The sequence below is a fragment of the Falco rusticolus genome, chromosome 1 (assembly GCF_015220075.1).
Source record: "Falco rusticolus isolate bFalRus1 chromosome 1, bFalRus1.pri, whole genome shotgun sequence".
NCBI classification, from domain to species: domain Eukaryota; kingdom Metazoa; phylum Chordata; class Aves; order Falconiformes; family Falconidae; genus Falco; species Falco rusticolus.
In genome coordinates, this window is record NC_051187.1 from 59,656,745 (window position 1) to 59,800,923 (window position 144,179).

Sequence of the window (144,179 nt, forward strand, 5' to 3'; positions counted from 1 at the left end):
GGCAGTACAGACAACAAAATGGATGTTACAGATTAATAAAACACAGAGACAGATTTTATTTTGAACCAAAAGTTAAAATTTTATTTGGAATATCAATATACCCCAAAAAAATAAAAATAAAAACTTCCTTTTATGTAGTGAAATAGCCATTTGAAAATGGTAAAATAAAGATATTTATCATACTATTCTCTCCTAGTTATTGTACACATATTTAACGTTGGTTTTTTTTCTGAATATAAATCTAGCTTGAGCTTTAAGGCTCCAAAAAGCCTAAAGCATGTAGTGGCTCTTTTGAGAAAGCAGATAAGTCAATCAGAGCTGCGGTTTTTCAGCAGACAGGCCTGTTTGAAGCTGTCCAGGACTGGACAGAAGTGAGACTTCTCAGGAAAGTCACTGTTTCAGGGGAGTATTATTTTACACCCACTGGGAAATACACTTTAACCCCACTTCATGCAGCATTGTACTGAGCTTTATGATGTACTGGGGAGGGCCCTGGTTCCCCTTAGCTGTCGAGTTCTTGCGCAGATCTGACCTTATTTGTGTTGGTACATTGGTTAAATTTAAGAAAACAAATCCTACCCTGTGGTGTTTGCTCTGCTGGAAATTAAGTCTATAGCAAGGCACAGATCCTGCCTTTACCCCCATAAGCAAATGGTCTCTGTGCCCATGTGTAGCTGCTCTGACTGCAACAGGGCATTTACAACAGCAGGATCAGGGACTTGCCCTTTAGCTCGCTTTTAATAAAATAAATGGAATGGAAAATGTATTGAAATAAAACAGTAGAAACCCACAACCAATTCTGAGCTGCAAGTCTTCCCTTTTAGAGGGCTCACTGACACTGGGCTGGAAAACATGACTGACAACCCATGCCAGGGCCTGAGTGATGCCCCGAGTAGTTCATGTCACCACTAAATAAACAAGCAGGGGATTTAGGTCTTGCGCTGCCTTCTGCAACTGGGCTGCAGCGGGCTGAAGCAAAACTTGCTGAAGTCACTGGACATCTCACCAACAATCTCACTTTCAGTAGGCATTGGACTAAGTCCTGAACTGTTGTATGGTCTGCAATTTGCTTTGATTTCTTCTGTGATCAAAGCCACTTCTGTTACTGTATGTCTATATTTATGATTTGTATATAAACATGTTACATTTCTGTTACTGGTTCTTAAGTACAGGATAGACTACAACTACTACAGAGATTACCGCGCTGGTATGTTATATCTGGCACTGCTTACAAAGGCTGCTGTTTCACAGTAACAATAATTGGTATCTTACAGTCTTTGTTGCCTGAAACTCACCTGAATATTGATCCCTGAGGTACCATTGCTCTCAACTAAAACATTGTCCCAGGTTTTTGCTTTCAGGAATGAAAAATGAAATACATCTAGGTCTTGAAGTTCACAAGTTGTTAAGACCACGGATGGTCCTCCAAACAAACCCACAAGACCCATGCTTGCACTCAGGGAGCCACTGCATAATTAAATTCTGCAGGAGTGACCCCTTCACACAAGCCTCATTTCACCAGCCACCCTATCCTGTGTGCCTGGCACTATGCAACCCACCCTCCTCCAGCTTTGCCTTTCAAATCTTGGGAAGGAGTGAGCATCCAGCCTGGAAATACTTTCTCCTGGGATATGGAATAGGCCTTCTCCCCTCTCGTCTCTCCTGCAACTTGTGCTCACAACTTTATTCCAGCTACCCAGCTTGGCTCTTTAGTGATGCCTTTTGCATGCTTTGGCTCTTATCTTCTAAGTAAAAAATGGTATTTGTTTACTGTGAGATTCTGGTGAGAGGTCTCTTTTGGTGTTATCAGTGAGTGCAGACATAAATCATTTGTGACTGAGTTACAGAAGGTCTGTAAGCATCAGGGGTTTTCTTCTCATCACAGGCACAATTTAAAGAGTCTGCAGAATTACCCACGTTTTTTGTTTTTCCACTAACTAGTCAAAAATATTTTCTTCAAAGTGTTCACTCAGGAAGAGCCAAATTACGCTCACAACTGCCTAAGCTCAAATCCGTACCAACCCTTCTGGTTTTATTTCAGTACATTGGATTCATGTGTCAAAACATAAAACACAGACTTCTACTTCTACCCTGGCAGCCTGACCTTATCACCAGTGTAACTTCCCTGACTTTAATAATGAATCCTGTAACAGCATCTCCAGCATCTGTGATGGTTGTCACAGGTCCCATAACGCTTGGTAATTTCAATAAAATTTGAGTTCCCCACGGTGTGTGTGAATGCAACAGAATTACAGCTTTATTTAAAACAGGAAAAAAGGGTTCTGGTAGTGGACAGAAAATACTGAAGTGTCACCCCAAGGCTCAAACCAAGGGAAATAAATAGGACCCAATTAGCTGTGTTTCTATGTTGTGGCTTGTATGTTTGAACAGCTGGAGTACTGTTGAGGTATCATTGTATTGGGGTTGACTGGCTCAGTGTTTAAGTACATGTCAGTGGGTTAAATGTGATGTCTAAATAGCACGTGTGCATGTTTTAGGAAGAAACAGAAGTAAGAAATACAGTGCAAGTTGTTTTCATCTTATCCCCAATTTCTCTAATGCCAGTTACCACATTTGACTCCAGTGGAAAACCTTAGAGGAAAAGCCCAATGGTATAGTAGGGCCATAGAACCTGTGTAAATGCATGTGTGACATCATCTCCTGAAGCACGCACATGGCAGTGCAACAGCCAATTTCCAGTGTGATGGTAAATGTACCCCAATTTACACTGTCTCTTATGTGCCTGATCTTGCTGCCTCTTCCCTATGTATATGCTTGCCTGCAGCCTAGTCACCTGCCAGGACCCTCACTGAATTCAGCGCCGAGTTGCCCCTGCATGTCCGAGGTACGCCTGCACTGCGTTCTGAGGAGGAGCTTGCTTGGGCTGGTTTCTGCACTGGAGCCACTTCCCAGGCAGTAAGAAAGGTGGCCCTCGCTCGCCCAGCCCCAGCTGGTGGGGCAGTGGGCACATCAGGGAGCAGGCACTGGGAACGGTGCAGAGGTACCCACGAGGGCTTTGAGAGGATGGGGGTAAGAGCAGGTGAAATTCTTGCTCTGCTGAAGTCAGTGTCGGCACTGCCAGCATTGGCATCCAGCATGCACAAGTGTAGGGGTTTTTCTTCCGTCTTACGCAATTAAGGAAAAACAATGTACGAAACGTGGTAGGTTGGTTGCAACCCATCCTGTTTTCTGCCTCTGTTTAACTTGGGCTGTGAGTCCTTGCCTTGCAGTGGTGTCACTTCTTATTGATAAAGTTTATCAATATCATTTATAAATTACTTAAAAGCCACTGGCCATAAGCCTCAAATGAACAGGAGGTGTGCGCGGCTCCTTTCCCTCTGCTCGGATCAAAGGCAGCCGGACACACTGGCTCTGTCCAAAGCAGAGCAAAGCCTCCACTAACTTCACAGGGCCCAAAATTTCTGCTCCAGCTTCAGCTCTGGACACTGGACTCCTGCTTTATTTGAGAGACCTAAGACACACAGGACTGAGGGTCTAAATGGCACAGTGGTGGGCTTCTACCAATGCTTCTCATCGACTTTAATTTTGCCTTTTTTGCTCTTAACCAGTTGTCTTAACCTGCTTCTTAGCCAGGGCAAAATTAAGCATGAGGAAGAAGGCTTATTCAGCATTATAATTATCTACTCCCAAGCTGTATAACAAAATGGTTTACACATTTAATTGGTTTTGTCTAATATTTCCACGTATACAGTAGTCCTATTAATGAGTATCATAGCTTCATTACTGCATATCACATTTTGCTATTTGTTGTGTACCATAAAATAACGTCAGCACATCAATAACTTAAATAACACAAATGTAAACTCATTTTCTGCTTGTTGTAATCATGATTTCAGCCTGCAAAGGCTTTTTGACTTGTAAGACCATTCACGTAACATGGAATGTAACTTTATTTGTTCTTCTTTTGTATATAATGAGACACCGAAAGCCCTTGTCATCTTTTAACAGGATACTAAAGCAGCTCTGTTTCATGAATGACAGCACAATTAAAGCTAAAAATCGTAATTAAAAAAAAATACCCTTTGTACTGTACAATCTCAAATTAAAGCAAGAAAGATAATGACAATCTTTTGCATTAGCCAGGAAACGTGATTCTCTGCCACTGGGCTTCTTTTTTTTCTTGTTGACAATTCACAGAATGTGTATATGGGTGTAGTTATAGGTGTGTGTATATCCTATGCAGAACAGCAGTCCCTATCTTGTTGATCTAGTTCTTCTAATTGTTTAGTTAAACTACCTAACTGATACAATTTAGAATACTACATTAACACATTTAACATCAAGTTTACATACTTGCGTCTTTGAAATACTAGGAACTTTTACACATTTTTATTTGGCTTTGTAAGGACTGGAGTATCACAGATAATGCAATGTACTTGTCTTTGAAAGAATATGGCTGTTCTCAACTAACTCTCTAAGGTTCAGAGTGAAATACGTTTCTCCTTATATCTGTAGCTGACTTCAGAGAAGGAAGTGTCTCCTGAAGTGGTCAGTCTGATGTTACAGTACAGATTCTGCAGAGAGAGAGATACATATTTAATGAAGGATAATTCTCTCTGGACTTTAGAGTTAAGCTGCTGCAGCAAAGTTACTCCGTTTAGACTCGTTTTTTTCTATACAAACCGAGAAAAACCTATTCCAAGTATGTTTTGTAGTAGTAGCTCCACATAACCAGAGGAGGGCACTTTGAACATCTCTGCACTGCCCAGGAGGCAGATGCAGAAGCACAGTGTTACCTAATGTCGTGCAGTCCTGCCATCTCTTCCCGCCAGGCAGGTAGCCTTGCATCCACAAAAATATAGAATCCGTATTGTACCACAGGGCTCTGTTCTGAAAACAGTGGGCAGATGTATCACTCTCTTCTTGCTAACTAGGATTTCTTCCGATTTCCCCTGTTTAATTCGGTGTTGCTGTGGGTTAAATTGAGATTAACAGATAATTCCTAAAAATCACGAGGGCAGTTGTCTCCCTCTCCTTCCTGAACATCATTCTGCTATTAGCCCCTGGTAATTTAGCAAATATTGATTGATTTAACCCTCTATGACTTATCCTGCTGCAGAAATTCCTTGCCTTTAACTGAAAAATGCACTTGGAAAATGCACTCTGAGATATGTATTGCAACAGTACATCTTTTCACATTAAACTCTTGTAAAAGTACTGCTCCTTTCCGCCTTCTGAGGGAGCTGACTTTGCATCCCAGATCTGTTTCCCTGGCAGAGTACATAGCGGAGAAATCAATCTCTTCTCTTTTCCATTCATGACCACAGTGTGGAGTTCAGCCACTTCCCATGCAGGAAACATCCTTCTGGGTTTCATTTTGGCTAAAGGTATCAACATTCTATGGAAAAGATTTTAATTTTGCAATCTTACTGTTATCATAGACAGATTTTTTTTGTCACCTCTCTACTTTGTTTTGTTCAAGTTTAATGCTGAAAAATTATTAGAAAGGATTTAGAAACTTTATTTTTTTTAAAGTCTCTCTTCCACCCTGGGGAAACACACTGCTTATTTATTGTACTCTTCCCCCCTCTTCTCTTCTTTTTTCTTCTCTTCTTTATTCTTCTCTTCTCTTTTTTCTTTTTTTTTTTTTCTTTTCTTTTTTTCTCTTCTTTCTTTTCTCCTTTCTTTTCTAGAGCAGACAGGTACAAGAAGGAAGTTCTCTTTCATCAGCAGTCCTTTGAGATAGAGTAGAATTCAGTGAGTCCTCACCATGATAGGATCATAAACTTACTGGGTTAAACCAACCTAACTTTCCCTAAGCTGCCAAGTTTTAGCTGCACCATACATGAATGTGTTTCCTTGTGCCATTTTCTTTTCTTATACTTTTGTTTTTCTTGATGACCCTGAGCTATGGCTTCTTGTTCCTACCACTAGTCAACCTTCCTTTCTTTTCTGGTTTTGCCGATATAGGCCTCAAAGAAAAAATGGCAGAAGAGCACAAAGTAGCTGAGGTACATGAGAGAGGACCAGATGATGTTCTGCACGTGGGAATGGCACTGGCCCTGCTGCATCCAGGAGAAGACCAGGTAATTGATCACGCAACCGATCAACATCTGAGTGATCTGCGACAAGGTGATGAACATGGCAAACTTGCGTGAGACTCTGAAGCCAGCGGCCCTCAAGGCATAGTAAGAGTACATAACGGCGTGTACTCCATAGTTCATGGTCATGAACCAGCCACCGCCAGCCACCATGTCCTTGTAGGAATACCAAGAATAAAGTAACACAGTAATGTGATGGTACCAGTGTAAGAAGATGAGCTTCTGTTTCCTAAGAATAATGAATATTGTATCACCTGTAACATAAAAAACAAACAAAACAAAAACAAAAAAAAAAAAAGAAAAAAAAAAAAGGAGGGGAGGAAATGAGAAACATATTGAACAATTCCATAATTACCTCAGTGCTCTCTTCCCTTTGCTGTTGCAGGAATATATACTATTTTAGAGCATGTAAAAAAACACCTCAGCTCTAAATACAAGAGCCTGTCTGATCCGAGAGCCAGCCTGGCTCCTGATCTCTATGCGATCTCTGGAAACCCAGTGTGTCCACATTTTCCTGTGTGGATAACCCATTTGAAAACTCCATAGGTTTACCTGGTAGCCATTTGCTGCAAACATAATCCGTGACCGTTTGGTGAGATAGGTGGATGTACGTGCATCATCTCTGACTGCGACACTGTCCATTATAAACTGTGACTAGAAGAGAAGTGCAGCTCGGCAGAGCAGAAAATCTGAAGAGGAAGCAGCACAGCGTCCTCTGATTCAAATGCCTACCTGCAAACTGAACCTAGTTAAACTCAGTAGAGCCTTCTGAGCTACTACGCAAAAAGCTACTGTATGTGCAACCTACAATACCGAAACGTATGTAACTGCCAGGAAAAAAGAATTCCAGAAAGAAATTTGGTTTACGTTGAAGTGCACATCTGTTTCTGCAAATTCACGTTGCTATTGTAGAAAAGTAAATTTTGTTTCTCTTTCCTCCTTTTTTCTTCTTTCTGCTTCTCATGATTGCACCAAGCACCTCAAGCAGACACATGCATATACGTATGCTACTTGTTTTCTATTGTTATAGACACAGTGTTTCCAAAAAGTTCCCTGAGATTTGAATCTGGGGGCTTAATTCTACCTATATATATACACCAAGAAATCCAAATCATTAATATTAATGATGGGTGGAACCAAAACTGCACTGTCTGCAGAAGGTTAGTAATAAGCCATAATGCTACTGTTTACTTCATCAGATGCAAGATGTTAACTCACATTTTTATAAGTAATCATATGTTCAATTTATTGTTGCTGTGCAGTTCTAGCTGATGTCTTCCAGTTTTAACAGCTACATTTCTGCGGTTCTGCAATCATTTAAGCAGCAAGAAGCCAAGGGATTCTGACCCAGCAAGGCAACTGGTGTCTGTCTCTTTCCAGTTTTTATGCTGATGAATTGCTGTCCTATAATTTGCTGCATCAAATTCTCTGTTGAAAGGTAAAGACTTATTTTTGCTTTACACCTGATCACAGGGAGTGCTGCAGCCCTTTGAGATTTAGTAAGGACATCCTCCAAAACGAAAACTGGAGGGCTGCTAAATCACTGCCTCCTCCTTTCCATTAAAACAATCCTTTCTCACACTAATATGTCACGGGATGAGGACACATGGCTATTAAGTTGGCTTTGGCATGTATCTCCTAAGTATCCCTACCAAAAAAATTGCTGGAGACACAGGACTGTATAAGAATCAGGACTGGAAAATCTAGGGATATTATGGGAAATTGGTTTCTATTTGGAGGAAGCAGACAGCCACAGCTTTCAATGTTTAGGGAGGAAGCACATTACTGTTCATAATTGTACGCCTACACATGTATTTAAGGACAAATGCTGCAGAATAGAGGCAGAACCTGACTCAAAGCCTCTTGCTGACACAGCTGCTGTAGCACACCCTTCACTTCTGTACCCGTGGAGTGAGTGACTGCCAATTACACTACTCGTATTTGCCTACAAGTAGCAAAGGAAGAGGTATGGACCAGATTGCTCTTATCTCTTGACTGCCCTGCTGTGTACAATCACTGCAGTTTATTCCTGGGCTGGGAATGGTCTTATTCAACTGCATGTTGCTCTAACTTCAGCCAAGCTGGACTTAACCTCTAGAGACTAACACATGCAGAGTTTGAGGTTGCTTTTGTTTACTCAGTTTTTCTAAAACTAAACCAAGATTTCGACAGCACTGAGACCCTTCTTGTGCTTCCTGCACAGACATTTCTACTGAAAATACTCACAGTGAAGGAAAGAGAGAGAGGGTACTCACCTAGTTCAGGTGCTTTGCTTAGCACAAATGCATATGCCCAGAATTTGCTCACAGGTCCAATGTAAAAACTCTGGTCACACACTGACTGCTTCAGGCCTTTGGTCATCAAAATGTACAGCATGTAAGCACCAGTTCGGACAGCACCAAATATACTTCAGAATAAAAAGAGAAAATGAAGAAAGTTGAGTGGACACTTGAAAACTACATGCCATTGCTTCCAATCATTATGAGAAAAAGGCCATAAATTTGCTGAAATAATAAGTTTGAGACATCCTCAAAGCTGGAGCAACTCTGCTGGCTTCTAGGAAGTTATTCTGAACTCAGATTTGTAAACTGTACTACAGCTGCAGTCCCTGGTTAGTCTGGAATGGTAACATCAACGTTTTTTATTTCATTATTACAGGAATAACCCTTAAGTTTTCAGAGGCACCAGGAGACATCTGCTTCAGCTGAAAACAACATGCAGAGTTTTGATTGCTGATGGCTGGGAAACTACAAGAAATGAGCTGATAAAGAGCTGTCATCAACATAATCAGGACCAGTTCCTCCTCCTGATTTCCTCAGTTTTCTCTCCTCTCTCCCTGCGTTTGTTACACCTACAGGAGCTCCGAGCATACTCAAACCCAGGTAGGGCACACAGATTTTGACGGGGGCTTTCAGTCAGGGCTGGTGTTTTGGTGCACATGCTGACTTCATCTCTTAACAGGTCACTGCTAACAGAGGAATCTTGTTCACTCAAGTCATGAACAGCAGATTTACCCTCAACCTCAAGAGAGATACAAGGTAACAGTGTTCCATAAATGAGAAACATCAAGAGATTTGCAATGGTATTAATTTGTGCAATTACAGAGGGGATAGGTTCAGATAACAAAAGACATGCAGCTGATGTAAGGAACAAAGACTTCTGCCTCAGCAGCGAGGAGCTCTGCAGAAGGAATTGCCTCACTTTTATGGCAAGAAGGTATTTGCCCGTTGTCTACCATTGTAGCTTGTTGGCCTCTCAAAAGCTGTGACAAATACTGGGTGAAACAAGCAGCATCCAGAAAAACAGAGCAAAGGAAGCCTCAATCTCCTCTGGGATTGAGTGTATCTCACTTTATGCCTACATCATATGTCCCTGCATCTCTACCAAGCTCCATCCTATCTCCCCTCCAACTTTTTTGTGACCTTGTCCTACTCATGAATCCTCTGGTTCCTGCTCTGCCTTGGTGCATTTCGTGACCATCACATGACAGCAAGCAAACCAAGCCACCTAAAATCAATGTGCAGACACATGTGGGCAATGCAAGCTGCCATTTATGCAGTGTGTGTGAAATAAGGAACAGTTCATCTGAAGTTATAGATTCTCTGTTACCTGTCCTTGTCTTGTGAAGTCAGTATTCTTTAAAAAATGTGCTTTAAAATCATCAAGGCAGCCTCAAATGTTGAGGTCTATGGCAGTTTTTATGGTGCTCGGTCAGAATAGAGGGTTCAAGTAAAGCTTGCAGAGGATAAAAATTATTGACTTAAGTTTTTATAGATTTTGCACAAAGTATTTAGATTTTTAAAATCTGCAGCATTGATATACCCAGTCAAACCTGTCTGCTGCTAAGGAGCAACGTACTTTGCTCTCCCCTGTCCACTTCATGCACTCTGCAACCAAAAGGAGCACCATGCTGCCTGGTGCTCTACAGGCTCTATCAGTGGCATCACAGATGGAGCTCTACAGCCAGGTCATGCCCCGGGAGAAGTGTTACATCCTAGCTCCCACACCATTACTATCTGCTATTTATATGGTGGTATTTGTTCATGGGCTCTACTTCCATGTGAGTTCTCTTGTGCTACATGCAAATAAACAACCATCCTGCTGTGGTACAGGTGTTCTGAAGGAGTTTGGCTGAGTCTGTTTTCTTGTTAGCACTGCACAAAGCAATGTGCATATTCCCAGGCTTATGCAAGACAGCCATTGCAGTCTTTCATGTCCATCCACCCCTGCATGCAGAAGAGACAGTGCAGTATCCTTAGCATCTATGCAGCCTGCAGTGCATCTTCTCCATGTAGGGCTGTTCTCTCCCAGAAATGCTCCCTCAGCATGCTTTTCTCACGTCATTCAGGGATCCTTTTAACTCGGCAGAGAGTGCCAAAGCCTGCAGAAGTTTTGAAATGAGATGCAACTCGTTCTGTGCCTTTTCTCTGGCATTTAACACATGCCCTTTTTTTTCTCAGCAGTTGCATTGCTCATTCCCAAGAAGACAGGAGATCCTGACAGAGATGTGATCTGATCACTTCCCGAGGCAGTGAACTCCTCAAGCTAGTCAGGGCAGGCTGCTGCTTGCTCCTGTGTTTTAGGTGGTGGCAAAACTGGGTGGAGGAAGATCACACAGAACATCTAATGATACGCCGGTTCTCCCATTAGCAAGTAACTCAGTACTGACATTAAAATGGGGGGCAAAAAAGGAAATTTAAAATTATGAAAACAAACAGCTGCGAGCCATATGCCTTTCCTTGTACAGAAGCTGTATTGCTTTTCTAAAATGTCATTTATTATTCAAGTTTTAAAACGGAAGAAAATTCTGTGCCATGAACACGAACTCAGATGAGAAGAGTGCTTGTTCAAGCAACAGGCAAACATTGACTTAACTGTAAGTGATTGAGTAGGGACACCCAGGGATTTAATCTGGACTGATAACAGAGCCAAAGAGTATTTGCCCTGTGGGGATTACAGAGTTTCACTTTGCTCTGTGTGTGTGCGCACACACACACTTTTCTATAATCTCACAGGATATTGGTTTCCTCTGGTTCCATGGCCCTAGAAGCGACTCCAGCTACTGCTCTTTATGGTGTGAGTCAGACTAATCTGGATTTTCGATCCGTAAAAAATCAAGTTACATATTTGCATAATTCACAGGGGAAGGCTTTATAAATAAGGAGGATGGCAAACTGGAAGTAACTGATTCTAATTACCTAAATAGACGCAATGAGCATGTACCTGTTTATGAGATGTGCTGCATGCCAAAACACTACCTTGCCAACAAGCACACACCACTGGAGACAGAAAAAGATCTAACATGCATCTGCAAATGTGCCTTGGACCCAGAGAGCCAGGACTGCTTTTTGTGCCTATGACACTTAATCTTGTTTATTCTGCAAGGTAAAATCAACCAACAAATTTCTATCTTGCAAAGACATGATGTGCAGCAGAGTTATGACATTGCTTGCTCAGTAAATCACTTCTGCTTCATTTTGTCCTCGCCCTGCTCTCTGCTTTAGCTTTTGTGAGGTATTGAAATGAACTGCTTACCAAAGCAGTCTGTCTGGTGGGAATCATCTGTACGGATTTCAGAAACAAGGTACCAGTGAATTACTGTACAATTACAGCCTTTTGCAACCAGAGAGACTGATCAGAAACAAACTGCACTGGCTAATGCAGCTTTCTCATCTATTCAGACTCAAAATGTCCTACATTCTCTTCCCCTCAGGCAGTGACTTCTCTGGTAGATTAACAAATGCCCAACTGATATTTTACTGTCCATAATACCATCAAAACATAACTACGAGTAAAATAAAAACATACTTTTTCTTCATAAACTTGTTTTCAAACAAGGCTGTGGTGGGTTGACCCTGGCTGGACACCAGGTGCCCACCAAAGCTGCTCTGTCACTCCCCTCCTCAGCTGGGCAGGGGAGAGAAAAATACATCGAAAGGCTCGTGGGTTGACCTAAGGACAGGGAGACATCAGTCACCAATTACTGTCATCAGCAAACCAGACTCAACCTCAGGAAATCAGGTTATTACCAATCAAATGAGTGTAGCATAATGAGAAGTAAAAGCTAAATCTTAAAACACCTTTCCCCACCCCTCCCTTCTTCCTGAGCTTAACTTCACTCCTGATTTTCTCTGTCCTCCCCACCAGCGGCATGGGGAATGGGGGCTGCAGCCAGTCCATCCATGCTGTCTCTGCCAATCCTTCTGCCTCAGCGGCAGGACTCCTCACACTCTTCCCCTGCTCCACTGTGGGTTCTCTCCCCCAGAGACAGCCCTCCACGAACTGCTCCAACGTGAGTCCTTCCCGTGGGCTGCAGTTCTTCACCAACTGCTCCAGCATGTCTCCCTTCCACGGGGTGCAGCCCTGCAGCAGCAGACTGCTCCAGCCTGGGTCCCCCATGGGGTCACAGGCCCGGCCAGCAAACCTGCTCCAGCCTGGGCTCCTCTCTCCACGGGGCCACGGGTCCTGCCAGGAGCCAGCTCCAGTGCGGGCTTCCCATGGGGTCACAGCCTCCTTCAGGCATCCACCTGCTCTGGTGTGGGGTCCTCCGTGGGCTGCAGGTGGGTGTCTGCTCCACCGTTAACCTCCATGGGCTGCAGGGGACAGCCTGCCTCACCATGGTCTTCACCAGGGGCTGCAGGGGAATCTGCTCTGGTGCCTGGAGCATCTCCTGCTCCCCTCCTTCCTCACTGACCAGGGTGTCTGCATGGTTGCTGCTCTCACATATTCTCACTCCTCTCTTCAGCTGCAATTGCACAGGGCTTTTTTCCCCCTCTTCTTAAATACGCTGTCCCAGAGGCACTACCACTGCTGTGACGGGCTTGGCCTTGGCCAGTGGTGGGTCCGTCTTGGAGCCGGCTGGCATTGGCTCTGTCAGACACAGGGGAAACTTCTAGCAGCTTCTCACACAAGCCACTCATGTAGCCCCCCGCTACCAAAACCTTGCCATGCAAACCCAATTCAGAGGGCTGCAAACACATCCCACGCATGGGTGAGGCACAGCATGAAGAAGGGGTGAAATGAGAGCTGGGGAGCTACCTGATGGGAAGACAAAGCAGGCATTAGTAGCCATAGCAAGCAGTCTGTTACTACTTTCTGTTACCTCTATCCTGCTTACCAGAAGGGAGTGAAGTACTTGTTTCTCAAAAGCCTGCTCTCAGGGAGTAGGTAGTTCCAAGACTTCAACTCCAGCTGCCGTTGTAGCAGGCTCAGCTCCTCCTTGCACTGAGGAAGATGCTGCTCGTTTTTGCTAGGGCTGCCTTCTGTGCAGACCCACAACTGCAGCTGGCCCCTGACACCTCTGGACATCCTGGTCCAGGATCAACACTGCAGAGTTGAGCAGGGAATGTGACTTCAGCATAAAAATAAAATTAAAAGGTCAGCACAGAATACAGCAACATTTCCTAAAGGATTTTAGTGCAGTGATAATCACAGTGCAGAAATTCTCTGCTCTGGTTTGCGTCTTAAAAAAGACCCTTCAACTAACCAAACACACCATGTAAATGTACCTGCAGAACTAAGTAAAGACGGCTTTAAAGGGGATAAAAGTCTTGAATATGGCTAAGGTGAACGCAAAATATGTTAGCTACAAGCTACATGTCAAAAGTGGAGTATCTTGACTTTCAAAAGCATGCCACCCTGCGTACACAGACACAGCAGAGAGCAGCAGGGAGCCCACAACGAGACCTGTTGCGCTGCACAGAATTAAGTGTTGGTTGCTAGGGACTTCAAGCAGAGCCCCCCTTACCCAGGCCCACGGCCTGTTCAGCACAGCCCAAATAACAGGCGCCCAGCTGGTTTAACCGGTCTCCGAGGTGTCGGACCATCCTCTGCCGCGGGTGTGCTGGGCTGGTCTGGCAGCGAGCTGACTGGGCACTCAGCCAGAGCTCCGGCAGGTCTGGCCCCAGCTCCCAGACTGGGAGAAGAAATCTTAATTCTGCCCCGACCTGCTTACATGGCAAGTCACAATTGCCCCAGCAGGTGAGTCGGTGCCCTGGGAGGACAGGGGGGTGGTGGCGTGTGGCCCTCCTCCATGAAACCCACATTGAACAGACGGAGGTCCTGGGAGAGCAGCCGGGGTCACCTTACCTGCAGTCACAGCCCTCAGACTGCAGCCTGCTCATACTGTAACAGTGAGAAAACAGGGAAGCGGGTTCTTTGGTTGTTTTGTTGTTGTTGTTTTTTTTCATTTTAGTGTGCAAAATATTTACAGAGGAAGCACTCTGACTTCAAAAGAAACGTGCAAAGGTCAGCAGGTGAAGAACACGGAGCTTCCTACACCTTCCTTCTTAACAAATCAAACCGCATTCACCATTGAGCAGGAGTATTTCATTGTCATATCAAGTTTCCCTTGTGCTGCTGAAGAGCTGGTCTCAACACATTAAAATGGCCTTTCTGGGCCCTTCTGATTTAAAATCTGCGGTGCTCAGAAAAGAGGAACAAGGTGTGCTGCGGATGGTGTGGCACAGGAGTGCGGGATGCGCAGCGACCCCTCGGTCTGGCAGGTCAGAGCAGCAGGGTAGCCCGAGAGCATCCCTAGAGAAAGCAGTTACTGTAAAAGGGCAACAGAACATTTCTGCAACAGAAAGTATGTAAAATACGAACTGACACTGGGAAAATGCAAGAGAAAGCATCTATAAAAGAAACTATTCTCTGAACTAAGTTTCTTGAAAAAGAAATGCAGCTGAAGCCACCTTCATCAGAGAGCTCTGAGCTCCCCAATGGAGCAGTTACCTCCAAATCAGTAACAAAACTCAAAAAACTCCTGGTATTATCAAGCAGCATATTCCGAGGTGAGTGCATCTCCATGTGAACGAATGTCTCACATCTTTCAGCCATTGCTCACTGTGCTCTTCGATTAATTCCTAAAAATAAGTTTGCAATTTTGCAAAATGACCGGTAGGTTTGTTCTGTAGGTTTTTGGTTGTATTTATAAAGCTTTTCTTCTCCACCTGGTAAGGGCAAGTTTCTCAAATCACTCTTACCTTCTGCAGGCTCATGAAATGTGGTCCCAGAGTCCCAGCCCATCAATTATACGAACCAAGCGGATAACACAGCAGGGACAGGGCTAGGTGACGGCTTAAGAAACTGATGGATTTTGTTGCCAGAAATTAAAACTGTTTGTAGGAGATTTCTGTCTGCCTCCCACAAAACCCTGCTTTGGCCGTGTGAGAAGGAACAGTAGTTTTGGCTGACTCAAAAGGCACAAAGGCACCTCCGGAGGATGCAAGCACTGAAGGGGCCCCTTGCCTTGCAAACCAGCAGAGGGAAGGTTTTTCCCCAAGCTTGCCTTTTCTGAGATGACTTCAGATGAAGGCGGCAGACCAGCGTCGGGAAATGGCCCTTTCCAGGGAGGAAGCACACAGGGACAGGTCCTGCCTCATGAACAGGGCAGTAGTTCCAGGAATATGCACTTGTAGGGCGACTGCACACTACACATACAGCTCTGTTAAAAGAAGATGTATCTAAAGATATATCTAAACTATTCTCCATGTAGACAGGTGAGGTAGTCAGATCACAGTGTGCTTGCTGCTTTGCATTACTATGGTGATTATACTATCAAACCAGTGGGAAAGATGGAAGATTTAATGAACTGTTGGCCCACCTAAAACCTGTGCTTGTACTTCACAGTGGTCCCACAGGATCAGAGTACCCTGTGAAACTGCTAAAAGAGAAGACTGCCAAACAAAATTTTAGCACCTAAATGGGGAGGTTTATAGGAGTCTGCCCTCATAATCTGTGGGGGAAAATAAAGAGAAACTTCATTTTTTCCGGTTCTCCCAGGACATGGCTGTAGTGAGGCTAGTTTCTTTTTAAAGCTGAGCCACAATTAAAGGGGATGTCCAGATTAAAGTGGTTATCTGGGTGGTATCAAATGAGGAAAGGGTATTAGGGTCTGGTTTGTGCTGACCAGAATTACAGACCAACAGCCTACTGACTTTTACTGGTGCCTAGGTACTTATTTTAAGCCTATTGTTCCAAAACGGTTATGTGGATAGACATGCCAGACTGTTTCAAGGCTGGCAGAAGAATTAAAACCATGAGAGTAGCCTCCCCAAGAGCCTGCCCAACAGAGACAGCATTCATTCCACCATGGGGAGTGACTGGCGAGACCTTCCATCACACACCAACTTTCCAGCATAGGGAAGCACAGGGTGAGTGAGAAATATGTTTCCTGGCTAATTAAGTTTCCTTAAACTTAAAGAGTCCATGGGCACATGTTCACTGAGTTTCACAGAGGGTGAAGGTGGGTCCTGCAGGCCCCCCTTACCAGGGGCGGGGGTGGCCATGGGCAGGAATGTCGCACAGGAGCAGCACAATCCACCAGAATTCACAATTGCTTTGCTCTGCTTTCTGACACCCAAGCTGCTCTTGAGTGTTGGTGGACTGCCTAGATTTCATTGCAGCTGTTCCTCCCCCCTTTATTTTTTTCATTGCAGCTGTTCCTCCCCCCCCCCTTTTTTTTTTGTTTTAAACAAATCATCTCTTAACTCTCTCTTTTTTTTCTTTTTTTTTTTTTTTTTTTTAACAGTGATGTGCACATTCATCCATATCTGGCCAGCTTTGCAGGGGGAAGGGAGGAACAGCACTCCCTTCACTGGTCAGCATGCAATACGTGATGGTGCAGTATTAAAAAAAAGTTGGATTTTCCAGATGGAATAAACTCCTCAAAAGAGAGGAGGAATTAATTAAGCCTATGAAAATTTTAATATATAGTTTCACTAAAAGGCTGTCAGATTGCCTAAACGTTATCTCAGATGTGACTCCTGTCTTAGTTTGCCTTGATTGTATTCAAATGCAGTTCCATAAAATCCTGGATCTTCTTGTATTTAAACAGGTTGCTTTAGGCTTAGCTTTGATTACAAAATCATGATATTTTTACTGTGCAGTGAGAAAGCATACACTAAGAAACAGATCATTAAGTACAAATGAAATGCTGGCAATGACTGAAAGATATCATTTGGCTGTTGTTCAGTGACCTACATGGAATTAATAGCTCTTAGTTTGATCTCAAGGAGTTAATGAGAGCTGTGGCTAAGTCAGCGCAATATGACATGTCCTCTAACCTCACAGAAAAGCAGCCCAGAAAAGGATCTGGCACCCACCATCCTAAATGGTCAATGTGACACAAGGACAGTCTGTATGAAATATTCATATGTATTAACAACTGACTAGAAGAACCAGCTTTGTAAGTCTGCACCTGGTTATTATTTTGCTAGGTTTCTGGAACTGAGGGTTATATTTTCTAAATTAATCAGTCTCTGGGTCAGTGAAGGATACTCAGTGATATGGTATTCATCTAAGTGATAAAAAAGTTTGAAAAAGAATAGTGCTGACTCTGGATCTGGTCCCTCTTAACTCTAAATTTAACATTTATGAAGCATTTTACAAGCATTTAGAAGAAAGGACTTCTTAACAGTAAGTTACCTTGAAATCCTAGAGAAGAGTTCTCTATCCTGGTTCAAATATCCTAGAGTTCAAATTACAGCTGATGAAATCATCCCAACCATTATTTTTATAAGAAATGGCAAAGAAAATGAATGTAATTAGGCTGTTGTTTCATCATCCTTCAACATTTCTGAAGTGTTTTCAAGCAACGCAATTTTCAAGCAAGGTTAGTGATGGAGCGAGGGAGACCCAACCCTGCAGAAAGACTGTTCTTATAAAACACTGGTAAAGCATTTCCCTGTTTTACCTCTTAGAACTGATCCAGGAACCTCCAAGAAAGACCCTGTCTCCTCACCGAATCCACTTGTGACGAAAAGGACATCTCAATTCTCTCCACAGAGCAAACCTTCTTGTTGTCGTACCAAAATTTTGGTCTCGTCTGCTTTCCAACAGCCAACTGACCTACCACCTCCAGCTTGGGCTGTCCCACAGTTACCAATGCCTCAACAATATTCAGGCCAGCAACTGCTTTAGATCAGATATCCCTGGATGAAGAACCACCATGTACAAAGGCTTAGGAGCTGGTGTCTCTTCAGGTTCAGACCTAACTTCCTTCAGACTTCTGTCTGTGTTGGTACCTCCAAGGCACTTAGCATTTTATCTGTGAGTATTTCACAGCCCTTAATGGCCTTTACCCTTGTGACAGTCTCGTAAGGTGGCTAAGCATAAGACCCATTTCAAAGACAGAGAGGTGAGGCAAACTGAAATTTAAATGTCCTGTCAAAAATCTGTGTCTGAGCCAGGATGACAAATGATGTGCAACATCACGAGCTGTGGTTCACTGCCCTACCCACGAGGTCCATTTGATGTAAGCAGAAAGAGATCTGAACTCACTCTGTATCAGTAAAAACAGTATTACTGAATTACAGTAAACACGCTCCAGCCAGAGGAATTTTCTTCAGAGTCCTTTGATCTACCATAGATTTTCTTTTCACTTTTTAAAGTTACTCTCTAAACCTTCAAGTCCCAAACCCTCCATCTTAATTACCCAAGATACACTTACATTTTTAAAGATAAATAGTTTATAGACATAAAGTGTTGTTACACCTCTTAACATCACATTTTCATTATCTGCACATCTAATATTTTGGCAGTATGCTTTCAAGACCTAAAAATACAGAGCACTGCGCAGAAATACGGTGCAAGTTTACAAAGCTGTGCTGTCCTAGAAACACAAACAGCTGAAAAATTCCTGACCTAGCCAGAAGACGAGATAAGAGGAAGATGTGCCTTCCACAGACTCCATCAGACTCTTGCTCTCCCTCTGTTTTCCCTTGACATATGAGGCAAATACCAGGGTGGATTTGGCCTGACACAGCTGGACACCAGCCACAGAGAACATGAGCCCACAGAGTGAGTTTTAAAAGCATCCCTGCTTCTATCTCCCCCTCACTGCCCCACCCCTTGAATTCACATAGGACCAGACCCCAGCAGCTGACCTTGCCACAGGAGAAAATACTTGAATTCTTCTCCCTCGTGGAATCTTTGCAGTTGTTCCAACTATTGTAGTCATTCTGTATTAATGTTCCCTGCTGATGCCCTTACTTGCACCAGTGAACTCCACGTAAAAATCAGGTACGGATCAGAATCCACAGTGGGAAGTGCCTAACTCCTTGCGACATGGGCAGGTACAAAAACCACGCTAGTGAGGTGGAAAAATCAGTGCCAATATTCCTAAAAAATGTTTTCCTTTACTATTGCCCTCAGTTGACAGAACTACAAAAACGCAGGTTTTAATCCCATTCAGCAGCAACTGATTCTGTGGGAAGTTCATTTTAAAAGGCTTCGATCTACCCAAGCCTATGAAGGAAAAGCCTGACGACATAACCAGTGAGTTAACTAGAGACAAAACCAGAACTCTAAACTCTCACTATGAAATGAAAAAAAATCTCATTATTTCAAAGTCCATCTTGCAGAGGACTGCAATGCTTGTTTTTTGTATGTTTGGTGTTTAGGACTATCATGACCTTACTGTGCATCTACGCTGAACTCCTTCCTGATCTAAATTGTTTTCATTTCACTGGGGGGAAAAAAAATCACACTGGCTATCATTTTCCCATATTTTCCTTTAACAAAACTGACTTTGGGCACAGACGTGAAAACACGTTACCAAGTCTTCTCTGGTGCTGGTGAACTACGGTAAGTATTTGATGCTTATTCTGCCATGGCAATTTTGGGGTAAAACTAAACTTTAGTGTAAAACTGTAAAATCAGAGAAGGAGCTTTGTGCTACCATATTTTACCCTTTTGTAACCATGTTCAGACAAGCACATGCTTAGTTACTACAATTCAGTTGCCAGCAGATAATTGAAAGCACAATAATGCCCTTTTGCCTGTGTCCTCCAAAGCCTACTCTATTAATAAAATTATTTGAGAACATTATTTACTGTCTTACAATGGGAAGGAACAAGAAAAAAGTACGGGAAAGCAGCCTTAGTCCCATGATATAGCTTTTTCCTATGGCAACTGAATACCTTTAAAAGCACGTTTTCAAAAATTAACAAAACAGTCATTTAAGAGCATTTATGTTAATCTCACTCTTTTAAAAGCACACAGAACTCATCCTCTTCAGCCCAAGTGTCTGAAAGGCTGTAAGGTATTGATATTCTTCCTAATGACTAAATGATTGCAAGTAAGGGCACAATTTTCACAAATGTTTTAGACTAAAAAATGGTTTTAGTTTTCCCAACTCCCTGAAAGGTTGAAATGATGAACACTTTTGTTCCCACTTACAACTCTTTGAAAACATTTTCTTTGAGGAGGTGGATGTGACTACTGGCAATGGGCACTCCCTGTGCCTCTCCCCTGCTTTGAGCTCCCGTACCAGCATATCCCACCTGCTGATCTCTCCGGTCGCACGGCTCTGCTGTTGAACTGGACTGGTGAACGATGCTGCTAAAACAGTCTCTCCTGTGCCTTTTTTTTAATTATTATTTTATTTTATTTTAATGACATGATTTCATTGCTCTTAGTCACATTGAGGAAAACGAAGACTGGGGAAGGCAGGCATCTTTCCAGCCAGCCACAGCACTACAGAGCTCAAACAGCAGCACTGTGCTCCGAGCAGCTACTCGGCTCTGCGGAGCCATTGAAAAGGCATTTAAGACACTGGTTTGCATCTCTCTGCTGGATCTTGCTTCAAATACAGTTCCTTTACAGGGCAACAGAAAATCCTAAGGCTGACTCAAAAGCTTGGAAATACACTTAGGCTATGGTCAAGAACGCAGCAATAACTGTACCAACACTGTATTACGTTATACGTGCTTGTTACAGATTCTCTCTACATAAGCCACTCCTCTGAATAACAGAATTGAGTGCCTCCAAAACACACTAATACAAATCATTACCATCTCTGCAAGGGCATGAGAACACCAAGAATTTAACAAGCCCCAACAGCAAAAGCTTCCTTCTGAAGGCTTGCTGCCCAGCCACTACTCAGCCTCTCCCCCTGCCCATCTCCCAGCTGGGAGGGAAAACAGATGGGTCTTGTGGCTCACCCACAGAGTCCTCCCTTGCCCTCCTTGAAGGTGATGGAGTCTCATTCAGGGTGGCACCCAAGCCACAGTGTTTGTTAAAAAAAAAGGTAAGAAATGGGGGAGATGAGGAATAACATCCGTTTTTTTCAGTGTGGTGCTCGCCCTAAAAGCTGGTGGTCAGTAGCACTACAAGTGTTTTATAACGGCCTACTCTAGCTCTCAGTACCATGTGTGTGAGCAAAAGTTGTGCTGATCTCTGCAGTTTTTATCACTCTTTTTGGCAGAGACTTTTCTTTGCGTAAGTTCACACATACTTTGAGGTTTGGGTTCAGTCCTATCAAAATCACAAAGCAAAACTGCAGACAATTCCCTTTCCATCTCTGAAAAAGACCCCCATCACTGAACCAAACACACAAGCCCTGCTTTTCAGACTTTTCTACTGTATCTGATCCAGATGTCTCCCTAGCAAGCTTTTCAATGCAAATCATTTGAGTTTTCAGTTGGGACCGAAACCCTCCCAGGCCAGCTCAGAGTGATTTAAAAATTGTGCAAATATTTTACATGGCTCTAAGAAATAATAGATCATTTGTGCAGGTTTATATACCCATAAGCATATGCGTACATGCCTGGGTGGTTATTAGTTTCCCATGTGATAAATTCTGGGGAGGAAAATGAGGTATATTAAAGTGACAGCTTGCTCTGTGGTTTTCAAGTGAGGGCAGATACTGTGCTCCTTGCATCAGTCTTTTTTTTCTCCTCGACAATAAATCCCTCAATGTGGGGCCGCTCCCTTCAGCCCTCCCCTCTCGTCGGCAGATTTCCTCCTTGAAACTCACCTGGCTCCCAAAACCATTTCTTTGTCCTTTTTACTGACAAAACTGGAAAGTAAACCAGGCTTAACTTATTTCCTTCCCCCTCCAGGGACCTCATCAAGCATATCCAAACAGTGACATCTCTGCAGGGCTCCAGATCAATAGACACTGTCATCTGGTGATTTTAATCACATTAACACCACAGCAGAGTAAAATCCATCTGATTCTCCCTTGCTAAAGTGGCAAGATCAACAGTTCTGCCAATTCCTGCGACTACTACTCGGAAGGCTTATTTATATGTGTGGATAAAAATCAATCTACCACAGCTACCGCCTTCCAGTCCCTCCTGACGGAGCCTGAATTCCCTCTCCAGGAAATGCAATTTGATCCCCCAGACCTGCCTTATTTATGACTGGGATTAGCTATATTCAGACAATCCTGAGGAGCAGAGTACAAAAATAATCTATAAAGCAAAGCCCCATGAGCTAGTGGAAGAACCTGCACCACTTATAAAGCATAGCAGAAAAACAAATGCCAGAGCTAGATTCCTACAAGTAGTCTTTGCAACAGAGGAGAAGATAATTGGTGGAGGTAGGAAGGGTTATACCTGCATGGAGAGTCTTACACAAAGCACTTGGTCACTATTCCAGGCCCACTGGGTTTTGGTAGAAATAAACAAGGAGCAGAGGTCAAGCTGCAGGGCAGCTGCACTCAATCATTACCCTAGGAATATGCAAGAATAGCCTAAGTTGCTTACAGGGATGCCCGTGTAAACATACACTGCTGAAAAACATGTAACTGTTTTCTTCCAACAAATGAAAAAAAAAAATTTCAGCTCTACCTACAAAGAGTCAGTTACAAGCTAATCAATAGTAATTACCTATCATCTGGTCTTGCCCTCCTCAAGGAGCTGTTACCTGATGCTCCTCCCTGATTATCTGGCACATGGACCATAGGAACTTGCAGGAACAGTATTTCTTGATGAAAGCTGTTACTTCTCAAGCAATAACTCACTCTTCCATCACTAAATAATAACTGGCCTTTTGCTGCAGCTGCAGATCCTTGGCACCCTGTGAAGACTGTATATTCAATGAGGTGTTTTTCTGTCAAGAAACATTTCCTAATTCTTAGATATTTGTTTCAGCAAGTTTGGACTGTGTCAAAATGACTAAAGATGAAAAAAATCAATTTTCAACTTAAACCCTGTGTTTGGTATGAAATCTCGTAAGAATTAAGGAATCTATCTCAGGTTCTCTAATGTAGCCCATGAGGATTCATAAGCACTGTGTACCTCCTGAGCAATCCTTAATGAATGCTTCAGGGGCATTTGCACTTGTTCCTGTGCCGTTATTGAAATTATTCTCAGTATCCCGTATTATCTCAAGAAAATTTTAGAACAACTGTAATATTGCAGTGATTTAAATGATAATCCACAAAAAGTGGCATACCTATTTCTGCAGGATAAATTAAAGATACTTACAGGATCAAATGTATCAAGTTGGTATAGTAACTGTCATGTAAAGCATCAAAATGTATGTATTCAGGAGTTTGAAATTATCCCAGGCAAATAAAGCCAAAAACTAATTAAGTAAAAGATTTAGCAGAGAATCAAGCCAACCAATGGAGCTAGCCATCACTAAAGCTGTAAAACAGGCAGATAACAAAGTAAGCAAAATCTAAGAGACAGAAAAAGACTAGTATTTGACAGAATAAAGAAGGCTTAAAGAAGCTAAAAGTTATAATACAGCTGTAATGAGCTGCTCAGCTCCACAAATTTAATGGCAATTACAGGCATGGAACCATTGATCTTCCTTTTTCACTCTGTCTTCCTCAGGGCAGTACTCCTGCAAGTATCTAGAGAAGTTCAGATCTCAGGGATTTGCCTACAGTTAGTAAACAATAAATATATTTGATATATTCAGCCACCTAGGGAAGATGCTGAATGGTACAGGCACAAGGAAGGATGCACATTTGTTTAGAAGAAGTTAAACTCGTCGCAGAACAGTGACTTTGATAAACCATGGCTCGACACCCGTATGCAACCCTGCGTGTGAACACTGCTCGGTTTGGCAGTGTTTATTAACACGCTTGTCCGCAGACGCAGTGTTGGATGTGACAGGTCATGCAAGTTAACACCTCTCAGTGTTTTGTTCCCACTGTCTCCATCAAGCACAAGCTGTTAAGGACTTATGCAGATGAAAATACATGGAGATTTCTGTTCCCCAGGGATTTCTGCACAGGGAGGACCTTTTACCAGGCACATGAACCAAGTACCGAGGCTGAGTAAAACGCAGAAGTGCCGCCACAGGGGTGCAGATGGGAGGCTTTATTTCTTTTGGATGAATTATCTACTTTCTCCTGAGCACAGTTCCCTTCTTAAGCCACCACGGATGTTCTTTATTCCTCTAAATATACTTTTCAGTATGCTCCCCATTTAAAATGGAAAGGAAAAGTCTCACTCGCAGGGGACCCTGCTTTGAATATGACATTCATGCAGAGCGGTGGCCTGCCAGGGCTCCCGTGGGCTGGGACAGGGTGATCTCATGAGGAAGGGATAATTCAAAGTGACAAACTGAGTGTCAACACCCTCACTGGTTGTAAGAGTGGGGAGAGAACAGAGGCAACGTAAGTGCAACAGCTGCTTTCCAAATAAATGTATTGAATTCACTTTGCTAAGATGTTTGGTTTTCCAGCAACTAAGACAAATGAGCGAACAGACAAAAAAAAAAAAAAAAAAAAAAAAAAAAAAAAAAAAGGGAGTTTTTAAAGAAAGCAGGCCCAGTTTAGTACTGAAAAAGAGATTTTCATAGGAATTCTTAGCCAGTCCTATCCATACCTCCTGTAAAGTAGCATCAGCCAGGTCTTACAGTGAATCCCTGGTCTACTGTTCATTAGGCTTGATTAGGTGAAAACAGTAAAACCAGTTTACATGCAAAATTACTTTGATGGACACAACAGAGTCCCCAGCAGTATCAACAGAGTGAATGAAGAGGTGAGATTTCAGCAGAGGATGGGCTCTGCATTTTGTCACGTGGCACCAATTACAATTCTGGGAATAAAGGTATTTGTCACGGGATGCTCTTCTTACCTAAAGTAAGGTACGTATTGGAGATGCATCTTCTTGACAGTACATGTTTACTGCTCTTAGTCTATATATTTTTATCACCTCTACACTGTTTTTTAATGCCAGCTAGCATTTGTTTCGCAATGCATGAATTCACTCTACCTAGCATTATTTGTAATTCCCTACTGGGATTATGTTTCAGCTTACAGAAAAGAAATTTTTCTTCTTAAACTGTTAAATCTCATCCAAGGGATCTTTGTCTTCTCTCCAATTAGCCTGAATTCCTACTGTTCACCCAACTTTCAACTTCTTCTCCAAAATGGTAATCAAAAAGATGTTTCCAATATCTGTTATATAAGAAAATCAGGTACATACATGAAGATGAACATGATCCAACAGAAATAAATTGTTATGTAGGTATATATTAAGCATTTTACTAATTTGGGTTCTAAGAAATGTCCTACTGAGAATATGCATTCATGCTTTACTAATACAGGGAACGTTTCACATGGAATTCACTTGCTTTCAAATTTATGAGAGAAGATCATTAATTCACCTTAAATGCTGCTTATTAATTTTAATGTTATTTGGCAAATATTACCCTTTTCAGTAATTCATTTTCTCTTTGAATGCACTGTCAGGACCTTTATAAAATTTCAAGAGTATTTTAAGAGTTCGATGGGTTGCTCAGCAACACATGAAATTAAGTTGTGTTGTAATCTCCACGGCAAGCATCTGTGAGTGGCATCTTTTGAGACAGAATATAACTTTGAATCATTTTTCATCAATTTTCCTACTTATAGGCACGATAACTAGAATGTATTTCAGTCACAAATCCAAGCAACTGAAATCCTTTCTTTAAACTTATGTTTTAGTCTTTTCCATCCAGTTCAGCTCAGTCCTGAGTTCCTCACGTACAGACGTGTTTCAGACCGCCTTGTCAGGAGCTCTCTGCAGAACGAGCGCAAACCCTTCTATAAAATGCTGCTGTGCCTGCAGTAACAAATCAATTACACCAGTCTCATAAAAGCAAAGTGAGTCTCCTTCCAGTGAGACATTTTGGTTTTGTCTTTCAAATGTAAGACCTGCTGCTGTTGGAACACTTTGCTTTTGAGGCTCTGGTTGGCTTTATGGCAGGCAGTTAGTGACCTTTCAACTACATTTGATAACATTTCTACCACTCTGAGAGAAAGTGTTTTCCAGGAAGAAGACATTTGGAAACCCTGTATTGACATCCACTGATTTCCACCACTGCTATAAAGCATAGCTGAATTTGGATTAGAATCTAAGTGATCTCAGGTGATGACAATAGCGTTATGGTTGGTGGTTTGGCTAGTCAAAGAGAAATTCCTCCTCTCACTGCACCAGCCATGGTCAGGTTTAGCCTCTGCCTACAAATGATTGCATCACATTGGATGTTTCAGCTTCTTCATCTCCTGCACTGACATGACAGTATTCCCTAGGGAAAACAACCTTTTACTATTACTAGTTAGTACCTTGACCATGAGATTTCTGTTGGCATCTCCTTAAGGATGGAGACAAAGTGAAAATGGTGCCACGCTGCTGTCTTGTGTGAAGACAAGGTGATCAAATACATGTTTAAGCTCCTTGTACCCATACACAGACTACAGCCTATAAAACGAACTACATAAATCCAGCTGAGATATAATGAAAACATGAATTAATGACTTCATACCCTTCTGTGAGAGTCCTGGTCTCAGCTTTGCTGATTCCTAGAGATGCCAGCATGACGCATTTGATACACTCCAAGTAAAAATTCAATGAATGATCCTAACTTTATGTTCAAAGTGGCATGAATAAAACTGGCAACTCATATTCAATGTGTTTTTGCAGATTTTTAACCTCAGGAAATATTCAGAAATACAGGGTTGACTGTGTAGGTGGATCTGCAACAGTTTTCTTGGGGTCTTACGAGACTGAAAAATGAACTTTCGTGTCAGCTTGCTAACAGCGGGTTCCTGTTAGACATGGAGAAGCACAGAGCTGCTCGCCCAGGACCTCAGTACATAACCGGGCTGGGTGAAAACACTTAATTAAAGGGTACAAAACAAAACAAAACAAAAGACTGAAAACATTTCAGACAATAATAAATCTTGAGTGCTTGAAACAAGTCAACAAAACTGCTATGGAAAAAAAAAAACAAAACACCAACACAACCACCCAAGGAAAATATCCCAAACTAATTTCTCAGCAAAACATTTCAGAAGATCATGTTTTCAGTGGTTTCCAAGTGAAAAGCAAGATTTACTGTCATTGCTTCTACAAAAGTTTTCGCTGAGAAGTGGTAACCTTATTCCAGAGACAAAATGTTCAAAACTAGTCGATGCTTCCAAAGGGAAATAAAGCTGCTTTTCTGCCTCAGAAATCCCGCTGGCTGCCAGTGTTGACACAAAACTCACTCTTTACTGAGCTCCTGAATGATCAGCAAGCTCAGTAGGGTGGTGTAGCTGTTTTGTTTATTTATAAGCATGGCAAGTTTCCTGCTGTAGCTGCTACCACATTTAAATGATCTTGGCAAGAGTGAGGCATATGGGGTATATTCTGAAGAAGGACCATGTCATTGCCTGGCAGGCAATTTCCTTTTTTTTTTTTTTTAGGCCCAAAACACATCTTTCCAGCCTCCACTAAATGCTATTATTTCTGAGGATATCTGAAACAGGTAAAATGGTAGAAGTGCTAGAAGGGAGACAAACAAGGGCTCTAGAAAAAAAACCTCACACTGACTTTGAGGCAGAATACTGAGGGCTCTCTGGGCAGGTTTTTCTTCCTCAGTACAACCACTGATGGCAGACAAATACATTACTTAGAATTTCTGCAAGGTATCACAGAAGTCATAGCATTTTAGCATCCCAGAAAGTTACAAGTTAAGGAGCATTTTCCTGGATCCATAGTAAGTCTACAGGCAGAACACTGGCATCTAAACCTATCTGAATCGACCTTCAGAGGAAGCAGAAACGTCTTTCAAGCCAAACATATGTAAATGAAACACCTAGATTTGTGAGAAGCCAGCAAAAAATATCCAAGTTACTTGGAAAAGTTACAGCATTCAAAGTCTAGCACGGCTTGCTAAGGGAGTCAATGAGGCTGGAAGTGACTGATGGCCCTACAAAGGACAGTGGTGGTGCAACACCAGGAACTGGATGTCCCAATTAATAGTTTTTATAAGAAGTCTTCATCTCAGGTTTTAATGAATATTCTGCATTTTCTCTGTTTTCCAGGCAAGAAGTCAAAGCTTTTTATGTTTGGGTTAGTTTTGTATGGGATTCCATGTTACTATGGAAGCTACAGAGGTTTCATGCTCTGTTTTACTGCAAACATTTTGGGCCTTTTCCCCTTCTCCACTCTTCTGCCTACTATTCAATGCCTCAGAAAAGCAACACTTTCTAAGCATAGTCACATAATTTTCATCATCAGCTGGTCCCACTAGCAAATCCAGCAGCTTAAATGCTCAGTGCTTCTGTGTAGTCCAAACATCTCACACCCCAGTTCATCCCTCCCCTTTCCACCCTGCCGCCTCATTTCCCAACATGCAGAGGAAAGGGTGAGTCCTGCAGTGCTTGGGCAACGCTTGTCCCTGAATGGTCCTATCTGAGCTGATGGAGGAAGCAAACCCTGCAGTCGTGAATCCCTCTCAGACTGTGCCCTTCTGGCCACTGCTGCTCATCTGCACAAGCAGAGCTCACCTCAAAGTGCCTGCACTGTGGTTTCTTTGGCAGGTTCATCCTGGCAACCTGTAGCTTCAGAAACATGAAGTCCGTATTTTAGATTTCACTCAGCATCACTCAGCAGCTCATGCTGGCCACGAGTTAGCCATTTCATATGATTATGATGAGAAACTCCAATTAGCAAGCGATGAACGTGTTGATTTCAAAGTCCATCTAGACAGCACTTTCACAGTGTAGTGTATATACATGCTTTTCATTGATCGGTGCATCCCTTATGATTTTGGGAGGAAATTAGTGAAATTGCTTAAAAGCCCCACACTGTGAATGTCAGCCACAGACGCATCTCGAAATAACAAGATTTTAAAATTCATCCCAGACACATTCTGCAAAGGACAGTTCTGAAATCATGCTTTTCCCCCTCAGACTGGGAATTAAACTAGAAATGCTTTGTGCAAGTCAGCTCATTTCTAGTGTCTACATTCAATAAGAAAATGTAATTGGAATATGCATTTTGGGTTCCTGCTGGCTACAAATCACTTTACAAGCTGATCCACAAATGACATGCCACCTAGTAACCAATTCAACAGCTGTTAAAATTCAGCCGTTTCTAGAACAAATGATGACAATTGCTTACAGGACCCTAACAGCAAAATTATGTTAGACACAGCCAGAAGTACAGCACCAAATACAACCAGATGACAATTATAAATTTTCACAGTGTCAGAACTTGCTCTCAAAGTTACACAGACTGCTCAAAGTTTTGTCTGCAGCAGGGTATTTTTTTAAAGGTATTGATGGACTATTAAAATCAAGCCAATGTAAATTTCTTTTTTAGCATGTCCTAGCTGGATGAGAGAACTTAGAAATACAAGTTATTTTACTTTGCTAGAGTTTTAGAGAATATCAATGTGTTAGAACAATTTTGGAGGAAAAAAGGAAAAGCCACAAAAGAAAGCAAACTTCTCTATTCCTCCTTATTTCACTCTGTAGAAACTCGCAGCTCAAACTACTCCACCCTTGAAAAATGAAAAATCATGCACCATTCACAGCTGCTCAGTAAGCAAACCTGTTTTATGTACTTGTGAACTAAAATAATCAGTAATTATTATATTGACAGTAGAAAAAGATACAGGTATCAGTGTTTGATAATGACCTGCAACTGATTTCTATGCTGTTGAGTGAACCATAACTTACACTCCCAATAGGTACTGAAATGAAGGATAAACCTCAGGTCTTCTGTGTACTGTTATCAGGAAATTGTTCCAAAAGTTTGTGTGTTTGTGAGGGCTATTTTTATAAGCATTTGTTCACTCATTTGTTCATCTACAGACTCATTAAAAATTAGCATATTAACCAGAAAAAATGCAATTCAGGTTGGTCAGTGTTACACCTGACTTCAGCACCTATAAGGACACTGAACCTGACTTTCTCCATACTCGATGACAGATAGAGTCAACACGCAGCCAGAGAGATGTGCATCGCTAAAAAATAGCCTTCCCTATGGAGCCATGCCTTTACTATGTTCACAAGCTCTTTGCAATGGAATAACCAGAAGGCAGATTCTGATTTCGGTTACAGCGGCCTAACTTACCTGTCATCAAAGCAGTGACTTTAGGTTTACCTCACTGTAATGGAGATCAGTCTTGAATAAATATTCCAGATATACACCCGTAATAATGTAATACTAACCAGTAAGTGAGAGCAAGACTAACATCTCAATGTGTGTATTTCCATTTGTAGCTTGCACCATAAATTTATTGCAATGATAAGCACCTTTGTTCTTCAAGAGGGGTATGGATTTCTCTCCTCTTCAAACGCCGTATGATCTGGCAAGTCAAAGGGTATCATTTCAATGGTGAGGAGTAGATCACGACATAACCCTGAACAACAGAACTAAAGAAATGCCATTCTGGTGAGTTTTGTTATCGCATTAGCGGTGCTGTTGTATATGAAGAACCCCAAACGCTATTCATGGACTACTGTCAAAGGCAGCTGGATGAAGAAATGCCTACCTGAAGACGGCGAGGCTCAGGGACCAGAGCACGAGTGGTTTCCTCAGTTCAAATTTTGCTCGCTTGTTCATTAGTGCCGACCACCGAATATAAAGGCAGCATACAGAGCTGAAAATAGGAATGATTTCTTCCTGCAAAACAAAACCAAAAAACACCTGTCAAGTATTTAACTAGTATTAGATACACAACAGAGTCATCCGGACGTAACTGCTAAGGGCTTGTGCGTTTCCCTGAAAGGAAACTCTTCTGAAGCCACTCCTGCAGCCCAGCTGAGATCATTACTGTACAAACCTACATGCCCGCACATTGGGCCAGGGCCAGGTGCAGACAAAACCGACCCCAGGGAAGTTCTGAAAGAGGAGATCCAAATTTGGCTTCCATTTTTCCCCAGCTTCTGAAGACTGAACTTCTGTGACAAACAGAATAGATACTGCAGAGCCCAGACACACTTCTGCAAGCACAACATGGTTGATACTTAAACCAGCTGATCACATTTGGTGGCTCATTCATCTTTTTCACATCAATTTTTGTCTCCTGCAGGCTCCTTGCTACCTGGCTATTTATTTTCCCATTGCTTCCTCCAAGAGGACACTTACAGACCTTGAACACTGCAACAAAACATGAAGAGCCTCATGAAAAGTGAAGAACCTGCCAGGAGCGGTCAATAGCCCCATTAAGCAACAACCATGCTGGGTGGCATCACCTGCTCCACAAGCCCTGCCTGTGAGTGCCAGGTCAGGAAATCCAGAGAATTTGTTGAAAGGCCAAGCAGGGTTCTGCTAAGGAACTGCAATGATACTCTTAGAATTGCAAGTTTTGTTTTTAAAGCTGCCTGATAGCAGTCCAGCTTACCAATAATCAGCAAACATTTGAAACTCTGCTACTACAAACTCATTGTAAATCAACCATTAGAGATCAAAACCGGATTCCTTCCCACACAGCACAATATTACACTCACCAAGACGTAATGGTGTACAGGATTAACGGTGGCCTAACTGTGATGGGTGTGTATTTAGGAACAGATTTTACTCTACAAAACCTGTAATTATATTCACAAATATCAGTGGGCTATAGCTTTGCACCAAGAGGTGCTGGTTCCTTTTGGACCCCAAAAAAGACAAACACTCTCAAGAAAGGTAACTACTTCATTAATATTCCAGAAAAGGTGGCAGCAAGCTACCAGATCTTAGGTTCCTTCTGACACTGGGATCCTGAGATGATGCAGCATCAGACAGTCCTGCCATCAGGGCACAGCACGCCACCCAGGCTTCCCATCAGGGGCAAGGTTCACCCACATTGTGGTCTTTTAGAGTTTTCATAGCATTTTCAACTGGATGCTTACATGAAGGTATGTTCCTTCACCTCAAGATGTGCTTGTGGTGTCACTGCTGGTGCCAAGTAGATGCCACCCCCAGGCTCTTCCATTACAATTAGCCGGCTGAGGGTACCCGTGGCAAGGTATGTGGGCAGCACAGGATGGTCCTGAAGGCCAAGCACTACTGGCAGCACGTACAGCACAGCCACAGCACGTGCCTGTGCCTGCTCAAGGCAACTGGTACGTGGATCACAAGCTCCTCCATGGACAAGGGTCTTCCCAAAAGGTCCACAAAACCTAAGAAAAGCTGTAGCAGCACATCTGATTGGAAGTATACAGAAAGCACATGCAGCCTTCACTGGAGAGAAATTAGTTTTGTAAGTTTGAAGGCTAAGTGAAAGCAAAGTCCAAAGAGACAGAGGCATATCTGTATGCGTGCAGTAGCACGCCATTTTCTGCTCACTTGGAAACTCCTCTGTTCCTATTGACATGTTTATAGCTCTGTGTTGCAAAACACAGGTAACTAACTGCATGAAAATCCGACTGGTGTTCTGCACTGAGAAGAGAGGACCCAGTGCCTGCAGTCCTCTGGGTGACCTTTAGCATCTGCACTGGCAACAAGCCCCAGGAACACCAAGATGACCACAGAGCCAGCACCCTCTCACCTTGTGCATTGAGATGGTCTAACTGCCATGGCAATGTTTATCACCAACAGGTTTTGAAAACCACAAAGCTTCGCCCTTTTTTCTTCTCATAATAAATAAAAAAGCATTCATTTTCACTTCTATAGTCTTGAATTCCACAGTCAGGGAAGGGGCAGAATTACCACATTTGATAGCACGATTGCAGTTTAGCATGACTGGAGGTCATTAAATATTTGTTAACCAGTCTGGGTAGTGATGAACCACCTCAAACTTGCTCATACCAAACCGCCTAACTGTTGAGACAAGATTTATGGGACAGGAGGAGACTCTCAGTCAGGTTGGACTACACTCCCGTCTCCTTCCCTCTGCAGCCTCTTCAGCAGCAGCATGCAGAGCAACGCAGGTGAGGAAGGCAGAGGGAGTGTGATGGGCTGTACCACAGTCTGCAGTGCTGTCCTGGCTGCCCCAGGGCATGGGGAGAGACGCCCGCTCTGCATGCTTCTGCCCCTCCAATCACACAAAATCCTGGGCCTCCAGTGCTCAGCGCAGAGAGCCAGCAATGCACACAAGGTACAGAGGGAGATATGCATACACACGTACGGCCACTCGAGCCAGGTCACTTGCAGGGGCCCCACAGAGGGACCCCGCAGCCCCACACCCGTGCAAACCCCCCACCTCACAGCACTGTGGTGGAAGTCCCTCAGACCAGAGGCAGGAAAGGTCTGTCTTGCACCGGTCCACGCATGGAGCTTCAAAGCAACCAAGAGCAGTGCAGGATGACATCCTGGTGCAGGGGAAAATCCTGCAACACAGTGCTGCCATGCAGCTGCCAACAGGACACAGGCCATGCAGGCTGGTACGGGGGGAAGTCAGAGTGTAAGAGCAATAGCTAGAAAGACTTCGCGGGAAGGCAGGCAGGCAGCAGCTCAGTTCTGGATCAAACACAGCCAAGACTTCAAAGTAACGGTTCAACTTCAGTTCCAATTCAAGAAAAAAAGACCAGTTTGAATGAGTTAGCAGCTCAGGTCTCTGCTCTGTTTGACTTCGTTCTTCCTGGACAGGATATATAAAGCAACATTTCACAAAATCATAGAACCATAGAATCATTTAGGTTGGAAAACACCTTTAAGATCACCAAGTCCAACCATTTTGTTTTGCTTATTACTGAAACTATTTTCTATGAGTTCAGTCAAGTCTATTGAGGTCAATCGTTACATTACACTAATTAGAACAGATAAATTTTAGGTCAGTTTTAATGGCTTTGTAATGAGTTCAGCATTATTTGCAGTGACGGTGAATGGTATTCCTGCAAAATATGGCTTTGTATTGGCGGTGGCAGACATGATAAGATTTGATTGCACGCATGATATGAACTGCAAAAAGCAGCTGTAAGCAGTTTCAGACCAGGAGGGACTCAGTAGTATTATATCCTGTCAGAGGTAAGCACAACACTGAGTAACAATTACGTTGATTTCAAAATAATCTCTCTGTTTTGACACCTGCTGACAACTTCTGGTAACTTTTTGCATCCAAAGGACTTCGAATTTTCCCCTCTTTGCAGCATAATAATGGTTAAAAAGACCAGGTAGTTCAGGTGATACAGTTACAAAGGGGTTGCAGAAGTATGTACTCTAAAGGTGATCTGTTTAACTGCATTAGACTGGTATTAACCAGCTTCCTACCAGTGTTTTTATGATGGATTTGCCTGAAAGGTTCATGACTACAGCCTGGTTCCTGGGCTGGTGACACAAATCGATGGCAATCTGACAGCATTCAATTACATTTGATATGGTTTCAGCCAACAGAGGCCAATATCAAACAAGCATTTTTAAAGACAGAGTCTTGGAGTTTTTCTGGAGCACCGTAACGTTTCATTACTATTATCTGAAGAGAAACTAAATAGAGCAGAATGATGACAAAAAAATTAACCTTGAAACTAAAAAAATATTAAAAATCCCCCAAAGTAATTCAGTAGCAGACTCACATCCAATAACTTCAGCGTTAGCACATTCATATGTTTGTCTTCAATTCTGTTCTGCAGCGTAACACAGTAGACATAAAGACAGGGTTGCCAAATCCTCCACATTTTTCTGGCATTTCTGTTTCTCACAGTTGTCTCCCACCCTCCTACATTTTCAGACTTCAGGGACTAAGTACTATCTCTACTGAATACAACTCCATGTTTCCCCGTCGAAGATTGCCAGCTCCTTCCACTAAAAGGGAGGCAGAGGAATTTTCTAGAGAACCTCTAAAACGCTCTGCTCAGGCTGGGGGTTACTACAAGAAGGCAAAAGTTTGAGGCTACAAGCTCAAGATGTGAGGCAGATCTTCCAGGATGCTAGCACAGAGGTGGCTGTGCTGTGAGGCAAGGGGACAGGCAGAAGTAGCTGACACGATGGGAGAAACAGAAGAGAAAGGATGACTGGTAAGCATGACAGCAAATGAGGGGAGCTGGCAGCCAAGAGATGGATGTGAAGCTGGGACAGCATGGAAGGGCAGGAGGCTTGAAGTCCTTCCTCTGCTGAAGCCCCTGGAGGGATGCTGCTTGCACACGTGGGCACACCAGCAGGCTCAGGCTGCCCACGCTGAACACAGAGCTTTGGTCACTTTCCTGCAAAAATGCTGCAGCAGGGACAGATGGATTTTTCATCCCCTGGACCACAGACTGTGGGTTCTGCTTGTCCCTCTGCACTGTGTAAACCATAGGCAGGCGATGTGTTTTATCAAGGATGGATGGTATGGGCACTGACGCGTTTTTTAGTAGCTGAAATCCTTTATTAGGTCTCCCCTATAGCAGAGGAATGGAGACAGGAAAGAAGAAAATGAAAAGAAGTGTAACCGAGAAGAGGGAGGCAGAAACTAGGCCTGATAAAGGAAGACAGAGGAAATCCACCCCACCAGGAACAAAGCTTCTCCTCGGGAAAGCCCCCTCAGGCACCAAGGGGAGACAGGGAGAGACCAACCATCCAGCCTCAGGCAGGAAAACACAACACAGAAAGGGGCAGCAAATAATCCAAAGAGGAAAGCAATGGTAAACAGACAGCTAAGGAATAAGAAATCCTGACTCCCCCAGAAGTATGTTATTTATAAAATACTGAAAGTATAAGAATTACCACAGTATTCTAAAATAAGGGGTCGGAGCTTAAGGGTAAGACTGATGCACAGCACTGCAAGGCATCCCGGCATCTCTGATGCAAAGTGAAACAGCCCTGAATATTGCAGTGCCGCTGAAGGAGGTGGTTTCAGCCTAGATGCACGGTTGTAAATTTTTTCTCCTGAAAATAGCAGCCTGAGTCATTATTGTAAGTTCTCTGATGTAATGTGTAAATGGAATAGATTATAGATATGTGCTATAAAATTTTAAGTTTCCATAGGATCTTGTTTAATCACTATGGAAAACCCTCACAGAAACGCACAAAGGGCAACCTTATCATAGATCTTTTTAACTATCTTCTATCATGTAATACAGGATTATCCTCATAAGAGCATTCAGGAGGGAGTACGAAAATGAAGCAGTGTTAGCCCCCTCTATCTACATTCTATAGGGTTTAAAAAACTTCTTCTTTATCAAGATGTATTTACTTTGCACAGGCAAAGCTCATTCTTGAATTCCTCACCACTTCATATGCTGCAAAGGGAGCATAACAGGTAAAAAAACAACACTGTGGTTGCCAGAGCAGAGTGCTTCTGGCAAGTAAACAGGTAATTTCAGGCTCCCGATGTTTTTCTTTTGGTCTTCTTCATCACCATTTTATTGACTTTAAAAAAAAATAGATTTTATTGGGGAAAAAGGAAAAAAAAAAAAAAGAATCCTCAGTAAGATGAAAGATATGGGACTTTTTCTTACTGGTTCCTCCCGGCTTTCAACAGAAAACAACAACCACTTGTGTTCATAATTGAAACTCCTACCTTGAGAGTCTAATTAAAGTGCTTTAACCTGGACCAGTGCAAATCATGCAGCACACCCATGTCCACAGCTCACAAACAGTAGCTGTTAGCCTTGGCAAAGTTACTTTTTCTCTGGTGCTTATTTAAAAATCGCACATTCTGTATGTATAAAAAAGGGTGTGAAAACACTTCTCAGTCTCTCAGTGTTTCTACCTCAGGAATACTGTCAAAGCAAACCTTTCTCTCTCTCTCTCTCTCTCTCTCCCCAGATATAATTTTGACAGAACCAGCAAGAAGAGATCCAACGTGTGGATATGCCAGTTCTGCATATGAAAATATAACCTGTACTCCTGGCTTTGATTTGAGTTTCTGCAGCTGCCTCCCATTGACCATACCAGCCTTAATAACAGAGACAAGGACATGCAGAAGAGGAAGACCTGCTGATACACACACTCCAACGCAGTCTGATTTATTCCTATAGCTCAATATCCTTTGACATTTATATTTAGAGCAGCAACGATGACAGTCACACACACGAGTAGGTGACTCACTGATGATGGTCTTTGACGTAACAGGCTATCAGGGAGTAAACAGGGATGTATCTCATACCAATCACCTGATCCCTTGATTTCTAAAACCTGCCTCTCAAAAGAGCATTTCAGCCTCCTCGTGACAGGTACCATCGGATATGCAGGTCTGTGCTCCCCACTTGGCTGGGGCAGCTCCCCAGGCATCCCTCTACCTGCTGGGAGCAAGGGAAGAAAAGTCAGGGCCCTGGGAACACATCCCAGCCAGGCACTGCTATTCCCCCACAACAGCCCTTTTTCTGGGATCCTGTTCCCATCACCCAATTCATGTCATCACTGACAGACAGTACCTGTATCATCAGCCCAACTCATTATCCCATGGAAACGAAGGAAATGCAGCACTGGGAAGCTGCCAGAGGGACTGCTGTGGGAACTGTCCCAAGCTCAACTTGGCCGAAAAGGATGGAGGAGGAGAAGGACTTGTGTGTGCACTCCTTGATCCATGAGTGCTAACAGCTGAGCCAAAGCACAGCCTGAAGCCCAGGTCCCCCATTTCCCAGGTCAGAGCCAGAAGGGTGAAAGCTACAGGGCCAGTAACCTTCAAAGAGTAGAGCAACTATATTTTTGCAGTGTATCGCCAGGTCACAGCCTGCTGTGGTCCAGCTGGAGATCTAACTGGAGATAGCCCCAGTTCCTCACCAGGCTCCCTGGGAAGCAAGGGGCTGTGCCCACCTGAGCCTCTCCCCACATGGCATTCAATGCAGCAAAGTGCTCCCAGGTCATGCCAATGGTAAGGCAGGCAACAGCCCTAAAATTACCCAGAGGAGAAACAAGGGTGCGGCAGTGTGGAGACATGAGGGAAGGTGGCTCATGTCCTGCACCTCCCTGGTCGTTGCATTTGTTTTGTTGAAACATGTTTGCTGGTAGTTTGTCATACTCATGCTTGTAGAATATATGTGTTACAGTATTAGCCATTAAATAAAATGTGTGCAGTTAGGGACAAAAACAGCAGCAGCAAACTTTTCTCGCACTCCCTTTGCAGTGGGAAAATGTAAGAGGAATGTAACGGTGAGAAAATGATTCAGGGACAATTTTTTTTTTTTTTTTCAGATAGAAGATGCAAACTCAGCTCTGAAGTATATGAAGTCCCTTTTTCTTTATAATTCTCATATAGGCTTAATGGAACAAACCATAAACCCCGAAAAACCCGTAAGTTACAATCCCAAATATAAGCAACGTCACAAGAGAAAACTACCACTCAAATGGAAAGAGCTTCAGAAAAACACCAAAAGAACCTCCAAAACCTTCAGGTTTGAAATCAGCTTGCCCATAATTTTGTTATCACTGAAGGCAAATCAGCTTCATCTCTGGCTCGACTCCAGATTTCCTCCACTTTTAAATTTAATGGAGACCCACTGAGTGGAGACGGCAGGTGACAGTGTGCCCACAGTGACAACAGCCATCCCCGAGTTTCCACCTCACACAGAGAGAGCAGTGGAAGTTGCAGCCCGATGGGCCAGATTGCTGGGGTGGGCTCCACTGGAAGCCTGCATCACCCAGCCTCCAAGGCCTCCACTCCTCCCCAGGGATGGGCCAGCATCTGACCTCATTTTTCCTGACACTGGTTGTAAGTAACAACCATTTTTGCACAACCCTCCCCCCCCCCGCCAAGATTTATGTCACCAGAGCCAAGAATTGCATCTAGCCCCAGGAAAGTCACAGGAGCCTACTAGCAAAATTATGACCATCCCTGTCCCTGTTAATAGTCTTCATAGCAGGTCACTCCAGTCAGAGAAACTCCTTCTTTACTGGAAGCCTCTGCTAAATCTACCTGTATCACCCTGACAACAGACCTAGTTCTTAATAGCAGGACTTGGGGTTATAACAGGTGACAAAGTAGGATGTCCCAGTGTCCCCTTGGACAGACCATGGTTTTCTCCAGGCTTTGCTGGGGCTTTCAGGCAGTCGGTGGGGAGATGGCAGAGAGCAGGGAAGCCAATGTAGGTCACAGGCACTGCAGTTCTGATGAAAGGCTACAGTACTTTCACTTTTAATTTTATCAAGGTACATTTAAACCTCCGGCCTCCACAGTAAAACCTGGAGCTACTAAACACAACTGAAACTGAACTTGGGGTCTACTAACCTACATCTCTCCCAGTTGAAGTCATTCTGTTTCTTCTACCCATGTCTCTCCTGAAAGCGGTTAACGAAGACGCAAGTGGAGGGATGTCATATAGACATAGCATGAAAGTAACCAGATCTCCATATTGCCTTACTCAATTGACCTGCTTTATCTGATCAAACCAATCAATGATTATGACATGTAATAAGTTTACACTTAAAGGAGTACATCAACATAAGGCCTTCAGATCCAGGAAGATCCCTGAAGCAACTCACAAATGTTATTTATTTAGACAAGTGCCACTTTCTTTCACTGCTTTGGGGATAGGTATTTTATTTAACAGGACACAACACAACACTATGAGTAAATCAATAAATACTTACTAAACCTACCTTTGCCCCTGTGTCTGCAGGAAAGCCTATGCACCACAGTGGCATGGTCAGGTCTCTACCATTGCAAATACAGCTTGTGAACATCTTGGAAATAATGTCTATTGGATCTCAAAAAATGTTTAAGTAGGAAAAAAAGCAGTCATTCAAAATGAAAATGGAAAATGCAGGCATCACAAGCAAGTTGTTTTTCTATCTATCCACCCTAAAAGACATAGCAGCAGACATTGCTCCCTTACAGCCTTCTGCAATATGATCTCATAAAATGATGTTGCTACAACTGCCAGTAGATTGCAAGACACAAACAAACAAAAATCGTTCTGATTTTCCTGAGAGCATTCCCAGCCAAAAAAGACATGCAAGATTCTCCCATGGAGCAGAGCACAACCTTAGCAACAGCGCAACCAAAAGTCATGTACAAATAAGCCCTTACAGCTAGGGCTTCGTGATCACCTTATGGAAAAGGATCACTTCGTAACTCTTCCAGCATAATTTAATGCTTTCTAGCACTGAAAGAAACCAAACTAGGGGATGCCTGAAAAGCATAATAAATTAGAGCACACACTTACCACCCTTCTCTTCCCCATCTAAAGGCCTAAAACCATATAGACAGATGAGAGCAAGCCAGTAATGCCATTCTGTGGGCTAGGTTTGATCAAAAAGGAGATACTGGTACCAGTGACATTGCAGTAATGAAACCGCACAACAAAATGTCTTGTTTTCAAACCCTCTAAATGCTCACATGCCCTGTGGAAGAGAATGGAGTGAATGGAGTTCATAAAAAATGGACATTCTGGTAGAGAAGAAAATGAAAGAATATTTTCCAGCATCCCTTAGTGAAGAAAAATCAGGTCATCTAGAGAACAAATGTCTGTTCTGACTGGTCCCACAGTACTTTTTGATACATGATGTCAAGGACTGCTTAATGTATCTAATAAAATCTTCAAGGACATCTGACCTTTGTCTAGTGCTGAGAGATCAGTGACAAAGGATGCTAATGGAAACACTGCAGCAAACTTGGACCTAACTCTTGACTGATGGGGAAGTAGCAAAATCCAGATAAAATATGGGGCAATGTTGCCATGATCTTTACAACCACTTCTCTAAAACATAAAGCCCTGCCAAATAGCCACTTTCCTTCTTAATCAACTGGGAAGCTGGTCAGGACAAGTACAAAGGTGTTAGAGCAGTGCTCAAAACTTGCAACAGGGAACAATTTGGAGTAGCTAGGAGGCAGGTTTACATGCTGCTACCTCCTTACAACATGATGCTTTGCAGCTTGCCCAACACGTTCACCAGCAGAGAAGGTAGCTCCGTGCATTAGCTGGATTATAAATGGCATTTTCATGAACTAAACCTCACCACTCTACCTAAGAATTTTATGCTTTTCATTCCCAACAGAGACTTCAGTCCCCAGACTAATCTGCTAATAAATTTCCCGGTACCTTCAATCCGTCACAATTCCCATGTTGTTGACCATGACCTATAGCTTCTTCGTCAAATCCAGAATTGCTCCACTTGAAATCAGTCAAGCCAGCACCTTTAAAGGAGGCCCTTTCAAGGATAAAGGAAGAGGCAAACTGGCCTGAATCAAACTAAACACTGTGAGAAATACTGTGAGCAACAAACCAATAGAAGTAATTTCCTAATTACTGTCAGAGTTTTCAGGATCTGATGTGGACAAAATTTAAGAGGCGGGATGACATTCCTAAACCTGTAGTGGAAATGAAGATGGGACGCAGAAACACAGCAAACCCTGTACATCACCAGCACCCACTCCTCAATTAAATATCACAGCCTGGTTGATTTCGGGGCCTTTCCTGCTGACATCCCCCTGCAGTACTGAACCAGCCTTAAACAATCGGAACAAACCAGCAGGAGTGGCACAAGGCAGAACAAAGTACACGGCATTAATGTAGCTTATCTCTATCCTGTCAGCAATACGTTGGTGACAGTTTGTTCTGGCTTTCCACCTCTGCCCGCAGCTTCACGCACCCTCGTCTCCCTTGAGAGGTGGCAAGAGCCGCCAGCGCTCCCCAGCTGAAGAGTCTGGGTCTTTCTCTTTGCTTCCAGCCACCAGGGCTTGGTTAACTGCACCCTGCCCTTAGCCGCCCCCTCACCTAATTAGATGGGATACTAAACTGCTTAGCAGTATTTCACTTTCCATCGTGGTATAAAGAGCCCAGGTTACTAAAGGATTAGCAAGTGTAACACTAAAGTGTTATATATACACAGAGCTGCCTGTCCTAGTCTCTGCCAAGTACTGGTCACAGGGAACCTATAAAAGATAGGATACAACCAAGAGCAAAGAAACCACGGACAAACAAGGCGATGAATTTGGCCTATGGTGGAAGTGGCTGCATATGTGACACTGAGAAGGAAAAGGAGCATTACCAGGAGTGAGCACTGACATTCAGCTGTTCTGGACAGGCAGACAAATGGAGCAAAGCAAGGGCATAAATCTGAGTATGTTTTTAAACAATTCAAATACAACAACAGTCAGAATTTAATGGCCATGGTCATTAAGGGGCAAAATTACTGCAAATTAACAGGAAAGCCTGTCAGCATGTCAGCGATACTATTCCAGATTTTTTTTAAACAGAAAGTAACTTTCCATGAAGGTTGAGAGATTAAATAAGTGATCTGACCTTTGTTTTTTCCCAAAGGTCACATAACCAAAATTTGTTTTACATCTCCAAACATATTCCTTTCGCTATTATTTTTCTTAATTGGATTGTCCACCACTGATTACATCTGTAACTTGTGATTTTATTTTGCTCAGACTTCTCTCCACGGCAGTTTGCTAGCCTATGGCTGGCCTATAAAGAAGCAAAAAGAGGCAAAAAAAAAAAAATCTGTTCCAGTAAAAAGCCAGGCTACTCCTAAACTAATTTCCATATAACACAGCTAGTACAGTAGAATACCCTCTATTCTCATTACCCTTCATGTTCTCGCCACTTTTCTTTCATGTGGCTGTTGAAATAGCACCAATAAATCTGCCTCATGCATCTGCCCACTGTCTCTGCCACGTTAGGACCAGATGTCCTAACCACACATGAACCCCTTTACATCAGTATCTCATTCAAGGATGCTCTGTTGCTCTGTTTCTTCTTTCATTTGCAAAGGGAATACAAGGGTCCCTTGGCACCTGCGTGTAGGATCTGGTAGGCCACAGAGAGAGGGAAGAAAGTGATCTTCCCAAAGACACAAAATTCCCAGGGTATGCCCCGACATACTCCAGCACTTTGCAGTGCTCCCACCAGTCTGTGCCAGCAGCTGAACCCAAAAACCACACAGGCACCGGTCACCCTTGCTGACCTTGCGCCTGGTGACCCTATCACACAATTCACACACACTGAGACTGGGCATCTTAACTGGCATCGCGCTAAACCAGCACAATCCAAGCACTACCGCAGTTTCCACGGGCTGGGCACTCCAGTTTCCCTGCGTGCGTTAAGTACACATTAACAATAGCTTGCTTTTACAAGCCTCTCTCCTTGGGAAAGGTAAATGCTATCTCTTTGAGGTTGGTAACGATCAACGCAACTGCGTACTTGCCACCCAGCTAACCTAAGTGCCCAGAGAAACTGCATCACTGCGTATTCAACAAGTTTTTCCACTTTCATGACACCCTAAAGCAAATGGCAGTTTGCTAATGTTTACTGCTTTTGGTTTTGGTGGGTTTTTTTCCTTTAGCTGTAGTCTGCTTTGAGATTCATGAGTGTAAGCACACTACAAATGCATAGCACAGACTTTCACAATTACTCAGCATCTGGACCGAGATTTCACTCCAGCATGTTTCCCAAAAGGCAGCCAGTGCTTGGAATTCAAAACACCAAAGGCAAAGAATGTACTCATGTTTTAGGGACCTATGCCAGTGATTCCCTTCCTGCACCATTGCAAGGCTTCTTCTACTTCATTTTAGTTTCTCTGGCTCACTGGGACTCCAGCCTACTGAAAACAAAAATATTGTAGAGACCTTGACCTGCACCAACAGTGACTGACAAACACAGACACGTGCCCCTGTGCTCTCCGGCATCCTGGCTGCGGTGCTGCTGTGTTGGGGCCAACCCGTACCTGCGCTGAGAGCAAGCAGTCATGGTCTTGGGCACGACCTCCGCTTTGCTGCTTTGGGGCTCTGAGCTGCTATCCCCACATGGTCAGCACAGTGCAGGGGTGCACCCACTCACATGGAAATTTCCAGCACAGCCCTTCATTTTGCTCCTTCTCACTAGCCTGAATCACTGAGGTGACTGCATGTGTAGAGGGATGAATGGCAGAGAAAAGTCTGATGAAAAATACTCAGGTCCTCTGCCTCTTACTGAGAAGGCGCAAAGTCCATGTTCAAATTGCCTTTTGGTTCAGCACTTTCAGCCCGCTGGCAGCGCAGTATCCTGCTGGTCCAGAGCACCTCTTGAGTGGGCAGAGCCCAGCGTGCTGCCCCGGTGCCCCGACCAGCAATCCCAGCAGTGCTCCTGCCTCCCTCACCCGAGCAATCATGACAGGTTGGACCAAGCAAAAACACATTCAGTTTTGTGATTCATTGCAAATTATTTGTTTTCAGCTTATAGTTAATGTTTTAGTCCCTCTAGCTACCCAGTGTATCAGCAAAAAAAGTCGGCACCTCCCTGCAATGTTTAGCAATCTCAGATGACACAGGTGACTTGTTCAAAGACGTATCACACCTGCAGATGTTTGTTCTTTTGGGGACTGAATTCTTATAAATACAGCTTTGAACTTCTCATCCACATTTCTGAAGAATGCTGGATCTGTGCTATAGCTGCCACTCCACCCATCCTGCCCCACCCCTGGCAGCTTTTGCCCTAAATAAAACAAGGGTGTTACACAGCTACAACCCAAATGATGGACCTAACTATACTTCAGCCACGACAGTACCAGTCCTTATTACTTAAATCAGTTTGTGCTTCTTTTGTCTTCTGTCTGTGTGCTTAGTTTGTGGTGATATGTACCAAACTCCCTATAGCACTGTAACACATTTTATTTCAGTCTCAGATGTCCTCTTGTTTGCTTGGACGGTGGAAAGAACAAATCCCACTTCTACTTCCCACTCACTCCTGTTATAATACCAATACTACCAATAAAAACCAAATAATACTACTACGGATAATACACTAAGTGATCCTGGTAAATATATTAAAGATAATTAAAGAAAATGGGTTGACTCACAGAACAGGTAAGTACATGAGAATGTGGCCCCATGTAATTGAAACTTAACCCAACAGCACTGCTACATTTGCATTCACAGAAAGTCCATAAACTTTGAGTAAAACTATACTCAAATGATTTGGCTAAATCTGGTGCTCACTGCCTGTGCTAGCCTGACACCTTTCTGGGAAGGCTCAAGAAAATGAATTGGTTCTATCAGATCTCCTAAAACCCACAGATGACAGGAGGTGTTAATAAGCAAGAGTTTGGGAGCTCCTTGGGACCAAGAAGAAGCTGCTAATGATGGGCTTATCTGAATTTAGTGGCTGCAGTTATCCAATACAGCAATGCAGAAATGCTCTCAGGCAGCTGCTTCTTTCTCACCGTGCTACGCTGAACCATTTTAAACCATGGAGTGGGTTAAACCGTAGGGGTGGCATATTAAGCAGCCTTGTGGCATACATCCTGCAGACAAAATGAAAATGTGAGAGTCCTGGTATGAAACTGAATCATCCTGCAGTTAAAACAGCTGAAAAGTGACAGAATACAGGCTTGATGTCCTGAGAAATGCTAGCATGGTTTATTCTTCTATGCTAGTCCATTTTGGACAGTGTGAGCAGTCCTGGAAAACTTTCCACAGCCAGGGCTCCCTGAACCCAACAGGACGAGGGCTCCTTCACTGTTTACTTGGTTTCCCGGCAAAGCTCATGAGGTCTCTAAAAGGCCTCTCTGGGGGCACAATTTCAGACCAAGAGCTGTAGCTCTTCCCTCACGCAAGTCAAAGCTCTGCATGAGATGTTTTGGTGACTTCAGGTCAGCCTCCTGCAAGGGCAGCTCATCCAGCACTGCTTGAATGCTCCAACCCTCACTGCCTCTCAGCATGTCTGGAAAAAGTCTCTCTGCTTCCCCCAAACCAAGCATTTGATAAAAGTAAAACAGGCTGGGGAGATACCTGGCTCTGACAGGTCTGAGGAAGAGGACGGCAGCCAGGCAACAAGAAGGTTGGGAAATGGAAGTCCCCACAGCAACGGACACCCACCACTGCTGCTGGGGCTCCCCAGGCTGCAAGTGTGCGTCACATTGAAGTAAGTCCATACCTGATGCTTAAGTTTCTAAATTGTCATTTTCATGGCATGCCCAGGGGCAAAATACAGGGCCTCTGCCACACCTCTTGACGCTGTCAGGACTGGACCGAAAAATGGAGGAAAAACATGGGAACAAAAATCTGAAGGAAACTAAATCCAGGTCGTGGCTGTGAGTTGGGTCAACCAGCTACACAGTGAAAGCAGGTCCTTTTCTTTTCTTTCTTTCTCTCCTTCAATGCCAGACATGTTTACTGGGACTCTCCTTGAGGAATTTTCTTTTATAACGAACAAATGAAAAGGAAACAAGCTTCTCTGCATTTAAAAAAAAAAAAAACCAAACCACAGCTGCCTTATGCAAGCTATTTCTGTTTTTAAGACTGGGAAAAGGCTTTGCTGCCTCTGCTTAAATACAGTCTTACTTTTCAGCCTTGTTTAATTTGGGAGGGAGAGGGGGAATGAGTGAGTGTCTCAAATGACTGAGGATTTCTGCATTCATAGTAAATCATAAACACTAACAAAGTAACAGTCTCTAACACACAGGCTGGGGCAAATTATCACAACAAACACAGCAGGTGGCTGATCTTGCAGAGGTCTGAATGACTGTCTTGACCCTCAGAGTGTGCTAACCACACATGCTTTAAATTAAAAAAAAAAAAATCTCTTAAGGCCTCATATAGGCTCACACAACTCTTCCCTGCTACGTGCCTAATAAAAAAAACCTGGCAGGTTGAGTTTACTCTCACGCAAGGGGGAAGGTGAGGAAGGTACATAATCTCTCTACTTTTCTTGGCATCAGAGCAAACCCACAGATGCTAGCCACTACTAGACGTAGGCAGGAACTCAACTCCCAACCATTAGGACATCCAAACTCTGGGAGACTCTGCTTTCCAAGTGCAAAAATGTTTGCCTGCTTCAAAGACAGGGCTTGGCAAGTTTGGGGAAAAAAATTACAAACCAGGTGAGGGGCTGCATGACCCTGCAGGTTCCTGACAAAATAAAACTGGGCTTGGGCACTCCTGCCTGCACCCCATCACTTCCAGGATGCCTGCACTGAAAGTGGTTGCTGTGAATGCAGACCCCGGAGAGGAAGGGCTTAGTGGTGCTTGGTACAACCGGGTGTGATGCACCAAGGTGGCGGAAGCCTCACCTCTGCCCTACCACTGAGCAGAGCAAGCATGCAAACCTGGCACCTTTAATTTGCAAAAGCTTTTCCCTCACTTTCTGGCTCTTGCAGTGCCAACGCAACCCCCCCAGGCTGCAAGGCTAGGACTTGTTGTGCAAGACATACACAGTGAAACTCTGACTGAGACACAGGAACAGCAGTATGCAGCCATTCTCTGCACGGGCACTTTCCTACAAACCCCATCCTGAGCACAGCTGCAGAGTTATCAGCTAGGAAGAGAAATTCAGAGAAGGAAAGAAGGAAAGGAAAAGTCTGCAAGCATTGCAGGACAGAGAGATTAAATCTGCCCTTACACAGCCATGCAGTGACTGCCAACCCAGCCCAGTCACTATCACAGAATCGTATCCTCTTCTGCATCCCTGCAGCCCCAGCAGCAAAGGCTGGTCTCTGTCCCCAGGGCCCCCGAGGACCAGGCCTGTCCGAAGTACTCTGACACTGCCCAGGAGCCGGGAGGAGGACTGGGAAATGTACCATTACTGGGGACCCTGAGAGGGGCAGCGGGGACCCCGAGGCAGCCCCTGGCAGGGTACCCAGCCTGCCTCTGGCACAGCACTCTAGACCCAGGGGTTTGGGCTGCACTGATAAAGGCTGGTAGCTCAACCCAAAACAAATAAATTTAAATTAACATTCCTTTGGGGCTGACTCACAGCAGAAGTGTAGTCTTTTTACTGGCCTGTGCTTCCCTCCCTCCCCGGCCCCACCCCCCCCCACCCCCCCCACCCCCCCCACCCCGTGCACTTGTCTCCCTCGCAGCAGAACGATGAAGCACCAGGCTCCCACAGCACCCCAAGCCAAGCCCGGCTCTGCTCAGCATCCTGCATCCCTGCAGCTACACAAATGGTTTCAAGGGCTCCAGTTCAGAAGGCAACTCACAGCAAAATGTTTAAACACCTCACTTGGAAAACCTCACCAAGCTGTGCCCATGCATGGCTTTCTCTTCTTTCTTTTCATTTATTTTGCTGAAATGCTTTGCTGCATCAGTGCATTGATTTGGCTAACAACAGTGTACTTCTGGGAACTGAAGAGTAAACTGTTTACTAACCCGTTTCTAGTCAATAACTCACTTGTAATAAGAGCGCATTTTTATTTGGCTTGGTGTGGATCAGTGGCATTTGTTATGCACCACCACAGAATGAGGGTAAAGATTTCAGGGTTTGGTCCTACATTGTATGTGCAGAAAAGAGAGAGAAAGGGAGCCTGGCTCTTAGAGATAACAGTATTTATATGAGCTGGAAGTCTTGGTAACTAGAATTTTTTACTAGCTGATGTTGACAAGTCTTTGCAAGTCTAAACCCCCTTCCCAAGAGACTTCCTAAGGGACAGCACTGCATTGATGGCACCTGGCAGCCTCAGCCATCACTGCAGCAGCCACTAAAAGGGCTGAAGGGGAATTAATTCAGTCACTCTCTCACTCCAGGTCAGGTCAGCCCAGGTGATGGCTGAGGTCGTGCAGACAGACCTGCACTGACCAACACATAAGGGAAGCCAACAGGCTGCCAAGCTGGTGCTTGCTCCCAGTTGTAAATTCACACATAGAAGAAGCACACTGTGCTTTACCACATTGTTCTCTAGCTGTGACCATACATGTATCAAGACAAAATACAATCATGGAATCAGAGTCGTTTAGGTAGGAAAAGACCTTTAAGACCATTGAGCCAAACTGTTAATCTAGCACTGCCCAGTCCACCACTAAACCGTGTCCCTGAGTGCCACATCTGCACATTTTTTAAACACCTCCAGGGATGGTGCCTCAACCACAACCACTGTTCCAGTGCTTGACAATCCTTTCAGTGAAGAAATGTTTCCTAATATCCAACTTAAACCTGCCCTGGTGCAACCTGAGGCCATTTCATTTTGTCGTATCACTTGTTAATTCAGAGAAGAGACCAACCCCACCTCACTACAGCCTCCTTTCAGGGAGTTGTAGAGAGTGGTAAGGTCTCCCCCTGAGCCTCCTTTTCTGCAGGCTAAACAACCCCAGTTCCCTCAGACGCTTCTCATAGAACTTGTGCTCCAGACCCTTCACCAGCTTCGCTGCCCTTCTCTGGACACACTCATAGATCACTGCAACTTATTGGGCCGGGAGGGTAGGGAACAACCCTTGCTGAGGGCATAAGCTGGGCAGAAAGCATCCATTTCTACAGCTGGGAAATACAGCTCAGCAACTCCAATCCAAATGTAAATGCTGCGGGCAATGCTGCTCTACTGCCTGTCAAATAACAAACAGATTTGCATCCTGTCCTCTTCATCTGCACAGGCCCAGTGGGAAATACCAGAGAGAGGAGGCCAAGCGCTCCCAAAATTCATGGTGAAACTGCACAGAAGCTAGGAGAGATTGCACCTCTCTCTTACTGCCAGAGAAATGTTTAGGTCTGCTCCAGAGCTCAGGGGCATTAATGGAAAATTCCCTACAATTTCAAAGCACTTTGGAAAAATTGCGTATTAGTTGGTGGGTATTGGTTTTGTCGTTTGCCATCCCTAATTCAGACAGAAAAATTAATCAGCTTTAACAATATCATTTCTTACTCTCTGAAGGCCCTCATGCAATATTTTTTCTTGATTAAGCAACCTTTCTTGCAGGACAGATCAGCTTTCAGTGGTCTCTCCTTCTGTGTGACTTTTTCATGGGCAGAGGTGCACTGAACATCCATTCCACTTCCCTGGGACCTTGTAGTACCTCTAAAGTGTCCAACACTGTTCTTTGCTGACTTGGTTGGCAAGACTGCCACTCCCTACGTGGGTGTGTTGACTATATCTATACTGCTTACTAAGTGAAAAGGAAACGTTTCAAAAAGCTATTCCTCATCTAAAAAAATCACATGGCCAAGCTGCCAGGAGAGAGTTAAAAATATCAGAAGCGGGGAACTACACATCTGACCATGTTCCTGCTTTGGTCAACCACAGGAGTCAATTCAAGCCACTTACAAACTCTGCATTCGTATGACAGTCATTAGCCAGGAGCAAAACGGGGACAGATATCACTGCAGGCTTGCCTTCCTGCTTGCTGGAGATCACGCTTGTGTGACTTCTGCTCACTGCAAGCAGGTGATGTCACCCCTCGTCCCACTACAGCTTAGCTTCCTCTTGAGACAAGCTGAGAAGACCCTAGGCTGCTGAGGAATGTTCCACATGAAGTAAAGAAAAGACCTAAGTTGTCTCTTTCTATTAATTTTTGGCCTGTCCAGCACAGCTGACATTGGCATTCATGGCAGTACTACAAGATCATATTTGCACTGGTGCCAGGTTGTCTGTGTTGTGAATTTGCATCGAGTAACTCCTTCATTATAGTTACTCTAGTGCAGGTTTCTCCACAGTATGTCTGAAGAACAGAAATAAAACCAGAACTTACTAGGAGCACATACTGTGGAGAAACCTGCACTAGAGCCTGTTAACAACATAAAAATAATAGATAGCAAAGCCCAGAGGGAGAACTCTCTTTTCCCCTAACTTCTCATACCTGCGCAGAATGCCACAGCGTTATGAAACACATAAAGTCATGTTAATATGTTGATACGGATAGATTCACAGTCGTAACTAGCAGTTACTTTTGCTATATACTCATACACACTACTTTTCCTAACAGTGGGCTCTTTGTAAACGCAGCCGACTTCAGGCCACCACTACCGTACAAACTGGTTCACCTTAAATATCTGTATAACCTTGTTACTGCTCATGCTCTTTAATGTTTTTACTTCTCCCCAGAAAAGGACAGTGCCATTTCACATGCAGGATACTGTGCTACAAAAATAGAGCTGGCCACATCTCTGTCTTTGCTTTTGAGTCCCTTCCATGGGGAAATGCTGTCCACTGGCAAGAATGAGCAGAAACAGATTTATGACTTCTCCTTTCTCTTTCCTCCTCTACTCACTCACCCTTGGAAAGAGATAAACATATCTTAGACTGTAGAGCAATTACTTTCTCATAGGGCCTAGGATTATAAATACGGTGCTCTCGGATGATCCTTAGCAAAGGACTTTCTCTTTGGGGTCAGCCAACTCGCAATCTGTGACTGCAGGGGAACAGCTTAATGGTTTGGAAACCCTTGAGACTTGTCTACAAACCACTTTTAGCCTACACCTGTTCCTGGGTCTCACATGGAGCTGCTCCCCCTTCTACCTGCACACACATGGAGGAAACAGGGGGTTTCACCAGCCCCGCTGAACACCTCTTGGACCATAAATGACCACACAGTGAGGACGACTTTGTTTTTCATTTTTAAAGGCAGCAAGTACTTCCAAGTGTGTGCCTCCATGGTATTTCTGGAGCACATGCAAATTCAGGAGGACATGGGAAAGGAGAGATAGCAGCAATGGCACATAACAGTCCTCATGGCAACAGTGGGAGCAGACCTAGCCTGATACACTATACCGGGTGCGGGAATGATGTGGACAAGTTCACACACTGTCCGCAATCTGGAGTCATTGCGGTGTCAGGCTGCTGGATTAGCGCTCGGTAAACTAGAGCTGCTCCATCACAAACTTTCCTGTGATCTTAAGCAAAAACCTGACGATGTCCTTAGTCACGATCAGATGCTAAATTCCCATAGAAATCACTTGAATAGATACCTTGTGGCTCTGGTCAGATTCCCTCAGTGTACCCAGGTCTCATTTCTACATATGCAAACTAATCTCGATACTGGGTTGAGTTTGATTTCATCCAAGCCAATGACAACCCTCCTACCCCCAGGCCTTTCTTATCTCACAGACCTTTCAGTGTCTGAGGCACAAAACATTGCCCAAGACCCTTCCTCTACTCAAACACAGTTCTGATTATTCATTTCATTAAACTGATTGCATTAGGGAACTGCAGCAGCAAGCACATCACATTTAGGACACATCTGCATTCTCCTTTTTAATACCTCTTCATGATTTGCAATGTATTTCTCTCATTTAGCAGCAGAATAACATTTCCTAATGCAGACTGAATTTATTCAGAAGCACAGAAGTCAGTTGCCTTTACTACTGACAGATGCACTTCAATGTAATTAGTTTCATGACTATTAATGAAATAACTCATTTGAACTTTTGCCACTAAAATGTTAATGAGTAAGAGTGGATACTGGTTTGGTAATGGGATATAGATCCTTTTACACTTTGTTAGTTCAGATCTGGCCCATGTCCACCATGACCAAAGGTCATTACTACCTGAAGACTATTTGATAATCTGCGTGAGACAAGTTGGTAGCGTTAAGCCCATGCTTAGCAAGAAACAGCCTTACAATTTGCTCTCAGCAGAAAAGCAAAGCAGAGAAAGGTCACTGCAGCGTGCTACTTTTACACAGCTGTGGTCAGAAAATTTCAGTTGTTAAGACTGTTCACCCAGCACCTTTCACCAGCAATGAATTCAATGAAAGTAGAAGAGAAATAATTTCAGTTGAAAAAGCTTGTGGGTTTTTTGCACGAAACAGACACAATTAGCCTCTCTGACTCACCCAGGCAAAGTGTTTACTTTTAGGCCACTTCTAGAGAGAACTGGAAAAATAAATAAATACTAAACTCATAATCGATCATATTTGGTGTTCCTAAGTTTTAGCCATCCACTAATTAGGTTCAGAAAGGCATTTCAGAGATGAACCACATTATTTCTGGTATATTGCTCCCCATCACCATGCCAGCAAACCAAAAGGTTACACATGACCTTCAACAGCGGCTAACACATACTGCATCCACTCTTTTGATGCTCTTCTGTTTGGGTAGTGATATAATTTAGCCCATACATAAGCACATCCCAAAATTAATAAATTAGCCTGAAGAATTATTGAATCCTCTTCACAGACAGTAAAATGTGACGTAACTAAATTATTTGCTTAAGGAATTAAGAGGAACTGGGACTGAATTAAGTTTTCATGGGGAACTTTAGGGAGGGTAGGCACAACGTAATTACTCAAACAGAAATTCAAACACTGCACTCAAGCTGGCAACCCTTCTCTTATGACTGCACATGGGCTTGACTGAGGTTACAACGTGTCTCACTAACGGGATGATACCTCCAGCACCATATTCCCTCACATTGCCATCTAACTCCTGCCTTTACACTGAGCCACAACACGCCCCATATAACGAATCCTGAACAAGCCCCCTCTTGAAGCACTGATTTTGAAACAAATAGGATATATATGCAATAAATGCAATAAATATAGGCAATATATGCAATAAATGCAATTCCCTAGCTTACCTTAGCTTTCCCCTTCTTTAGTCTTCTAAGAATATAGTTTTATTTGGACTAGATTATCTTCTGCAAGAGATCACTGGTGACAGATCTCACAAATCCTCACCATTCTTCTTGGCCATGGAAAAGGAAATTAAAACTACTGAGTGACACCCAGGCCTGTGTGGATTTGCCGCTATTATGGGAGCACTCTTTCAAGTGTAGTTATGGGCTAAGGTCATCAAGCGTCCACATGTGCAGATGTAGGATAAATGAAGTGCTTGCAGGGGCCAGTATTCCATGATTTTTTAAAAATAATGACCAAGACACAAGTTTCAGGTTTGTGCTCATTTTTCTTTTGAAAGGTACATCATATAAGATAGCAAATCTAGCTTAGTGTTTGTTTGTTTGTTTTTTTAAAGGGTCACAGCTTGGATAAAAATCAGTCACTCATTTAACAGGGCAGCTGTCATATATTTACATACATGCACATATATATGACTGGGCATCACCAACTGACAATACATGAAACAGCCAAGAATTTCTTGAGCAGTGATGGTTTAGATTCACAGGGGACAGTGACTGTACATGCCTGCAGTTTTCAGATGCCAAGATCTTTGCCGAGTCTGGTTTTTAGAGTGGAGCTGCTCAGTATCTTTTGCAAACCAGATTCTCTCAAGGTGTTTCTGACCAGGAACCTACTGGGGAGGTATTATAACCACTAGTCGCTTTGGAAACCTTGAAACAATAGTAGATATGCAACGTTAAGCATCTCACTTCATGCACATCTCAATGGGAAACTTTTACATCACACCCTGTAGCCTTAACTCCATAGTTACCGGCCCACTCAGGAGCAGCCTTTTCCCTCCATTTCCATCTTTCACACAAATATGTGCGGCAGACAAATGAATGTCACATGTAAAATCCAAACAAACAATTCATTAATTAGTTAATAACCCTCCAAACCCCACAGCAACATAAACAAATGTGGGTTTCCCCATGTTAGGCATGCACGCTTCAGTAACAACCCAGCTGCTCTGTGCTTCCAGTTGCCCACCTCCGCTTGGGATATGGAGTCACCCCTGCAGCCCTTAAGGAAACCCCTGCTTGCACCCAGCCCGGGACAGCCTCTCGGTAAAGCCCTTGATGCTAAACAAGGTTCAAACCAAAAAACCTTCGACTCACTACTGCATCTTGATTTATGGCTAGTGCTCTAATCTAGGAAGCCATGCTGCGGACAGTGTTGTCTTTTAAAGTACAACTGCATTCAAATTATTTGTTTATTGACTAATACTTAATCCAGACAGATTGGATGGCAGCTTCTGAAAACATATTGATATTACAAGGCAAGGATGACAGAAGGCTTTCTTGATACACCAAAACTGAATCTGCCTGAATTCAGAAACTCAACAGGAAAGAAAATGCACTTTTAATAGCACTGCTTGAATTCTGTGCTCTCTAGAACAGGGCATTTTATGCTGTATTTCGATCTTCCCCCAAACAGCAATCTATGGCACTATTTTCCTATTGACAGATCTTTTTACTGTTTGCAGTGATAATTTCTTTTCTTTTTTCTTTTTTTTTTTTTAATTTAGTATTTGGGATTCTCCTAAAGTGGGATCTTCTGCACTTCACAGTGACATTCCTGAAATAACTTTGAAGAAGAAATAATGAGCCTCCCCTTACTTTACAGGTTCTCTAATACAATGTAAGCAGCTTTACAGGGCTTAGCTAGTCTCTGCTGACCTAACTGAATATTTTACTCCTACAATAACCTAAATTAAGCAGCCTGCTTCCACAACAATTGACTTATTAACATAGTGATTTTGTTAGGCTCTTATTAAAAAAAAAATCCTGGCCTTTCAAAAATCAGACTTATCAAAGAACAGTGGATCAGATTACCAGAAGGAGAGACTGGCAGACACAGACATCATCTCAATAAGCAAATCAATGTTGTGCTAAGGTTATCGTGCAGGTTTCTCTTTTGATTTCCAGCAAATTTAGAGGTTTTGTTTCCTTTGCCTCTGCTTCATTTTCTCAAGTGCAGACGCTGTGTTCAAACCCCTGCTGGCTGCTGTGTTTGACCGCTCGCCAGCCAGCAGCATCACGGTGTTTATGTGGGATCTGTCTGCTACTGAGTCACTGCGTCCCTGCAGAGAGCGTGAGGTCACTTGCTGCTAGATCAGAGCACCAGCCGTGAAGGCCCAGAGCTCAGCCAGGCTGTGGCAATGTCTTTTACATAAGAGGCAGGCTCCTCTCCTCTGCCCGCCATAAACTTTCCTGCCTTTGCACCCGAAGAGGCCAATAATGGGCTTTTTTACTAGCAGACACATTTAGGAAAGACAAGCACATGGAATTTACTATCTAGACCATCTATGTCTCTTTCACTGTGTGAAAGGGATACATACACTGTAAATACATGCTGTATATATATTGATATTGGGAATACCGGCAGGAGAGTGCATTTAATTGGAAAAAAAACCAAAACTGTTTTCCAAGACTCAGTTTATCACTCCTGTGATGGCACACAGCACTCAGATGTGATGCCCCCAGCATACTTCTTTTGTGTTTGCCCACAAAGGAATCAGCAAGATGCCTTTAAATTGCTATCATTAAACTTCAGAACCGCTGCCTTATGAAAAAGAAACCAGGCAGCACTCAATTCAATTGAAGCTATCAGGCAGAAAATTGCATGTTGGTGCAAACTTACTTCAAAAGGGTCTAATCATTTCCTTTCCAAGGATTTAGTTCTATCTTATCTGAAAATTTGGTTTCTGAAACCCAAGTGACAGCTTTGAGGAGCAGTACTTGATCAAAAACACGTCATCCTTTGGCTTTGCCTACTGCCAACACTTTTTGCTTTCAGAAAAAAATAAAAAAAACCAAAAAAAAAAAGGTTTGCTATCCATAGCCAAATTCAATGGCCACAGCATTTTTCAATTCCTCATTTTCAGAGCTTCACCTTCGGGCTGATTAATTTGGGCAAAGATAAAATAAATTAACATGACGATCCAGTGGGAAATGCAAGGCAACGGTATCCGCACGTATTGCTACATCCATAGCATGTAATAAAACTACACAGGTTAACAGATTAAACATACAGTTAAGCTGACCCTGTGAATGACAGTGAGCAAGAGCAAAGAAAGGGATGCAGCTTTGTCTCCAGCAGCTGTTCACGTGGCAACAACCTTCCTCTTTCAGAGATGCCACCATCAAGACTAATAACACATGAAACACTATTAATGAAAAACTTATATGGCAGTTAATTTTTATTTTTTTCTTACCTTGTTTCACTCAAGAAATTCCAGAAATTCAACACTAAAGGCTTCTAGGCAGGCACTTATAAGAATAGACATTTTTTCTAAAAATGTCATGTCAAGAACTAGAAAAGGGTAAAATCTTCCAAGGTGCCAAACATTTTTACAGGGCTTTCATTATGTAGCTTTCCACCTGTTTACTAAACTGATTGGTGTGTGTTTATATTATATTGGGTTCAAAATCAGTAATTTATTCACAGCTAAAAGGCCAGAAGGGGCCGTCATCTATCTGCCCTTCTGAGCATCTCAAATTCTCACATTTAATCTGGGAACTCCTACACTGAGCTCAAGAAGCTGAGTTTGGCTACGACGTATCTTCCAAGGAGACATCTGCTCTTAAGAGGAAGAAATCCAGTGATACAAATGTACCAATTCCCTTACTAATTTGCTCCAGTGCTGGGCACAGGAACCTCACCTCTCGGGCACAGACCCTTGTTCACCCTCTCTTTGCAAGATGGAAGAGCTCTTTAGCACTCTGAATTTTCTTTCCTTTCTAGCACTAACATGACGATTTTGGATAAAATCACCAGATAAACACTCTAAATTCTTCCTCAGAGGGCATCTTCAGTGCCCTCAAATCATCTGCAAGCTCTTTCACAACTTCTCCAATCTTCCCAATAATATGGTCAATGCTGGAAACATGCATAATATTTTTTTCAATATCCAAAACAATCTTTCACCTTTCTTCCATTTGCCTCTCTGCACATCAACTCAAGCATGTTCTGTGGAATGAAAAATCTGACCTGCCTAAAACAGTAACAGTGATGCACAGACTCAACCTCCAAAAAAGCTGTCTGAAATCACGGGGCCTCCAAGCATCCCTGCATGTGCCATTAAAGCCCATGAACACTGGCTGTGTGTGCTTGTTTTCTCTATAAGGCACTTTTACCAAAGATTAAAAACATCACAAAAAGCTGGGACTTCTTCCTTTTTTGCTATGAAACACAAACACCAAAACACTCACTGGCTGAGCAGCACAAGACAAACTGAAAAATGGTTAAGCTACCCACAAATGCTTGACTGGAGGTCATTCTCAGCCCTTGGGAAGAAATAGCAAAGAAGAAAAACCCAGGATGGCTACAACCAAAAGCACAGCCTAAGACCTTAACCACTGCCTAATCAGAAGTTAGCACCAAGGCCCAGAAGGGCTCCAGACAAACTGCTACGGAGCACCTGCTTAACACATCTTTTATGTACTCTTCTTGGGGTCAGATGGCTGAAAAATCAAACGAAATGCTTGCACACTCATTATGCAATCTCAAGGTGAAATTTTAATTGCACAAAAATAAAGGCCTTTGGCTTTATCATTCCAAAACCAAATTTATCTTTGTCCTCTTGCATGTTTGAATTGCTCTTGATTGTGCAAGTGAACACATCACCCAGTTGTGCAAGTTCCAGCAAGGTGACATTTATTCACAGAACACATGTAAGAAACTGAACTTCTAAAATGTTAGATGCATAAATGTAATTGTTTGCTTTTCTGTAATTATTCTAGGCTTCAATTGAAATACCATCCCTCCAATACAGCTATGTAAAAAGATGAATTCTGCACCATACACATAGATTCAAAAGGCATCCTTTCCTGTAGCTGTGGATATATTATCAATCCAATCTCATACTTCAAGTTGCATGAACATAAACCACTTTTTAATGAAAATTTATGGGGTGAAAGCAAAGTGACACTTCACATAGAAACTTCTAAGCCCAACCACAGTATCTTGACACACGTGTTTCAATAATACTGAGAAGAATCACCTTGCCAAAGAATGCATGTATCACCAGCCAAACAAAAAGAAAAAGAAATTATTTAGAGTTACAACGTGGTATTTATTTGTTCTTTTCCTTTCTGTGGCTTACAAAGCATTTTTTGGCACTAATCCCCCTATTGTGTTAATTCATTGTTTCTCCATAAAAATTGCCTTTCAGAAGTTTACATGTATGCATCCATCCGTGTACATACATCACAGCTACATACACTGAATAATCCAGCAAGTATTAGAAAAAATTGTAGTTTTTTAATTGCAGACTTTCAGGGGGAATTAGAGAACCATTGCCTGTGTCTTGCTCTGAATTAGCACTATGGAGTTCTGGAAAGATCTTAGTCCTCTTGGGCAATTCTGGAAGCTTTCTGGCTCATGTATACGCGGTCAAATGCCTCTATCAGATGCCTCGGAGCTAATGCATCTCTGAGGCCAAATGAAAGTATGATACAATTCCGAGATCTTCACCAGTGATAAGACTTAGCAGTGGCATCTTGAGTTAAGTGTGATATCATTTAAAACTGCCTCTCGTCTTGCTGCTTCTCAGTCAAGAAAATGGACATACCAAGCAGTGGCCGAAAGAGCGCCGAGGCCGATGTTCACCTGCTGCTCTGCTTTGGTTACTGCTATCAATTATGCACAAACTCCTTAAACTTTCAAGGGTTTATGGATATCTTGATGTCCTAGTTTCATTTGGCTGGCACTTACTAAACTTTCAAAGGATTTTGCCTGCCTCAGGTGGTCTTTTCTTCTTCCGATTTGGAGCTGCATCATTACTACAGCAACACGACAACAAACAGGGAGCCCCAAGGCAAGAAGGGCGCCTCACCCCACAGAGCTCAGAGGATTATACACAATATTTATTTCTGCAACACACACAACATCCTGTGTGCCCAAAGGTCTGGGGCAGGCTGCTGGGGTTCCCCAACCACGCAGGATGACTACCCGCAGCCGGCACAAGCTGTAATCACGCCGATCCTTTCCTGGGAATGCCTGCGAGGAGGATGGAGCCCAGCCAGTACCGTCCCACCTCCTGCCTGCAGCTGGCAACTCAGGCACAATCTCTCTGCAACTCCAGTTGCCTAACCAAGGACGGAATCCGCCCCTCAGGATTTTTAGATAGCAAACTGAGCTGAAATACCTTTTATTACACAAGGTGGGTTGCCTAAATCAGTTCCAAGCAGGCGTGTGTGGAGGCACCACCTGAAGCGTACCAACACACCTCACACAACCAAGGGTGCAATTAAGAGGAAAATTCCCAAATGGCTCAGCCCACAGTTCTGCAAAGGAAATGTGATGGAAATAGAGCACCAGACTTCTCTAATTGTTTCCTGTTTACATGAAACCCAGTACTGAAGGGACCTGTGACCCAGTTGACCCCGGCTGGACACCAGGTGCCCACCAAAGCCGCTCTGTCACTCCCCTCCTCAACTGGACAGGGGCAAGCAAAATGTAACAAAAAGCTCATGGATCAAGATAAGGACAGGGTGATCACTCAATTACTGTCATGGGCAAAACAAACTCTGCTTGGGGAAATTAGTTTATTTCCATTCAAATCAGAGTAGGATAATGAGAAATAAAACCAAAACTTAAAAACGCCTTCCCCCCATCCCTCCCTTCTTCCCAGGCTTAACTTCACTCCCGATTTCTCTGCCTGCTCCCCACCCACAGCACAGAGGACCGGGGCGTAGGGATCGCGGTCAGTCCACCACACGCTGTCTCTGCCACTGTCTCTCTTGGCCGGCAGCAGGCCCATCTCAGAGCCGGCTGGCACTGGCTCCATCAGACACCGGGGAAAGCTCCTAGCAGCTGCTCACAGAAGCCACCTCTGTAGCCACCCTGCTACCAAAACCTTGCCATGCAAACCCAGTACATGGCCCTCTAAAGGCAAAGCCCCTAATCGCGAAGAGCTGCCCACGTTAATCAGTTCTGCAAAGAGACATCCAGACTATGCCTCAGAGACTGTCCTCTTCTCTTCCAAACTCTCTCTGTCCCAGACTCAGAGGAAGAAGTTTCAATATGCAAGGCCCTTTTCTACTGACCATTAAGTACATTCAGGTTTAGCCATCTTTACACCTGAGAGCCATGAGGAGTGATCCAAAAAGATTAGACCAAATACAGCAAATTCCTCCTGGCCTTGCAGGAAATGGCAGCTTTAAGTCCCCTGCAAAGAAGCTAATTTTCTAAGCCTTTGAGATGTTCGCCAGGAGGTTTTGGTGGTAATTTTTCCTGGACTCATTCTACAGTCTTCCTGCTTATTTCCCAGCCATTTTAGCTGCCTAAACTACACTGAGTTGGAATAAATCTAATACAGATTTATGTAATCATCCTAACAACAATTTAAAAGTACAGAGCCAGCCGATGCCTTCATTATGATCTTCTAAAATGAATTCAAAATTTGCCTTTTGCAAAAACTGTGACTGACCCTAAAAACATCACAAACCTGTGATTTTTCTCTCTCCACACAGACACGGAAACGCAGAGAAGAACAGATGGATCTCTGCACAGTTCTGCAAGCATGGGACTGGGGAAAGAGCACCCAGTGTCTACATGAGTTTGCAGCTGGGGGCTGTCCATTGCTCTACTGATAGATAGTAAAGAACAGCATTATTATAATTTTGTATTGGCTGCGCCAGTCTGGTCACACCAACCTATGCAGGTTATTGCACTGCCTGCTGTTACTGAGGAATAGCTTATGCAAAAGCTAAGGTATGACTTTATCACCTTCTATAAGGTTACTGTATAAATACAAAGCTAATTCTGTCACCATGCGTAACTTTCATGTGAAATCCCATGTGTTGGAATCTTGATGCTCTGCAGTACATTTTGAAGTTTCAATGCTCTCAGGGACTTGAGTATCTCATTTTATGTTATTTAATCTATCAGAAAACCTTTGCTTGGGAAAAGACTACTACACCCATATGTGGTCTGCTATGTCTATTTTATGGTTAGGACAGCTATTATGGTCCCATCCATGGAGAGCAAAAAGAAGTACAAAGTAAGAGAAGAAAGCCTTGGTACCCCAAGTAAAATGATTATTTTATAACTGAACAGTAATCATATTACAGATAAACTGTTAGCAGAGAAAGTACAACTCTATCCACAGAATAACCTAAAGACAACAATCATCTTTCCTTGGAGAGCTTTTTCTGCAAGGTGAGAACATTTCACATCTCATAAAAACCTGAAATGGTTTTGTGCTTTTTGCTTCTGGGAGTCTGTACTTTATGCTCCACTTCCTACTTATTTGACTTAAAACTTGGTCCTGACTTATGAATCTACCTGCAGAAAGGCTGCAGAAAGGCTGAAAACTTTACTACTATATTCCAGACCACAGTGCTACAATGGCATAAGTTTAAGTTGTTTCAGGTCTCACAAATTAACCTCTTATCAGACACAGGATGGTCACCCAAGCGACATCAAAAATGTACTGTCCTAACATATTGCTGGAGAAGTTAAGGAATAAAATTTTATCAAAAAGAACAGTAACAATGGTTATTCTATATTTCACCTGGAAAAAGTAAACCTGAAAGGTCTGAAACCTCTGAATTCAGTGAAATTAATTTATCTGACCTTTAAAATGTATAGCACGTTGGGATTTTAGATCTAGTTCATATTCACTGTAAGAGATGAGTAAGAATCAAAATCAAACATTTTTCAATATTCAAAAACTCTAATATAGTTGAAACCTCGGCCTGAATCTTTCACTTTGTGCATGCAGCTTTGCTGGATTTTCATCCCGAGGTGATCTGGAAGCAGCTCCCAGAAGTCAGAGAAAGGGTACGACCTCATGCAGGACCACAGCCCAGGTTGGTATTGAATAAAATGTGACACTGTAAAACAAAAGAGTACACACAAGGCATAGTGAAGTGGAAACGGGGGTTTCTCCCCATGTGTCAGTGACTGCAGGTGTGGTAAGTCTCCACAAAGCAATGCTCGTTACATCTGCTTTTGAACAGTGCCATACAATTGAGACACTGCACGGCACTACTCACAGATGGTACTGTTTTCTACCCAAGGGTGACAAAACAATGTCTGTCGTCAGCGTGGCTGCAGCCTGCTGGATAACGCGCTAACCTTTGGTGAGAAGTCCAAATACAAATATATTTATCTAACTTGGGTTAGAAACAGGATTGCCATTTAAATATGTTTCAATGTCTACTGGATAAGCTATTTCACAGAACAGTTACCTAATGGCACAACTGGACACCTCTCTCCACAAAGCCCTGGACACTTTACAGAGGGTTCATTGCTTTTGTTTACAAGCCAAAGATCAAAAAAATGCTATAAGCTAAACAGATCATAACCTGAAAAAAGTGAGGAGCAAGCCAAGAAAGTCATACAGACAGCGCACAGAGGCCAGGAACCAAAGATTCCAGGCTTTGCTTAGATGGGTTTCATCCTATATGCCTTAACCACTGTGTGAAAATGCTGTAGCTGTTCGTGAACTGCCAGGAGGACTTCAGAGACATACTAATTATAACATAACTTGTAAAAACCCAAAATTGTGTTAATATTTGCACAGGAAGAGGTTTAGTACAACTTCTGCAAAAACTGCACAGATCTGATGGAAAATACCTGAACCAGTGCTTCCACATGGTGCAAAAGCATTTTGTCACAGTTGGAGAAGGGTTAATGAGCAAAATCTGTCACGTGCAAGTACCTGCAATATGACTGCAATACATCTGTGGGGTATTCACATCAGCACCTCTTCGACTCAAGCAGATTTAAACAGAGACTGAGAAGTATTTACTCATAAATCAATCAAATACATAAAATCCAGGATTTGCACACATTACCTAAAGTTATTAGATGATGAAAGCTGAGCCAAGGAAGGTCATCAGGCATTTAGTGCCAATGTACTCTTCAGGAAAATCATATAAGGATTATCCCTGTAAGAGAATCAAGTCTTTATAAGACTGAATCTCTTCTCTTTTTAAGTTTGCGTTCTTTTATGGCTGCTCTTGGTAAAGAAGAAAACTTGTCCTATGGCATTAGTGGAAGTTTTTCCCCAGCAAAGCATAGCAGGGCTGGGCTTGCTTCCTGAAACACAACAGCAAAAACACAGCAGCCACAAGCAGAGACTTAAAAGCTCCTTTTGTACATGTTTCTGATACCAACCACAAAAAATATCCCTCCAAAGAGATACACGATCAATTGGAAGTTGCTCTCTGATTGTTTTGCTGCAGTGATACACCTGCAATTCTGAATAAGCCAGGAAATCACGAATAACCTTTACTTTAAAAATGAAACACTGATTCTATTCTTTAAAATAAAACAGACGTACATGTAATGTACATTTAGTCTAAAACCTGACTCACAAGATCAAAACACCTGAAACCCAGAGTACCACCAAAACCTACTAGCTAGATTAATTTTTAATCACTGCAAATCAGGATAGAAACTGCCAGCTAGTAGAGGGCAAGTTAGACGTGAACGTAGTCCAGAAACTTTGAAACTTAAAATTGAATTGCTAGAGAAGCACTCATGCCAAAAGAAAAGATGTTCAAACAACACAGAAAAAAGCAGTGGCTGACAGTTATTCTGTTGTGCTGTAACCAGCAGGATGTTTCTCCTTGGGAGTCTGAAAAGAGCTGGAAGAATCCCGAGTTAGGCTTCATTTCAGTAAGCAAGGTCGTATGGTCTGTTGGGCAGCTTCTCAGACCTCCTTGGCTGGTACAATGTTTTATGCCTCATTTAAACCAACCCAAATCTGTTTCTCTCTCTTTCCATCAGCCTTCCACATGCCTCCACTCAGCAGACACAGGCAGGCACCCTTTTCAAAGTCAGCCAGCGATGCTGCTTACAACCACAGCATCAGGCTCCCTTTCCCAGATGGTTTTAAATTTTAGTCCAAATGCAAACCTGAAGTCTACATTGGTTAACAACAGCAGAAAGAAATTCATCCAAATATCTGGGACATTCAAGTACTCTTTTAGATAGCTGCCAAGTCTGAAGCTTTAGAAAGTATCAACATACAGTGTAGGCAAATAAGGAGTACTGGATTAAACATGAATGCTAAAGGTCTATTAAAGTCATTAAAATGAACTTAAACAACTTAGATTTCATAACCTCTAACTGCATTAAGATGTCTCAACATGCTTGTAAAATAAACAGCTGGAAAGCCTGGCCTAACTATCCATATAACTAATACATGGATATTTCCTTGACTCTTGTTTGTAGCCCAAAACATCTTCTAGAGGTACCAGTCTCTCCCCTTATCTTAAACAAAAAAGCAAGTGCCCAGCTTTGGGCTGGGGAGGGAATATGGCATGAAGCTATAGGAGCAGCAGTTCAGGAAGCAAGCAGGGTGGGAGCAGACTTAGGGTTTCCAGCCTTCAAGGGTACTCTGGCAAGGCAACAAAGCCTCTTCCGCAACTCTGTGAAAGAGGGGATTTGAGATCTGGGTGGCAAAGTCCTGCTTTCCTTTTCAAACTCTGCACTGAAGCAACTATTCATCCCAGGAATTTATCATGGAAAGGGGATATAAAAATGTTACCGGGAGCAGGTGCTGCAGCCTGGATGCGGAGAAGGGTTCATCTGCTCCAGTACTACTGCTCACCCCGTCCTTTGACAGAGTGCCATGCTGAAGAAAAAGCTTATTGTTCACCTTAGGTGACAGAAATGAAGAAATATTTTAGTAGAGCAGATCTCAACAGAGTACACGCTACCACTTACTGATAAGGCATCTTTTTTAAAGCTCTAGTATTATTGTCTGTTCTGGGACTGGTTTGTTTACTTGGGTAAAATAAATCTAAATTTATGATGTACAAATAGGTGATGCCAGATGCTCTTTGCCAGTAAATACAACACAAATTCAGATGAAACTGGGAGAGGGAAGGTAAACTAATTTAATGTAAAACAACAGCTCTACTCATCATTTAGTTTTCACTGCATGGGTCCAAGATGCCAGATTTTGAGAACCAGTAAAAGTGGAGGGAGCACACCCTCCTGATACTGTTTGTGTATATTTTTAGTCCAATATGTATTCAGAATCAATGACAAAAATGTAAATCCAAAAGCGAGTAAAGCTGGGCACAAGTCCTTAGCATTGCACTGAAATGCCTGGAGGGCTTTCAGAGCTTGGTTCAAGAAGCGGACAGTCATTTACACTATGACGAAACAGGTTAGCGGGAAGACCCCAGAGAAGCTGCATGTTTAATGCCCTCCAGCACTTACAAAAGTCACAATCAAAAATGCCAAGATTTTCAAACCTAGAATTCCTGTTTCCAGATGCTAAATATCACTGATCTCACTGAACCTGGAATACTGAAACATGCGCTAAGAGATGCCGTAAATACTGTTCAGCTTGAGAAAAGCAATTGTGCCTAAAAAGAACAAAGAGGGCAGCCCCTTTCCAAGCTGAAGTTCCTTACAGCAAAGCTACCGTGCCCGGGCACTCAGAAGGGTGCCTCTGTTCAGGTGCCACCGTGCAGAACTGGCAGAGAAGGGCTGTAGTTTGAACACAGGGAGGGTTTCGAAGGCGCTGTCGGTGCTGGATTCTGCTTGGTGACGCTGGGGAGTGCTGCCTCTCTGCTCTCAGTCTGACACAAAACTGATGAGCAGGAAAAAGGCATGGAGGCAAAAAGCAGGCTTCATTTGCAGCAACGCTGCTGCAAGGTGATGCTATGCGGTACAATCTCCTGGGAATGCATACATAACTCTTTGGACTGTGAGGGAAAAAGTTGTCTGCTAATTAATTCCCTGGTAATTGGCCATGCAATGCCATTTCTTGCACGATGATTGCTGGGAAAACATCGGACATCATCTGATTAAAACAAGAGGAAACAGTGTTCTGTGGTGGCAACTTCATGAGACAGGCTTCAAAGTAGCCCTAAGCAAGCTGGACAGGAAAAATAAATGGTGGCCTGTTCAGAAGAGAAGACAAGATATTCACAACCATCTGGGATACCCATAAACAAACTATAGGAGCCTGGGCTGTGAAGGGATTAAAACTGAAGACATAATTTTCCTTGCATACTAACCTGGATACTCAAATATTTCAGGAGTGTCACTTAAGACCATTGGTATTTGAGAAGACATGCAGGAAATGATCCATACTGCCAGAAGGACACGAGCACTGCACAGCAAGAACAGACATCCTTTGAAGTGGCAAGAGACACGGATGCTTAATGTCATCAGATGAAGGATCAAAGTGGGAAAGCAAGCAGGGCTGCCAGGGCACAGGGCTGCTGCAGCTCACCCAGAGAGGAGGAGACTGATGAAGCCCTTCCAGGAGCACCCTACAGCCAAGGCAGGTGGTAAGCAGGGCCTTTAGTCACCCACGGGCCTCCTGGAACAGCAGGACGGTGGGGACCCGGGAGCTCTGCTGCAGTTCTCAGCCATGCCTGTGTACAGTTCCCACCCTGAAAATGCTTTCAGACACAGGCTGCCTGTGTTAATGTCTTCTACAGGTGAAAGCATGAGGCTGAATTTAAATTATTCGGTCAAAACAGCACTGTGGAGTGGGAGCTGAAGAGACAGTAAGACAGCTGGTGGTGCCGAGTCCCAGGCAGCGATGCTGGACATGGCCCTGCCCTGGGAGCAGCATTTCATAGCTCTCCCTCCCACGCCGTGCAGGGATTCAGGCCCCTGTATTTTGTTGCTATTATTCACTCGCGGGTGAATTATATTAACATTCGTACCCGAATGCAGATACCTCCCACTGCCACAGGAGCCAAACACAAACACACTGATTATACAGTGTCTGGGGCACAGCCCTAGTAACAGAGATAAAAATCAACACATCCAGGGAACAAGAAAGAAAAAGGCAGTGCAAGAGTGAGTCAGCAAATGTAAGCAGTATGTTAGTCAGGCGAGCGTTTCTGAATGCACGGCGCAGCGGTGCATGCTGCAGACAGAGTCACATCCCTGATACTCCGGGCACTGCAGTGCCCCACTGCGAGGGACCTTTGGCAAAGGGCCCTCTGCATCTTCACACTGCTTTGGGGAAGGCTTTAATGCAGATTTCTTCCATCACACTCCCTCCCCCTTAATTCAGGGGAAGGGAAAAAAAACTCTGCCATGTTTAGAAAGACGAAGATGTGAACATGGAAATCCGGTAATGCACGGGAGGCCAGCTGTGCTGCTGTGTCAGGTGTCATGATAAAGGCTCCCAAGTTTCCAGGACTAGCCAGGTCACTTTGCAAGTCATGCAACATTCTACCAAGCTTGTTTACAAATCAGCCAATGGTATGGCCCATCCTCTGCCAGACCACATTTCCCTGCAAAACAAGGGACTTAGCGCCTCGGAGTACCCCCGCAAAGTGCCCCGTGCCCCTCTGCAAATGGCCATCCCATGGCAGAGCTGAATCGCTCCTCTCTCAGGTCACACAAATCACAATCAACTACATGAGGTTCAATGGACAGAGCTGCAGGAGGCAGTGAGCGGGAAGCAAGGTACAAGGCCAGCATGTTTTACAAAACTCACCAGATTTCAAGTCATCAGCAAACTTATTTGCAGTTTTTCAGATCTAAATCCTGGGTTTCTGCCACTTTGAAAATGCAGACTCAATACTTAACTCGTACTTTCATACAACCCTGAAAAGGATACTTGCTTTTGTAAATGATATCTATAAAGCAAGAGCTATTTAATACCTGCTTAATATCTATCCATAAATTACTTCAAAATGACCCCTATGAGTCAACACACCCTGACTCAAACTGGCATTTCTTTCCCCTTTCTGTCCTGTAAGGCCTTCTCCAGCTTATGGCCACTACTCCAGAGCATGGCAGAAGGCAGCTTAAGTCCCTGCTCACATTAACTGGCTCAACACTGGAGACAGGCAGTTTTATTTTGGAAGAGGAGCACTTGCACAAGGAGGACTGCACATAAACCAGTCCTTTTCAGTTTAATCTCCATGTTTTCTAGTGATCCCCCACATATTACCATTCACTCCATAGCCACATCCTGCACTTACATCCTCTTCATCGGTATTCCTGCGGGAAGCCTGGAGGATGGCAGCTTGTTCCAAGTTCAGCAGCACTCATATCTCTGTCTGAATCACAGCTACGGCTAATGCTAGAGCCATCTCATGTACTCATGCACAAAAATGTACATCCTCTTCCCATTCAAGTCACAGGCATGTCTCCCACTGACTTGGATGAATCCCAGACCCCAATTTTAATAGTGAAAGTCTTTGGAAGTCTGTAGTTCTCTGGATGAGCGCCTTATCCACTTTTTGAGCAAAGCAGGTTGAGCAGGATAGTCTAAGGACCAGACTTCAGGGCATTATCATAGCAGCCTGTGAGATGCAATTAGAGGGATTTACAATGTAGAGTATTTGCCCCCACTCGTGAAGCTAGAAGGAAACCACTCAGACTGCATGTGTGCAACACTTCAGGCACACAAGCCATGAGCACCTCTGCATACATGCTCTCAGGGGCACTGAATACCAAAGACACATCACCTCCACGCTGTGCTGTCTCTGGGCCTGCTTTCAGGAATGCCAGGCAGGCAGCCTCCGGGCAAGCCAGCCGGAGCAGTCTGACGATCCACCACCTCTGCCGGTCCCTTCCCCTCCGCCACGGGAGGTCACAGCCCCAGGAGAATTCATGACAGGCAGCCCTGGCACAGGCGGCCAGCTCACCTAACCACAGCAGTGGTTGCATCTGTGTGGCACGGGGCATAAGTTCAGCGCTGGGAAGCTACTCCAGTGCCAGCAAACCCATGGCAACCCACCTTGAGATCACCCCCTTGTGCAACCCGGGTGGACAGGGAGGCCATCCCTGTTGCCTCACAGGCTGGCTGACATTCAAGGGGCAGAATTTCACCCAGCAGCCAGGGAAAACACGCGATGGTACAAAGCTTGTGTCTGACACGCTTCAGCTTACTGTACCTGCAGCGAGAAGCTCTCCAAAGTCTGTCGTTCTTTTAATGTTGTATAGGGAGCTAAGAGCAGAGACCTCAGCTGAAAGTCAGTGGAATTGGTCATTCTAATCTGGCAAGAATTCCAGTTGCAATGGCTTTGGGCAGGTCTCAGAGCAGCCCTGATAGCTGTGCAAATCCACCACTTTCAAGGTATCCCTCCTAATGTTAGAAATGTTACATTATAAAGGTTTCTGTTATTACATCATCTAACTCACCAAGAATGTGACTGTGGGATTCAGTCTAGACCTTAGCAAAGCGCAAAAAGATACTAAAATGCTGTAACTCTCCATGGTAATACAGTGAACACAAGTGTCCCTCTTTCAAGATATACAGCTATTTTAACAACACAAGAACGATTTGAAATTCCAGAGTCAAGACTCATTCTTGAAAAGTTAAATAAGGCAAATGGGTTAAAGATGTCTGAAGCTAAATTCACATCCCCTGTAAACAGATCCAACACGATCAAGTTTAATGGAAAGGGACCTAACTCTCTGCCAGCAATAAATACGGACCGTAACTAAGGTCATCAGGACACAGCCTATGAGGACAAAATGCTGGAACATAATAGTAAAAAGTTTAGGCAAGACACTTGTGGTATGTCAAAAGCTTCCCTCAATTGTATATGCCATTTTAACTGCTGCAATTCAAAACTGCTCACCATACTTGCAAGAGTTCAAGATAAACCAGAGGACCACCCTCAGTATCTTACATATGGCGCACACCTACTCTGAAGCCACCAGCATTTCATTAGAGAAGACGCTCCGTGACACAACCGCTGAAGTCACAGCGACCACTAAGGCAAAAAAGAGCATTTGGAAAGCCTGAGGTTGGTTTGTTTAGGATTTTTCCAGCTAGTGACTGGAAACTGGCTTTTAAAAGAGAGGCCCCTTTTGTACCAGAATATGACAGGGGCCAAGGAAAGCTACAAGCAAGCACTCTTCTTTTGTTATTGCCCTATTCCAGAAATCAAGGACCAAGCCACTTCATGGGAAGGTGGCTGCAGGACTACCCCAATGCAGTACTTTTCCTGTTCATGCAGAGACAGCTCAGGGCCAGGCCCGCGCCGCCCAGCTCCATCAGCCCACACGCATCAGCTGTCTCCCACTGCACAGGCTGCTTTGCGTAAGCATCCAGGGCTTCCCCAGCCACCTGCGCTGCTGGCTTGCCTGTTCCTAAACGGGAAAATAACATACAGAAAATGAAAGAGGGAAGGTGAAAGGGCGATAAAAAGGAAAAATCAAATAGATTCTGGAAAAAAGAAGAAAATGCATGGTGGGGGAGAAAGGAAGCAGGATGATTGGAAAAACTATGGTACGATTAGCTCCCTGGAGTCTCGATTCACTCCGTGGAGTCTCACTGTATTGGTGCAGAGAAGGGAGTGGTTTTAGGATGCAACTTAACTCTCTCAGCTCCCTATTTCAGGATGAGATGACTCAGACACCTTACATAGCAGGTGCCTATATGTGGTCAGATGAGTCCCATCACCAGTGCCTGCAGGGTGCTCAAAGGACTGAATGAGTGAGCAGTAATATAAACTGTATGTGACCAGCAAATACCAGGATCCCGGACATGCAAACCTCCCAAGCAGGATCAAAGGACCGATGTGGAGGAATCTGGGAAAGGCATGCACTCTACCTACCATCTTTATACAGGGGTACCATTACACAAGGACCACCTCTTATAAACATCTAGGGCCGAGTTTTCAAAATGTTTTTCAGTAAAACATTTTCTTTAATTTCCTAACAAGCACGAGCATCCTGGGTACAACAGCCTTGTGACAGCCTAGATCTAAGTCTTGCAATAGGAACACCTGGTGTTGATTCTATCTTTCAACCTAAATTCTGAAATTTTTCCCATGATGTAAGCACTGATGTAGGAGGGGAGCTCTTCGAAAATGCTGGAAAGGTGATGGGAAATTGTTAAAAAAAAAAAACAAAAAAAAATCAGATGTGATATTAGAAGTCAGTGAACAAGGACACATTAATTGAGGATTCCTTTCAGTACTATAACATTACTTTTACCATACTGTTTGGCTGTCTGGAGCTGTCCTTCCTGTGCTGGGACAGATGCAAAACCCCCACCAGGTCACAGAGATGGTGGCAATAAGGCTGCATGGATCTGGCTCTCTTAGTCCAAGCAACAGTTTAAACCTTTTCAAAAATAAGAATGGTTTTGTCTGCCCGGAGTCCTACTAGTTTAAAGTAAACCCACAAGCCATTAGGAGCAAGACAAGAGTTTTTCACAGCATCCACGGGCAGTGCCTCGCACGGGGAGAATCTCGCCTATCATCAGACCCCTAGAAACGCTGCAGTACGTAGGATTGCTGGGTATTTTCAGCATGAATTGCCAATCCAATATGATTTTAAAATAATTTATTTAACTCCACAGTATTTACAGAGTTCTGAAACAAGAAATAATGATTTAACAAAATAAACTGATGGTCTGTATACACAGAGCCATTGCAAGAGGGAATGTCACTTCCAGACAGTTCTGGCATGACTGGTACCAAAAATAGTGTTTTCTTCATCAGGCATGTGATTAAAAATGGGTATTTAAGCACACAGAAGCGATCAGGTCAGATCAAAAGTTGAATTAGGTCAGCATCTTGTTTCAGACAGTGGCCAAAACCAGTATCTTATGAAAAAATGTATCAGGGCAACGCCATCACAAAATAGACAACATTAAGCATCTTGAAATAATTCCACCTGTTAACCTGTTTCATCTGGGGTCTGCTATCAATGCTGTGCATTCTCATCAGCAGTTCCACTTAGCACACCCTCACAGCTTCAGGTTTTATCTAGAAAACACAGTGAAATAACCAGTGGGTTTTTCTGTGTTTGGGTCAGTTGCCCATGAGCACGGAGATGCCCATGCACAAGGGCCAGGTGCACATCCACACCTGAGCAAGGGGTTGGGGATTGGTCTTTCCAGGTGTATTAATACTGTTGATGGCTCAACACATTTTCCCTTACTAATGCTCTTGACTGGCCTTAAGTTTTATGTTCAGGGATTACTGAGGCCATCAGATATCAAAACCAACATACTCGATTTGAGGAGCTCATAATCACAGATGATGTCCAATTAATTTTTTTGCTCAGTTTGCAGGCTTCATATGCTGAAACTAATTACCAACAAATGGTAAAATTCTGTTTAAAAGTTATCATCATCAGATGTTAACAGTCTGAAGTTTCATTGGACTATGTGAAGGACAGTTCCTTCCATAACTTTGCAAATAAGAATGGTCTGGACTTTTGCAGTTTAATCCCATGATACCAACAATAAACTGCCTTGCTTCCGATACTACAGCTGCTCTTCTTACTCCTCAGTTACCACAATCAAGGAGACAAACTTTGCCCCACATCCTGGACAAGAATAAACTATTTTTCAGTGCTAGTACAAGTGTAAAGCTGCACAGTAATACTGTATGATTTTTTTACTTATGATGTAAGACCATGATGTTTTCTATACTGTTTTAATGTAGTTACTCATACGGGTATTACCACCTCAGGATCCCCTTTGTGACATGGTAAAAAAACCACCTTCAAATATCGCCAGAAGGGAGTCATTCCCCATTTTAGAGATGAGGAACTGAGGCACAAAGAGCAATTTTCAGAGATGACACGGGTCCCTGATTTCCATCGAAATCATGGGACTCGGGCACTTTTTAAAGAACTGCACCTGACTGATGCCTGACTTGTACAAGGTGGCTATGGCTGCATTCAGTTTGAAGTCAGGCTCCCCACATCCTCAGAGTTGTACTGATCATCATTCCCCTGCATGCCATGTAGCACATAAACCACTACATGTACCCTGCAGAGCACAAAGTCCCTTGACGTGAGGTAAACCGTTGACGCGCATCACCCCTCTTCTTCCCCACTCCAAATACCAGCTCTTCCCACAGGAGGTCAAGGTCAGCAGGTGCAAGATCTGCCCATCATTTCATGGCATGTCTGCTCTGCAGGATCTGGGTCCATTCGCTAGCCAAACTGAAGTCATGTTGGTTTTGGAGTCCTTCCACTTTGCTCCTAGCCCGTAAGTAAGACTCGTAGCAATCAACGTGTAAGATGTCCTCACAAAAATCAACAAGACTTGCAATCGAAAGTTTGCAATGGAACACACAGTACAAGACACACAGTGAAAGGCAGGATTGGGTAATGTTGCTACTTTGGATCTGTAAGCAGCAATAACCACATTAGCAAACACTGCACATGAACTGATAGAATTTTCTCCTTGAATTAGCCTGGGAGCAATCACAGCCCTGCTGTTTCCTGTTCTGCTGCTGGCTTGCTTAATGCTAAGCTGGGTGTCCCCACAGAGCACCCCACCGGGCTGCACCAGCCTCGCACAACAAACCCAGCACCACAGGATGCGATCCTGTGACATGAGCAGGAGCAGCATGGCTTGTAGTAGCAACAGTATGGGATGCTTTAGTCAGGGACGGGTCACCACAGTGCTCAGTGCTGTGTAGACACAGAGTAAACACAAAACCTTCTACTCCAACCCAGGACAAGGCTCAAGTGGGCTGACAAAATGGTTGCCAAGAAAAAAAGTACTGGGTAGCAGAGTGCGGGTAACGTCACTACACTGATAACTCACGTGCTGATATAGTCTGAGTCAGCTAAAAGTTTTACATTTTAGCTGATGCTAATTTACATTTTAAAATAATAATGTTTTAACCTCTGCCCATATCCATTAAAAGGAAAAGCATCTAAACTCTCTCTTGATTAAGCTTTCCAAGAAGTGTTTTACATCATCTTGTCTTCTGCAGTCCCAGTGGGCTCTGTACTACAAAATCATTCTCAGAGCTGTGGAAAGCTCCATAAACACTAATAAAAATTTACCCTCGAAGCAAAAAAAGAAACACCAACTGTGCAGCCTTCAACATCTCCAGCTCTGTACTGACAACACCTTTGCGGAAAAGGTTCTCTGCATTCCTCATCAGTCTGTGCCCCCTCCCTGGACCCCCAACGCACCGGGGTACCAGCCTGCTAACACAGTCATGAAGACCGAAGTACTACAGCCTCTCCCTTACAAATTGTTCCCCCTTTTTGTCTCCATATTTATTGCTAAGAGTCAGCAGATCAAAGTCAAGTGAAAAGGGCTTGGGATAGACTCCTGAGCCAGGGGCAGAGGTTGCACAATGACATAAAGGGAAAAAAGCCTACAAAACATCCTTTTATTCCCAGTACCACTGTGGATGGCTGTGGAGAAGAGACTGATGGCAAACACAGCACATAAATTTGAGAGTTAAATACCCTCAAAAAAAGCCAGACCTTTCTCTGCTGAGACCAATGGGAACATGACCACGTTTAACTCTTTAAGGAGCAGTAAATGCACTGGACATGAATGCTCACTGTGTTTTCAGCAGGGGGGTGGTCAGGGAAAAGGCCAGTTGTGTTAGGTGTTGCAGAAAATGGAGTAGTCAAGACCCCTAATCGTGCAGTGAGTTACAAGCAGCATCTCCTGATTATTCTGAGCCCCGTTAAAAGGCAATATAATTAACAGCAATTAATAGTAATAAAAGGCACGGAGTTCACTAAAAGACCAGGATCTAACAAATTATTTCAGCCTGTCTACAGTGCTTCTCTTACCAGGTTACAGACAACCAGACTGTGCCCGTCTGAGGGAGGAGAATATGGAAGCTGTTCCCACATAAATTTTATTCACTGCTTTTAAAGAAGACATTTTTTAAGGATTTCTGTGTTGCAACACATATACATATGTAGTGTCTGCCTCAGAAAAACTAACAGGAGGAAAAAATGCACCAACCTAAATAACAGTAGCTCATCATCAAGGTAGGCTAAAAAATTGGCAACCATGAAAGGAATGCCGCTGTGGTGCCTAGGAAGAGCCCAGAAGCATGTGCAACCTGACAGCTAAACAGCCAACAATATTTCACATGCCATCACACAAACTGCTGTCTTCTTGACACAGGGCAATTACCTTGGCCGAAGACGCACTTTGCGCTCAGGCTGCCTTCACCGGGGGTGCAGAGGGGCCCGTGGAAGTTGATTTCAGGTTGTACTTTTGCCAGGACTGATCAAGTATAGACACTACCACGTAACAGGAAGGATATCCACCACATGCCACCCCAACACTGCATCTTTGTGAAGCTTGGCAGACTGGGAAGTTGGACCAGCATGCTGGTTGCCTCCTCCCATCAGCTTTGTGTGGATTTAACCAGAGCAGTCTGCCTGTCTGTCTCTGCATAGATGCCTGTTATCTACAAGCTAGCAGAAATAACCACAGAGGTGAACATACCACCTTCCAAGGCAAAAACTTCCTGTGATTCAACAGGGCCAGGGCATTTAGAGGAGGAAGGAGACAGCTGGACACTCCGCACCCCAATCCTAGGGGAAATCAGCTTCTTCCCATTGATCCTTTGCCCCTCCACAAAAATGCACCCCGACTCCAGGGGTTCATGCCACCATTTGCCACTCAGCCTGTGCATGCACAAACTCCCCTGCTTTCACAATATATGCCCAGTTGATGACCTACTTTTACAAAAGTGCCAAAATAATCCAGCATCCTGTATCTCATCCCAAATCAAAACGCTGCTGAATGTCCATATTCGCTGTTGAAAATGATGGCAAGCTCCTAAATCACTTCTTGCTCCATTCTTACAAGTTTATTATTCCCACAGGCACATGGTGTTTCACAAAGCAGAAGAGATGTCTTCACTCTCAGAGGCTTAAAAATTAATGAAGCAACATGATGAGAGATGTGTTCATACTCTAGGGACAGAGTAAGCAAAAGGCCAAAGCCCGTGTGGCAATGGTGGGCTGAATCCAGAAGACACAGATGTATTTATCTTCAGGATAAGAATAAATTTTTGTGCCACTATCTTTTTCTTTTTTCCTTTTGTTTTTTTTCCAACCACACACAGAGACAGAAAATACCTGAACTCTGAAAGGACATGTACTTTCACTCCCCATAGACTCCATCCCTGTACTTTCAAGGAGCTAAAGCTCTGTGATGCTCCAATACACAGGCCTTGTGCTCAAAAAGGCCCATGGGATGGAGGAAAGGCAAAGGAGCAGGTACCCCTCTAATCTCTGCAGCACTACAGCTGCCATGCACCAGTGGCCCTGTCAGCTTTATGGCCAGTTTGCACCAGAGAGCAGCAAAAAGCCCCTCTGGGGGATGGAACGTGGAGGTAGGCTAAATTCTTGGACTGACTGAATTCTGCTCGAGTTAAACAGTCTCTCTGTGGTAAAGAGCAACGCATACATGCTCGCTTTGAGTCCTTGCTGCAGCAGAGAGGACAGGGTGACTGCAGTGTCCCCTCCACATACCTCGCTGGCATTTAGCAAGAGCTCAGGAGGGGAAGAAAAAAAAAAGCCAGCCACAACAAAAAACAAAAAGTAATTTACATCAGGTTTTGGCTGCCACACACATATGCCTGGAGAGGTTCACACACAGCTGCTCACTCTTAATTTCTGCATGAGGTAAGAGCGGCTTAAGGGGGTGAGGGAAGCTTGGGAATTCAGGAAATTTAGGAAACAAACCTGTCTAGGTCAGTGGTGCTTGTGTGAATTATTAAAAGGCAAGTGCATTTCCAGATCCATTGAGCTGACCCTCTGCTCTTCCACATCCATCTCCAGCTTTGACTGGAAAGAGAACCACACCAAGGGATAGATGTCTTTCAGCACTGGTTGTCGTTCCTGCCTCTCGCCACATAAAAGTTTCAGTAACAAAAGGTTAAAAATAAACTTACTGCACCAGGATGTTGTTGTTTTTTTTGTCAAACACACAAAACATTTATACCCATCTAAGGTTCGCAAAGTCAGTTTCAGAGTCGATTTGAGTTTACAGAGCCCTTGAAAACCGAAAAACGCCCAGCTGCCCTCACACAGCGCTTCACTGCGAGCTCGTGAAGGCGCTCCCGCCGCGCCTTCGGGACCCAGCGCTGCCTGCCGCCGCTCCGCCCGGCCCCCGGGGCTGCCCGCCGGCACGGCGCGGCCGGCAAGGGTTAAACCGCCGCGCCGCAGGGACAGAAGCCGGGGAGGCAGCAGGGAGCTGGCGGCAGCGGCGCGGAGCTCGGCGGCAGCCGGCGGGGCAGCGCGGGCAAAGTTTCTGGGATTTTGGGCGAGCCCTGGCGTGACGTCAGCTCGCCCAGATAATCCCGGCGCAGTCAGCACAGGCCTCCTGCCTCCCCATTGGCGAGCCCCCGTCAGCAGACATCTGAAGATAATTATTATTGGCCAGGCAATTATAACAGGAACAACTGTCACCTCGCGCCGATGCCCGGTCCCGGCGCCTGCAGCGCGGCGGGAACGGCCCCGCCAGCCCGCGCGCCCGCCTTCCCCCAGCACCTGCCGGTCTTCGCTCCCTCACCGGCTGCAGCTGGGAAGCGGGATCTCGGCGCTGCAACCCTTTCTGCTGTACGTCTGACGGAACCGTGAATTTTCTGCAAAAATAATAGTGTATTTATTCACAAGAGCAAAAGGACTCGAGCTGCATTAATTCTCACGCAGCAATTTAAGGAGGGAAAAAATCCTCTGCAGATTGTTTACTGCTTCCCTCTTTGAAGAAGTTTGGGAGCAGCGCCGGGAGGGTTTCATTTGAGAAATCATTTTAAGCATTTATTTTAAAACACATTTGACTTATCACACTGAAATCAAACCTCCGGTAGTCAGAACATAATAAGGTAGTCTATCTTATCTTAAAGCGATACTCTAAGAGCTACCTGATGGCACTATACAAAAAGGTACATTAACGACCGCTTTTCTGGGACATAAAGCGTAAGGAGTTTCATGAGAGTCAGCGGGCCTGCTGGTTCCCTGACCTCCGGCAGAGTTGTCACGGCATGTGTAGGGAAGGCAACTCGCTGGTGGCTCTCACCCTCCAGAGACCAGCAGGCTGCCCCCGCAGCCCGCCACCTCGCCCTGCCACTCGTGCCTCCCTGCAGCAGGCCCAGGCAGCCTGGGGCCTATACCATAAGGGCACGCACACACATAAAGCCAAGCATTCAGGGAGGCATAAACCCATCAGTTCGTAACTATCAGGGAACAGACTATTCATTTTTCCTCTGTGTCAAAAGAGTAGCCTCTTTACAGCACTGCTAATCTAGGCCCAGGCTCTAACGAGGTCCCAGCGCAATGCACATTGCAGGATGGGGGCCTCCCTGAAGTGAAGCAGGAACATCTGGGCTGAAGCTAGGAGGCCCCTGTTCACTGCTATTGGACCACTCCACCGTCAGATAGGCCCCATTCATGCCAGCCTCAGAGGGATGACTTCCAGGGACAGATGGCAGCGAGAAAACAAACCCTAGGACCACGGTGTGTTGGAGAAAAGCCTGGGTGCCAGGGACTGGAGAGGGCAGAGGACATGCACTTACCCCAGAGAGCAATGGAACTTGGAGGAGGCTCAGAGGACAGAGGCAAAGGAGGGGCAAGCCTCGGCTGAACAGAACCAGCCACTTCATTTCTTGCACCATGATCCATCCAGATCAACCATACTGGTACCTAGGGGTATGCCACTACCCTTAGGCTTTGTGTTCAAGCTTTTCCAGCTTTAGGCTTACACAGTTATAATTAAAAGGGCTTGTCAGCGATTTAACCAGCTCAGAACCCAGAGGGTATGTAAAGGGATTCATGGCCTTCCTGAAACTGAGCTACATCTTCATATGCAACCTAGTCAGACTCCAAAGACGCTCCTCAAAATCCAAGACAGGGTCAACTCCTTAGAGCCAATTCATCCCTCCTAACACCCTACAGCATCTGTTTTTGCTGGCCTTGTAAGGTATCAAGAAATATTTCTGAGATGAAGTAAAACAACAAATGCCACACCTATAGACTTTGTTTACCTCCATCTTAAGCACTATAATAGTATTGCATCCTAATTTAGAGATTACAGTATAAAAATCTTGCCACAGTCTTTCCTGAAGCAAGTCCACTTAGTCCATCTGTCCAAAGAACGAACAACCATGTTTATCCCTACAAACTACTACTTAACAACCTCATCTTAGGATGCTCTTACGTTAATAATGTGTACATTAAGGCTACGCCTACCAAGTTGAGAAGCCACATACTGCCACTGATGTCTGTGTACCAAACCGATCATGTCACCCTGATACGAAGTAGAAAAGCCTTGTGTGGCCCTTAGCTGCCATATTTTACTAGTTAAGCTCCCTCACAAGATTCAAGTGCTGGAACAGGACAGTGAATTTCCTGAAGATAAAAATGCACAATTTGACTCTTCACAGTTTCAGGTTTTCAGCAGCGTTTTCAGGAAAAGCCTGCCACAACACAGATCTCAGTGGGTACTGCTCCATTTCACTTCCCAAAATGCTCCTGGGCCACAAGCAGATTGTTCTCCTTCACTTTCATGTGAATCAAAGGTATTAATTCATCAGTTCCCTTAAAGAAGGTGAAACTTGACAGAAAAGCATGTGTGCACAGATCACTGTGTCTCTTCAGCTGTACAGTAGCAGTGTAAAACTGACGGTCGCCTCCTCTGAACCTGGGAAGTGGAAGCCTGGCATTACAGGAGCCCCAGCTGGTGACCTCTGCAGCCCATGAGACTGCCAGGGAGACTTTAATAACACTGCTTAGCATTTATATAGTACCTGACATCTTCAAGGCACTCAGCCAATGTTACCCAAGTCATCAAAGTGCCTCATGAGGGCATTTCAGCATTATTACCACCCATCCCCCGGGTCTTTCCCTGCTGGGGAAACTGAGACCTAGGAGAGATTATGTAATATTCCCAAGGTCACGTCATGAAGCACAGGAGAACCAAGAAGATGATACAGGAGTCCTGGTTCCTAGTCATGTTCTTTAAACTGCATTTGTCCTGGGTTATTTGCCTATTATATACACTCAGGTATCACCCTCTCTTACCAGTTTGTCCTACTCTGATGCCAATTTTCTTCTGGAACATGGACAAAATGGGAAGCATCCACCACTCCCAGCCCAAGAACATCTATATAGTCTCCCTTCTCCTGAAACATGAGTTACACTAGGCACTCCTCAAGAGCTAATGAGCTCACCTGCAGGAGAATGGAGAGAGACACAGACACACATTTAAACGGTCATTTTAATTACACGGCCCTGAAAGATCTCCAGGTGAGTCACTAGAGGGTTCTAGCAAGTCCCTGGCTGAGATCTACCTAGGATCACCGACCATTCTGCCTTGCAAATGGAGACACCAAAGCTTGGACCCACAGATGGTCCTATCCTGCCATCGTCACATGAGGGTGGCATGGGGAAGGACCTCACTTGGGATACAGTGATGAAAGAGCCTGAGAGAGCAGGCAGCACGGCCAAGGACATGCAGGCAATAGGAAACTCGGGGGCCAGCTGGGAAGAGAGACCACGGGAGCAGCAGGAAGGGCAAGCCTAGGCACCAGCTGAGGGCGGCTGGGGACAGTGCAGCTGGGGACAGCACAGCAGCGACCCGAGGTGTGAACACAAGGCCCGTGCAGGTGGACGAAGCTGGGAGGAAGGTATGGGTGGGCATGATGGAGAGGGGGATCCCGGCCCCGAGGGCAGCCCAGGGGACGCTCCCTCCGCCCCTGCTGCCGACCCAGGCCGTGTGCCTGCGTGTCGGCGAAGCTCCGGCTCGCCGCGGCCCGGGCCGCCCCGCCGGGTCTCCCCACAGCCCTCCGGCACCGCGCTGCACCGCTCGGCTCGGCTTCCCGGCCGCAAGCACACGCCGGGAAAGTTAATAGCCGCATGGGCAGCTAATGAAGTTTTATTAGGAGCTGGGGGAGGGGAGGGGGGAGGAAAAGGGGCTCCGCGGGGAGCGCAGGCAAACGCGCAACTTCTGTTAACGGGCGCGCTGCGCGGGGGGGCGGGAGGGACGGGCGGGGAGGGAAGGAGGGAGGCCGAGGGCAGCGCCGGGGCACGTGTGCGGCTCCGCGCCGGGGGGCCAGGGCTCGGCGAGCGGGGGCGGCGGCGCGGCTCGGGGCCCGCACCGCACCGCGCCGGCGGGCGGGTGCCCCGGCCTTGCATAACCCGGCGGGCAGGCGGCGGGGCGGCCCCCGCCCGGGCGCGCAGGTAGCGCCGGCGGCAGCGCCCGTGTGCCTGCGCACGGCGGCGCAGATCCGCACCGCGCCGCACCGCGCCGGCCGGGCGCGCACCCGGATGGGCTCAGCGCCGACCCGGGCGGGCGGCGGGGCCCGGGGGCGGCACTCACCAGTTCTCCTGCATCCACTGGATGGCCGCATGCTCGTTGAACTGCTTCTCGAATTCGTATTCCTGCAAAGTCAACACTGACATGTTCATTGGCCCGGTGGCTGCGGAGCCGCTCCCCGCGCCGAAATGCTGCCTGCCGCCGCCTCGGGAGCCGGGCCCCTGCGCGCCCGCCGCCGGAGAGCCCCCGCCTCTGGCCTGGCCTGGCCCGCCCCGTCTCAGCGATACCCCGGGTTTAGCATAGCTCCGCTCCCCTCCGCGCCTCTCCTCCCGGGCCCGCCGGTCTCCTCCTCTTCTGCGGCCGCCGCGCAGCGCCCGGGGGCGGCGCGGTCTTAGTGCCCGCCCGCCGCCGCTGCCCGGGACACCCGCCCCTCGCCGTCGCCCCTCGCACGCCCCTCGCACACCCCCCGCCGCTCCGCACCGGGGCTGCGCTGCGGCCTGGCACGGAGGAACCGCCACCACCCCCCGCCCCGGGCCGTCAGAAATAACTACAGAAATAGGAAGCCCCCACCCCTGTGTTGAATCGCTACCGCAGTGCCCTGCGCGCCCGCCACGGCCACCCGGGAAATACAGCAGCACCCGCTGAGGTTTAGCCAGCAAAGCAAACGCATACGCTGCACACACACCCCCCGGCCCGTCCTTTTTGCATTTAAATTCCATATGCACCTGCTGCGAGTGCCGCCCCCCCGCGGGGGCCGCCCGGCCAGGCTCGCCGCGCTGCGGGGCAGGGGGCTGCACCCGGGTGTCCCCGTGCGGGGGGCAGTGCTCGGCAGAGGGGCAGCCCCAGGCTCCCCACTGCGCACGGACACGCCGTGAGGTGTATCGCATGGATGGGGCAAGTGGAGCGTGGGGCAGAGACCCCGCGGGAACGACCATCCGCTCGGCTTTTCTCGCAGCCGGGGCACACGGTGTTTACGTGTCCTTAATTTTGCCTTCCCGTCTCATCTGCCACATGCTGATGTCTCCAGCTGAGCTCTTCCGACTCCGGCAGCACCCTGGACGTGCTTTAAAGTGCGAGCTGGGCTAAAATAGCGGTCCCAGCCCCCACTGAGTTTGCGGCCTGAAGGCTGGAGCAGAAGGGCTTTTGTGTCAAGAAAGCCAGCCATAAGTGAGCAGATCTGGCACAGGTCAGCACGCTCTTGATTCTAGTGGACTTCAGTTCTCATTGACATGGAAGTGCTTTATGTCGTTGAACCTAAGCACTGAGGAAAAAACAAACAATAGAGCCCTCAAGCTGTGGGACATCAACAGCTAACCAGTACAATGCCCCTGCTTGCATTTTGACTGTCATGTTCTTCAGAGTCATGTTTTTCAGCTTTCCTCTTCTTTTCCCCTGCCAATTAGAACTTTTCATTTTTCCTAATGAGGGCTGAGTTTCTCACATTGTCATCTGACTGGGGGTTTTAGGCAAAACACCAACCATCATGCTGCTCAAACTGAAACTGTAAGGTGGTGCTAAATTATTATTTATTACTATTTTAGTCAGAGGCCCGCAACAGATCAAGGTCCCATAGTCCTTTTCTCAAAGAGACTGCTGTCCGTATAGACAAGATGAAGGGAAAGTGAAACAGCCCTAACCTTGCTTTCCACATGGAGAAGCTCGGAGAGCTGCAGGGGTTTGCAGAACTGCTTTGCATGGCCACTGAACTTGCTGGTGGAGTAGCGTTTGGGCAAAGCTGACTTCATTTGCACTCCTGCTCCAAAAGATTTGCTCCTAAAAGCATGTGTTAGTCTTCCAAATCCCCACCAGCAGGCAGTTGCAGTGGACAGGGACCCAAAGGCAGATGGGGGGAAGATGGATGGAGAAACCTCCAACACGGTCATAGATGACATTGTGTGGCTGGGTGTAGCACAAGGTGAAGGGCTCCTCGCAGCTGCAATATTTGAGCTCAGAGCCATGGGATTGCTCCATGCCATCATGCTGGAGGATAAATGCTGCCCTACGGCAGATGGCCCACATCCCCTGTTCCTCTGCCGATGTTTACATGCCAGTCTTACACCAATGTGCCGCCTCCAGCTGAAATACCTCCTGGTGGTGCTTTCACCACAGTGTGCGTCAGAACTTGCTCCATTAAAGGCTTCAGATGATATTGCTCATCCATCTGAACAACATCTTTAATACAGAGATGTGGAGAAATTAACATGTGATACCACAGCTGCTGGTGTATGTCAATGCTCTTTAGACAAAAATGACTAGGAAATAAACAAGGAAATCTGGACCCCGATTTTGAGAGAATATTTGTGTGTCTGATACATTTACTTCCATTGAGAGGCGGCATAACATTTTTTTCTATCTTAAAAGTGGAGTTGTTACCAGAAGTTTTAATCTGGGGGGGTGGGGGGAATCGATATCCCTTTTTCTGCAATCCAAATTATTTTTTATTAGAAACTTGGGTGGTTTAATGGTTTATCCCATCTGATTATTTCATGAGTACCTGGTGGGTTGAAATTTATGGCCTGGGAGTTTCTTTCTCCCAGAAAACAGTTTTCCGCAGAGAACAGAGATGCCCCAAATGCAAGGTTTCCAGAGTGCATAAATGGATTTTAGAAATCCTGGAAGCAGCTGATTAGCCAGAAGGTCTGAGACCTGCTCCCTTACACTGGTGGCTTCCTAAAGTTGGTGCCAGAGCTGGTGAGGTGGACAGGATAAAGCTGAAGGTTATAAAATCCTATGGCAAGCGCTTTTCTAGGGTTAGGACAGCCACGACACTTCAAATGAGGTTGACTATTGTGCCCAGGGTTTCTGTCTGGAAGTATCTACCCTGTGAGCTCAGCTGCCATCCAGACTCCCAAAGCATCTGTGTGGCATTCAATGCTCATTCAGGAATGCTGACCGTGCAAGGCATCACACAGAAGTTAAGTCCCTTGAAAATCAGCTGTAACAGTTTCAGAAAATACAGTAACAGCCTCTAAACGCTAAAATCCTACTGGGATTAATACGAGTCTCAAAAGCTCACCAGGGATTTCTCCAGGTTTTCTGTAGCTCACAGGACTTCTACATAGGTTAATCAATCTGCAAGGAACCACCTTCCCGTCCTGGTCTCATGGGGGACATGAATACTTGAAAATTGCCCCTAGCATGTAACTATCTGCAAGTTAATACTTGCAAGTTAATATGAAGCTTGGGTTCACCGACAAAATCTGCCTGGACAGTGGAAGAACATATAAAATCTTCTTGGCCTTGAGGAGTTTGTAAACCCTGCTTCTAGTTGTTTATATGAGTTCCAGTCAAGAACAGTAAACAGAAACATATAGTATATTTTAAGCAGAAATAACTTTTATGTAGCCATTTTTGAAGTAATTAATTCTCACATAAAAGAAGGAACTTGAAGTGAAAGTTGCAAATACCTTTCAGGAGAAAGGATGCAGGGAGAATGCTATGGTTTCAAGAGACAGGGAATACAGCCTTAGTCCCTCTGCGTCATTCATGTGTACTTTTGTATCTTTTTTTTCTATGTGGTGCCCATCTCATTCAGTAATATGAGTTACTGAGCATTACTTTTTATTCCCCTTATTTAGCATCTCTCCTAAGGCTGTATAGAAGGCATAGCAGCTAAATACTGCCTTTTCTACCAGATATATGTTAATGCCCTTTCCATTTTACCCAAGACCCTTTGGTTGAATAATGCAAGCAGATTCATTCAGGATTTACAAAGAACTATCTAATCAGGTTGGGCACCTTACCATTATCATTCCTGTTACTAAGCAAATACTTTTTCATCCCTGTCACAGTGTTAATTTATTGCAAAAACCATTAGGCTTCTATTGCTGTAAGGAGTAATTTTGAATAGTTTGTCGTACTGATGTATAGCTAAGTCTCAACTAAACCCTTAGCAGCTGCTGGGAAATTAGATGCTATATTGCTGACAATCAATATAAGGTATAGTGAGTGGCAATGAGAGTTGGCATTGTGTTTTAAACATAACATCAATAACTAAAACAAACAAAAACTTGAAGGAGGCCTTGTGCTGGAAAGCTTTTTTCCCAGCTGTATCAATTAATGCATTAAAGGATTTAATCTCTCTGTGATTTTGCCATACTTGAAAGCAAAGCAACATACAAATAATGGAAGCCATGGAAAACTGGTTTCTCCTATATACACTATAATCTAGAAACAGTTGGGTGGTGCCCTTGGATACGGTAATGGGAGTTGTACCAAGAATGAATAAGGGGCCTCCCTCGGACTACTAGCCAGTCCTGACTGGTCCTAACAAAAAGAAAGGTTTCAAGTGCCAGGGAACAAACAAAAAATAGCCAGGGGATGTTTATGGGCAGCCCAAGTCTACCTGGCAAGTCAGGCCTGCAAATGACGTTAGTCAGTGCCACTGCGTTATGCCTGGACTCAAACACGGACAGCTGGGAAGTTGCTTGGACAGATGCCGTGGTAAGCCTAAACAAACCCTATAAACACACTGTTGTACTCAAGAAGTCTCAGCTCATAATAAATCAGTAGTAAGCACTAATCAGAATTAAAGTGTCATAAGGGAGTTTAAAGCAAAATTATTGTGTTATCTTTCAGGTCCACAAAATAACCCATGACGCAACGTACTCCTGTTCTATTGTGCTACAGTGACCTGGGACTTCAGCTTGATGGCGCACTTAAAAATCACCCATGTGCTCTAAAACCACCTAGATCTAAGTCTTCTGCAATATTTTGAATGCGGCTTATGGCAGTTACAACAGAAATGACAGGCAGCAGCAAGGTGCAGCATGCACTGCAGGGTCCAGGCAGCAGCTTCAGGGTGCAGCTCCTGTGGGTAGCTCAGACAGAAATCTGCCCCTCCTCATCGTCAGGTCTGTGCCTTAGATTGGCTTGATAAAAGCTCACTGTGGTTTTAAGTGGGGTAATTACGTATTTGCTTTCACGTGGTTCACCTCCTCAGCCCCTCTCAGTATTTTCTTCACAGCCATAAGAAGCAGAAACATTTTCCAATTCATGCTGAAGCTCTAGGCCATGGTTTGTGGAAAGAAGTGGAAAATCTCTGTGGTTTCAAAGCACATGAAGTCTTGCGCATAAAATATAATCCAACAGCAAGACTTCCCTCATTACAGCCTGGAATCACAGAACTGGAATTTGCCATCTTTGCGTACAGTAGTAGCAGTTCTAAGCATATCCCAGGTGGTATTCATTCATAGGCAGAAGACACGAGGTTTCTTCCACATTATCTGCCAGTACATCTGCAAGACCTGTGGAGTGTTTCACCCCTACAAGCTGGGGAGAGCACGACACCAACAGCATACTTCCTTCCCTACAAACGGGCTGGACAATACCAGTAAATCTGAGAGAAAATAAATCGACTTTCATTGCTGAAAGGCCAACAAAAATAATCTGTTTTAAAGGGAAGGAGGTGAGAGAGAAGTGAAAGACAAAAAGTTCAAACATGGGCACGTCAGTTTGGAGCTGGATGCCTTCACTGAATCGCCTAAGTTTGCATGCTGAGGTCATGCTAAAGGTCTATAGTAGAAGTTGGAATAGGAACTGCCTTTTATGATGTTTGATGTCAATCCATGTATTTGCTTGACATTCCTGCATATTGCTTTTTAATTGAATTAGGTTTAAAAATGGAAAAGGTGGTTGAAATAATGGGGTCTGTGCAATCATGTTCTGAAGACTAATTTAATTTCATGTTGCAGTATAAAGAGCCACAGAAGCAGAAAGCATAGCTTCAAGTGATTAGTGCTGTTATTACAGCTGTGTATTTATGGGTGGGTATGTGTATATTTTGGGTGATGAGTGGAGAGGTACAAAGATAACGAATGATAATTGTGTCTACTTCAACCTTAACTTTCTGTGCTTTTTTTATACTTTGAATTTCTTGCAAGCCTGTTTCTGCATATTTCATTATCTTGGAAAGCAAGCGAAAAGCTGGCAAGCACTTCGATGAAGTGGCTGCAGAGCAAAATACTGGGCACCCTGAAAATCTTGTGGTTGGGGTTTTGTCTTCATAGTTTCAGCCTCTAGAGCGGAGCTTACCTGCCAACTTCAATTAGGAAAGTGTCATCAAGCAGGCCTTGACTCTTCACCTGCTTGTGCTCTGTGCAGGTTTAGCTGCTTCCAGGGCCAGCACCAACTGATATTGCTCTCTCTCCTGAACAAGTCAGTTCACTCCCTTCCCTAAAAAACTGATAATGCAACAGTGGTATTGCCAAATGGCTCATAGGCTTTATTTCAACTGTCACAGCTTGCAGTACATACAGATAGTGATTCTGCTACAGGGTTTTGTGCTGTATCTTGTAGTGGCCCTGGAAAGTCCTGCTGACCTCAGCAGGGATGAGATGCAGTAGCACGCTTGCTGTCTGAGGCAGTGGAGTCAGTGATGGGATTTGGAAATAGTGCTCAGCCCACTAGCTGCCCATTCATAGATGAAAGCCATCACTTGGGCTCTTCAGTAGGATGGCAATAACAGGATTAATTCCTGTTAATTATTGCTTAACTATTACAGTTAAGATTACTATTACTTACCACTGTCATTAAATCAAATGTGAATGTGCTACACAAATGCTATGCAGAGGTTATTAAAATGCAGGACTGGAGGGTGGGACTCAGTCAATTATGCTGCATAATCTCCTTCCTGCTGCTGAGATCATACAGGTATGCACAAAGGCTCACTGATTAGAAAGGGGAAAAAGAAGGTCTCACTCTTCCATGTAACAATGTGACATTTAGCCATACAAATATTGATTGTATTCTATTTCAGGGATTGGGGGGTGGGGGGGAACCACCACAAAAAAACGAGTGCCTAGGCTGATTCTTCAAAACTGAAAATGGGAAATGATTGCTGAGCTTTTCTCTTCTTCTTTCACTGCATCAGTTGGACCAGTCCTGCAGTCAGTAAGGAAGGAGGTACAAAAGCTGAGTAAATCTTTATAGTCACCTCCTCTAAAATCTTTAGCTTTACATAGCAATGTCACTTGCTCTGTGCCATCTGGAATCTGTGCAAAAATAGCCTATAAAAGAACTTTACTTTGCAATTTAGAGTTGCATGCACTTTAGAGTACAAGAAAGTAAAGTTGTATGGAAAAGTAGTTGCACAGAGAATCTGTTTTTAAAGGGCTGGCTTTAATTTTTAAACACATCTCTGAACATCTGGACACACAGGTATTTTTTGGCCTCAGAAGTGCTTTTTGTTGGCATAAAAAAGGTATTCTATGTTAGCATTAGATTAAATACATGAAGAAATAAGAACAAATTAAGATGATAATGAAACTGCCAGGATTTTTGTAGGAATTCAGTGGGGCCAAGGGGAAGATTTTGTACCCAGCTGTATATCCAACCTGCTGTAACTGTTTCAGAGGTAGGGCAGGCTCTGCCACTGCTGCTCAAGCCTAGGAGCACCCCATCTCCCAGGCAGTTTTATCAGTGTAGCTGGAGCTATGTTGCATCATTGCTGAGGACTCTAACTTTAGTTACTTCAGTCTCAACTCATTTTCAGAGAGACGGGTGTCTGGTACTGCCATGTGACATGTCCTCCAGTATTCTTCCTGGCCTCCAGCAGCTGTTCCCCTAAATCCCATGTCCTGTCTGCTGGCCCCAGGGATGTGCTGGATGGATACCCTAGCCACCTACCCACGGAAGCGGACACCTGCACTTGGGATACATGGCCATGCCTGTGTGCCACAAGCTGTTCGCATTCCAACCGAGGAGCCACAGGAATGACTCTTCCCGAGGTTGCCATTTGTTTGAAGGATGAATGCTATTTGGGGAGTGTTCCAAAATAACAGGTCATCCTGCTCTCTGTGCTCCAGCCAATTGTCACACTAGCAGGCAGAGACCGCCTGGGTGGAAAGGCTGAGCCTGGTTGCCATGGAAGGGCTGTTTCTGCTCCCTGCTCTCCTGCTGGTCATGCACCCACTGCTTCCAAACCTCTGGCACTCTCCTGACCCCTCCATCAGCTCACTCAGCTCACTACAGTGGGTAGGCAAGGCACCTTAGGAAAAAAAAAAAAAAAAGTAAGTAAATAGCTTGCCTAGTGAATTGCACTGGCTCCCTGAAGGGTCACATCTGGCTCATAGTGGGGGTGAGTACTGTGGCTGGTGGTGGAGCTGGATTTGGGATGCCCCCTTGCACTCTCTCCCAAAGGGGCCAAGTGAGCCAGCGGGTTGCAGGGGCCAACTCCTTCAACAGGGCACTTAGCCTGGGGGGCTGCGGGATGGGCAGGGGAAGAAAAAATACCTGCTAAGTATGGCAAAGGTGCTAAAATGTGAAATGTTGATTCTCTTTGGGTTTTATATTCCTGAGCAGACAGGTTGTTTCTCAGTTTCAGCTATCTTCTTGGTTTTATCTTGTTTTATTGCTTCTGTGGTCATCTATCTACCAATCTGTAAACTGAGAAATGCATATCGCTACAGCCAGGCGTTGTCCAAGGATAAGTCTGCAGCAGTGCAAGCTTACACAGAAACAACTTCTCACTAATATGAGCAGAGTGCTTGAAACAGATTAGCCCTAGGACAGCTATTCTGACCAGAAAGAGACAAGTTCAAGTTTGCTTGGCTTGGTTGATTTGTGCCTGAGGTGGGAAAGGGCTCCATTTGAAGTAATCCTGTTTGGAAATTAGGGGTTTCAGAGTTCTTCTGGTATTAGGGATTAAGCTGTAAATTGTCACATGGACATAAGGTAGGATGTGAACATAATGTTGAATTATTATTGAATATGAAAAAAAAGGGTGATGAAATCTGGAACTATGATTATTTTTCAGCATCTTTAAAGGTGCAGATGCTGATATTTTCAGGGATAAGAATAACCTTTCCATAGGAAGATACAGAAATATACCACCATACTCCTTTTCCTTCTCCCTTCCCCAGGACAATCTGAAGACGAGACATGAGTTTTCCAGCATGCCTGGAAATGAAATGGAAACGATTATCAAATGAAAGTTTGAATATGCAGAGGTCAGATATGACCACCGATCACCATAAGGACCTGACCAAAGGAAGATTCTTTGCATTTGCATCCAGGGCTCTTCACTAGCTTCCTTAGGAAGGACAGTGAATCGAGGCATTTCTTATTCAACCACCTCATCTGTTCAAACCAACACCCAGAAGACAGGAAATTTCATCAGTTGCTGTACATATGTGTAACTTGTGTCACCAGAAACTCATGGCTTGGACTCCGAAGGTCAAAGTGCATATTCTTCATTACAAGAATCAACAGAATATTTGTTGGACTTCAGTCAGGCCCCGGAAGCAGACATGCAAATATATAATTTATGGTTATACTAATATATCAATATATTCAAATGGGTCAGTGACAGAGTTTCCAAGATGCTTCTAAAGTCTCTTCTCTGCTTCAGTTTTTCTCTGAAGAGCAAAACTAACAACTCTCCCAACACAGCAGATACAATGAGACTAAATTCATTATTGAGTGTTAAAAGTTTGGAGACCGTTACAAGGGAAGTGTTAATTTTACCTACAAAGCATAAATATTATGTTGCTTATCTGCTACATAAGTTGTCCACTAAATTAAAATGTATCATATTCATACCGTTAATAGTATAAAAACTGCCATTTGTGGTCATCAGTGAAGAAAGATCTATATGCCATAGCTCTGTAGCTAGGTGTTAATTACTGTCATGTTGTATAATGCAAGGATTGCACTTTGCATGATGATCTACTGAGACAAATAGAGAAAACTCAAGTTTGCTTTTAATTATGCTGTGAAGAGCAAGCCCTGACCGGGGAGAACGCAGAGCTAAAATAAACATTGGGAAGCATTATAAGAAGAAGAGCTCCCTGAGCAATCCCTCACACAAGGAGGGCACATCTCCTGATTTTACCCCCGTGAAGGGTGAATATCAGTTTTCCTGCACATGCTGGCCTAAAGGGATTGATGCTCTTCCTCTGCTTTGGCCCCTGTGAAATTCTGCACAGGCTAATTGAAGGGAAAGAGGCAGAGCTGTCCCAGGTCTGAGACGAAAGGTCTTTGTGCCCCCTGCCTCAGCCCCAAGGCTCACGGGTGGGCTAGGCACAACAGCTACAGAAAATTATCATCTTACAGATTAGAGCTGATAGTTTTCCTGTTTTTTGCAATGCAAGAAGATAAATCGTTGAAGCACAGTGGCCACCAGGTTACCCCCAAATTCGAGGGAGGTTTTTGCAAACAAAGAATGAGGGGCAAATTCTGATCTCTGTCATAAATCCTGACCTCTTATCATTTACCCCTGGATCTAGTACCATATCAGCAGGAAGAAGTGGTAACCCTCAGCTGCTACCTCAGGAAGCCTGCCTGATGCGTGTATCAAACGTAACACTGCAAAAAAAGCAGCATTCTGGTTGTGCTGCCTTCCTTTCCCCTGCCCAGACCAGGCAAACACGTGCTCTTGTGCCAAAAGCAGATGCTGCGCCTCTTTTGAAAGTGTCAGGGACCAATACGTTTTTAAAGGGGAACCCCAGCTCCTTTTAGGATGCAGGCGAGCTTGGCAGGCTAACTGCTAACTGCTGGGGCATTGCTGCTCCCAGGAGCATCCTCCTGCTGCTGCTGCTGCCTCTGCCGCTGCCCCTGCTCCCCACTTCTGCAGGGTGGCTGTGCCCTCTGGTGGAGCCTGCGTTTTGGACACTGCTGGGTAAGGACCAGACCCAAAATCAGGCTTGGGGCAAAGGTATCAGTCAGTGCTGAAGTGCAAGTAAGCCATCCACAGCCCCCCTCCCCTCTCATCAGCGTCTCCCCCAGGCTTCTGCTTCAGGGATGGGCCGGTATCGGCTCTGCCACACAGGTTTTAAGTCACCGTTGGTTGCAATGGTGTCACTGTTGGTTATGGGACAGTCCCTGAATAAAGCCCCCCAGCAGCCCCAGAGGCAGGCATCCGAGCTCCAGCACCCTGCTCCTAGGTGGATTTTAGGCACAGGGTGCAGAAACACTCTCTGTTGGTCCCTCTTTGCTCCATGGGGGTTTAACTAATCCCTGCAGTCTGTACAGCAATTTTCAGCCTGCTAGCAGCTCTCTTCCTCAGTGCCCACTCCATCTCTCTCCAGTGCTGAATAGAGGAAAGGCAAGTACCAGTCTTGGGACTGGGAAACCCTGATAAGCGGGTCCTGCTGCCAAACTAGCTTGTAGTGTTCCTTCCTCCCCAATTTGGCAGGGATAATCAAGACTGTTGCACCAAGAGGTAATTTGGAGTTTGGCTCTGTAGGGTGCAGACAGCAGGCGGCTTTTGTCAAGGCTACGCTGGATGTCTGAGCTGTGCTGTGTTCATTACTCAGTACCATCTTTTGTACCGTCCTGGGTATTGTTAGGTACTTGCAAGCTATTTCTTCCTGTGCAGGGAAACGCAGTTCATACAGAGTTTAAATGAAGCAGAAACAGCAAATACGATGCTCTGCCTGTGTGACTTCAACATTTATAAATCCTAGGGGAATGAACCTAGTGAAATGTATTCTGCTGAAGGATGTCCTGCTCTGGAAGAAGGTTAGGTAGGAAGAGGGGCACAAGATGGATGAAGGTATTTCATGAAACTCACTTGCTAATAAGAGACAGATTTGGGTAAGGGCCAGAACTACCGGGGCAGATTTTTACTGAGGTTTAACAATTTCAGCTGTATGGAAGTCGGTGGAGGCAGGGCAGTTTACATCAGCTGGTCCAAGTCTGCTATGAACTCCATCACAGCTTTTTCCTCTGCTGACAGTAACACAGGGAAGGACTCTATTTCACCTTTGCATCCAGCACAAATATCCCAAATAATGTTTTCATTAAAGGGTTTTGCAAAGACCTCCTAGAGACCAAAACGAATAGTGAAATGTATCACTGACTTAGTCTCTCTGAGATGCCTCCATTGATGCACATGATCTGCATTTTCGGTATAGTTTCTGCTCTTACATAAAAGAAGGGGTGTGGGATCACCTTGAATTTACCTTAGAATAGTTCAGCATTTTCAAGGACAGACTTCTCGGTAGGGAAATTGTGCTCTGTGAAAGTTAATATTCATGCACACACACAAATTACTATGGTCTACACATAGTGATGGGAAAGATTTTGATCCCATTACAGAGCAATACAGGAAAATCCGCCCATATTAATAGCATTCTGGCACCTATTAATGAAAGCTTCCAGACTGACTTGCTGTGGACAATCCAAAGTGTCCCCTCAGGAGACCTGAGGCCAGTGCTATGGTGCCTAGGTGAACAGACCTTGTAGTGTATCGGGCCCACAGCTTATGTAGGTCACAGTCACTGTTTCACTCAGGTAAACAGGAAACACAGGCATATTTTTTCTGTATTTGTTCTTCAGTCCTCTGATAATAGCAGTCTTTCAGGATTTTCTCCTGGTGGTTTTCTTCTACAGGCTTTCCAGTTTCATTTTGTTTCCCAATTTAGTGACCTGAAACCTGTCCCTTCTCAATTCACCCAAAACTGGTGGACCTTGGGTTTGGAATAGTTGAGGGAATAAAGATGAAAAACAGCACTACACAATGTATAGAATAAATCATTACTCCAAAAATGTTAATAAAATAAAAAACCAAATACCCAACAGGGCAGAAAGCAATCACATCTTTATACCCATCTGCGCACACATGCCCCAGAACCTTTCAACTGTGCTTGGCATTTTGTACTTCCACACCACAAATTTTTCTAAGCACATTGGCCTAAATACTTCCTCGGTACAACTCCAGTGACATTAATGACTGGCTTTCACAAGGGCTACATTTAACCTCAAAGGCCTGATGCACTTGTTGGGATCAGCACCGCTCGAAGGAAATCCTCATCATTTTCAGTCTCAGGCGAAGTGGTCAGACCGGCTGTGAGACTGTACTTCTGATTTGTGTCGCCTGGCTGGACCCTTGGAAATTTGTTGTGAAACACTGCACCTGAGTGCATTTAAAATAAAGCCCTGAATTTCCATAAAAGCTGCTAGACTTTGTCTTTTGGCCCTTACTCTTGTGTAGCAATGGCCAGACAGGCGATCTGGAATCAAACAAAGTCCCTTTCGAAATCAACGGCAAAACTCTTCTCATCCTTCTTTTCTCTGCAGGGGGGCCTATGCTCTGAACTAGAAGACAGAGAGCAGGGACAAAACCTACTATCAGTGAAAAGAGGAGAGAAAGGAAACCAAAGGAAAGGAAAGGGGAACTATTCTTGGGAGAGCATTAAAACAACTTTATTCATTCAATTCTGTCACCACTGGTTTTGTGTATAGAAATACTTAATGAAAAAATAAATTTCTTTTCCATGTCTGTTTTACACAATCATGCACCTTACTTTGTCATACACCTTATTAAAGGTAAACAACATCTACCTCTAATGTAAAATATCTCCTAGGTATTTTGTAAAATACAATGTAACATGCAATAAAATAGTATTTTGTATATTGTATCCTGTTTGTAACACTGAAATGAAGTAGGACCAGAGATGGCTTCAGCACTGTATATACCTACATATATAATAACTGATGTGCATGACTTTTTCTTTTTGACAGCTGAAACTGAGGACAGTTCTACTGCCTTTCAGAAGGCAATCATCTGCAATTCCAGCCTGGAAGGTCACCACCCTCTCTTTCTAACAGGACAAACCCTCTCTACAGAAAGCTGTGTGGCAGCTCAAGCTGCAGGGAAGACTGAGTCAAAGTACAGTATGATGATGGAAATGCAGGGTTTGGGCTTTTATAGTGTATCTGTAGCCTGTCTTCCTGCTGGCCATAATAATCACCACCTTGCTCCAGCATCTGTTTCTTCATTCTCTTCACATTTTCAGTCTGGCTGACAAATGGTGATCTTGCTCAGCTGGTAAGGAACTGAAGACAATATCTGTTGGCTGATATCTCATTTATTCAAATAATTCATAAATAGAAGAGGCATAAAGACCTTAAAAGCAGAAGGGTAGATCCTGCCTCATAGATTATAAGTATCCCTCACTTCATGGATCTTCTGGTAAGATTTGTCTAATCTGACCAAAGCAAGTGCCAGGTAACACTTTTTAAACCTGTCTGTCTTTACCAAAATCAAATCTTCAGTCACGTAATATGTCATTTTTATAAAACCTTTTCTTCGACATCTAAAATGATTTTGGATCAGAAATCACTTTAAATAAAAAGATAAATGGAGTGCAGATTTATGAGAAGTAACATTAGAGCCAGGCATGGACATGTGGGACCTATCTAGACCACAGCATAAGCACAGTTGTACCACAAACTTTAATTTTTAAACAAAAGAAGAAAAAAAAAAGAGCTAGGCTGGATGAAATTTTGTTAGCACAGGTAAGTGTAATAGAGAATTCAGTCTCAGGTGATCACACAAGAATACAGCTGAATTAGGTTGGATTCTGTGCTCTCATCATGCCCCAAATAACTGCCCCCAATAATCTAAAATTTCATCTCAACACCTTTGAAATCTAAAGGTTCAAATTTTCATTCTGAAAAGCTTTTCTTCTTACTTCTCAGCTCAAGAGTAAAATTAAAGGCTTCGGTTACCAGAAAACCAGATAAATGGCTTCAGTTACCAGAAAACCAGATAAATATTCATTTGTGGTTCCATTCTTTTATTTAAAAAAAAAAACAACAAACAAACCCAAAACCTAACACCACTACCAACAACAAAAACCAAGAAGAAAGACCATTGTAGCCAGATTCAGGCTCATTGCTTCTGTTCCCATTCTCCCTCTGGCCCTGCACCTGCCCTAGGCTCCCGCGGCCGCTGGCACTCCTCTCCTGCCCTCCCCACCGCCTGTGCACGTCTCAGGCCCCTGCTGCTGCCCTGGGTCTTTCAGCCTGCACTGGGAAGCACTGCCCAGCTTTAAGCATAGGTTTCCTTTCTGGCTCTTCTGCTCTCTCTTGTGAAAAGGAATCCTTTTACTCTTTCTTTCCACATCAGAGCACTGGGAATAGGTACAGCCAGAGCTGTATGTACAGAAATGTTTCAGCTCCCCTGTACACAAACATACCTAATTAAACCCGCGTGCAGGTACAGCTATAATTTGTGAGGAGTGCACTGAAGCGTGCAGGCAATGATCCTGGCATTGTATTTGACAAGCAGAACAATAAGGTGCTCTCCTGTGCAGCTCGGCTGCCGACAACTTTCTCAGCTCTGCCAGAAAAACAGCAACCCAGATTTTACAAAGCAGGGCTTTGCTGCTGAAGGTGCCAGGCTTTTAAGAGCTACGTGAAAGCACCTGGGAACTGGCAGAACTGAGGTACCGTTGTATTCCTACTGCATTACTGCGGAATACCCAGTCTGTAAGGGTGATGGTTATAAGGAGCCACAGAGTTAAGAGGTCATGGGGGAAACCACATGTGTCGCCACTGAACGTAGGAGCTGAAGCAAGCAGTAGCTTTAATGGGCACCCAAATTCCTTTTAAGTGCTGATGGAAGCAAACTATTTTCCATTTCATTTAATAATAGTTGGAACCTGTTGGAATTGGTCAGTATTTCCTAAATTTCAACTTTTAAGACAAAATGCTAACTGGCATTTGAATTTTGGCACAGAAAGTGTGTTTTTACTCATTCTGCAGAGGTCTGTGGTATTATTCTTTATAGCCAGATTTCTTGCACAATGGACTTCTTCTTCTCACTCCTATTGCACCAGCAATTCCCCTTCAGTGAGGCAGCAAGGTGTCCCTCAGAGCCTTGGACTGCTGGACTGAAGGCCAGTTATCTGTCTCCAGAAAAGAAATAGCAAAAGCACTGTGCGTGCATGATCATACTGGCCTCCAGAACTGGAAAGGAAGATGAGTTTCCAGCTGCAATCCTTCCTTGCTAGTGCAAGTAAAGCCAGTCAAAGTGATCTCTGGGATCTGGACATAGATCTCATCAGAGCCAGGCTGCCAGTGTTGGCTGTGTGTGCCAGCAGTGATGGTTCTGGTCACTAGCGACTGGGATTATATTTAAACCAACAAGCTATAATGGAAAGATTTTCCCTTCTGCTGTCCCCTAAAATGACCTGAGAAACCTGAAGTTTCATGAGAAACCACTGACATTATCAAGACTCATCAATGGTGAAGCTGTGCCAAACACCTTCAGCTGTCAGGTTTTTACTCCTTAATGGAAGCTGGTCACTGTTGTAAGCCCTCCCTCCTCCTGTACGTTGCACTGTGCACTCACTGTTGTGCATGACTTTGTAAGGGACGATCAGTGTGTTGCTGAAATGCTTATTTTGTTTATAATTTCATTAAAGTACTCTGGTAACATTTCTAATCCATTTTCTGTATCTGTTATCTTTGCATTCCCAGGTAATTTAGTTAGTTACAGCAATGTCACTAAAAAGAAAAAAAAAATCAACCCTTTGATCTCAGTTTCTTTTATCAGGCTCATAAATAAATAATCTTTCTAACCTGCCTCTAAGCACAAAATAGTAGCAATTAAAGGCTGTGGTAGAAATCACGGTCCAAAATGTCCTCTGTCCCACCTTCTGCTCGGTGGGAGAGGGGAGGTGTACACACCACAGCCACTGTTCAGTACAAATCATACTGTTACATACGGGCTTTAACAACAACAACAAAACAAAAACATAGTATTCCTATTATAAAAACACAGTATCCACATAAATTTGGTGATAAAATAGTCAAGCAGAGCATGTACCCTTATGCTAATTACGGCTGATACCTAATAAATAAGTTAAATTGAAGTATAGAACCTCATAAGTATAGGATACTATTCTGAGGGAGAATTTTCTATTTTTTAACATATCTAAGTCTCAACATTTATGTGACTGCTACATTTACCTGACTGTGCAAGTAAGAAATTGGGTCTGCACTCTTAGGCAAAACAAGGATCTTGCTTCTTCCTGAATCCAGTCGGTTCCAGGTCTAGTAAACAGATGAATGGAAACGATTGGAAAAATAGGATTATCTGCCAAGAAATGTGGAGGATGGCAGGACAGTTAAGATTGTAAAAGTCTATATTCTAGTTTCAGTATCTCTAAATTTTGCACAATCCTCACTTATGCCTTTAATTATTACACTTAAAAAGCAAGCTAGCAAGAGGCATGATGCTGCTCCAGGAGCAATGGTAGCTGTAATCATGCAGACATAATTTATGCACTTATGCATTTGCAGAAAGCTTTCAGTGATTCTGACAGGAGACAGGCGCCTGGATTCTGTAACGAGGTGGTGGCTGACGAATATTTATTTTTTTCCTTTGGTACCTATCTTGTCTGCTTTAATTGGCTGCCTGGGAATGCACTTGGAAACGCAGCAGCAGAGCACTGACACGCTGCCTCCATCACTTGGCACTCTGAGGTGCAGGTGGATGCCATCAAAAACATTTGTGTTTTAAACTTGAGTGGCAGTGCAGGAAAGTTGGGAGGTGATCAATAAGGAGTGATAAGGTCTATACACCTGATCCTATGCAAGAACAATTTCCCTTCCTCTTCCTTCCCTTCCTTTCCTTGCTCTGCTCTTGTCTTTTTGGGATCTACCTTCTTTGAAGTAGGAGGTGTTTTTTCTTAAGTACTTTCTTATATTACCTAGCATAGTGGGATTGCCATACAGAATTAAGAGAAATAACAACAACAATAATAATAATAATAAAAATAATAAATTGATGACGATGATGACAACAACAATGACACAAGACTGTCCTGGAAAAAAACACTGACCTCCCGTGAACCTGAGATCTCCTGCAATAAATACAGTTATTTCCTCCACAGCTGAATTTGGCCTATTCTGGAAGATACTGAAACAGGAAAATAACCTAATTTATTGGTGTCTGAGAATTCCAGTGGGAAAGTCTGCAGTCATTACCTTTTAAAAATTAGGCTATGAATTTTTCTCTTTGACATTTTCTAATGAAAGTTGGTAATCAGTAATTTTAGCCATCTTCTGGCAAGATTAGAAACACTGGAGGGGAGGGCAGAACAGACAAAGCTCTCTTTTCGCTACAAGTTGCTGAATTAACTGAACCTGAAATGCTTTGAAAATGTGTGCCCACGTCAGTGAAATTTAGAAAGCAAGAAAGCAAGATCTCTTCGTCAGGTTTTTTGCCAGTCCCACTTCCCAGTCACTTGGCAGCTCTCTTCCCTGGGGAAAAGATGCCAGGGAAGCTATTCTGCCTGGCATACAGATCCCTGGCAGGCAAAAATTTTGGGGACTTCCAGGACCGAAGGCTTTAGCAGAGTCTGCCATGCAGACAGCATTAGTCAAGGGTAAGGATGCCTTCAGTGCTGACACATGGGCCTCAAAACGTTTTGGGTTTCCACTCAAATTAGGGCAAGACCGAACTGTGAAATCTCCAAATCCTCAAAGGCATAGAATTACATTTCTTTTCATGGATTTCTGGTTTTGGACAAGTCACTCATTACATTAATAAGAGGTTTGTGAATGACTGTCAGAAAGGCAATTAGAAATATTCCCCGGTGGTAAAACTTGGCTTCACTATGAAAGACTCCCCTGCTTGTCAGCGAACACCTGCATTCAGCATATTGTATTTAAAAATGGAGAGTGCTTGTATAGGCCTGACTTTTTCCCCATTTAAAGGTTAATCAGCAATAGCAAAACAGAATTTCACCTCCATAACAATGGCAAAAAGATGACAAAATAATTTTATTTTCCCTTGTTATTTTCTTCCAGTGGTTAGCACTGCTTGGATAATAAAATACCAGGATTTATTAAACTAATACTAACAGAACCTAATAGTTACAGGAAAATTGCTGAATGAGTAGCAAGACCATGAAAATATTACTGTTAATGGAATATCCTAGCTGCTACAGAATTTGAGAAAATAGAGGCCCGATTATTTCATACTGCCTCTGGGCAGCTGCTAATTGCATGCTGCAGTTACAGGCATGTTTCCTTAGCTAGTCTAAAGGGTAGGTACGTAACGAGAGTGAACTGTAGTTGTTAACTCAGTGCAACAAGCATGCCACATCTTTTTATTTCCAGGACGCTTGCATCTTGCAGGTGTCCAGTCGATGGCTGTGTAAACTGTCTGCTACTGGTTCAGCGCCAGCGCGGATGCATCTCTCTGCTTCAGCAGCTGCAAACAATTTAGGGGCAACACAGAGGCCTGTGCAGCTATGAATATCACCCTGCTATGGCTGAATCTGTGAATAATAGATACCGTAACGGTTTGTGGCAGTTCTGAAAACTGATGAAATTGTGACTGATGATGCGATACAAGTTACTGCTACGGAGGGAGCAGCAATTCGGCATTGTGGTCCCATGACAAGTTTGTGGCCTTATCAGTATGTAGGGCAAAGCAGCTGCTGTAATGGCAAATGACAGCTTGGGGTTCCTAGGCTCCTGAGGTCTCTGAGAAGACTTGTGATTCACAGGCTGGCCTAGTTTCCCCCTCTACCAGAAAGGAGAAGCTCATACGCCAATGCTTGCCTCAGCAATGGTGGGGAATATTAATTCTGAAGCCCCCCAAGCTAAGATGAAACTCCTCCCAACCATTGCTCGCCCGGACCAGGGGGTATCAGGGTGATAAATTAGTGATGTTCAAAAAGGCGAGGAAGAGCCTGGGTTGTGCACTGAGCTGCCAGGGGTCCCGTTTGTACCAAGCCTGCACAGGAAGGCTGTCTGCAGCCTCTTACAGGGGGAAGCAATGCTTCTCCATGCAATTACTATCAACCTTGTATCACACATTCCCCTGCTTTTCCTTCCCTGAAATCAATATACGTATCATATCATTTTAAAACTGTTAAACATTGTGGATAATTTGAAAATACCTACTTCATTTGTTTTTCAAAGCACCTGCTGCATTTTCTCATTAGACAGGCATTAGGTGGCAGTATGGATTGGAGACTTCAGGATGGGGCAATGGGCAAGACACTCATATTCCGGATTCCAGTTGTAGCATGGAAAGATTCTCTAAACTTTCTTTTCTGTCTGAAAAATGGAGGTGTAAGTAATGATGCACTGGTGCCCTGTGAGGATTAATTAGCTAACAACTTTACAGAGCTCTGCGCGTGAAAAATGCACTCCATGAGTAGAGAAATAGTCAAGTAGAAAATCTTTCTTTGACATCAGTTTAATGTCACACATTTTGTCCTTGGTTCCTGCAGTGACACATTTGATCCATAATTCAGCCCATACATTCTCAACTATTCTATTTTTAGTTTTCAGAGAGACTCAGATAGGAATTTATAGCTAAATCTAACTTCCCAAACCATAGTCTGACAGGACTGATCAGAGCTAAGTACACAATAGTTAGTGAAAAGCTGACAAAGTGCTTTCATAAAGTCATCGCAAGTTAAAGATGGAAAAAGCCTAGTAGGTCATCTAATCCATCTCCCTGCCTCTGAAAGGGTTTTCTTTATTGCACAGTCTTGCTAGCGCTGTATCTAAGCTGGCAAAAATGTTGTTTTCTAGGCAAATCCGCTGTCAGACACTAAGGAAGACCCAGATTTCCAGATCAGTTTCGGCCTCATTCTCCCCCAGTTTCAGCCTATAACTTCCAGCAGCGTGCCTCAATCTAATCCACATCACTTTTCAACGTGCAAAGGGGATTTTGGCTAAAGCCAGTGAAATATAAAAATACCCCAGCTAAATTCTGATCCAAATATACTTCAACCCACATCTGGGTCCAGCTCGAACTCATTTTAATGGCTCCAAAATTGCCTTGTATTATTGATAAATCAGCTTGCAGGGCGTGTATTTCTGTTCCCAGGAAAGCAGAACAATAGCAGAGCAATTTCACCTGATGCTGTACCTGGGAACTGGCAACAGACTTTCCTACAGGTAGAGCCCAGGCTCCAAGCTTGCCTTTTTACATCTGAAATCCAGAACAAATGCCATCTTTTATGCCACCATACCACACTGCAGACTCATTTCACTGGCTCTGTGCTCCCATCGTTGCACATTTCTTATCTTTCAGCATAGCTGCTCTGTACTATTTTTCCTTCCTTTGGATTATTTCCATCTTTTCCTCTGCCTCAGTGAGTTAATTTACATATTTTCACCCCAAATCTTACAATGTTATTCTATGCTCATGTTGTTATCACCTGCAGCTTTTTTTGTCTCTTCTATTTCCTCCAGGGCAGTTACTTACACTTTGATACCATTTGCAGTTTCCCTTACTCTCACATTAATGAGGATACCTGCATAAAAAGTGAGCCTAACACAAACCCCTACTTCACTCATTTTCCTTTTAGGATTCATTTCACCCTCGTGTTTGTGTGAAACGCCACTCTTCTCAGTCCTCCTTGCATGGCAGAAAGTTACTGGGCTTCTCTGCTACTCTCATTGCTCCACACCTTACCCATGTTATTTGCCCAACCGACCTTTCTCACTTCCAATATCAGATTCCTTTTTCATTTTAGTCTCAGACACTGGAACCTTCTTCTGTCTCTCATGACAGCTGGTGTGCTGCAAGGTGCCTGTTTTCTGTGTACCTGTGAGCAGTTTAGAACAATGTTCTCAACATTCAAAGCAGTGTAAAGAATTGATTTTAGTTAAGACCCTGACCTTATGCTTGTTCTTATGAGTGCGTGACTGATCATGCAATTTTAACTCCTGTATTGTTTGAGATATTCTTAGCATTTTTGTGAGATTCATAGCTCCAGAGGCCAACAGGGATGACTCTTGAGCAGCACTCCTCCATATTAACTCTCATTTAAGTGTAGTTGTAAGGAAAAAAAAAACCCACCCAAAAATAATAGTTTTATAAATTGCTACCATAAAATTTAATGAGAGTCTCACTATTAAATCCTGTAAATTTCTAGATCCATTTTTCTGACTGCAGACAACTATCACCAAAGCTTTCCTCTCTTGTAAGCTCTTAAGGTCTGCAAATCAGTCACCTTTAACTTTCTTTTTATAAAACAGCTGACTAGCTCCTAGATCCAGAATCTTCCGTGCATAATAAATATCTTCCAGCTTCTTAATTGTTCTCTTAAGTCTTCTCTGAACCCGTTTCAGTTTGCCAATATCGTTCTTGAATTGTGGAAGACAAAACTGGACACAGTATTCCATTAGTGCTCTCTCCAGTGCCAAACACAAATATCATCATGCCGTTGCTATTTGAGCTGCTTCTGTGTGAGCTGCATCCAAGGACCGCAGCGGACACTACCCTGTCAAGCAGAAGCTTATTACCCAAGCAGCTCAAATCACCTTTCCAATCCTTTACAGATCTGCTGCTTTCAGAGACTCAGGAGGCTTTCTTCCCCTCGTTTTTATTCTAAATTGCATCCAGAGCATGTATCTGTGTAATAAACTTCAGGTTAAGACCGACATTGTTTAGCTTATTCCCAGTTTATCCAGAGAAACACGTTATTCTGTATGGCTTTTAAGGCCAACATTGCTGTTATTGTAAATCTTATTTGTTACTGGCAGTAAGTCAACGGCCAAGAAGCAGTTACCAGCTGACCACTCTAGAAGCACATATGCTTGCTCGTGGCTACCTGCTTATAGCCATGACTGAACACTATTCATCCATCTTATTTTTAAGATGTCCTATGGTAATTTTGCAGCATTCTTATTTATTATTCAAAATATTATGTAAGATCTAGTAAAATTCTTACCAGAAGTCTAAGTACAATGTATCCCCAGTGTTATCCAAATTTATCCTATCTTTATCTAGCAATCTATTTCAAATATGAAAGTATCCATTTAAGGTCTGTAATACATAGTAATAATTATAAATCCATTAATTCTCACCTCTATTTTCGTATTGTACCCCATCTGAAATATTTTACTCAGAATGAATGTCAGAACGAGAAATAGCAGTTGAAATCATCTAGGTCATGCCGTCTTCTGATTGTAAACGTTGGCATAGCAGTAGAGATTCCTCTTTGTCTAAAGAATTATTTAAAAGTCATCCTAGAAATCCCAAGGTCCTCAGCCAGCTCATTTAAAACTTTTGAGTGTTGAGAAAGCAAAATAGTTTCCTTCTCTATTTTAATGGGGATTTTTAACAAAGTTTTTGTCTAAGATGTCTCAGGCTTGTCTGGGAACATAGCAAGGCTGTGTAACAAAACTATCAATGATGGCTCTAGGTAGGTGCCCTCAAGATTTCTCTCAGCTGCCACCTACCCCTGGAAGCAGTAGTATTCCCATGGCATCTGTACTTCTCTTTCTGGGACTACTCCTCTCCGAACAGTCAAACTAGTACTTTTGCTCATGTATCACACTTGCAAAACCAGCTCTTGCAGGGGTCCTCTGAACGAAAACGCCTGGCATCTCCCAATAGCCCCTTTAGTCTGGGCCTTGCACAAAGTTCAGTGTGGGGTCTGACCCTCCCATACACCCCTTTCAGGGAGGTGTCCAGTGGTGTGTAAGTGTGAAAGGCAAAGGCACCCGCTCCTTGGGGCTTTTCGGTTTGATTTGGTGAGACGGGAGCTAGTTGCGGTCCTTATCTCCAGAGAATGCTCCTGCTTGCTGTCCTCTAAAAGGATTCCCACCAGCCTGGATTTAAAATGAGGTGAAGGCTTCAAGCCACACTCCCTAACATGTCTATCCCCACAGCTGGGGCCAAGGCCTAGCAAGGACCCCCTTCCCACTGCTTACAGCCCAGCTCTCTGTGCGGCCAGGGATGCGTGTGGCCCCACCAGCAGCACGCTCCAGGCACAGCTCATAAACCCCCTCCTGGGAATTCAGCCTCGGGAAGGGCACATTTCCCCACCTGAACTGCCCCATTTAGTGCATGTTTCCTGGTGGGAAGCACAAGGAAAGGATGAAAGAGACATATGGACTTTTAAGTTTATGGCTCCAGATAAAAAAATATAAAAGGTTCAGATCCCGTTTCATACATGACCTGGCCTCTGGCTTTATTCAGTAACTTCTATGTTAAGAAAATGTTCAGCAGGCAGGAGAAAGGGAGAAGAGAGTGAGGACCTTAAAGCTGTTTTGCTGCTACAGAAAGGGTGGGTGAGAATAAATTACATAAAAATAATCCACATAAAAATAAGTAGAAAAATAATGCTAATCCTATTTAGACATGGTAATTCTCACTATATATTTTATTTATGGAATTGTAATCCTAGAACAGTAAATACTGCTATTCTTTACCATCCCGTGAAGATAATGTGGTAGAAAGAAAGGTATGTGGTGCGCAAAAAAAGCACACTAAAGGAAGAAATTGATCATGTAATTAAGAGAGATTTTTTTCACGGAGCTTAAGAGTGTTTTAAAACAGCCTTATATAATGGAGTTTTATAAGGGATTGATTTCACAAAACATATAGTACACTAAAAATGAGGAAACAAATTATGCAAACATGTTATGTTTCAACTATGTCACATTGCACAAACCACCTTTATCAGCTGTAAAACCAGACAGTTTCAGCTGAGACTTGTTAGCAGGAACAACTACAGCTACTGCAACTGAGAACGGGCTCGTGTACGCCAGTGTGAACGTGAGCCGCACAGACTCCTCGTTTGCTCCTCGGTTCTTCTTTCTGCCCTAGTTCCCAAGGACTATTTAGCAGCACTGGTCACCCAGCAATCCCCAGTGGTTTCCACACTGAGCTAAACGCTGTCTTGTGGGGCCCAAGGGTCTGCCCATGACATGCTATCTGAAATTTGCCTTGGGGAAGGAAAAGAAATGGAAACTGTGGCTGGGTCAGAAACCAAGGTGGAGTTTCCTGGCTGCCCAGAGATCTGAATGAGCTATGCCCTGATTTTGTGCCAAAACAGGGCTCTAAGTTGAGCTGGAAAAAAACATAAATACCTACCATGGTTTTGATCTGTCACCTAGCAAAAAGCACATGATTGTTTTAGTCAAGTAAAGACCCTGTTCTTGGTTTTATTCACCCAAAGCTTGATTGCACCCTACAAGGCAACAATTAGTGATGGAACAGAATTCCGCAGATTTGACCTGTGAATCCAGCCACTGCCATAGCTCTTGCTCAGGACTCCCACTTTCATTGATTCAATAGGCATCTTTTGGGTTTGACATCTCAACCTGTGTGGTAAGGAATGCTGTAAAAACACCTTGTCTCATGAGATACACCATGACCCTCTCCTTTGCTGTGATGGCGGTATTCTGAGAGCAGGGTGCACAGCTTTCTTACTCTCCTCCTGGTTCTGCAGACCACTGCCCCTGCTTTCTTTGGGGGCTATATTCAATGAGACCACCACCCATGACTGCCTTGCTAGAGCCTGACCGGTAGCTTTCTGCATGCACACACATTCCACTGCTCACTAGGTCTACAACTCTCTTGAAGTCCTGTGACAAAGGTATAATTCTTTAACATATTTTGCACCTGTAAAATTGAAACTCTTCCCTTCCATGGAATGGCAAACCTCCCCCAGCCAGGATGCTGCGAGAAACAGCTCTGCTTCAGCTTGGTCCCTGTGGCTTGCTACCTCTGTTTTTATGAATCTTGAGTTTCCACAGCTATAACAAATGTCAACTAATTCTGAAGGAAGCATTTAATGTTTTTGTGATTAATTTTCTAAAATGCATTAAGGAATTGAGTGAAGTAGTGTTTAATTTAGAAAGCAGCATTATCACAGTCTGTAGAGATTGAAAATGAGGGAATGAAAAGGCACAGAAGTGTATAACAATACAGTAATCGTCATGAATTGATGTGAATATGTGTGTATGTACATGTTCAGAGGTACTGCTACTCATTTGCACTCTGTGTAACGTGGCATATTTCTGGCAATGGCAAGAAATGGGTGATTTACTTCAACGAAAGATGTAACCCACTGGACATGTAAGGACATACAAGAGCATTTCAGAAGCCTCTGATGATGCTGGAAGACAAAATCCATGAGTATTTTGGTCTGACTTTTCCTTGCACCTGGAAGAGGAGCTGAAGACTATTCCTGCCATCTGATTTGTTACTGTGTTTTCAAGTCTGCCCTTTGCTGTGAAACTCTAAAGGCTTTGAAGAAACTGCTAACCCATCAGCATTGATGAAAAAGACAAGAATAGTTTCAGGTACCCCAAGCATGTTCCTGTCTTCACCACATCTGCTGAATGAACACAACCAGAATGCCATGTATCTCTCCCAGTAGCACACTGGGACGCACTGTGTGACACAAACACAGAGCCACAAGCACCCTTTGCCTCACCTGGAATGAAGAAGAAAGAAATAGCCCTTGAGCAAACCGACAGATGAAATAGTTCATCTATTCAACCAGGGTACCTGGCACCGCTGTGGGGGCAGTACTGCACACTCACGTACACACACGCGCACACAGAGTGATGGCCTTGAGCTGCAGCACAGGCAAAAGTGAGATGGCAGCAGAGAAGGATTTGCAATTCTCTAGACCTGAGGGGACCATTGGGAGGAGGAGTGAGAGCCTTGTGCCAATCTGGCACAGAAACGGAACTTCTAACTGGGACTGGAACCACCTAGGAATGTTTTTCAGTGTCCAGTTCCTTGAAACCAGGCACAACTCCTTCCAGTGCAGTCCTACGCTCCTATTTTCCACCTACAGCAGAAGTAAATGTTGGGGTGTAGCATCATGATCATTACCAATGCTGAATGTTGCACAGCTCAGTGATAAGTTTCCTGACAGTGACTTAGATGAGCTGGTTTTATTCCTGCCCTTGCCATTTGGGCAGGCACCACTGCCATGATGACACAACAGCGCAGATCTAACTAAGCAGCTCTTTAGGTTAGCTACTGCTGCAGCAGTTTTACCACTGCAGCATAAAACTCACTGTTGAAGTAACCCCTCTGCTACTCAGCTTCTCCAGCCTGTTTTGCAGCACATTTTACACTCCATGGTGTTGTGGGTACAACACACAGATATAGCTGCTTTGTTGCAAACTAAGCCCTCCTGAGCCAGCTGGAGACACTGCTACCCTGCAGTACCTGTTGGGAGTGAATGGAGAACTTGTGCGATTAACAACTCGTGTCTATTCTGCCTCTGAACAAGAAGGGTACTGAGGACTGTTGCTTACCTTTTTAGTGCTTTGAGAATAATAAAATAAGCAATTTTCTACTCATCAATTACAGTATGCCTTAGGAAATCAGCAAGGCCACAGAGAATCTGATTATGCAGGATGGGAAACAGTGTCTACCCACAAATCGGAAATAAAAAATCTTGACCTTATCTTCTCGCTTCTGTGAAGGCCATCTGGTGGTCAATTGGGCATTGGTTATGCAAGTGATGATGTTCACACACTACAGAGAGGCTTACAGAAGAGCACAGCACTGCAGCAAAGCTTCTCCAGCCCCTGCTTCACAGCTTCCAAAAGAGTGGAGCAGAAGTATGCTCTTCAGACAGCAGTCAAGCAGACGCTGGCAGTATTTCCAAACCGGCAAGAACTGCTCAATGTCCTTGCACACATACATGTGAACTGCTGCCAGCCATTTCCCAAAATCATCCATTCTATTACTTTAAAAATCTGTACTTCAATGGAGGCCAAAACACTGCTGCAGTCATTAGAAGGACTGCAAGCAGAAAGGAAAGGGACTAGGATTTGCTCCTAGGCTGGCCCTGGCACACATAACGCTTGGTGCAGAGCAGGGGCTGTCCAAATTAAAAGGAGAAAACGTCTCTTTTTTTAAAGAATATACTTGAAATAACCTGGTGCTTGAATTACAAGCAATGCCAGCTTCAATGAAGTAGCAACCAATTGTTCATATGTAGCATAACAATTTCTAAACAGCATTAAACTATCAGAAATTTTGAGATTCCTGGGTAACGTATAAAAAAATTAGGCTGCTGTTTATTCTTCAGTCTGAAAAAAGCAGCAAGTCACCCTACACTAAGGGAATTTGGATTGCATAAGGCACACGCTGGCTACTTTTGAACTACTGCACATTTCGGTGTAGAAGCCCCATCAGCACTTTACGGTTGTCAGTGGGGTGCCTGGCCAAGAACTAATTCCTGAATTAGATGTCTCTCTCTCATACAACTATATGGCAATCAACTTCTCTGCTCGTGGCCAGTCAGACAACAGTATCAGCCCCTGCTGATAAAACCTCTTCTTGCCTTTCTGCACGCTGGGCTGTAGCTCCTGGCTGGAACTCTGCACTGCAGAACAGACATTAAAAATCATTATGCTGGAAACTGGGTGGCTCAGGGAAATTTCAGTGAGTGGCTGCCTTTGCTTTTTGAGCACTAGAAGGACTCCAGCTGGTCCCTTCATCTCCTCGTTAAAGGCAACTGAAGGCAGCTACCATCTGCTTGTGCAATGTTTCTCCCTGAAGACTTGGTATCACCAGTCAGTCATAAATGCCTGTGTCCATACAGACCACGTATTTCATTTTCAGCAAGCAGTTTAAGCAGTCTAAGGGACACGAAGATCCCTGAGTTACAGTTTTGGTCTATGGATAAGTAGCAATTTTGCCTTGGCAGTAGCTGTATGGGAAAAACATGGTGCCCGTTATACAACACAATGCTGACAGTACTCCATCTCCTGTGTGAGCAGGCAGGGAGAGAGGACTGTGGTCTGGTCAGAAGCTTGCATGTATTGCCAGACTGAATCTGTCTTTGGAGCCATCTAGGCACAGGGAGAATAACATTTTGGCTCTGTCAAGGACTTGTCCTGTCTTTCCAGTAGAGCAAGGAAGCTGAGTCATGGAGTCCTGTCTGTGCCTTGCCAAGAACAGCATGCCAAGGGAGACTCCAGCCCCTTCTTACCTGCTCTTGCAACCACACTTCATTAGCTATTTAGAAATTTATATACCCAGCACTTTACACCTCCATTTACAGCAACATTTTAAACAAAAAACTGTTTTTTGCTGTTGTTGGCCCAGCTCCATTACCAGAAAAAAAAATGTTACTTTCACAGGGTAGATATTCTGCTCCAGCTTGTACCTGAAAATCTTTTTTTTTTCTTTTTTTCACAGTTAAAGCAGGCAGCTGAATTTAACAGTCAAGACCGTGGCTGGAACTGAAATAGCTGCTTTTGCAGGACAGTGCCCATAGCTGTCTCTGAGCGTGCTAGTACTGATTATCCTTGGGTGATCCCATATAAATGGTGGCTGAAACTTACATTGCTACTAATTACAGATCGGCATTTTGGAGCTGATCCCAATACTTGCTTGTGTGTTTAAGACAGAATAGGATAGTAACTGAAAAAAAGAATATATTCAAAGATCAAGTAATGAAAGGGAAATTACATTGCTGGAGTTGTCACCCACTTCTCCCAAGTTGCACACTGAAATTGAAAAAATCCCAGTATACAGCTGGATACTGTATACAGCTGAAGGCTATTATATTAGATCACTGTATACTAGATATAGCTAAATGCTGTTTCATTCCAGTGTCTCCTACAGTGTTTTAAGTGGAAGGTAATTAACTATTAACTATTGATTAGTTAAATATTTTTAGTTGAAATTAAATCAATGACACTTTCCTTCTTTTCCCAGAGTGAACATGCTCTGCAGTATGAGCGAGTACCTTCTTTGCTTTAGGTCAGATGGATATTTACATTTTACTTCAAGTATGCAAAAAGCCCTTTGCTTCCGTAACTCCTACTCCACTGTCCTGACAAAACCACATCCTGAATCATTATATAGCCTCAATGCGGAAGATGGATTTCACTCATGTGAATGGTACTGTCAATTAAGGAATAAAGTAGTAATACTTTGGAAATGATAGTATCTCCTACTTCCATTACAGAACTTGGCATCAAAGCTGGTCTGACTCAGCAAGCTCTTTCCATTTAAAAGTTGACTATCAATCTTATTCTTCTTACAAAAAACCCTCCAGAGATGCTTATCATAACATTTTATCCATAATCAGTAAGAAGGTGCATCTGCTTTTTCCAGGACATAAAGATATTTGTGGATAAGCAACTTCTAGGTTTTATTACCAAAAGAAGATCCTGTGAAGTACGATGGAAATTTGAACTAGAGTTAATTCTTTGCACACCTCCGTTGGTGTGAATGGTCTTCCCCTTGGTATGACTGCTTGTTTCAAAAGCTTATCTGAGAAACAAACATTTCTGCAGTGGCAGAAATGAATGGAATTAAAAATAAAATCAAATTAATTTTGTGTTCAAAGCTCCTTGACCGACAGTCTGAGAGATCACTGGAAATGCACTAACTTCCTCCCACACTTTCCCGTAAATATGCCTCTACACTTGACAGACTGCCTAAGTAAATGGTGGATTTGTGACCTTGAATATCTCAGCTTTAAAGCAGTGCCTAGCAGTACTATCAGGCTTGGTTTATATAATCAGATAACAATAGGTGGCAATTTCTATTTACTATCAGGCAACCAAGTGCAAAAGGTATGAAGAGTTACATCTGGTCTACTCTGTTTCCTTGAATAGGTTTATAGGACTGGCTAAATATATGGGTGATTCCAGCATCCATACTATAACAAATCTATGAGACTTATTAAAAAACCAATGAGAAATAGTGTGTAATAGGTAAAATATTTGGCTTTGTTTCTTTCTGCCTTGCTTGTATCTCTGCTAACATAAAACCGTGGCCCTCCCTTGGGACCAAAATTGTGCCGCTTTCTGGATGGAAGAACAATCTAAATTGAAAGATTGTTTTCAGATCAAAACTGCATGGTCGTGTTTTGAATATTTAAATTGTGGGGATTACATTTCTTCAGAGCAGCATCTCATGACTGCTAACTAACTTACTGCACTTTCAGGTTGCTGCAGCTTCTCATAAGATTGTCTCCCACTTGAAAACCCAACTCAAAACAGAAAGGTACTGCTCAGCTGCTAAAAATGGATGTAGACAGGTAGCAAAGACCTGGTATGATCACTGGGCACAACATGCAGGAGCAGACTAAAAAGTATGAATTTATTTGAGTGAAGCAGGAAGGCAGGGCTAAGGGACCTGTGGAAGCATTGCCATTCCAGGTTCTGCAATCTCGCTGAACATTTCAAAACCACTTTAGCAATTTCTTCTATTATACTTGCCTGACAGACATGTTGCCTTTCTGCTAATTCAGTGGAAGGAGGAGGGCGGCATTTAAAACTACCGCTGCTTGCAACTCTGCTGTCCGAGAGACAGAGAAAAGATGGAATGACCTGAAATAAACCATTTTATCCAGTAAAGCCACTTAATCAAGAAGGGGCTAGTACTATGCTCTCTCTAGCTTTTTTTTGCCTGTATTTCTTTAGATTTTATCCTACAGCTTACCTATAAACCTTGCCAGAATACCTGGACTCCCTTTTTATTTGGCAGCAGATAAGGCAGAGATGTCCTTAGGTTTAATATAGCTTAGAGATAAGAGGTGATAATGCACCTCAGTGAAAGTGCTGTAGCTAGTTTGCTTACCTGCCTTGTCTCCCTCCAAAACTCTAGATGTAGCACAGTTGCATTCTCTAACAGTCCCATGGTGCAGGACACCAGAAACACATGATAAGGGGCAGCCACTGCCCCAAAGCAAGCGGGACAGGGTGGTGGGTGGCGGAGCTGGCTGACCTGCTCGAGGAGGACTCCAGAGACGGGCAGCGAGAGCTGCTCTGGTCACCTCTGAATCCACCAGTGTCTGACAGTGCTGCGCCTGCCTTTGTGGAGCCTACAAAAGACCCTGATAGGTGTTTTGATTATCCGCTTTCTGGCACTTGCCTTGGATCTTTCATGTTAACACTTGAAAAGTAGCTGCAAGTCTGCTAAAAAAAAGTAATGTCTTGACAGTACTGAAATTCAAACCATACGCTGAACGTTAACTTTTACTACTACTTTGTAAATAAGGTTATCAAAGATGTTGATAAGAAGAAAGCTCTGACAATGACAAAGTTGATCACACTGCAGCACCAGCTCTTCTCTCAGCTGCCTTTTGAAAACTCTGAGAGTTTTGGTATCCAAAAATAATGTCTCAGGAGTCGACATAATAGCTGTTTCCTGCAATGACCTATTTTCACTGTAAGCTTAAAAACAAACAAAAAAAAACCCACCTGCATGAGCCTGGTGAAACTTAGGAGAAAGTAACTTTGCATTCAATGAAAGGGAAGCCCCTCATGGCCATGGCACAGCTCTTTTTGCCAGCCTCCAGGGGCAGAGGCACCAGACACAGCAGCACCTCTTTGCCATGAGGCAGCTGCCACTGCCAGCTGCTGACCCCAGCAGCAGGCGTGACTCTGTACTGCAAGGGATGATGCACGACAGCTTTTCTGCTTTCTCCCTTGTGTCTTTAAAGGCCACTGATGATGCCAATAGCAAGCTGCCTTTCACAGCTTGAACATACTTTTTTCAAACTGCTGTGTAGTCAGCTGAATTGGTGCAGGCCTCCTTCCTTCCTTCGCTGCTGCCTACTCACTTCTCTCTCCTTTCACCGTTACACATTTTTCCTTCAGCTTTCTGCTCCTGTGTCACTTGTCTTTACCTTGCTAAGCCCTCTGAATAATGAAACGACAATTTAGATAGTTGTAAATTGCAAAGATGGTCCAGAATATTATGTATCCTTGTCAAATGCTTTACTAATTTAATGTGCATTACAGTTAGCAATTCCTTCTCTGATTTATTTAATTAAAGTTTAATTCCCATCAGTTGTAAAAAATATTTTTCTAGCTCAGCTTGTGTTCTCACACAAAACTATATTTTCAGGTACAGTTTTATTCCATTTGCAGAAATCCCAAATCTATGTTTATCCAAAAGAATCCAGTTTAGAATGCAGCTGAAGTTCCTTTCCCAAATACGCACGATGCTATCATATTTTAAGAGAAAGGGAACTGTTCTTTATGGACAAAAAGCACAGTCAATATCTTTGAATTATAATAAATAATAGCTGAATAAATTAAAATTCAAGAGATTAAATTAAATGAAGATTAATGACACCAAGCTGGTTGGTGTCATTGACATGCCTGAGGGACATGACGCCATCCAGAGGGATCTGGACAAGCTCAAGAAGCAGGCCCATGTGAACTTCATGCAGTTCAACAAGGCCAAGTGCAAGGTCCTGCCACCTGGGTTGGGGCAACCCCCAGTATTAATACAGGCTGGGGGATGAAGGGAATGAGAGCAGCCCTGTGGAGAAGGACTTGGGGGTCCTGGTGGATGAAAAGCTGGACATGAGCCAGCAATGTGTGCTCACAGCCCAGAAAACCAACTGAATCCTGGGCTGCATCAACAGAAACCTGGCCAACAGGTTGAAGGAGGTGATTCTTGCCCCTCTACTCTGCTCTGGTGAGACCCCACCTGGAGTGCTGTGTCCAGCTCCGGAGCCCTCAGCACAGGGAAGACATGGACCTGTTGGAGTGGGTCCAGAGGCGGGCCACAAAAATGATCGGGGGCTGGAGCGCCTCTCCTATGACCACAGGCTGAGAGGGTTGGGGCTGTTCAGCCTGGAGAAGAGAAGGCTCCGGGGGGACCTTACAGCAGCCTTCCAGTACTTAAAGGGGGCTTATAACAAAGATGGGGACAAACTTCTTAGTAGGGCCCGATGCAGTAGAACAAGGGGTAATGGTTTTAAACTAAACAAGAGGAGATTTAGACTAGATAAAAGGAATAATTTTTTTACGATGAGGGTGGTGAAATGCTGGAACATGTTGCCCAGGGAGGTGGTAGATGCCCCATCCCTGGAAACATTCAAGGCCAGGCTGGACGGGGGTGTGAGCAGCCTGATCTAGTTGAAGATGTCCTTCTCATTGCAGGGCAGGTGGACTAGAAGATCTTTAAGTTCCCTTCCAAACCAAAGTACTCTATGATTCTAGGAGTGTGTGGAATGTAATTATTTTTTTATTACTGAAAGTTAGAAATTTGAAAAATGGGTTTAAATGTTCAAGTGTTAAAATAATCCTTTTCTAGCTACTATCAAGTTAAAAAAGCTAAAATCTCAGGCGTTCCCATTCAATGGTGCCAAAAAGAGAACAGATCTCAAGGAAGTTGAAGGAGAGTCAACTGAAGATGCATAATAGCTGCAGCAGCAGTTATGTAGCCACTTCTTTAATCACTCATAAAATAAACCTTAGGTTTAATAGCTTAATTTAATAAGTTATAACAAAGGACAATTGTCCTTGTTGATTCAGCAATAGATTCAAAGCTACTGGAAGGTCTTCACTTAGGAAGGCCACTTGCCTTCAGTCATCCCTTCTCAGACACGGGCAGCATTTGGTCCAGCAATGAGGCTGAAGGAGTCCTTCTCATTGGAAGAAACCCAAATCCCTTGCAGGAGGGAGTCAAAGCATGTCCCATAAGGTCCCAGGTTCACACTCCAGGACACTGCAGAATCTGCCTACCCCATGGTACTATGTCAACCGTATCCCAAAGAAAGCAGTGCAGATAGGATCTTCAGGATGGGCAGCTATAGCCCTGAATAATGACATCTTTGTTTTGGCTGACTTGTATTCCATTTAGAGAGGTTTTGAAGGATTCCTGAGGTCTTAGCTGGTCTTAGCCATAGGGACAACTGAGAAAGGGAAGAGGTCAGCACTCTTGTACACAAGGACATGGCAGGGGTAGCCCCTGCTAATTTGGTGGGAAGATCTGTCCCTGTTTCTGACCTGTCTCATGTAGGAAAGCTTCACTCAAAGCATCTTTGCTTCCTCAACAGACCTAGGAAGATCAGCTAATGACATGTTTTGTTTCTGGGGTCTTGTTTTGGCCTCCCAATACATTGTACTAGGTGCCCCAAAGGAAATAAGTGGGTAAGGAGAGCCAAACTTCCCCGCAAAGTCAATGTCTACAGAGGGAAAACAACACAGGATCAGTACTCCCTGGAACTCCAGATGTGCTTGGAGTTTGTTGCTTTTGTGGCAGCGCAACTGGCCTCTGTTAAGAGACATTGGGAGAATTTAGCCCACTGCACCAAGCACTTAGACTACACTTGCCGATAGGGAGCTGGATGTAAAAGAGCAGAAAGCTCAACACTGTGCAGGCTCACCTCCAGTTTCAGGCAAATACAAAGACAAGAATTCCTACGTGATTGTTTTTAAAGGAAAATGGTTTGAAATGGCCTCCCACGTGGTACGGTTTGCTCTCAGATTATTTTTCCTTGGAATTCCTTTTTTTTTTGCCTGCTCCAGACAGATGACTAGAGCCAGAGGAGTGATCACACTATGCAGATACTACAGAAAACACAGAATAAGCAATACTTAACACCTAAGCACCGTTTTTATCTGTGATGTACTTTGCAAAGCCTGACCTTTTGCTTTGCAGTGAGCCACCCATAGGCAGACCCCAAAAAACTGAAGAGGTTAATGTAAAAAAGCAATGATTAACAAAATACAGCCATATTGTGTATTAGCCATTCCCAGAAACACAGCTATTCACAAGGGAAACACATGGCTAAATGAAGTAGTTTGAAATCCTGCCCCAATGCTGCACATACAAAATGACTATGAGGTTGTAATAATGGTGACAGCACCATTTATCTGGCTGGATTTTTAGCAAACAAGTAGTATTGCTGAAAGAAAGAGATCTGTGCCCCAAGATATTATAGTAGAAGTGGCAATTAAGAGTAGATAGCACATTGCCCTCTTTACAATAAACATAATTATGTAATGTTATTATGCAGTGATATTCTTCACAGCCTGCTTTTGCATATATGTCATTTTAGAAACACAATAAATAACTGGAGGTGTTCCTTCCAATAGATTGGACTGCCTGAAGGTTATTCACATACTAGAGATTCAATGCTCAGAAAGCTTTAAATAAACTGAGCCCAAATAATGGAAAAGAAATTGGATGCACTGTTAGAAGAATAGAAGAGGGTTTATTTTCTCAGTACAGTACTCTATAGGAGTTGTGCATCAATTGCAAGTGTAAGTACAAAATGCAAACAGGGGCTTCCAGGCTAAAGGGTGCTGCTAAATGGGAACTGCTAACAGTAGGCTAGATGCACATTGCTTCTCACCTGCTTATCTTTCCTTCACCAAGCAAAAAGGGACAGCTTTTCTTCTCAGTTCCTCTCAGTCACATAATCCTTTCTCTTTTTTTGTACTAAGGACAAAATCAAGGATAGTGGAAAGAAGGACATAATAATCACCTGCACAGAACTTTTTACCCTCAGCTCTGTTGTGTGATGTGACAGCAGGAAAACAAAGGGTGGAGGGTAAACTGATAAAGGGTATTGGTTATTTTTGATGTGGGAATCAGAAGAAAAATGATGGCAACTGTTAATGAAAGTTTCCTGCTTGATTTGTAATCTAGGGAAAGGATGAAAAGTCATTAAAAGCTTGCAAGAGAACTCAGAGTGTGTTGGTATAGTCAACCATACTAAATCAAAACAAGTGTAGATCTTCACAGGAAAAGGGAAAATATATGAGTAGTGCCTTCAAAATAGACATTTACAAACAGGATATTCTGGATAGATTCTGAGGATTTATTTTTTAGCCTACTTCAATAAAATCACAGTTAACATCAGATTCTTCAACTGCATGAATCTATTCTGACACTTAAAGTTCAGACTGCAAACACTTCACCCGTTTTCAGGAAACTCTGTCATTTTCTACGTAAACTCTAAAGCAGCATTCCTTACACCTTTTGCAGATGCATCTCCTTTCATGGTGCCTTCCTTTCTGTGTTTACACAAGCCAGGAGAAAAGCTACTTTTAACTGCTGACAGGACATGAGTCACACCAAGATGGATATTAGACTCAATTGTAAAGATCCCAGACTCCTCCTCTTTGATCCCCAGTGCCCACAATACACTGATACACATTGACTTGAAGTACAAGAAATAAGAGGGTTATTAGTACAGCTGCTGTTTTTTTCTGACATTCATAGAACAATATTGTCCACATGAAGTCCATCATTTCAAGATAGCTATAAAGAAGATATAAATCACAACTATAACCCTCCAGAAAGTCAAACATTTCTGGGAACACTATGAACAAACCTGAACTCCCAGGCAGTTCTGCTGTTTGAGTAATTCCATGAGAATTTGTAGTGCCCCATTAGCATGCAACAATTATCTGCGGTACCAATACCAGCCCAGACACAGTTCTGTTCAACAGAAAAGCAGGAGAAAGGTTCTGTGACCTAGTGAAAAGTATTAGAGAAACAGCAGTCCCAGCCCCTGCAGAAGCTTGCATAAGAGAACCAGTCCAGAGCAGTAGTGCTTAGAGGGAAGACACTGCAGTGTTTGAAGGGTGTTATTGTACAGTTCACCCTAGACTGTAGATTAGATCTACAATTGGATACATGAAAAATGGGAATTGTTAAAGCAAGTACCAAATGCTTACAAACGGAAAAAAAGTGTCGCTGAACTACTTTGCAGTATGAAGATTGTTTAATGATCTGGGTGAAGGGACTTTCAGCTTTCTGCAATACATTTTTATAGTTGGGCTATGCCTGTTAAACTTGCACTGGTGTAATCCCAATGATGTTAGGCATGGGTACGCAACCATTGGTTGGTGCTATCCAGTTACTGCAACACCACTTAGACTAATTTCCCCACCCCGAGCCTAATCAAGGAAGCACAGATACCTGGGTCTCAAAGAGAGAAAGAATCAGACAAAGTTGAGTGAAGAGTGAAGTGTCATTTAGATGCTTACACCCAAAATGAAAGCCCTGAATCTGCAGTTAGGCACTAATGCTGGAGGCACATTTTGTCGCTGTTCCCCCAGTCTTGATATAGCTGAGCAAAACCACTCTAGACAGTGCCCAGGCAAAATCAGGGTCCAGAAATAAACAGTTTTCTGGCTAAAATTCTCTGCAGACCTCAGTGTGGTAGATATATCTAGACTACAGAAATCCTGAAATCAGCCTCCCAACAGGATCTGACTGAAGAATACATATATATTCCATACTATTAAAACAGCAAGACAAAAGCAACTGTGGGTTAATCATATAGATGAATGATAGGGTTTGAACACCTATGAACAATCTTTAGGTTCTTTATGGAGGACAGAAAACTCTTCTGTGCAGAATAATTTTTGGGAGTCACACCAACACGTAAATGTGTCTTATTTAGGGAATCAAAATAATAGATACCATATAAATACTTTATACAAAACAAGAATGAAATCCAAGGATCAATCTACTGCCCTCCATCCACATTTGTACACTTACCTTGATTTCACTGGTGTTCTATATTCATTGGGTCTACCTTTTATATAAAGGGTTGTTACATTAAATATATCATGCCATTCATTTATACTGTATTTGAAAACAAGCTTTTCAATTAAAAATAAATGCTTTCTGACAAAACCACTGACTATATGAAGGTCACCTGAGGTTATTAATGGGTACTCAGATGGGAGAAAAGAGAAACATGAGGGTTTTTTCCAGCTTAGGTAATGGAAAAAATCCATTCCCAAGCCAAATCTTAATATTTATACTTGCATGTATGAAAAAAAACATTTTTGTAAACTAGGTGTAATGACATTTAGGGATCTGTTCTTATTTCTTTTCCATATTATAGAAAAGAAATCCACAACCTGACAGTTAGGATTCCAAGCTTAATGTGAAATCCCCACTCTGGCATCAAATTCTGATTTCGTCACTTTAATAGAGCTTCAGTAACTTAAATGACTTCAACAGAACCTTAAATTGCCTTCACAAGTCTCTCTTAGTTGCTTTAATCTCACTTCAGTCATTTATATTATGCTGAAGTGTGTTCCATGTAAATTCAGATTTGGCCTTTTGTACAGATTTATAATTGGAGATGAACATTCAGGAGTGATATAAATAGCCATCACAACCTAAATGAGGGCAGCTTCAATATAAAGAGCTGAGAGATAAGAATGTGACTGCACAAAGATCTTTAAATTTCTGATTTAAAAACTAATTAATACAATTTATTTTGAAAGAAAAAAGAGAGTGATAAGAAAGAAAAAGCTCTTCTGAAACAATTTCAAGGATTGCAGCTGAAAGAACTCTCTCACCCAGACAAAACAAATGGAGTTTTACAGTCAGGAGAGGAATTCAGTAAACATGAGAAGGGTGTCGCTTGACCATTAGATTAGCTAAAACTGTAAAATCTCAAAGGTCATGCCAATTATAATGATAGTGCTAGGAGAATTAATTAAAAATTTGAGAATTGATTTCCTCAAAGAAGCAAAAAGTGACAAAAATACAAGAAAGAAATTACCATCAACAAAGATGTGCAAAGTTTTAGAGAAGGAAAAAAAAGAGCACACATTAAATGTAGAATGCACACATTAATTGACAGAAATTAAGGGAAAGCCAGAGAGTTCTGGAAATGCACACTGACTTTGCAAGAGAGATTCATGACTTACTACTTTGACATCAAAGCCTTATCTGTCATGAAGATGATATACTTGAGAAGTTAATCTTAGGCTAAATGAAAACTTAAGTTATTTTAAAAGACAGAACACTTAGTGGATGAAAATTTCATTCCAGCTCCTTGCAAGTAAAGTCCAGACTCAGAAAGGGAGAAATTCCACATAACCATTAAGGATTACACACTTGGTGGCTGCTATTGATGTGGAAAGTGGTAAGATACTAAGGTGAATTTTAGCAATTCAGAAGCATGAGACTGATGGATTTGCTCCAACAGGTTTGCAAAGGAAGAACATTATTTTAAAATAAAAAGCTAGGTTGGTTAATTCTCTGTATTTTTAGTGACTTTTAAAATATGGGTTTTTACAGTTCTAAGCTTTTTGTACTGCTGAGGAAGAGGAAAAGATGCAGTGTCATTTTTTTAATGTGCTGGCACTATAAATGGTCACTAGTTCTATCTACAAACATCAATTAGGTACAAGTAATCAGGATATTTGGGTGTTGAACTCTGGCAGTAACCAGTGGATGAACCCTGAGGATTTGTGTCACTGCTTGCCTTTTCAGAGTCTGGCAAGTAGGCTTTTAGATATTTGAATGAGTTTTTTATGACAATCAAAGTGGCTTTAGAAAGAAGTCACATACTTCAGGGAGCACTCTGAGGTTATGGGCCAAATCCATCCCTGGGAAGCCTAGCAGGAGCTAGCACTTTTATTGCCAGCAGAGGACTAAGCCTTAGGAGGTGACAATGAGAAGGTTAAGCACAACAATGGGGAGACATAAACCCACAGTAGTCCAAAGACAACTGTACCACATTCTTTGTGTGTCAGTGAAAACTCTCACCAGCTTCAGTAGAATGTGATCAAAATTTACTGGAAGAGACGCTCCAGGACAAGATTTGCAAGGAATAAGAGGAGACCTTGACTGTGGATATAAAAGGAAGTACTACTATTATTTACTACATCTAGTCTTAGATTTCATAGAATCTCCTAGAATTTCCCCTTCAAAATAAATCATATACAGTTCTGGTTGAAGCAATTGCTATTTAAAGTGTCATACGTTCATAAGACACGTATCTCCAACATGAGACTATTTGTGAGATAAAGCAAAGAACTGAGCAGTATCACAGCACAGAAGTAATTTCAGATTCTTATTCACATAAACTCAATTAAGTCAATAAAACTGTAGTGGATATAGAGGGGAAACAGTGACCTGGCAAATGTGGTAACATTTTCCTCAGTCTTATGATTTCCAATGTTTCTACCAGAACAAACAAAAGAAAAAGCATCCCTAGGCAGATACAAACACAAGAAAGTATCTCATCGTATTTGTCTATACCTGACCTACACAGTGCACTACATCTTTCTAAAGTTAAGCAGTAAACATGGATACTTCAGAGCTTTTCTTTCAGAGAGAACATTCCCAACAATCAGCAAATGCACCATACTGGTATCATTGGGAGATGGACTTTTCTAGTATGGTCTCCCATTAAAACTTACCAGTGAGGTATGCATCTGAGCTTCACTGAATGCTTGTATGTCAATAAGGATTAAAAAATCCTATTTCTTGTAGAAAATCAGCTACCCTTAAAGGCCTCTAACAATGGCAACAAGTTGTGACATTCCATAAATGTACCAGTCTGACATGTGGGGATAAACCTATTGACTGAAGGTGCAGAAATACAAGATTTTGCATCTGCTTTTACTGAAAAATTAACAGTGGATTCTTTTTTTCAAAAACAGTAGGTGCTTCTGGACTGTTTTCTTCTTCTCCAATAAACCTTATGGAAGAAGAAGAAAACATTAGGAACACTGGTGTAGAAGAGAGCACTACAGAAATCCGAAAAAAGAGCACTCAAAAATGGGCATGATAGTAGCCTCTACATATGTAAATGCTTTTCATCTGCTCCCAGTTCCACAGCAGCTGCACTAAATGCACTGGGCTTACGCTGATTTAGGAGGATGGACTAGATAACCTCTCAAACCTCAGCTCTATTATTTTCTATGAATCAGCAGAAAAAGAAACTCCCTTCTTGTACAAATCTTAGTTCTTGAGGCTCCAAACTACCATTTTTCTTTTCAGGTGTCTAAATTATATAAACACAGGAGTCTTATCATTAGACATAAACCAGACCCAACACAATTAAAACACAGATCAGTTATCAGTAGATTCTTGGTCCTGCCCCTATTGACTTTCTTAGAAGAGGAGTACAAATATATACACGATGCAAACCTTTTCATACACCAAAAAAAATCAGAAATAGTGCTGTGGTGATTCTGGTTGTTGGATTTGTCTGAGTAATTTTGTCAGTTTTTGTCATCCAAGGAAGTCCATTTTGTTCATACATTATCAATGTGAGCTAGGAAGCTTTCAAGGTATCTAACAGTTTCTGCAATCCCAAAGTGTCTAAAACCCCATTTATTTCATGCCCAACTTCATTTTTATTCATCACACAGTACCCTATAATTACACATACTCAGAGATTTTAATAATCAGATTTTTACTGCCACAGCCATCTTCATTATATAAAAGATGTCTAGTCAGGCTGGCAAGCTTCCCTTTCCTTAGAACTGTTTTTACTGCATATTGAAAATGAGATTGTAGGTCAGCAAAACCAAGTGAAATGGGCTCTTGCTGAACACACACTGAACATAAAGTTTGCTCCGTCTTTCCTGATGTTACCAGCTTTCCTCAGGCTGCATGATGCGAATATTTACGGAAGTCACTTTCTGATCATTTCTGATAGTCCCAAATTAGACTCTGCTGTTTTGTGCTGGAAGACAACCTGCCAGTTCTTGAATAAGCAAACCAGAAGTGCCATAAATTATAAGCTCTCCAAAGTCAGACATATACAAGTTTCTTGTTTCAGCCTTGTCAGACAAGCTAGAGAGATCTTTAACTTCAATTATTTGTAGCTGCCTGGAAATCAGCATAAACTGTCCATATGGGAAGCTTGACAAAGCTGTCAATAATGCCTGTTTCACTGTAGATCTACGCCAAAGAACCTTCTGCTCATACAAAATTAGACAACGATTTTAATTTTTCAGTTCAGTTCCCTTCTAAGTATTTTAGGAAGAAAGAAACGAGCCTACAGTTAGGTAAAAATATAAGTCAAGGATGTATGCGTGAGGGAAGTATAGACAGCAATAAGCTAGCAAGCATAACATTGTATCCATTACTGATCCCCTAGGCACCTATTTGACTGAAGCTACTTTTGGCAGCTTGCACATTTTGCACACAATTTATAATTGAATTGTGTGCCACTAGTTTCGGAGTTTGGGCAGATCAAGTTTGACACCTGATTTTCAATAATATATAGGAAACACTGGAATAATTTACACTCCCCTAGCACTACTATAAACTCAGAGTAATGCAATTTAAACCAGTAAAATGTATGAGCTTGCATCTGGGATGTTGAATTCATTTATTGCCCAGCTCTGCAGTTTATTTCTGAAATAAAACCTAGGCTCTGTTGAAGTCAATAGGCATTTTACCACTTGCTTCAGCACGGCCCAGATTTTAGCCTTATGATGTGTGCTTACACAGCAGAGGGAAAGAGACCAAAAAGATACCAATAGGATTTTTTTTCGTTTCATACTCTTGGCTGAAATGGTCAGAGCTTGGAGCTTTAAATTTGGTTAGGAGGTCTATTTTGGTATCCTGTGGCTGAGGAGGGAGATCCTCTGTGGCCCGGGGAGGTTCCAGCAGCATGGAAGTGTCACCCTCCTGGGAGCAGCTGCTGCAAGGGCTCCCTCAAAGGGCTCCCTCGGGCTGGGAAGAGCTCGGCACACACTACCAAAAGAGAGAGAAAGGAGGCATTGCCAGCCCTGACCGCTCACCCGGGCATCTGCAGGCCGAGGTGGCAGGCTGTGGTGCTTTCCAAGTGGTCTGAGGCCCGTTTCTCACAGCCCAGATTTGGCACCAGCTGAGTGCTGTTCCTTGGCGGTGTCCATACTGATGAAGATCACTGAAGCAAGCAGGGAGAAGAAACTGTCCTCCCCTCCCTGAAAGTGATCTCTGCAGTGCTAGGGTTAAGCAGTGCAGAGGAGCTGGATCCCATGTGCCTGCTTCTGCAAATCACCAACAAAGCTGCCTGGGTCCCACGCCCATTAGTGACTTCTCACCAACACACAGCTAGTAGTGTAAATGATATGGAAATACTCCTCCCCATGCAATTGCAGCTCTTTTAATCACCATGATACAAGCACTTCTATGCAGAAAGCACTGGAAAAGCTGGTATTATCCAGAACATTCCCCATGAAAAGTCAGCCATGAAAGCTAAGCCATTTGCATGCTGTGTCCAGAACTGGATGTTTTTTTCCTCCTGGGATGTCACACATCCACTGAGGACTGCAGAACATATGTAATTGTCCTAACCAGACTATTGCACATCGAGGAGCTTGTGATCCAGGCACCAGCTGCCCTGAGTAGGTGCAGGCATGCGCTGTGCTCTGCCGTACTGTGCTGCACATATTGCTTGGTCTTCAGGACCACGCTGTGCTGTACATAGCCCTTAAACTTAACTGGTTAATTGTAATGGAAAAGCCTGGAGGTTGCTCTCACCTGGCACCAGTGATGATGGCACCAGTGATGATACCACCAGCATGTCTTTGTCTTTATCTTGAAAGGAAGCAGCATATTTTACTTCTAAGAAATCCTATAAAAACCTTGAAGACCGCAATGCTGGTAAATTTCACCCCGATAGGAAGTCTGTGCAGCATGCCGTGCCCTGACCATAGTTCTGATGCTACATCAGCTTTGGGGTTCCCAGCGTCAGAAGGGACAAAAGATTTTACAACTTGCTGTCACCTTTGGTGCTGACCCAGTGCTCCTGCTGCAAAACAAGGTAAAGTGATGATTTTGACGTCTTTATTTTCTCCTTCTACCCAAATGCTCCTGGGGGCGCGTGAGGGAAGATAAACAGTCCTATTCAGCAGAAGCAAGGACAGGAGGATTTGACCCTAAACACTGCAAACTAGCTGAGTTTCCAAACTGTTTTCCCCTTCACATCACATTTCCACCTGCTTCTTTGAAAACTCACATGCACTTGGGCAGCCAGAGTTATTGGGTTAGGCACTCAGGTGGCTCATAGTTCACTGAGATCAGGTTTGATACCAAAGCTTTTCATGGAGTCAGATTGCAGGTTGCAGCTGGGAGAGCTATTCTCTTCTGAAATACAGCCCACTGAACTTAGCAATAACACAGAAATACAAATAGGCCTTTGCTTGCTGAGAAGCACAGACAGGATCTGCTGTGTTCAAGTTGTCACTTGCAATGTGGGGGAGAAATGGCTGTGAGCTCCTAAGAAGAAAGGAAAAGTCAGAGAAAAATACGTCAGCACATGCGAAATCGACAGCAGATATGTGTACGCAGCAAACTCATACCTTCCTTGATTTCCTGGAAATCTGATGTCACCCCTAGCTGCAGATCACTTTAATCTGCTGTATTTAAAATGCTTCCCTTGTGTTTGAAAAGATTCTTCGAGTCCCCGGTTCAGAAAAGACCCTGAAATATCTTGAGATAAGAAATTCTTGATTCCTCAACCGGGCAGATGAAACATGGAAATTCAGGCTTTTGTAAATGAGTTTCTGTGTTGTGTCATCCCTCCAACCCCTGCAGGCTGTGATCTGGGGAGTTGGCAGGATACTGCAGCTGGCAGAGCTTCTGCTCCCTGAGCATGCAAGCAAGCAAGGCACACACTGTCAGCTTTAGCACCTGCTGACTGGGAGCAGAGCTCACCACAATGATGCAATATCCATCCCATCACTTGCAAAAATACTACCATCTATATCTATGTTAAAGCTGAAGTCTTTCATTTCTTTCAGTCGGTTTTCTGGTGACAGAATGCTGCTTATCATCCCTGTGCACCTGATGCCCTAAAAGTTCTCTGAACAGCAGTGAATGTGAACTGCAAATTCTCTGTTGCAAATGCACTGTGAATACCTGCTGAAGACCCTATTAAAGAATATTACTTATGGTGAGAGAGAGGTCAATTTGGAGAAATCTGCTTTGCCATAACGGGTCCTCAGAGATGCTTTAAAGCAAAACCTAAGACCATTACTTTAAAACATATAGAGTTTATTTGTTACTCCCTGGGTTTTTATGCTTTTTGCATGGAAGTGCTATGGCACACACTGTAAGGAGTACTATTTTTGTCCAAAAAGAGCCTAAGCAACAGCTAACACTTCTCAGCAAATAGGCCCCTACACCACTCCTGGCTACAAGAACAGCCACGAACAGCAAGCGATTGGCCTTAGTCCACTGTTCTTCAATACAGTGTATCTTGAAACAAACAGCTTTTCAAAAAGCAGGAGTTTCAGGAAGCTTGAAAGTCTTTAAAGCAGGTTTTTCTGTTTTCCATGTTAAACATAGCACTGCACTCCTGTCCAAAAAAACTTGCTAGCACAGCTGAGAAAAAATGCTTGATAGAAAGGCATAAGGCATCAACTCTAAAGATGGGATCAGCTCTAAGCCTGTAGAGCTGAATTAAGAAAAAAAAGTTTCCAAATATATTTGCAGGAGACTTTCTGTTCCTACTCTTCTTTAAAGACTTATCACAAATCTTTTTTCTTATTTGTCTGCACATCTTTCTCTCAGTAACTACCTCTTTCTATCATTCAACTGTCTGCTAAGCTCCGTATTATCTGACATATTTTCCCCTTTTTATTCACCCAGTTTTTCTTTTATTTCCACTTTACTCTTGCATTTTTAAATGTCCTTTAAGATCCTCGAGGCTTTTTTTTTCCATGCTGCTCACACCCTGAAATGGTAGACCTGACAGTTCAACGTGCCTGCAATCACCCTTCTCTGGGAGAGGATGGCTTTTCTTTTCCTATCCTCCCAGCTTCTCCATGGATGCAGACTGTGCTGGATCTTTTCTTATTCCCATTCAGAGGAGAAAGATGGGGCAGGGGGGGTTTGAGAGACAGAGAGAGCTAACAGGTACTCCTGTTTCTTCAGATACCACTGCTCCTCCTTCAGTGATGAGCATCCCAGCAGCGTCAAGCCCTTCAGTCATTTCTCTTGTGGTCTCCACTGCCTGGAATATCTTCCCTTACTTCAGTGCTGACAAAAGAGGCACTTCTGTTCACAGATGGTTGGAGAAAAAAAAACAAACCACAGTGGGATTAGAGCTACTGCTTCTTACTTCATTATTCTAAGATTTGAGCAGTTGTTGCCCCAAGAAATCAGCCACATGACCCCTTGTCTGTTCCTTTCCAAAACAGTGTCCACTTGAGTGCTGAGCACAGCAACCCCATCTTCAAGCAGAAGTCTCACTTGTCAGGTTTCAGTGGAAAAAAAAATACTTTAAAAACCTACCTTGTGCCTCCTAGACTGTCAGGTAACAGTGCTTTGCAGAGGCAGGTTCAAAAACAAGTCTATTGTAGAACAACAGACGGCTCTTTTACACTTTCTAATCTGTCAATCTCTCTTGCCACACACAGACACACAAGAAATACCTGTAGGCTAACATCATTCCTAGTAACATCAGGCAAATGCATTTATGCATCAACCGTCGAGCAGAGTGTGTTATGCAACGTGACACCACGCACATGCCTGGGAGAAGTGTTCAGAGCAAGAAACCTTTTGCAACTGAGAAGTTCCTTTGGATGTAGCTGCACAGCATTTGTTTGTGACCCCTGTGACTGGCCAGTCAGGCAAACTCCTACAGCACTTCTCACTGAGGGACAGACACCCCATCTCATGCAACGTGTAACAAGAAGCATTTTGTTATGGCGACAATGCAACTCTTTGGTTATGATATTCTCCCCTTCTGCTTTGATCACAGACATAATTGGCTGCTTTACATAGATACACATATTCTCTCCTACCTCGCCTTTGTTTTTCCACTAATATCACACTAGAGACTTCCTATTCATAGGGTCATATATTCAGGGTCCAGAAGAAGTCTTAAAGCTAAAACATTATTATGTCCAAGATTAGGACACTGAAGAGATGAGGCTGAGATGAAAAGATGAAAGTAACCAGTCCAGAAGTCCTACACAGCATCTCAAACCACACTTTCAGGTTAGTAGGAAACTGTGCAAAGGACCAAGATTTAACAACATTATTGTGGTGGGAAATGGACAGGAAAAATTGAAAATGCAAGAAAAGCTCAGGACACTGGCCAGCAAACATAGATTCTTATTTTAAAGCCATTCCTATTTTACACATACTGAGATACATGTTAATATAGTGTCACAAAGCTGGATACACATTTAACTTCTTCCAAGTTCTGTTAGCGTGCTGTTGCTAGCTGGTCACTTATCATCAAAGACAAACAAAATACATGAGGAGTATTTGCAATGCAATGGAGTCATGGTCTGTTTTAAATGAGGTAGGGGTCTGAGCTGTCCTGCTGGCTTTGCAGTTGTCACAGTGTTAACCCTGACATATCACTGCACCTTTTGTAATGTCTTCCCTGTCCCCATGACTGTGTCTAATTGCACTTGGAGCGCACTGAGGAAAAGGATGATCCAGGACCTGTCTCACATCAGCCGCTTTCTATCTAGCACAATGTAGGCCTTCTCTTACTTGGGAATTCCTGGCATTCCTGGATAAAAGTGAACCAGAAATATTTATAATTCTAAAAATCTCCAGACTTTAGGGTTGTCCTTCCTGGGTTCAGAGCATTGGGGTTTAGGCAGGCCTAGCACAGGAATGAAACCATCAGCATACTGGCTGAAGAATACATTTTACATCATCTCTGAAATTGAGGATCATAAAACTGACAGGAGATGGACACCCATGGTGTTAAAAATAGGATATTCATGGGTGTTTTTAAGAGTTCAAATATACATTTGAAAAGCCTAAAAATACCCCTAACTCACTATTCCCCTCTTCAATGGTAATTCCTATAGTTTATGGAGTATTTTAATTTATTTTTTAAAACCTTGCAATCTGTAGTGGGTTTGCATGGCAAGGTTTGAGCAGCAGGGGGGCTACAGGGGTGGCTACTGTGAGAAGATGGTAGAAGCTTCCCCCATGTCCAGTGGAGCCAATGCCAGCCAGCTCCAAGTCAGACCTGCTGCTGGCCAAGGCCGAGCCCATCAGTGATGGTGGTAGCACCTCTGGGATAGCATATTAAGAAGGAAAAGAAAATCTGCACCAGCAGAAGAGAGAAGTGAGACTATATGAAAGCAACAACTCTGCAGACACCCAGGTCAGTGAAGGAGGAGGGGGACAGGGTGCCCCAGGTGCCACAGCAGAGATTCCCCTGCAGCCCCTGGTGAAGACCATGGTGAGGCAGGCTGTCCCCTGCAGCCCATGGAGGTTAACGGTGGAGCAGACACCCACCTGCAGCCCATGGAAGACCCTACACTAGATAGAGCAGGTGGGTGCCCGAAGGTGCATGACCCATGCAAAACCCAGGCTGGAGCAGGTTTGCTGGCAGGACTTGTGACCCCGCAGGGGACCCAGGCTGGAGCAGTCTGCTCCTGAAGGGCTGCACCCCGTGGAAGGCATCCACACTGGAGCAGCTGCTGCAGAACTGCATCCTGTGGGAAGGACTCACATTGGAGCAGTTTGTGGAGGACTGTCTCCCGTGGAAGGGACCCCACTATGGAGCAGGGAAAGAGTGTGAGGAGGAAGGAGTGCAGAAATAACATGTGATGAACTGACTATAACCCCCAAAACCCATTCACCTGCACTGCTTGGGGAAAGGAGGTAGAGAAATTGGGATTTAAGATAAGCCTGCGAAGAAAGGAAGGGTGGGGAGAAAGTTTGGGGTTTTTTTTTTTCAATGGCAATAAACTAATTTCCCCAAGTCAAAACTGTTTTGCCCATTATATTAATGGCTGAGTGATGTCCCTGTCCTTATCTCAACCCACAAGCCTTTCATTATGATTTCTCTCCCCTGTCTGGTTGAGTGATAGAGCAGTGTGGGTGGGCACCTAGCATTCAGTCAGGAACCTTATGAACATAGCTGAATCTAAAGTTAACCTTTGGAAACGTTTCTAAAGTTAACCATTGGAAACTTTGCTAACATGTAAATGCTTTCAAATCTGCCAGTTTCATCAGGATCTGTGGGTGCATCTTGTCAGGTCCCATAGACTTGTGCACCTTCAGGTTCCTTAGAAGATCTTGATCCTGATCTTCTCCTGCAGTGGGCAGTTCTTCATTCTCCCAGTGCCTGCCTTTACCTTTTTCGACTTGGGTGATGGGGGTGGAGCACTTTCTGGTGGAGACTGAGGCAAAAAATTGTTGAGTTACCTCAGTCTTCTCCATGTCCCAGGTAACCCATGCCAGTTTCCTTTCGGAGTAGGCTCACATTTTCCCTAGTCTTCCTTTTGTCACCAATGTACCTATAGAAGCTTTTCTTGTTGTCCTTGGTGTCCCTGGCCAGATTTCATTCTATCAGGGCTTTAGGTTTCCTAACCTGATCCCTGGCTGCTTGGACAATTTCTCTGTATTCCTCCTGGGCTACCTGTCCTTCCTTCCACCCTCTGTAGGCTTCCTTTTTGTGTCTGAGTTTGTCCAGGAGCTCCTTGTTCATCCATGCAGGCCTCCTGGCATTTTTGCCTGACTTCCTCTGTGTTGGGACGCATCGCTCCTGAGCTTGGAGGAGGTGGCCCTCGAATATTAACCAGCTTTCTTGGGTCCTTCTTCTCTCCAGGGTTTTATGCCATGGTACTCTACCAAGCAGATCCCTGAAGAGGCCAAAGTCAGCTCTACTGAAGCCCGAGGTAGCGATCTTGCTGTGCACCCTCCTTTTGCCCTAAGGATCTTGAACCCCACCATTTCATGGTCACTGCAGCCAAGGCTGCCTTGAGCTTCACTTTCCCCATGAGCCCCTCCTTGTTGGTGAGAACAAGGTCCAGCACAGCGCCTCTCCTCCTTGGCTCCTCTATCACTTGGAGAAGGAAGCTACCATCGATGCATTCCAGGAACCTCCTGGATTGCTTATACCCTGCTGTGTGGTCCCTCCAACAGGTATCGGGGTAGTTGAAGTCCCCCCCTGAGGACCAGGGCTTGAGAATATGAGGTGGCTCCCTCAAACAGAGGGCCACATCTACTTGTTCCTCCTGGTCAGGTGGCCTGCAGCAGACCCCAACTATACTGTCACCTGTCCTTGCCCTCCCTTTGATCCTGACCCATAAGTTCTTGGTTGGCTCCTCATCCATCCCCAGGTGGAGCTCCATGCACTCCAGCTGGTCATTGACATAGAGGGTGACACCCCCTTCTTGTCTCCCCTGCCTGTCCTTCCCCAAGAGCCTGCATCCTTCCATTCCAACACTCCAGTCACAGGAGCCATCTCATCGTGTCTCTGTGATGCCAATAAGATCATAGCTCTGCAAGCACATGCATGTCTGTAACTTCTCTTGTTTATTCCTACTTTTTTTTTCTTATTTTTTCCTTGTGTGATAGATACCAACAATTATCTTTGAGAGAAAGATTGTTTTGTGGTTAAGTGTGGCCCAGGACTCTGGAAATCAGCATTTCTGTTCTGCTCTGCTACAGGTGATCTTTATGATGTTTGGCAATTCATTTGATCTTTACTTGGCCCGTTTTATCTTCTCTAAACTGGAGAAAATAATATTTCCCTACGTCACAGAAGAGTTATGAGCATAAATTAATTCATATTTATGAGGTACTAAAGGGATTCTGATGAGTACCATAAAAAGGCTGACTTACAAATAAAACCCTCTCTGTGTTCTGGTTTTCCACTGATATAGCTGTTTTTCCCTGCCTCTTTAAAGTAAGGACTTTTTTTCAGAGTAATATTTTTCACTTGTGACGTTTCTTGATTTTACCTCAGAACAATAAGTACTTGTACACTGCAGTTGCAGCAATTATTTTTACGCATAGTGTGCTATATATGAAACTTTGTGTCCTTTATAGCCAAACAGAACAGAATAGTTTCTTTTAAGATTTATTTTTAAAGCCTGTGAAAAAGCACCAGACTTGCAGCTGACAAGGCTGAAGCATAGCACCTTTGCACATAAAGCAGAGGGAGGATGGGAAGCAGAGGGAAGAGCATCACCTGTGATTGCCATTCAGTCCTAGGGAGGGCTGACTGATGGGTGAGACGGCAGAAAAACGTCTAGTAGGTATGAACTCTGCCTTCTTACTCCATCTGTAAAACAGAGGTTTGTTTTACAAAAACAAGCTATTTTCAAACTTTGAGTGACAACCAAGAAATAAATAAATGAGGCTGAAGTCTCTCAGAAGAAACAGGAGAAGAATCGACCTTTCACAGGTAAACTCGAACCAGTTGGTTGGCATAAACTGCAAGAAATCTCTAGCAGAATCTATCACACGTAAATTAATCCCTGCTGGTAATTTGGGCAACAGACTACTTCTGCTCTAGCTGAGGGTGGGGCCGCCCCTGTGGGGAATAAGCAGTCTTGATGTCCCTGCCTTCTCCAGCTGACAAAACCTGTGTGCTGCTTGGATCAACCCAGTCTTCTCCATGCCTCATCTCAAGGGCATGAGATGTCAGTCTCACCTGGGAGTGACTTCAGCAGTTCCTTGGGGAAGTGTGGCCACAGATTATGGTCAGATTTAAAGAACAGGGACCAATGTCATCTGTTTATACGCAGTGCATTGCCATGGGATCTGACAAAACCTATCACTGCCACGCTGGGTCAGCAGAAAGGCTTGGGAAGTGTTGAAGCAATGCAAAAAGTTTAGTCTGCTACCAAAGAACCAAAGAGAATTTTAATGCCATCTTTGCAAAGAAAAACATGTGCTCAAGTTAAGGGGTTTTTTTGTTGACAGAATCTACTTATTTCTCTATGTATATTTATGATGACACCCAAGCGTTATGTAGAAATTAGCTACGCAGCACTATTTCAACATTCACATGGGGAATGAAAGCCTTCAAAATAAGCAGGGAAAGAAATCTTCTGTCTACTATTAAAAGCAGCTTTAAAACAACTTAAGAAAGCCATTCAAAACCTTTTCCTACGCTTGAGCAGTATTAGAAATAGGGAGCTGCATGACACCATTCAGACAAGAAAATTGTTGAAGCGAGCCCCCAGCCAGGGGAATTCAGTCAGCCTCACAATTATCTCTTGTTCTGAATGTCATCGAGCTGGATGAGAAAGAGCCACGGAAGAAGGAAGCATTTCAAGACATATACTGCCACTTGCAGGTCAAACGAAGTCCATGTCAGCGATATGAGGCAAGGACAGGAGTGCACAAACCCATAGACACGTAATGCAGGGCTTCAGCGAGAGATCTGGTAGAGGCGCTCTGGAAGAATCTATTTGACATACTCTCAAGAGAGCAAGTTTGAACGCAGATAGCTTTGCCACCAAGGAGGAAGCGCTCAGCAGCAAGCACGTCTTTAGAGTGACTGGGGCTGCATGTTGGGTGGCCGGTGGCACAGCAGGGTGTCACGGTTTTCACAACACAGACGTGCGTACGTGGAAATATCAGCATGATGGGAAAACACTCCTGCATGACAGAAACAATGAATGACACAGCATCTGGTTGCTTGGGACTGCACCAGGGTGAGGTGCCCTTGGGGAAAGGCACATGACGTGCTTTCAAGCCACCTTGACCTCTCCTTGGGGCCTCTCTGGCTCTTGGCCCCTCAGGGCAGGTCCACTCTGTGCTGAGAGTAGTGTCCCCTGCGGGGCGGCTCTGCTGGCTGGGGCTAGCGCCCCATTCCTCCCCGCCGCCAGGGGAGAAGCCCTTATAGATTTATCATTGTAGGTTTGTGCTCTGAGCCGCTTTTCTGTAAAAAGGCACCTGTGAGGCTACTCATGCTGAGGGCTTGATCCCTCGCCTAGAGGAAAAACGGCAGTTCAGGCTGTGGAAGCAAGGGAGGACCAGCAGTCAGGAGGGGAAGGAGGGCAGTAGACTTGCCGTTCCCAGCCCACTGTGATGCCTGGAGCCTCAGAAGCAGAAGGGCTGGGGGGTGGCAGAGCCAGGGTGACACTAGTTCAGTGTGTCCTACTTGGCACGCTCCTCAGGCTGAGGTCCAGCAGAGCTTTGCCTCAGGTGGCACTTGGAAGCTGCTGGCTGCACTTGAGCAGCCCGCGGGGCTCCCATGCTCTCCTGGCCTTGAGAAACAGAATATAGCAATGTTGGCCTCTGGGTCTTCATTGCAATTTATATTTGAAGAGAATTCACAGACTTTCTGCTGGTTTGGGAGAAGGCAGGGAGAGAAAAAAACCAAATTTAAAACATATGTAAGAGGTGACTCTCATCTCGCAGCAGGGATGCATTCCTGCTGACATTTTACATTATTTACTTGTCGATGGAGCCTGAATTATGCTATAAATATCATATTACTGCAGATCCATATTATGCCTGCATGATTTCATCACAATAACATCCCAGCCATAATTTGGGCTGAAGTTATAATATTAGTTGAAGTTGAAAATTAGAAGTTGTAATAAATGCAAGATTATGAAAATGCTAATTGCTTTCCAGTCAGTACAGTGACCATGTACTGTAGCCCTTCAGCGAGGATCTGTGCTCTGGCTCGTACACTGCTGTACTCTGACCTGCTCTGACAAGTGGGAAAGAACATTTTTTAATTCTGTTGAAAGGGTGTCTGAACCTTCTTGTCTTTGGTTTTCTGGGTGCAAGGCCAGCTTATTGCACTATAGGGAAAAAGTAGCTGTGTCTATTGTTTCCATGAAGTACTTGGAAAACCTGAGAAGCTAGGAAGCTTAAAGGTATTCACTGATTAAGCAGAAGTGAGAAAAATGCTGTGGAATTAATTGGTAATGGTAACTGAACATGCTCCTTGATGTAAAAATTAATTGCTCTATTTTAGTAGTAGATTATACACATTTCACTCATTGACAGAGAGATAATAATCATTGAAGTTAAGCTCAAAGTCATTACTCACTATTTTCAGATCCTTTCATTCTTGTAATTTTTGTAATCAGCGATTTTGTCTTAAGCATCCTAGAACAGTTATAAATGGTTTACATCTGTATAGGATTCTCCATGACAAAGTTTTGTAGAAATTTGCTAATTTGTACCGAGAGTGAGAATCCTCCTGAAAAGGACTGAACTTAATTTTTTTTAAAAAGCAGATGTGCTACCTGTACATGAATACATTAACTTGGGAAATCAAAGCATTGTGTATCTCCAAATGTATTTTGTGTGTTTATTATGACTGTATTATAGTGTTTATATTTCTAAGTATTTTGGTAAGACTATATTAACACAAGTACAACAGCTTCTTAAGCAAAATAACAGTGTATTAGTATTCTAAATTTGGATTCTTCATAGTTTTCTGCTGTTAACCTTTCTAGAAAAAAATATAAAATTGATCTCTACTTGAAATAAAACTATTGAATTGTTTTTTAAAATGTCTTTCAAAAGCAGATGAAAAGAATATTTGAATTTAAAAGTTTGTGTGTTTTAAAGCTAGACCTTACTTACACTTCTATGTCAATCACCTTCTCAAAGGTATAGACACCTGTCACTTGAGCAACTAAGGGAGAGACAAGACCATCCTCATCATCTTTCCTGAAAAGTGCTGTATGTAGCCTGGCTGTTTGTAACGTTCTTGTTAAGAGAGACACAAGCAATACAAACACATCTGTTCTGCATACCATAAGGTTCCATTAGTAAGCTTTGGTTGCTCCCAGATACCTCAGACCATGTCTGGTTTGATGCTGCAGGCATCAGAGCACCGCATCACATTTCTGTGGTCAAAGGGTGTGGGGAAATTACAACACAGTCAATTAAACCAAACCTTGCTCTGTAACCTGAGTATAAATTTGGCTCCTGGAGCACAGCTGAGCAATTTAATTCTCTAGAACCTGGATTTGCTGAAATCGCTTTCCACTTTCCTCAGCATATAATTTAGCTTCTTCCCATATCTTCTCTTTTGGGGTCTACATATCAGATGGCATTAATATTGACCCTACAAATGAACCAAAAGAAAAACTTTCTAAGGAAAAATAAATAAATAAATCAAGGATTTTGACTCCTACAATGAAATGCTATTAAGGAAATTTCAGGATAATAAGAAAAGCCCTGAACACCTGCAATTCTTTGGTCAGGTCCTTAGGTCTGCTAACATAAATCAAGCACAACCAAATCAGAGGAGCCTTATTTCTAAGGTTTCAGACAGCAGTTGCCACATGTTTTTGAGAAGTGTATGGTGTGCATCTAAGTTTGGGCTCTGTCCCATTTCATATATGCTCAGGTCACACTCTCAGCTCCCCACCCCAACAAAGAATCGATCGTTAACCTTCAAGGGCATGTCAGGGCCTGCTGTGGAGAGCTCATCATCATGCTTTCTTCTCCTTTCATGCCACTCATTCTTCATCTCTAGCTTTGTATACTGCATAGAAAACTGTATATGTAGATATTTTGCCTCACTGGCCCAACACCCTGTGAGCCAGAGAACTCAGAATTTCTTTTTGTGAAGCTAAATTTCACAGAATTTTTGTGCCATGAAGGAAGAGACTGCTACTGACTAGAGAATCTGAAGTAAATGTGCTCAGCACAGAATAATTTATTTATTGGACAGATTTGGGCAGAAGCCTTCCCTGAAGTCCTAAGACACACTGCTGTAAAAATAAGCTGAACCCCCAGAAATACACTTTGATACTTCTTCATCCGTGTTCAAGTCACAGCTGTCACGTAGCCTCCTTTGGAGGGTTATGGAAATACTCATCTAAAGCCTCAGCTGATCAAGATACTTGTCTGGGATGTGAGAGGTGAGAACTTGGGCCCAGGATTCTTCCATTGCAGGGAAAGCTTGGGGCTGTCAATCACTTCCAGGGAGAAGAAAGTTGCGTAGAAGAAATATCAAAGGGTTTACAGGAAAGTAGGAAATTAAAGTTGAAAGTTGTACACTTTGCAGAAAGAGTGGAAAAAATTCCTGTCCTATTGCACTAACCCTGTTGCAGAAGACACTCCCCATGCTTTCCAGTGCCCAGCTTTTACTGTTACATCTTTTCCTTCTCCATGGAGATAGCCTCTGGCCCCAGCACAGGACTGAGACAACATCATAGTTTGTTACACAGATGAGTAAAAGTTGAAATTTAAATAAAAAATAAAAAATGAGAAAATGCAAAGGAGACCTAAAACCATGAAGTTTCAGTTTGAACTACAGAGGACAAACAAAAACACTATATCCCTCTTCAAAAATTGCTTAAACTCAAGACTAAGATTTTAAAGATTATGCCAATTTTCCTGCTTAAACAGGTGTCCAAGTTACATAAACCCTAGGCCACCAGCAAATAAGAGATGCAAACAGCATCTGTATTAAGACAACAAATTCAGTTCCAAAGGAAGATTTAAAAACACCAATAAAAGAAGCTCCTAGTGTGAATATGCCCACAAATGAGAAATGACTTAATTTCAGCGAAATGTTTCAGTGGCAATTCTTACAAATGATATGCAATTTCATGGGCACCATTTAAAGACAAAAATATCATGGTATAGTGTACAAGTGACAAGAACACTTAAAAGCCCTACTACCCATGACAGGCAGAAAAAAAATGTTGGGATTTTTCCACAGGTAACAGAAAGAACAGTTTAAGACAAAAATATAACATATTCCTGTATAGAAAAAAAAATTATTCACTTTTAATGACTTTTAATGGCTAGAATGAGGTAGGTGCATTTATTAAGGGAAAGAGCCATGGAAGGAAGGAACTTGGTAAGTGTTTGGGGCCAAGAAGCAGCTTCATCTTTCTATGTATTTAATACAAAGTAATTTTTCACAATTTAGTTATTCACTTCTTGGACATTTTGAGTTAATTGTCACTTTGAAGGCACTATTATGAATTGGGGAAAATAACTAAGTATAATTTTAATGATGGAGAGTTAAAGTGAAATGATCAAGCATCTCAGTTTAGCATAGACACCAGATCAAATAAAACCCTAGACCTAAACAACATTGTTTTTCTTAAGTAGCTTAATGCCAAAGAAGCATTTCTGATTATATCACACCTCCTGTATTAATAGAGCAAGGCATTTCAATAACTGCCTTTGACCTATCCAGCTGAAGATGTCATATAAGTTTCAAGGCAACCAGTAGTGCAAGAAGTCTGGGACTACACAAGGTCATCAGTTCAGAAGGATGTGGTGCTGATTTTACTTCAAGTATCACAGATACTGGTGCACTACATAGTGCCCCAGTTCCTGCCAACAGGAAGGTCAAGTTCAGTTTTATGACAGAAAACCTGTAGCCTTTCTAATTCAAGGGACAAGTCTGGAATTTCCTCAAGTACACCCGCAAGTTTCCAAAGACAACCTAACATATGTCAAAACACAAGTCTTTTCTAAGTCAGACCCACGTTGGTTGGAACCTGAATCCTGATACTTGAACGTTTGCCTCTTCAGGGTAATTCTTGCAATTCAGCTTGTTTTTGCAATTACATAGTGCATCATTTTCCTACTGCATCCAGCAGAACAAGAAGACTAAGTTGCAGCCAGTGCTCCACTCTGGACTGACAGGGAGCCAAGTCCTCTGATTTTCTTCTTCAGTGCAGTTAACACAAGAGTACAGGCCAAATAATCTCTCTGCACGAAACCAGCTGAGAACTAGCATGGCCAGATGTACTAAATCCATCTGGACTTGTTTTGACCTGTGAAGAACCCTTTGGGTATAGCTCCATCATGTTCCCCTAGGTTTGAAGTCATGGTCCCTCAAAGCCAGCTTTGGACCAGTGCTGCTTCATTTAATCTCTGTTGAGGCTAAGCTCATAAACCTAACTGGACCTGAGCTGCTTTGCAGAGTCTGACTGCAGGTTTGCATCCAGTTTATCAGTCAGAGGTTTAACAGCTGCAATGGACAGCTGAGTGTCCTGGTGCTGAATCCGGTCAAGTAGTCAGCACCTCCTCTCTCAGACACTGCTTTTCAGGTCCCAAATGTTCAGCCCTTTAAAGAACAGTACAATGGTCCATTTATTTTGTTCTAGTTTTAAATCCTTTATTAATGCTGTACTTGATGCTTGGCCAGCCAAATGAGACTGTGACTATTATAAATCAATGGCTCGGAAACCTGGGGTTTAATGCTTCATATAAATTCTGGCACCACTCAATTTCCTCAACAACATGTTCTCAGAGTTGACTGAAATTCCAGAGAGGAAAGAAGTGTATCCATATATTAATGGGATATGGGAAATGCCAGCTCTGCCTCTGACAAATATTTTTTTAACCAGATGTATAATTTTTCTCGTTAGCAAACTGAAGAGGTACGTGTTTTCTGTTACAGATGCAAATGTAACATTTGTACGGATCAGTAAATAGTTTTCCAATGCAATGTAAACAGGCTTGACAGTTTGAATCTGCCTCGAGTTTCAGTGGTAATTATGCAAAGGCCATAAAATACCAAAGGAAAGCAGTTTCTTAAGTATTCATGTGGCAATATTTATGTTACAATTATTATGGAAAGATACATAAAATTCAGAGTGTACTGACCATAAAATGTCTATGACATCTCTATTTTGCATGAGCAGGAAGGGAAAACTCAGTGCTGTGCTTTATAGTTGTGGGCATAATAATTATTACAAATCATTCTTATTAACCTGCCTCCAGGGATGGGGCTGTGTATTCCATCCACACGAGCTCCAACAGCTACGTACGTACTGCCATGTAGACTGCCAGAATATCTCACTATGTCACCACCACTGTAGACCATATGGGGTTGCTCGAGGACATGTTTGCTGTCATAATCTGAAGGAAAAGGCATTATCTGTGGTAACAGCATCTTGCTTTTTCTGGGCCTTTCAAGGTTCTCAGGAAAATTCTCATCTCATTGGTATGGCTGCAGATTAACAGCACTTACGTCTTCAAGCGAATTTCATATCTAACGGTCAGGTCACTATGAAAGGTGACTGACTCCACACAGTCTAAGTCCTAGAAACATAACATTTCTGTTATTGTAATAGTAGACCTTTTAGATTCACTCTTTTAGATGGTCATCTCTTATGTGACCACCAGGTGTAGATTGGTATTGGGCACAGCATTAATCACTTCTGCCTCTGCACTGCTGGGAAGCCCAGTATCAGACCATCTTCAACTGGCAGTCTCTGGGGATACACAAGAGCTCCACTCAGTCCCTTGTGACAAGGAAGCCTTGGCAAAATGAAAGATTCCTGGCATTTCAACAATAAAATGAAAGAGCTTCTGGACTGGTCACATTTTTTCTTTTGAGGAAGGCCTGTCTTCAAGCAGTATTCCCCATGCCACAGAAAAAAAAAAAAAGAAAGAAAAAAAAATCAAACACACAGCCAGCCACCTCCACTATCCTGAGATGGTCCTCTGCAATGAACCTCTTTCTTCTCACATAACTGAACCAGGTCATAGTTATTAGCAAGAATGCGAACAACTATGGAGCCTGCCCCCAGCCTGAAGAACTCATTAGGAATACACCTAAATTAGCTGGCCTATGACTAATGCCCACTGAAGTTTTCTGATTAGGAATATATTAGAAAAGGCCTGTTTGTAAAATTTGTTGCAAGACTGGAATGTTTTCATAATTATTCAAACCTTTGAACCTTTTAAAAGCCTCCTTAGACTTTAAGAAAATCTTCTAGTTTATGGGGCAGAGGTTAAGAGATCTATCAAGGAAAAGATCGCACTAAGATAAAATTCACTGGAATCACAGAAGAACATGAAACAAGGTGAAAAAGAAGGGACGAGGTTAAAATAGCCCCTTCATCCCAGTCTGGGGAGACTTTACAGAGCCTTAAAGATAAAACACCATTTGTTATCCAGATCCTTCTTTTTTCCAGTCCTGTGAGGAGATGTTAAGGCAATATTACATCTTGCTTCTCAGCACTGACAAGTTTTTTTATTGCGTCTGAATTTAAGAAGAGTGACATAAGGAAAAGAACTAAGTCTTTAGATGGTGTTAAAATTCCTCTTTGTATGAGAAACATGCACGTTTCAGACACACAAGGCTCCCCCAGTTGAAACAGCTTTAGTACTTGTGATACAGGCCTCTGAATAAGGTTTCTTGACTCTTGCTCTTAAAAGTCAATGTGACAGTTGTCACTGAATTTTTTGAAATATCAGAAAAAACAATCAGTGATGACATATCATTAATTGTTGGCTCCTCTTCAAATGTTTAGAGGACCTGGTTCTTTCCTAGCATGGTCACAGTGCTGCTTGTTTCAATGAGATCCCACTATGAGTCCATTAAATCTGCGATGACTACTGAAGATGTGGAAGCTGAGCAGCTGCTAATAACCATTTTCCTTATCTTCAAAGGTGTTTTCACTGAGGTCCCTGGAAACACAAACAAGAATATTTACCTGTAATTTGTTCTCTGACCCTATGATCAGGATTCCAGTTTTTAGATTAACCTACAACTAATGATAAGAAGCCTTGCCTCTGCACCAGGCCATTACCACAAGGAAGTAGCTGTATACCATGAGTGATGTGAATGCAAGCTCATGTGAGCCCTTAGACTGCAAAATCAGAGATCGGGAAGAAGAAAGTGGACTGACAAAGAGCCCGTTGCCTCAGAATATTTCCTGCAGTATTCCTCTTTTATCTAAATTGGTCTTCACAGAGAAACTTGATTAAAGGTTGTCATGCTAGGCAAAGAGTAAAAAAATATCACATAGATGGTATAATCTTTACTGCATTAATCCTGTTAATAATTATCTCCCTGCCAACTGATGTCAGCAACAAATTACAGAAGAGATGGAACCTCTGATTTCTGACCTGATCTCACCATTCCCTCTATATTTCCTAGTGTTGCAATAGTAGAGGCTATTCCTAAGCTAAATTCCCTAAATTTATGTTAAAAGTTTTTATGGCTGCCTTTAAGTCTTGTAAGACTAACCCGTATTAGCAATAACACCGACCTTTAACGCAAGGATATCCAAGGAGCAGGACATACTCTGACTGAATTAAATGTTATTGCATCCTTTAAACTGAGACTACATCTCTTCAAAGTATGAAAGAAGTAAAGGGAATTTTCTGATATAATTCTGTACTATATGAATATTACTTGGTTTAGACAGTACAGAAAAATTCATTCGATGCTATGAGTATATATATTACCTTGCAACATGTAGGAAATATCTTTCTGCATCTGCAAATATCTCTGTATTTATCATGCTGTAAGAGCATCTAAAGAATTTAATAATAACCATCAGAGCTTTAGCGTGGCAACAACTGTACAAATTCAAACCTCTGCCTCCAGAAGATTTTCTTGCTACACTTGCATTTGGATTCAGTAGTAACATGTCCCTCAGCTAGTCAATGACATTGAAGAGAAGGCAGTGTTCAAGAGGAACATAAAATATGGACAAGGGCAATAGGGTGCCCTGACCTCTTAAGGGAGACCCCTTTCACTATTACAAAGGAGCACATTCGATGCCAGTCCACAGCAGTACTAATAATCAGCAACTTTCAGCTTTGTTAGAAGAAAAACAGCCCCTCTACCCCTCTGGCTTTCACCCCCACTCAGAGATCTTCCTCCCTTTTGGGCAGTGACCTGCACTGGCAAGGAGTTTGCCCTGGCCCCGTATCAGCCACACAAGCAAATGGTACCCGGTGCTCATCTTCTGCCCCAAGCTCAGATTGCTACAGCACAAGAAACCATATCATCCCACCACAGTTAAGTCATTCTTCAGCCAAAGGAGAGCTGGCAGCTGAGTGAGAAGGGAAGATTTCTTGCTCTTCAGCTGCATCATACTATGACATTTTGGAAATGAGAACTGGAAGGCACTGCAGTTAAATGAGTAATTAAGAATTTAAATAATGAAGAGCATCATATGAAAATAGATGTTATAAATACACAGATAGCTACCTAGAAACTTCTTATTTCAAAATTCAAGAATTGAAAGTTGAGGGTTATGTGAAGTTAAGATAATTTTTCCTTAGATATGGACCAGGAAGCACACTGTTGCAATAATTTTCTCAGGGACTAAAATAAAATTGTAATATCCCAGCACAATTCCAAGTTAGCTGAGCACTAATAACAGTTACTGAGTTTTTACTGTCAAATGCATTGAAAAGAGAGACCTGGTAATAAGTTAGCAGAGCAGGTTAAAAGAAGATAAATACTCTTAAGCACACAGAAGCTCAAGTGCATAAACATGGAATAAATAGCTCAAACAAGCTTGCATACACAATGCAATTAACTGCACTTATTTGCTACCGAAAAGGTGGTATAGAAAGAGTGATATCTTAACCAATTGTCATATCAGCCTGATTACTGGCCACAAATCTACAATGTAGTAAAACATCACATTACTTGTAGTCACACCCGTAGGTCCCAGTCCGGTTTCTCCACATATGGTGGTCTGACAGATTTCCTTGGAAACTTCAGACATTGTTGAAGCCCTGAAAGGTTGAGATGTTCTGCAATTTGTCCAAGCTCAAAGGAGATCTATGACTGAGCAGCTCATATAGCCAAGACCTTTCATGGGTTCATCCATCATTTTAGCCTTAAGAATGGACAATGTTTTCCCTAACTGTCTGATTTTCCTAGTCACTGGGACTTACCATAAGTTCAGCAACCAGCTAAGGGTTAAGGTGCATAGGATTGATAGTCTAAACCTTGAGACCATTGAGATATTGTCATTTATTAGGTAAAGGTAATGCTCAATTGTTATTTTGAATATATGTGTGCCTAATATAGTGGAGCTGTAATAGATTTGTCACTGCAGTATCTAAGAAACTAAGATGGCAGTCATTACGTTTGCATGGTTATATATTTTAACTTTTATATAGAACTCAGTAACCGATAAGCATGCTTTCAGGGAAAGTGGAGCAAACTTTAGGTATATCAGAATGTAAGAGGTGCTGCTTCCAGAGGGGAGATGGCAAATAGAACTGTCTGTTGGAGGCAGGTGAGGATCCCATTGATCCCTAACATTAAATCAGATCAGTTTCAGTGAAGAACCTACACCTCTTCTTTTGAAATCAGGTACATACGTTAGCTTCTGTTCTCCTTAACAGTTCTGCACTTCAACAGGAACTTCAGGTTTAGTGTCTACATCAGTCTTCTACTTCCTTGGTATTGCAAATGGCTAACAGTGACAGGATCTGACCTGTCTTTACTGCAGTTGTGAGACTGAGAAAATGCTCACATATAAATGTATGTGAAGTAAAATCATATGCACTTCATACAGGTGCCTTTTGATCAAAAATAATTGGCATTGGTAGATTTTATGGCATATAATGCATCTATCTATTTTGCAATGCTGCTGTGCTTTAGAAGAAAGGAAATTAGTCTCAGGGAAGACAATTAAATTCTTGCAATCAGATAACTGATTAAAAGGAAACTTCATTTTCTTTCCCACAAACATCTTCAAGG

General features: G+C 43.4%; 1 protein-coding gene across 1 annotated transcript; it reads right to left on the bottom strand.

Moving 5' to 3' along the window:
• Nucleotides 1–3,653: 3,653 nt before the first annotated feature.
• ELOVL6 (ELOVL fatty acid elongase 6) lies at nucleotides 3,654–81,328 on the bottom strand. Its single transcript, XM_037381143.1, is given in 5 exon segments — nucleotides 3,654–6,316; nucleotides 8,318–8,469; nucleotides 30,561–30,633; nucleotides 30,636–30,691; nucleotides 81,115–81,328. Coding segments are annotated over 5 exon segments (795 nt in total). The 5' UTR covers nucleotides 81,204–81,328; the 3' UTR covers nucleotides 3,654–5,891.
• Nucleotides 81,329–144,179: the final 62,851 nt, after the last annotated feature.